The sequence below is a fragment of the Hyperolius riggenbachi genome, chromosome 3, assembly GCF_040937935.1.
Source record: "Hyperolius riggenbachi isolate aHypRig1 chromosome 3, aHypRig1.pri, whole genome shotgun sequence".
NCBI lineage: Eukaryota > Metazoa > Chordata > Amphibia > Anura > Hyperoliidae > Hyperolius > Hyperolius riggenbachi.
In genome coordinates, this window is record NC_090648.1 from 508968706 (window position 1) to 509073149 (window position 104444).

The 104444-nt window shown below is 47.2% G+C and overlaps 1 protein-coding gene across 2 annotated transcripts; it reads right to left on the bottom strand.

Moving 5' to 3' along the window:
• Window positions 1–5943: 5943 nt before the first annotated feature.
• Window positions 5944–99183, bottom strand: FERRY3 (FERRY endosomal RAB5 effector complex subunit 3). Of its 2 annotated transcripts, none has more exons than XM_068278361.1 (14): window positions 99065–99183; window positions 96233–96427; window positions 94908–95053; window positions 92082–92263; window positions 86730–86829; window positions 80713–80834; window positions 67669–67775; window positions 66614–66811; window positions 64775–64903; window positions 49071–49142; window positions 45932–46134; window positions 31959–32016; window positions 26088–26155; window positions 5944–7214 (listed from the first exon to the last, which is right to left on the bottom strand). In XM_068278361.1, the coding sequence occupies exons 2-14, from the start codon at window positions 96408–96410 to the stop codon at window positions 7122–7124; spliced, it is 1656 nt and encodes a 551-aa protein (XP_068134462.1). In that variant the 5' UTR covers window positions 96411–96427; window positions 99065–99183; the 3' UTR covers window positions 5944–7121. The 2 variants fall into 2 exon arrangements, with proteins under 2 accessions (XP_068134462.1, XP_068134463.1); XM_068278362.1 differs by having other exon boundaries at window positions 99109–99172.
• Window positions 99184–104444: the final 5261 nt, after the last annotated feature.

Genomic DNA, 104444 nt, shown 5'->3' on the forward strand with positions numbered 1-104444 from the left:
TTTTTATTTTTTTTTTTAAACTGATATCTTTGCTGGATTTCTCCTTCTCCTTTAAAACCTCCAGCAGTTGTGATGTGTGTTATTATGTAGGAAATGTATGCCCCGAGGGGGCGGCTTCCCCCACAAGCCCTCGTTCACACTCATGAGATCATTTCCTCTGCCAATGGGACGCATCCCTATAGCATCCAGTCTATAAATATTCTGCAGGGGAGTGCGTCCAGCCGCCGGTCACTAAAGCCATATATCACAGTCGGATATAAACCGCCTCTGGTTGAAAAGGACGGTTTTAGCATCCCACAATTCCTATTTACCCGCAGGTCACACCACCGAGAGGGCAAGACAATTCATGAAAATATCCATCTCACTTCCCTAATTACATCTTCTAAGGTGGACCAAAATAGGATCGTGCAGATAGAGCGTGGAGAGGAAGGAAAGCAATGCTGCTGATTCATGTGCGAGGCCTTTGTATCTCCAGTTATCTGATACAACCTCAGCTTAGTTATTATGACATCTACTTCTTATTAGTAAACTGCCAAATTGCCAATTTGTTCCCATCGGGCAATGACAGAGAGATTTGAGATGACATGGTCAGGATGGAGCCAGAGATGCCATCAAGTGAGGCTGATGGTGTGGTGTGATAGGTGGGGAGAAGCACAGGGCCGCCTTCAGGGCATCACAGGGGGGACTGCTGTATGGGCATGGCCGGATTTCAGGCAAGGCCACATAGGCCATGGCCTAGGGCACCAGGAAAGCAAGGGGCGGGCTGTAGGCAGAAGGATGGTAGTAGCAGTTAGCCTGCTGAACATTCGTCCTGCTACACAGAGTTTGCACATAGCGGTGGGTGGCTACCAACAGCCAGATCTGGCAATCAGGGGACGAAGGGGCAGCAAAGGGCACTTACAGGGATTTCCGAGCTGCCTGTCTCTGACTGAATGTGCCAAGGAGCTTACAATCTAATCCCTGCCATCCTGTCACTAACTGTCCTCAGAGGATCTTATAATTTTATTCCAGCCATCACTTCACTAATTGTCCTCAGAGGTGCCTACAATCTGAACCCTGCCATGTTGGGGGGGGGGGGGGGGGGGGGGGGTTTAGGATACTGTTGTCAGGGGGCAGCTGATAATAGTTGGCCTTGGGCGGTAAAAAGTACATATCCGGCCCTGTGTATGGGGCCCGAGTGAATCTGGGGTCCGGCCCACAGTGACACATGTGGGCTGCCCATTAATGTGATGAGAGGCACTGGGAGGATCATGCAGGAGTTACCGTACCTTAGTCAGTTAGTGATTAAAGTAAAGCGGAGGCAAATGGTGGGAAAAGTATTTTTACTTACCTTGGGCTGCTTCCAGCCCCCTGTACTCCGTCAGCTCCCTCAATACCCTTTCGATCCAATCTGTTATGCTCCTGTGGTGACTGCACAATTGCCAGGCACCTCGCATGCGCTCTTACGGGCCGCATGCTTCCTCCATCGCGCTCCCATCGCTGTGAGGGTTCCGTGCAAACGCAGTTGCAGTCTTAAAGCGTAACTGTTGGGCATCAAATCAATTCTCTATTTTTATCTGGTAAACAAGTAATAAGGATGCTAACCAGGCAATCCAAAAGTTACAATCACTATTACTTCTCTCGTTGATAAATGGTCATTCACCAGTTTACCTGACTTATTTGGTACGCAACAAAATTTGGTACACCAAAAAGGAAGTTGCAGGACATGCTGGGTTGTCCTTTGCTTCTGTACTTCCCCTCAGACTTAACTAATGCAGCCTGATTGGCTGAAGCCTCTTTCCCTCCTGTTTTCCCCTTCCACACCTGTTACTTTCTGATTGGCCAGTATTTCTCATGCTGAGACAATGCACTTTCTATAGTGGAACGCAGGCAATGCATACACAATCAGGCAGGGGAGATTAAGGGAGGAAATGATATCAGGACTGGCTTCAAAATAGCCACAGCTAAAATGGGAAATGCTAAGAAGGATTTTCTCTTTTTTTACTGTGGAAAAATCACTTAAATCAAAACGTGGACAGTGCAATACATATATTTAAGTAGAGCAAATATTTATCTACTTGTATACAGTATGTGTTTTTCTGAGATAGTATGGCTGACAGCTCCTCTTTAACCACCCTGGCGTTCTGATTAAATCGCCAGGGTGGCTGCGGGAGGGTTTTTTTTAAATAAAAAAAAAACTATTTCATGCAGCCAACTGAAAGTTGGCTGCATGAAAGCCCACTAGAGGGCGCTCCGGAGGCGTTCTTCCGATCGCCTCCGGCGCCCAGAATAAACAAGGAAGGCCGCAATGAGCGGCCTTCCTTGTTTTGCTTAGATCGTCGCCATAGCGACGAGCGGAGTGACGTCATCGACGTCCTGACGTCAGCCGCCTCCGATCCAGCCCTTAGCGCTGGCCGGAACTTTTTGTTCCAGCTACGCTGGGCTCAGGCGGCTGGGGGGACCCTCTTTCGCCGCTGCTCGCGGCGGATCGCCGCAGAGCGGCGGCGATCAGGCAGCACACGCGGCTGGCAAAGTGCCGGCTGCGTGTGCTGCTTTTTATTTTACGAAAATCGGCCCAGCAGGGCCTGAGCGGCAGCCTCTGGCGGTGTTGGACGAGCTGAGCTCGTCCAGACCGCTCAGCAGGTTAATGGACTAAGCATATGCAGAACATTCCCAGTCATGGGTTCAGGCCTTCAAAGACTGTGATTTGCCATGTGAGGGTAGAGGGTAGTGAGGGGGCGCAATGGGTTTGCCCAGTATGGGGCCCAAAACTTTCTGAGGGTGGATCTGGAGAAGTATACTGTGGTGTTTGGTAGGAGGTCGCAGTGAAGCCGACAATGGTGATAATTCTGAGAGATATGGTTCCAACGACTTAACCATAAAAGTTCTTTAGGTAGCACCTTTAACTGGATCACCCAGTTCTGTATCATGCCTAAAGAAGAAACAAAACGTTTTGAAAGCTTGCCCAGAGAGATATGGAGAAGCAGCATGTGGAAGCGGTGACGGTGTATTATGGAGTAGACTGGAGCCTGGGGATGAGCGGGAAGCATGTGGATGAATTATATGGCTGGAGTGTCGGAACAGTTAGATTGACGTCTCTCAGAGGCGTAACTAGGGGGGAGAAGTTTCTACGACTGCAGGTGGGACCAACTACTACCCTTCCCTTCCTCTGAGATTTTTGTGGCTAAACATGTTATGGGCGTGAAGATCCCAATGGCTACACTGTTTTATGAGCCTTGTGAGATGGGCCCCAGGCTGTGAGGGGCACCAAGAAGAGGCAAGGGAAGGGGTGTGACCATTAACAGGCCCCTTCCAAGTTTTGGTAGGAGTCCCACGATTTGTCCTTAAAGGATACCCGAGGTGACATGTGACATGATGAGATAGACATGGGTATGTACAGTGCCTATCACACAAATAACTAGGCTGTGTTCCTTGTTTTCTTTCTCTGCCTGAAAGAGTTAAATATCAGGTATGTAAGTGGCTGACTCAGACAGGAAGTGACTACAGTGTGACCCTCACTGATAAGAAATTCCAACTATAAAACCCTTTCCTAGCAGAAAAATGGCTTCTAAGAGCAGGAAAGAGATAAAAAAAGGGGAAATTCTTATCAGTGAGGGTCACACTGTAGTCACTTCCTGTCTGAGTCAGGACTGAGTCAGCCACTTACATTTATTTAACTCTTTCAGGCAGAGAAAGAAAAAAGAACACAGCATAGTTATGTGTGTGCTAGGCACTGTACATACACATGTCTATCTCATCATGTCACATGTCACATCATGTCACATGTCACCTCGGGTATCCTTTAAGCCCCTGCATCTCATTGTCTTAACTAAAAAAGCAGTCATTTTGGGTCATTCGATGCCGGTATTTTTAACATGCGCGACTTGCACACGAGTGCTGTAATAACAGCACAGGAGACTTGGGCGCAGCCGGCTCCGCCATAGGCCGTAATATGAATTACTGCTATAGCAGCGCACAATCAGTAACTTCGGCACAGAAGACGGAGCTGCAGTTACTTATAAAACACGGTCATTCGGCCGCCAGCAATAGGTGTAAGTCGAATGACATCATTCCCTACTATCCATGTGGACCTGGAGGGGGAATAGTAATTACTGCCGCTGGGACTTGTGCAGGAGCAGGATAAGCCATACTGGTTGTATCCTGCACCCAAGTCTCTCGGCAGCCAATTCATATCTATGTCACGGGTTAACATTATCGTTCTTTAGTGAATTAACCCCCAAAAGTGGGGATTTCCTCTTCTGAGGGGAGCTGAGTGTCACTTTATTTGCAGGATATTTAGAGCTTGCTGTGGGCGGGGTCTGTACCAGGCAGGAACTGTAGTGTAAGGCAAACACCCCCCCCCCCCCCCCTCCTCCTTATTGGTTTCTGTTGTCAATCAAGCTCCTTATAATTGGTTAGTAGAAAGCACAGCAGAATATTACAGCAAGAATTGAGCAGATTGATACTTTTCTGCACATTACACCCCTAAATACTGACTTCAATGCTTTAATACCGTCCTGGAGACTCTAGCAGGACGTTTTTATAAGTCAGCTTGTCATTAAGTGGTTAAAGAGGAACTGTAGTGACAATGACAATGAATACAATTGCTTTTTTTTTTTTACAACATTCATTTATAGATTATTTAGTCAGTGTTTGCCCACTGTAACATCTCTCCTCTCCTCTCCCTGATTTACATTCTGAAGTGTATCCCTGGTGGTGACATCTTTAGTTCTGCCAGGTGATCTGTAAGGAATGTTTGTTACTGAGAGTTCTATGCACAGAGGGAGAGGTTGCTTACTTGGCAGTTGGAAAAAGCAGTTATTTCCCACAATGCAACAAGGTTCATAGACAGGAAACTGTCAGGACCATGGTCATGACATCACACTGTGGGAGGGGTTTTACCACAATATCAGCCATACAGAACCCTCTGATGATCTATTCAAGAAAAGGAATAGATTTCTCATGGGAAAGGGGGTATCAGCTACTGACTGGGATGAAGTTCAATCCTGGGTTACAGGTCCTCTTTAATCAAGCAAGTGCAGAGGGCTTGTGTCTCACTCTAGCTGTGTGTATGTTTGAGAGATCTTCAGGGGCGTATGTAAAAGGTGACCATGGGGGAGTGTACTGCGCATTATGTGAGGATGGCAAGTTCCCTGATATAATAATCCAATAATATCTATTCATTCTGGAGAAGAGTGGGCGGTTCCATATGGGCCTGACCCAAACAATTCCACTGTAACTAAAAACTCTGCCCCATTCCCAGCATGAAGCAGATTCAGGGTAGACCTGTTGGCTGCACATACAGTTCTCCTCCCTAGATTACAGTATTTGTGTAGACAGAGCTCCTTTATGGACGTTCAGACAGGCTCAATGTTGCCGACACTCCAGCTTCTAAGAACTAAAGGTGGCCACACACCAGACAATTTTTAAATATCTGTTAAATTTAAGAATTGCAATCAATTTTTCTGACTAAAATCTGACCAAAGTACCACACACCTGTGCTCAATTTTTCCACAATTATGATAAAAATGATTGGAAACTCTGACAAAATTGCTAGGGTGTGTCTATTAATAAACTGACAATCTAACACACACCATACGATCTTTAGAAAGATTGAAGAAAAATATCTGGCATTCCGGATCAATAAAAATCGAAGAAACCGGGAAATCCGATCAGATTTTTCGGTCGAATGAAAAAAAAACCTTTCGACTTTTTCGGGAGATCCGATCGTTTTTATCGAATTGCCGTAAAATCGGATCATTTTGCTGTATTGTGTGTGTGGCCACCTTAAGAGGTGCGATCCACTCCCTCACCTTAGTAAATCACCATCAAAGTATCTTGCAATGATGAGCAGTTTACCATCATTTTTTAATCCTAACTACTTTAAAATTGGGAATAAAATGAGATCAGATGAGAAGGCAGTTTACCAACTTAATCACATTACAATAATTAATAAAAAAAATATTCCATGTACAGAGTAATTTTTATTTGGAACCAGCGCACAGCATTGTCATTATCGAATATAAAGGGTGATATAAAGAGTGTTTTATTATGTACAGATTCAGTTTAGTGATATGGTCATCTTGCGTCTTTCTTCAGACCCTTCTGGATGCTCGACTGCCCTAATGATCCTTTACCTCTAAAGGTGGCCAAACATTTATCAACTTGGAGGCCAATCGACCATCTGGTTTGATAATTATCGATTCGGAGGAAAAATCCGTACCGCCAAGAGCGCGAGTCGCGAGTCGACTAATTTTGTGCCAAAATTGGTGGAATGTATTGAACAGACATGTCGGGAAAACTTAGGCCAATATGCTGGATTGGGTGCGCGGCAGTATTGGCGTGCGATAATCACAAGTGACAAACGCGACAAACCCCCGGCCGCTGACCCCCCCCCCCCCCCTCAGTGCCCGCGCACTTATTCTTTACCTGTAAACTGTCCCCAAAATTTCAACTATAGTTCTGCATTCTGGCCCCACACGACTCCCGGTATATAGCACATGGGGGGGAAGGGGGTGACTGCACATGCGTAAACCACGTGCTATAACGCCAGCAGCCATGTGGGACGCCAATGTGGAAGTACAGTGGACATTCGGGGGACAGTGGACAGGTAGAGTAAAAATGCGCTGGCCCGTGGGGGAACATAAAATATTAAAGGTGTCCTTTAAGCGAGCAGGTGATGTCCAACTTCAAAAGGTGACACTTTCATTGTTCTGTGGTTGGCATAGAGATAGATTAGGGTGACGTACAGCCCTACCAGCTTTGGCTTCCCTGCTTTGCCACATGACCTTTCCGGTTAGGTGAGAAGCAGATAAGGAGAATCGGAGGATGTGCCATTCATGCCCTCTGGACCACCACCAAGCCCTAAGCATCTTCCTAGGTTGCCTAGAGGATGACCTGGCTCCGCATCAAAATCATTATTCTTATAAAATTACTGACGCAAGACAGTAATCCCTGATCCAAAGACGACAATCCATGATCCGCAGACAGCAATCTATGATCCTCTATCTAGACGGCGACATCTGTCAATCAGACATACAGCATTCTTTCCGGCGTTGCCGCGCCGCTCTCAATGGGGTTGCGTATCGGAAATCAGTTTATGCGGATGATAGCCAATGATCTGGAGGGCAGTCCTAGGGATCTCAGCGCTTCGAGGTTAAGGTGAGGGTGGAGGACACTCTGAAGATCTGGGGAAGCATGTTGCTCAGCTGGTAAAACATTTCCTCTGAAATATTCTGTGAAAAGAGAAGTCACATGATCGTCACATGATCAGCAGATGACAATCTCAGCAATATGTTGTGTAATAACAAAACCTTCCAAACTTTATTAACACAATAATAAGCAGCAAGCACCTCTGCCTCCTTAAAGGATACCCGAACTGACATGTGACATGATGAGATAGACGTGCATGTACAGTGCCTAGCACACAAATAACTAGGCAGTATTCCTTTTTCTCTTTCTCTGCCTGAAAGAGTTAAATATCAGGTATGTAAGTGGCTGACTCAGTCCTGACTCTGACAGGAAGTGACTATAGTGTTACCCTCCAAATTCCAACTATAAAACACTTTTCTAGCAGAAAATGGCTTCTGAGAGCAGGAAAGAGATAAAAGGATCAGTAGTTCATAGATATTAGCTCTGGCATACTTCAATGAATGTGTCATTGAAAAAAAACTATAAAACAGTTAAAACTTAAAAAGTAGATTTAATCATAAAATAAAACTGTGGAATATCTTAAAAAGTCATTTTTAGGAGAAGGAAGATAGATACCATTGTTTATTTCATTAGTTTATTTTCGCCTCGGGTGTTCTTTAAAGGACAAGTGAAGTGAGAGGAATTGTCTGCCCACACACTGTATGACGATTTCCAATAGATGTCAGCATCATAGTCCTTACGCCGCTGCCTGCCAGGCCATCCCCAACTATATTTGTATGCCCGGTCAGGCTGGACTAGTTTTCATGGCTGTCCTTGTATTGAAAGAGGTTAGAGTAGAACAGAAAGACCAATGTAGAGGACAGCTCCACCCACTTCCTCTGAGGGCCTGACCAAAGTTTCCCACTGGACTTTCCAACAGTCTAGGGCAGGGGTCTCAAACTCAATTTACCGGGGGGCCGCAGGAGGCAAAGTCAAGATGAGGCTGGGCCGCATAAGGGATTTCACAATCAGCAGCAACCGCCCCCCACCCCCCCTTGCATTGATTTTTATTTCAAAATCAAATTCACACTGAATCAAACTATTTTGCCTATTTTACCTTATAGGTCGCTTCAGTGCTCCCATTACAAGTAATCTGCCGTGTCCCGCCGCAAAACAAGGGCTGCAGAGCCCCCAAATCGCCCAAGGGGCAATCCGCCGGCATTTCCTGGAAGGGGCAGAGCTTTCAGCTTCAGCTCTGCCCCTCCTGACATCAATTGTGGCGCATCGCCGCCTCTGCCCGCCCCTCTCACTCTTCCTTCACAGAGAGGGGCGGGGAGAGGCAGCGATCCATGCGGCGATTGACGTCAGGAGGGGCAGAGCTGAAGCTGAAAGCTCTGCCCCTTCCAGGAAATGCCGGCGGATTGCCCCCCGGACAATTTGGGGGCTCTGCAGCCCTCGGCGGGGATGCGGCGGATTACTTGGGAGCACTGAAGCGAACTATAAGGAAGCTTTTGCTGCTGCAGGCCACAAAATATTGTATCGAGGGCCGCAAATGGCCCGCGGGCCGCGAGTTTGAGACCCCTGGTCTAGGGCAAGCCCTTTTCTCAACAACCAAGGGGTTACATAGTGCACTGCGTAGTCTACACAACTAGGGTCAGTTTTGTCTTCAAGTTCTTCTCCTTTCGTTCAATAACTTTCACCACTTTCTGATTGACAATCTAACCTCAGCCAACCTGTACTTGTATTACTGGGCCTACCTAACCAGCCTAAATCACATGACCATGTATCCTGTACTGTTTGCCTTGTATAACTTTGTCCTATGTTGTATAACCTTGTTATGTCTGTCATCCTTGTATCATTGTATATATTTATTGTCCTTCGCTGCATATGTTGGCGCTTTATCAATACAATAATTAATAATAACCTCCACCCTCAAAATGATACTAAATTCTTATACAAGACAAGAAATGTATAAGGCCCGGTTCACACTTGTGTTACAAAACGTTCCGTTCCTGGATCGGAAGGGAATGGATCCTAACAGATCCAATGTTAACCAATGGATCCATCCAAATGGATCCGTTCCGCACGATACGCTAAACGAACCGCACGTTTCCTGCTGCACCAAATTTTCAGGACAGCTGAGCCCAGTGGAACGGAAACGGAAGCTTTAGCGCTGCATTGGGGGCAATGAGAAAACGGAACGTTTCTTCACAATAGTGATGGAGCGGACCGTTCTAGATAGAAAAATCCACTTTGGTGATGGGGGTCCGGGGGTTGCGTCAGGGGACAATGGCCTCAATTCACTAAGCTTAACTCCTGTCTTTAATAACTCTTCTGAGCTGTTTTACAGTTATCACCATGGTGATATAATTGTGATAACTGTAAAACAGCTCAGAAGAGTTATTAAAGACAGGAGTTAAGCTTAGTGAATTGAGGCCAATGTGTGGAAACGGAACGGAAGCAGTGGAATGGAAACGGAGTGAAAACTGATCCGATCGACCGCTGATCAGAGCCGTTCTCACGGATCCGTTTGCCACTTCAGTGTGAGGCGGGCCCTAAGCCCATGTGATTTAATGCAGTCCATAGTGTGACTGGGGTTGGGATTGTGCCCAGGATAAACACGTCACATAAAGAGACCAACATAAACTTTTCTCTTTAATGAGGTCAATCTGGGATCAATCCGGTGCCTAGTCATGTGACCAATAAAGAGGCGCTGGTCACATGGTCTGTGCTAATGTTTAGGATCCTGGAGGATTAACCTTAGGAAGCTATGTAGGCACGGGATCATTACTATTACTTATAATTGAGTTTAATTGTTCTCTTGTGGCCCTTTTAATAAACCTTCTCTCAATCGCCCACCTGTGTTTTTATTTAACCACTTCAGAGCCAAGCTTTATAATTATGTATTTATATAACAATGACATCTTCTGCAGCACTGTACATAGTACTGTACATAGTCATTTCACTGAATGTCCTCAGAGGAGCTCACACTCTAATCCTACCATAGTCATAGTCTAATGTCCTCCCATATTATTATTATTATTATTATGTATTTACAGTGGGTTGCAAAAGTATTCGGCCCCCTTTAAGTTTTCCACATTTTGTCACATCACTACCACAAACATGAATCAATTTTATTGGAATTCCACATGAAAGACCAATACAAAGTGGTGTACACGTGAGAAGTGGAACGAAAATCATACAGGATTCCAAACATTTTTTACAAATAAATAACTGCAAAGTGGTGTGTGCATAATTATTCGGCCCCCTTTGATCTGAGTGCAGTCAGTTGCCTATAGACATTGCCTGATGAGTGCTAATGACTAAATAGAGTGCACCTGTGTGTAATCTAATGTCAGTACAAATACAGCTGCTCTGTGAGGGCCTCAGAGGTTGTCTAAGAGAATATTGGGAGCAACAACACCGTGAAGTCCAAAGAACACACAAGACAGGTCAGGGATCAAGTTATTTAGAAATTTATTAGCAGGCTTAGGCTACAAAAACATTTCCAAAGCCTTGAACATCCCACGGAGCACTGTTCAAGCGATCATTCAGAAATGGAAGGAGTATGGCACAACTGTAAACCTACCAAGACAAGGCCATCCACCTAAACTCACAGGCCGAACAAGGAGAGCGCTGATCAGAAATGCAGTCAAGAGGCCCATGGTGACTCTGGACGAGCTGCAGAGATCTACAGCTCAGGTGGGAGACTCTGTCCATAGGACAACTATTAGTCATGCACTGTACAAAGTTGGCCTTTATGGAAGAGTGGCAAGAAGAAAGGCATTGTTAACAGAAAGCATAAGAAGTCCCGTTTGCAGTTTGCCACAAGCCATGTGGGGGACACAGCAACCATGTGGAAGAAGGTGCTCTGGTCAGATGAGACCAAAATTGAACTTTTTGGCCAAAATGCAAAACGCTATGTGTGGTAGAAAACTAACACTGCACATCACTCTTAACACACCATCCCCACTGTCAAATATGGTGGTGGCAGCATCATGTTCGGGGGGTGCATCTCTTCAGCAGGGACAGGGAAGCTGGTCAGAGTTGATGGGAAGATGGATGGAGCCAAATACAGGGCAAACTTGGAAGAAAACCTCTTGGAGACTACAAAAGTCTTGAGACTGGGGAGGAGGTTCACCTTCCAGCAGGACAACGACCCTAAACATAAAGCCAGGGCAACAATGGAATGCTTTAAAACAAAACATATCCATGTGTTAGAATGGCCCAGTCAAAGTCTAGATCTAAATCCAATCGAGAATCTGTGGCAAGATCTGAAAACTGCTGTTCACAAACGCTGTCCATCTAATCTGACTGAGCTGGAGCTGTTTTGCAAAGAATGGGCAAGGATTTCAGTCTCTAGATGTGCAAAGCTGGTAGAGACTTACCCTAAAATACTGGCAGCTGTAATTGCAGAAAAAGGTGGTTCTACAAAGTATTGACTCAGGGGGCTGAATAATTAAGCACACCCCACTTTGCAGTTATTGATTTGTAAAAAATGTTTGGAATCATGTATGATTTTCGTTCCACTTCTAACGTGTACACCACTTTGTATTGGTCTTTCACGTGGAATTCCAATAAAATTGATGCATGTTTGTGGCAGTAATGTGACAAAATGTGGAAAACTTCAAGGGGGGCCGAATACTTTTGCAACCCACTGTATATAGCACTGACATCTTCTGCAGCACTGTACACAGTACATAGTCATTTCACTGACTGTCCTCAGAGGAACTCACAATCTAATCCTACCATAGTCATATAGTCTAATGTCCCATCATATTATTATATATATAAAAGTGTGTGTGTGTGTGTGTGTGTGTGTGTGTGTGTGTGTGTGTGTGTGTGTGTGTGTGTGTGTGTGTGTGTGTGTGTGTGTGTGTGTGTGTGTGTGTGTGTGTGTGTGTGTGTGTGTGTGTGTGTGTGTGTGTGTGTGTGTGTGTGTGTGTGTGTGTGTGTGTGTGTGTGTGTGTGTGTGTGTGTGTGTGTGTGTGTGTGTGTGTGTGTGTGTGTGTGTGTGTGTGTGTGTGTGTGTGTGTGTATCACGCGAAAACAGGTTGACCGATTTGAACGAAACTTGGTATGCAGATCCCTTACTACCTGGGATGATATGTTCTGGGGGTCTTGGGTCCCCCCTGCACACATGGGCGGAGCTACAAACAGCAAATCAGATTCCACCCATTCAAGTCAATGGAAAAAATGTAAAAGGCTGCCATTCTCACAGTAATCAAGCCAGAGTCCCCACACTTGGCACAGTTGGTCACTTGGTGACCAAGGTTACAAATCCAGGAAAAGTGGGTGGAGCATAAAACAGCCAATCAAATTTCAGCCGTTCATTTTAAATGGGAAAATGTAAACTGCAGCCATTCTTAGACAGTTAATCGCAGGGTTCTCAAACTTGCCACACTTGGTCACTGGGTGAATGTGATTAAGATTCAAGAAAATGGGTGGAGCCTACAAAAGCCAATCAAAATTCACCTATTGATTTTCAAGGGGAATATTTAAACTGCTGCTATTCTTACAATTTTAATGGCAGAGGCTTCAAACTTGCTACAGTCGATCATTGGGTGACTGGGGTTCGGGGCGGGGCCACAAACAGCCAATCAGATTTCCTTGGTGGATAAACTGCTTCCATTCACACATTTTTGATGCCAGGAACCTGAAAGCTCACAAACGGTCATTGAGTGACTGTGTGTCCAGGTTACAAAAAGTGGGCGGAGCCAAAACAACTTTTACTTGGAAAATATAAACTGCAGCCATTCTTACACTGTTAATGTCAGGATTCTCAAACTTTGCACAGTTGGTCACTGGGTGACAGATTAAGATTTTGGAAGGTGGGTGGAGCCTACAACAGCCAATACAAATTCACCTTTTGATTTTCAAAGAGAATGTTTCATCTGCTACTATTCTCTTATACTGGTAAAAGCAGATGCCTCAAACCTGGTACAGTTGGTCACTGGGTGACTAGGGTCCAAATTCAGAAAGGGGGCAGAGCCACAAACAGCCAATCAGATTTGTTTATTTTTCAATGGGAATATACAAAGTATTGATACCAAGGACCCCAAAGCTGATAAACTTGATAATTGAGTGACTGTATGTCAAGGTTAGAAAAAGTGCGCGGCGCCAACAACTAAATTTTTACATTGCAGGGTTTCCAAACTTTACACAATTGGCCACTGGGTGACTGGGATGAATATTCAGAAATGTGGGTGGAGCCTACAATAGCCAATCAAAATGTACCTATTGATTTTCAAGGGGAATATTCACATTGCTACCATTCTTACACTGTTAGTGGCCGAGGCCTCAAACCTGATATAGTCAGTCATTGGGTGACTGGGGTCCAAATTCACTAAAGGGGTGGAGCCACAAACACCCAATCAGATTTGTTAGATTGATTTCAGCCATTCTGTTATTGTCAGGGTTCTCAAACGTGACACAGTTGGCCACTGGGTGACTGGGACTAATATTCAGAAAAGTGGGTGGAGCCTACAGCAGCCAATCAAAATTCACCTTTTGATTTTCAAGGGGAATATTTACATTGCTGCCATTCATGCACTCTTAATAGCAGAGGCCTAACATCTGCTACAGTTAGTCACTGGGAGACTGGGGTTTAAATTCTGAAGGGAGCGGGTCAAAAACAGCCAATCAGATTTGTTTAATTTCAATGGTAAAATGCAACTTATTGATGCCAAGGACCCCAAAGCTCATAAACTTGGTCATTAAGTGACTGTATGTCAAGATTAGAAATAGTGGGCGGAGCCAAAAACAACTAACTTTTTACATGGGGAAATGTAAACTGCAGCTTTTCTTACACTGTTAATGGCAGTGTTCCCAAACTTCACACAGTTGGTCACTGGGTGACTAGGATTAATATTCGGAAAAGTAGGTGGAGCCTACAAGAGCCAATCAAAATTCACCTATTGATTTTCAAGGGGAATATTGAAACTGCAGTCATTCTCACACTGTTAATAGCAGAGGCCTCAAACCTGCTACAGTCGGTCGTTAAGTGTCTGGGGTTCAAATTCAGTAAAGGGGCGGAGCCAAAAACAGCCAGATTTCTTTGCTGGATAAACTGCTTCCATTAGCACAATTTTGATGCCAGGAACCCAAAAGCTCACAAACTTGGTCATTGAGTAGTGACTGTGTGTCAAGGTTACAAAAAGTGGGTGGAGTTAAAAACAGATTTTTCTGGGAAATTGTAAACTGCAGTCCTTCTTCACTGTTAATGGCAGGGTTCTCAAACTTAGCATAGCTGGTTACTGGGTGACTGGGATTAATATTCAGAAAAGTGGGTGGAGCCTAAAAATGCCAATCAAAAATCACATGTCACTTTTCAAGGAGAATATTAAAATTGCTGCCATTCTTGCACTGTTAATGGCACAAGCCTCAAACCTGGTACAGTTGGTCATTGGGTCAATGAGGTTCAAATTCAGAAAAGGGGACAGAGCCACAAACAGAGGGCCTGATTCACAAAGCGGTGCAAACTTTTTCGCGGACTTTTGCGTGCGCAAAGTGCCGCGATTCGCGCGATCGCGGACTTTTGCTCGCGCAAAAGTCCGCGAAAAAGTTTGCACCGCTTTGTGAATCAGGCCCAGTGAATCAGATTGGTTTAATTTCATGCGAAAATACAAATTATTGATGCCAAGGACCCCAAAACTCACAAACTTGGGCATTGAGTAGTGACTTTGTGTCCAGGTTACAAAAAGTGGGCGGAGCCAAAAACAAATTTCACAGGGAAAGTGTAAACTGCAGCCCTTCTTACACTGTTTATTTCAGGGTTCCCAATCTTTGCCCAGATGGTCACTGAGTAACTGAGATTTAGGGCTGGTTCAGACGGACGCTTGCGGAGCGTTTACCGCAAGCGAGCGGAACGTCGCGGTAAACGCTCCCATTCAAGTTAATGGGAGCGTTTACACCGAGCTTTTGCGCGCTTTTACCCGAATGCGGCGTTCGGGTCCCGATTTTTGTGAGCGTTCGAGCTGCCCCTGGAAGCTACATGTTGCTTCCAGGGGCAGCTCGAACGCTCACAAAAAGCGGCCAACCGCGACGGCTAATGTTCCCCTAGGGGAAAAAAAAAATGCGACCGCATCGGAACGCGACCGAAGGCTACTGAAAGCCTGACCGCGCAGCCGCCGCAACGCCCCCAGACGCGACGCTACGCAGACGTCCATCTGAACCAGCCCTAATATTCAGGGAAGTGGGTGGAGCCTATAATAGCCAATCAAAATTCACCTGTTGATTTTCAAGTGGAATATTTAAATTACTGCCATTTCTACACTGTTAATAGCAGATGCCTCAAACCTGCTACAGTTGGTCATTGGGTGACTGGGGTTCAAATGCTGGAGAGAGGTGGAGCCACAATCAGCCTATCTGATTTGTTTAATTTCTATGGGAATATACAAATTTTTGATGCCAAGGACCCCAAAGCTCACAAACTTGGTCATTGAGTGCTTGTGTGTTAGGGTTAGAAAGTGGGCGGAGCCAACACCAGTCAAATACATACACCTGCAATGCCGGGTCATCAGTGGGTGGAGACAAATACAAATTTCACTGGGAAAATGTAACCTGCAGCCATTCTATTAATGGCAGGGTTTTTAGACTTTGCACAGTTGGTCACTGGGTGACTGGGATTAATATTCAGAAAAGTGGGTGGAGCCTACAAAAGTGAATCAAACTTCACCTGTTGCTTTTCAAGGGGAATATTTAATTGCTACCATTCTTGAACTGTTAATGGCACAGGCCTCAAACCTGGTACAGTTGGTTATTGGGTGACTGGGGTTCAAATTCAGAAAAGGGGGCGGAGCCAACACCAGCCAAATACATACCCGGGCAACGCCGGGCAATCAGCTAGTGTATTTATATAGCACTGACATCTTCCGCAGCATTTGATAGAGTACATAGTCATTTCACTGAATGTCCTCAGAGGAGCTCACAATCTAATCCCTACCATAGTCATAGTCTAATGTCCTACCATATTATTATTATTATGTATTTATATAGCACTGACATCTTCTGCAGCACTGTACAGAGTACATAGTCATGTTACTGACTGCCCTCAGCGGAGCTCACACTCTAATCCTACCATAGTCATAGTCTAATGTCCTACCATATTATTATTATGTATTTATATAGCACTGACATCTTCTGCAGCACATTACAGAGTACATAGTCATGTCACTGACTGTCCTCAGAGGAGCTCACACTCTAATCCTACCATAGTCATTCCAGGCAATAGTTATTACAGCTGTGTACGTAACTTTAGGTCACACTTTTTCGGGGAAGGAGGAGGTGTGTGTGTGTGTGTTAGAAAGCACTGTCACGGCTCGCAGTCCCCGGGCAGATCGGAGGCGCTCTCTCTGCAGACAGTCAGCTGTGGACTCATACGTGTCATTGTGTTCGGCCGCTCGGAACTGCGCTTCCTGTTAATATAGAGGGTCGCACCAGACAAAATCACATTCTGAGGGGGAAGTTTCCTTTTCACCTTCGTCACTCTGTCGCCTGCTGGGGATTTAATGGGCGCTTTGGGAACGGATTCATGAATCTGCCCCCCTGCCGACGGCCCGCAGAACTGTCTGCGAAAAATCAAACAAATGCTTATTGTATTAAAATATTGTTTTTCGGTATTCAGGCTGCAGCCGCGACGTGACTTCTTAAGATGCTTGGCCTGGAAAGGAATTAAAGGAAGCGTCTTTTTTACATTTATTTTTTTCTTTGGAGGTGCTTATTATATTTACCGTTCTCAATATACTGTATTATGGGGGTTGTGTACAGCGACAGGGGAACTACTACCCACTTTGTCACTCCAGGCGAGAAAACCTGTGACGCCCCCCCCCCCCCATGAAAACAATCGTAATGCGACAATGTTTCACCATAAAATCATAATGCAGGAGCGTTTCACCAGAAAATAATAATAATGCGGCAGAGTTTCACCAGAAAATTGTAATGCAGCAGCGGTTCACCAGAAAATAATCATAATGCGGCAGCGTTTCACCAAAAAATTGTAATGCAGCAGCGTTTCACCAGAAAAGTACAGAGTCGTTGGTCTTCAGGAGCCCGAGTGCTTCCCAAGACTTGTGAAGTCTCCCGCAGCAGCCGTCAGTGGATCGTACTAATGTGCCGTGGGGGGGGCAGTATCAGCTTGCCGTCAGCGGATCATATTAATGCGCTGGGGGGGACGACACATTATCAGCTTACCGACAGCGGATCGTACTAATGCGCTGTGGGGGGACATTATCAGCTTGCCGTCAGCGGATCGTACTAATGCGCCGTGGGGGGACATTATCAGCTTGCCGACAGCGGATCGTACTAATGCGCCGTGGGGGGACATTATCAGCTTACCGACAGCGGATCGTACTAATGCGCTGTGGGGGGACATTATCAGCTTGCCGTCAGCGGATCGTACTAATGCGGCGTGGGGGGACATTATCAGCTTGCCGACAGCGGATTGTACTAATGCGCTGGGGGGGGGGAACACATCAGCTTGCCGACAGCGGATCGTACTAATGCGCTGTGGGGGGACATTATCAGCTTGATGTCAGCGGATTGTACTAATGCGCTGTGGGGGGACATTATCAGCTTGCCGACAGCGGATCATACTAATGCGCTGTGGGGGGGCATTATCAGCTTGCCATCAGCGGATCGTACTAATGCGCCATGGGGGGGACATTATCAGCTTGCCATCAGCAGATTGTACTAATGCACCGTGTGGGGGGGGACATTATCAGCTTGCCGTCAGCGGATCGTACTAATGCGCTGTGGGGGGCATTATCAGCTTGCCATCAGCGGATCGTACTAATGCGCTGTGGGGGGCATCATCAGCTTGCCATCAGCGGATCGTACTAATGCGCCGTGGGGAGGACATTATCAGCTTGCCATCAGCGGATTGTACTAATGCACCGTGGGGGGACATTATAGCTTGCCATCAGCGGATTGTACTAATGCACCGTGGGGGGACATTATCAGCTTGCCGTCAGCGGATCGTACTAATGTGCTGTGGGGGGACATTATCAGCTTGCAGTCACTGGATCGTACTAATGCGCCGTGGGGGGGGGACATTATCAGCTTGCCGTCAGCGGATCGTACTAATGCGCCGTGGGGGGACATTATCAGCTTGCAGTCAGCGGATTGTACTAATGCGCTGTGAGGGGACATTATCAGCTTGCCGTCAGCGGATCGTACTAATGCGCTGCGGGGGGACATTATCAGCTTGCCGTCAGCGGATTGTACTAATGCGCTGTGGGGGGACATTATCAGCTTGCCGTCAGCGGATCGTACTAATGCACTATGGGGGGACATTATCAGCTTGCCATCAGCGGATTGTACTAATGCAATGTGGCGGGACATTATCAGCTTGCCGTCAGCGGATCGTACTAATGCGCTGTAGGGGGGACATTATCAGCTTTTCCATCAGTGGATCGTACTAATGCACTGTGGGGGGACATTATCAACTTGCCGTCAGCGGATTGTACTAATGTGCTGTGAGGGGGCATTATCAGCTTGCCGTCAGCGGATCATACTAATGCGCTGTGAGGGGACATTATCAGCTTTTCTGTCAGCGGGTCGTACTAATGCGTGGTTGGGGGGGACATTATCAGCTTGCCGTCAGCGGCTCGTACTAATGTGCTGTGGGGGGACATTATCAGCTTGCCGTCAGCGGGTCGTACTAATGCACTGTGGGGGGGGGGCATTATCAGCTTGCCGTCAGCGGATCCCACTAATGCGCTGGGCGGGGACACACATTATCAGCTTGCCGTCAGCGGATCATACTAATGCGCTGTGGGGGGACATTATCAGCTTGCCGTCAGTGGATCGTACTAATGCGCTGGGGGGGGGGAGACACATTAGCTGCTTGCCTCACAGCTGCTTTCGCTCATATCCTCCAGCATTATACTCCTTCGCCATAGTGTGATGGATGCGGCGCAATGACTTGGATTTTAATGCGGATGATGGATGCACAATAAAAAGAGGTAAAAAAATCTGCTTCAGACTCTACTGAACTCAGAACTTCCTCTCTGCTGTAAAAGATAACAGCATAATAACCTTTAAAGAAAAACATTCCTTTGTTGATACAAAGCTGATACAAAAAATGCAATAAATCTGCAGCGTGTCTACTTCCTGCTTTCATGGAAGCAGACATAGGGCTAACATCCTGTGTTTATAAATTAGCTGCTCTGCCCTGGCAGCCAGCTGACACAGCTGAGAGATCACATTATACTGGTGATTGGTCACAGATGAGGGGGGATTAGACAGGCTAAACTCTCTAAATACATACAGGGTGCATGTTATGATCACTTCTGCAGCATGTACTGCTGGCTGCAGTTTTACTGTAGACAAGCAGTTTTTGATTTCTTGCTTGCATAGTTTTGCCTGCGCTCACACTGAGCATTGATTCCATCTGCAGTCGCTCTGAAGTTGATGATGGTTTAAGATGCTTTTGTGAAAGCAAACATTGTCTGTTGCACTGGAGCTGCAATTCCTTTCAGGCAGGCTGCATATCATTGTCTGCCCTTTCCTGATGTCAGCCTGTGATTGATTATCATTCACCTGTGTGGGAATCTGCATGTCTGCTCCCATTGGATGACCTCAGTATAAAGGACTGCTTCCTGCAGTGCTCCATGGGCTATCATAGTTCCAGCATAAGCCTGTCTTGCTGCTACTCTGGCCCCAGACCGTGTTCATAGTTCTAATGTTAATTCATGTGGACTGCACTGATCTCCTGCGTAGGAGTCAGTGAGTCCTTCTGGACCTGATCCTGTTTATCAGTATTTGTTAGTTTGCTGGTCTTGCATCATATATTGGTTCATCGCCGATATATACGCATACTAGCGCGTTTGTTAATTTCCTTGTATTCGTGTTACGTTAATACATCAATGTCGCTGATATATACGTACTCGAACTGTTTATATCCTGTGTTCAGTCAGTCAGGTTCCAGCACGTTTCGGTAGGTTGCGCTTAGCGTGATCACCCGTGCTTAGTTAGTTCAGTCCTGTTACCTTGCGTGGATTGCGCTCACTTCTGCATAGAAGTAGCGAATCCTTCATAGTCCTGTTCCTGTTACCTTGCGTGGATTGCGCTCACTTCTGCGTAGAAGTAGTAAATCCTTAGTCCTGTTCCTGTTACCTTGCGTGGATCGCGCTCACTTCTGCGTAGAAGTAGCGAATCCTTCCTAGTCCTGTTCTCTGTATTGCTCCAGTTCCTAGCCAGTGTTCCTTGCTTATGTCATATATCGGTTCATCGCCGATATATACATATGTTAGTCAGGTTCATTGATAGTTGTAATTATAATACGCTAGAAATATCATATCTATTGTATATTAAGTATTGTTGTGGTTGCTCGGATCCACGCCTGCTCTGTGCGTCACATCGCCTACGGGAGTCAGTCCTCTCCTCCACTACAACTGGGGATATCCTGGTTCCTTGTGCTTACGTGTCTCCTTCACGTCAGGATATGCATGTCGTGCTGACTGTGGAGAATATACCACCGAGCGTAACAGTGCATTTCTCTCGGTTTTCCTTCTGTCCTGTGCAAGAGTTCAGGTCCCCTTTAATCCGAGCGAGCAGCTGACTGTGCGGCGTACGTTGTCCCGGGGGCGGGCAGAACAATGAGCGCTGTGTGTATTGTACACAGCCAGGTAACAGGAGATACAATCACAGGCTGGAGGTGAATTTCAGCCAGTCACTGGGATACAATGGGAACATTGTTACAGCCACTGTGGGAATCTGATTTCATCTTTGTTTTGGGATAATTCCTTCCACTAAACAAAAGGACGGAATTTAGAAATCCAGAGATAAAAAGCGATATGGGAGAAGTGGAGCAGAGGGGAGGCGTGATGCAGTAGAAGGCGAGGGGGGGGGGGGGGGGGGGTAAAGAGGATCGCAGTATCACATGCTGTCTGATAGCATCTGATAAAGGAAGGTAATCAGGGTATCGTCTGCTTCTATAGTGGTAGGAATGGGAAGAATTCCGTGTTGTCAAGGAGACAGCACTAAACTTACCCCAACACTGAGTCCTCTGAAAACTGCCTCCTTACACGGCCTTCATATAGTCATGGCCAAAAAGTTTGAGAATGGCACAATTATTATAATTTATATAGCACCGATATCTTCCCCAGCGATGTACAGAGTATACTGTGATTTAAAGCGCACCTGAAGTCAGAACTCCCTCTCTGCTCTAAAAGAAAAAGCTTTTCTTTGTTACAGCTGATACAAATCCCGCAATAAATCTGCAGTGTTTCTACTTCCTGCTTTCATGGAAGCAGACATAGGGTTAACATCCTCTAATCTGCCATATCTGTCGTGGCAGTCAGCTGACACAGGGGAGAGATAAAATTACAACATGTGATTAAACACAAATGAGGGGGAATTAGACAGGCTAAACTCTCTAAACACATACAGGGTGCATTTCTCTATGTTTTCCTTCTGTACTGTGCAAAAGTTCAGGTTAACTGTTCCTCAGTTAACCTGAACGATGCAGGGGGCAAGAAAAGAGCGGTTCCCCTGGTAACGGCAATACACATCACCGCTACAGGGAGCCGCGCACTTTCCTGCCCCCTGCATCGTCACAGCAGCAGCGCCGGGCGCGCTGCTGTGATCACTTAATGAGAGCAGGGAAGAGGAAGCGGCCGCTGCCTAAACAGGTAGTAGCCGCGGGGGGAGCGTGCAGCTATACTGGCCACTACCTACCTATACTGGGCACTATACTGGCCACTACCTACCTATACTGGGCACTATACTAGCTATACTGGGTCACTACCTACCAATACTGGGCACTTTACTAGCTATACTGGGCACTATACTGGTCAATACCTACCTATACTGGGCACTATACTGGCCACTACCTACCTATACTGGGCACTATACTAGCTATACTGGGAACTATACTAGCTATACTGGGGCACTACCTACCAATACTGGGCACTTTACTAGCTATACTGGGCACTATACTGGCCAATACCTACCTATACTGGGCACTATACTGGCCACTACCTACCTATACTGGGCACTATACTGGCCACTACCTACCTATACTGGGCACTATACTAGCTATACTGGGAACTATACTAGCTATACTGGGGCACTACCTACCAATCTGGGCACTATACTAGCTATACTGGGCACTATACTGGCTATTCTGGGCACTATATTGGCTATACTGGGCACTACCTACCAATACTGGGCACTTTACTAGCTATACTGGGGCACTACCTACCAATACTGGGCACTATACTGGCTATACTGGGCACTATACTAGCTATACTGGGGCACTACCTACCAATACTGGGCACTTTACTAGCTATACTGGACACTACCTACCTATACTGGGCACTATACTAGCTATACTGGGGCACTACCTACCCATACTGGGCACTATGCTAGCTATACTGGGACACACTGGGGGGGTGGGGGATCAGGTAAAAGTTTGGGGGTCGGCTTATATGCGAGTATATACGGTAACGGTCCCTCAGAGGGGCTCACAATCGAATTCCTACCACAGCCTATAAATATATTGTGTAGTGTATGTATCGTAGTCTAGGGCCAATTTAGGAGGAAACAAATTAACTTATCTGTATGTTTTTGGGATGTGGGAGGAAACCAGAATGTCAGGAGGAAACCCACACAGACATGGGGAGAACATACAAACTCCTTGCAGATGTTGATCTGCCTGGGATTCAAACCGAGGACCCAGCGGTGCAAGGCGAGAGCGCTAGCCACTACGCCACCGTGCTGACCCAAGTACTGTTTTTTTTTCGCAACATTTGCTACTTGTGTTTTTAGATTTTTTTTGTCAGTGGTCTCTGTGGTGTATTGAAGTAGAATTACTAGCATTTTATGAGTTTCAAAGGGTTTTATTGACAATTACATCAAGTTTATGCAAAGAGTCAAGTAGTAGAATCCCTTTATAGTAGACTCCAAGGGACCAGGCAAAGTATTTCACTATATAAGGCGTTTGCTATATCAAGAAATTGTCACACTCCAGCACATAAAGTATACTATAGTATTGTGTCTTAATTAAAGCGGTTTAACACCCAGCATTACAACTTTGCTTTAAAGAGTAACTGTTAGCCCCCAAATTGAATTTTAAAACACTATTGCAATGTTTTATTTATTATATAAGTGATCCAAAAAGTCAATGCACAAGTTAAAAATCAATCTAATTTTGTTACTATCTAACCTTTTCCCCCAGCTCCGGACGCAAGCCGCATATCAGATGCTATAGCATGCAGAGCATGCCTATGTCTGGCCGACCCTCCTCTCCCCCCCAGGACCAGGTGCCAATATATTCTCCCCACCGCAGCTGACCGCTCTGACACGGAGAGAGAGCGGCAGCACTTCCAGAGCAGCACCGCAGAGCAGCCAGCACCGTACATCTCTCTCACATGTGACTCGGCGGCGGCTGCTCTGCGGTGCTGCTCTGTAAGTGCTGCCGCTCTCTCTCCGTGTCAGAGCGGTCAGCTGCGGTGGGGAGAATATATTGGCACCCGGTCCTGGGGGGGAGAGGGGGGGTCGGCCAGACATAGGCATGCTCTGCATGCTACAGCATCTGATATGCGGCTTGCGTCCGGAGCTGGGGGAAAAGGTTAGATAGTAACAAAATTAGATTTATTTTTAACTTGTGCATTGACTTTTTGGATCACTTATATAATAAATAAAACATTGCAATAGTGTTTTAAAATTCAATTTGGGGGCTAACAGTTACTCTTTAAAAGATTGCTTACAGCTTACAAACTATTATGCCAGATTTTTTTTTAAGCAGAAATTCACTGAATGGGTAAAACATGACATTTTAGTGTTGGATTTAACTAGGAATCCGCATCAGTTCTTATCTGTAGTTACAAATGTATCTTTATTTGGAATACAAATAGACCTTTGAAAAGCCTGCCGGGGAAGCCCTCTTTGTTCTCTCAGAGCAGTGTTTGTTTGTTACATTGTAGATAGATACATTTGTAACTAAACAAGCAAGCACGAGGAGCATTTCTAGCTAAATGCAGCACTAAAATGTCATGTTTAATCCATTCAGTGAATTTCTGCTAAAAAAAAAAATCTGGCATAATAGTTTATAAGCTGTAAGCAATCTTTTAAAGCAAAGTTGAAATGCTGGGTGTTAGACCACTTTAAGTCAATAATTGGGAGTGATCTTTTCTTTTCAATGCTTCAGCAAGCGAGCACAGTGTCTAAGCTAGATCACACTGCACAGAGCTCAATATGCAGGGATTTGCATTCAATAATCATGCAACAGCTTGCACAGGAAGCACAAGTCTCACCAGGTAATGCAGGTACAGTACTGATAGTGTGCTCCTCTGTCCACATTTCTGTGCAGCCTGGATGATGCTGTAGCGCTGCAGCCGTGCACAAGCAAGTCACAGATGACAGGCAGTTCCCTCAGTAATCGGCACCGGCTGGTGCTTTTGAGGTAATCCTCGCTGGCCCACAGTAGTGTGGAGATAACAAGCAGGCTACAAGTAGCTGCCAGCCTGCCCACCAACCACGGCTCATGGCTCTCTGACTGACGTATGATGCATGCTCCACCCACTTTCCACTATAGCCAGATACAGAATACTGCAGGGGCCAAAAAACAGGTTTACTATAACAGAAGTTCTATTATATCAGAGTTTACTATACCAGGTATTACTCATATATATATATATATATATATATATATATATTTTACATACCTGGGGCTTCCTCCAGCCGCCTTCAGGCTAATCGGTCCCTCGCTGCCCCCCTCCGCCTGGATCGGCGCAGGCCAGCCACGTGTGGAAACGTTCTGCGTCTCGTGATGTAAGTATGAGTGCCCAATTAGCCAAACGACACTGGCCCTTTTCCACTATCAATCGCTAGCGTTCGTGCTGAACGCTAGCAATTGCGATTCAGCAAAAGTACAGAATTTTGCGGCAATTTCCCGACGTTTGCGATCGCGATTTTGCTATGCTGTGCACTGCATAGCAAAATCGCGGCAATAATCGTTCCACCGCGCGATCAGATAAAAAACGGATCGCGGTAGTGGAAATGACCTACCGCGATTCCCATGTTAAAAGCAAACCGTAGCGATTTGGAAAATCACTAGCGGTTTGCGTTTTGCGATTCAGCCATCGCAAGCGATGTAGTGGAAAAGAACCCTTAGCGACACGCGGAGATAATGATGGCATTACATCATATCGGATATTTAGGATCCTCGACTCCCGCACAAAGTGCCACCATTATTTGAACTGCCCGTCGCGTGTTCCCACGGGCAGGAAGAAGGGTTGGGGGAACAGCGGGTGACGCCCATGTGATCCCTCTTCCTGCGTCTTCAGGTTAGTATTTAGCTTTAGTATGTTGGGCCCGAAGTGGCTGAAGGCAAGTCAGCACCCATTTGATAAAATATATAAAATGAACATATCCGCAAGGATAGGGGTAATAAATAATGTGGGTCAGGAGCGTTGTGCCCATGGCCGTTAGCGCTCTGCATACGCAGCTACGAGGGGTAACATAGTGCGCATGCGCACGGCCATGGGAGCACAATCGAGGACGTGCCGCCGGGCCAACACATCTCAGCACTGTGCGACTCGGCTGCGGGACCAACGGCTGACAGAGATGAAGCGGGAGGCCGGCGAGGGACCTACAAGCCCGCGGGGGCTGGAAGAAGCCCAGGTAAGTAAAGGAACAATTTTTATTTTCACCTCTGGCAACCTCCCTAGCGGTATTGACAGATTATCCGTCCATACAAAGCATGCTGTGAACAGTATAAACGTGCATACACATCAATACTCTCCTGCACTGTATACTAGACCCTTGCTTGACACATTTTGGCAAGTTACAGGGGGAAAAAAAAGTTTTATTTTTATCACTTTTTGCACAGAAATCCTGGGAAAATTGAACGCTAGGGAGGTTTTTAAGTGTCTGGCTTTTTGAGGTTTCCTAAAAACTATCCTGTCGTTCTAGGCTGCCTTTTATGTTGTTGGGTGATTCTGTTATAACAATTCCAGCTCATTCAAGTGTACCTGTGGTACAAGAAACTGCACAGTCCTCGAAACTCCTCCGTCCCAAGACACCATTTCCATCATGAAACCTGCAAAGGCAGAAACAAAATCCGGTTAGACTCCCAACGGCCTGATTGTATCCTATATCTATGCAGCAATGGACCTCGGTGATACCGTGCAAGGGTGAACCTTGGAACGCATACACGTGGCACACTAGTTAGGTTTTACCCATCTTCTGCAGATCTATGTTAAAGCGGACCTAAACTCAGAACTTCCTCTCTGCGCTAAAAGATAAGCAACAGCATATCCACCTTCAAAGAAAAACATTGCTTTCTTGTAGCCGATATAAATCCTGCAATACATCTATCTGCAGTGTGTCTACTTCCTGCTTTCATGGAAGCAGACATAGAGTTAACCTCCTGTGTTTACAAATTAGCCATTTGAACCCTGGTCTCCCATGTCAAAGGCGGTGTCCTTAACTACTTTACGACAAAGCCAATTTAAGTTTACGCCTTGTTTTAGTGGTTACCCGGATGGCAGGGCGTAGATTTTTACATTGACAGACAGGTAAGGAACCAATGAAAGGGGCTCCTGACCGGCTCACAGGAACTCTGGTGTCAGACGGCAGAGTGGTGACGGCGATTACCGCGGGTATGTGCGTCGATTCGTCGGTGTTCCGCCATTCCTGGTACCAGCGGTCTCTGGTCCTTAAGGGGGTAGGGACAGCTGGTACTTAAGTGGTTAACCAGGACACTATCCAACCACTACAGGGTGCATTTCTCTATGTTTTCCTTCTGTCCTGTGAAAGAGTTCAGGTCCGGTATTAAAGGACACCCGAGGTGACGTGTGACATGATGAGATAGACATGTGTATGTACAGTGCTTAGCATACAAATAACTATGCTGTGTTCCTTTTTTTCTTTCTCTGCCTGAAAGAGTTAAATATCAGGTATGTAAGTGGCTGACTCAGTCCTGACACAGACAGGAAGTGACTACAGTATGACCCTCACTGATAAGAAATTTCAACTATAAAACACTTTCCTAGCAGAAAATGACTTCTGAGAGCAAGAGGTAAAAAAAGGGGAATTTCTTATCAGTGAGGGTCACACTGTAGTCACTTCCTGTCCGAGTCAGGACTGAGTCAGCCACTTACTTACCTGATATTTAACTCTTTCAGGTAGAGAAAGAAAAAAAGGAACACAGCATAGTTATTAGTGTGCTTGGCACTGTACATACCCATGTCTATCTCATGTCACATGTCACTTCGGGTATCCTATAAGGGAACTCCTGCATCTCATTGATTTCTCACACTTAGAACTACAGTCCGTCAGTTGGGACAATCGAAATCAGCATGAAGGGCTTCCGATTGGCCAAATTGGAGCCGGAAGGAGGAAGCGCGGTAGTGAGTCTCGGAACGCGTCCCATAGGTCGTGTGTGAGCGGAGTGAGACCCATAGAAGCCGACGGACCCCCCGTCTCCCGTGGTCACACCTGTGGCAATCAAGCCTCATTTAAATTTCAAATTCGAGTAGTTGAATACTGGAATGCCCATCCCTGCTTGCAAGTTGGAACTATTAGCAGCCTTCTTCACTACCTCCGCTAAGAACGTCATTGAGATGTGTTGGCTTCACAGCGACCTCAACACAAACGCAAGGATTGTACTTTCCATAGATCATTAAAAAGTCATTTTCCTTTCATTATGTCAACTAGGTAGTGCCTTTCCGAGATGTATGCTGCAAGTTCATCAACAGTGAATGGGATCTGCGCTGAGATTCCCAAAGAAGCTTGCAGCAGTGCAATAGCGTATCACACCGCTGCGCAGCGCATATGATGGGGACTGTAGAAGGGCTGTCTATGCCCGTCTAGCGTTCTTGCGCAGGGTCGCCATCAGAAATGTTTGGGCCCCATACTGGGCAAACCTACTGGGCCCCCCTCACCTGGCAAGTCACAATCTTTGAAGGCCTGAACACACTAATGTCCATGTGGCTGCTTTTCATGCGCTCCCATGGCTGGGAGCATTCTGCTTATGTTGAGTTCATTAAGACTGTAACTGCACTTGTGCAGAGCACTCCCAGCTATAGGACCACGATGGAACACCGTGTCCGGAACAACGCATGTGCAGTACCCCGCAACCCAACTGGATTGTATGGACTTCACAGGAGCACAACGTATTGAACCGGAAGGGTATTGAGGGAGCTGATGGACTACAGGGGGCTGGAAGGAGCCCCAGGTAAGTAAAAGTCCTTTACTCCCATTTGTTTACACAGGTTTACGTTAATCACTAACTGGCTTAGGTAACTCCTGCAAGAGCCCCCCCAACACCTCTAATCAAATGAATGGTCAGTTCATGTGTGGCCTGGTTCGCTGGGCCCCAGATTCACTCGGGCCCCAGATTCACTCGGGTCCCATACAGCAGTCCCTCCTGTTATGCCCTGTTCTTGCGTGTCGCACACTATGTGCGCTGCTGATATGTGCACGGCAGCACCCATAGTCTGAACGAGGCCTTATTTTTAGATTATCTTCAGTTCCGCTTTAAAGAAAGCCTGTAACATAAATAAGTGCCCCTGGGGGGTACTCACCTCGGGTGGGGGAAGCCTCTGGATCCCATCAAGGCTTCCCCCGTCCTCCTCTGTCCCACGGTGGTCTCGCTGTGCCCTTCCGAACAGCAGCCATGTCAATATTTACCTCCAGCGCAGGCGCAGTAGCGGCTCTCATCTCAGAGATAGGCGGAAATAGCCAATCTTAGTCGGGTCCGCTCTACTGCGCAGGCGTAAGTCGCCTGCACCTGCGCAGTACAGCAGATCCAACTGGGATCAGCTATTTCCGCCTGATCGAGAGCCGGGAAAGTAAATATTAAAGGTACTACTGCGACTGGGCCACAGCCTGACAAATGGCTGTGGCTTTGGAGGGGCCCAGTGAGACCACCGTGGGACGGAGGAGGACAGGGGAAGCCTCAATAGGATCCGGAGGCTTCCCCCTCCAGAGGTAAGTACGCCCCAGGGGCACTTTTTTTTTGGTACAGGGTCTCATTAACCTCCCTGGCGTTCTGGGTATTGCGTACATAAGTACGCATCACCCTTTTTGTTAAATAATTTTTTTTTCCGCTTGCTGTAGCTAGCTTATTGCAGTACGCCATGCCGTCCGCACCCACCCTCCCAATCCCCGCCGGCCATACTTAGGCGTCTGCGATCCCGCGAGAAGCGTGACTTCCTATCATCGCTTCTCCCGTCACCATGGTGATGATCGGACATGACGTCATTGACATCATGACATCATGGGGAGCTCCAATCCTTCCCATTGTGCAGCCTGGCGGTGATTCGCCAGGCTGCGCTAGGCGTTTCGCAGGGGGGGCAGACCCTTTAGCGGCGCATCGCGGCGGATCGACGGGTAGCGGCGGCGATCGGACAGAACATGTACCTAGCAAAGTGCTAGCTACCTGTTCTGAAAAAAACAAAACGTAAGTAAAAAGACCCTCCAAGGGCTGAGCAATCCTCCTTGGCGTACATGGACGAGCTGAGCTCGTTATTACCACCAAGGAGGTTAAGGTGGCCACACACACCACACAATAAAATGATTTTTTATTTTTACAGCAATTCGATAAAAACGATCGGTTGTACAGAAATATTGAAAGCTTTTTTCTTCATTCATTTTACAAATCTGATCGAATTTCCCATTTTTATTTGTTAAGATCAGGACTGTTGGATTTTTCTGATCACTTTATATAAACATCTTATGATGTGGGGTAGCTTGACCATTTCTTGATGTACAGACCTAAACAGTTTTTTCTGAGTTTTCAATCATTTTTTCATAATTGGGGAAAAATTGAACATAGGTGTGTGGTACATTGGTCTGGGTTTTGAAAGGTTACAATCCGTTAGAAAAATTGATTGCAATTCTTGAATTGAAAACAGATTTAAAAAAAAATGTATGCTGTGTGGCCATCTTTAACATAGGGAGAGAGAATCTGACAGGTTTTGGACTGGCCCACCTCCTCATAGGGAATTCTCAGTTATTTCTTTATTTACAAAAGCACTTGTTGAACTGCAGTTCAGCCCAACTGCTAAAAACGGTGCAAACAAACAGGGAAGCTGGCTAAAACCTTTATTCAAAGAGGAACTTCAGCCTAAACAAACATACTGTCATTAAGTTACATTAGTTATGTGAATTAAAATAGATAGGTAGTATAATCTCTTACCCACACTGTTTTAAAAGAACAGGCAAATGTTTGTGATTTCATGAGGGCAGCCATCTTTTTGGTTGAAAGGAGGTGACAGGGTGCATGAGAGACAGTTCCAACTGCCCTGTATCCTGAGCATCCCTCCCAGTCGCTAAGAAACCAGAATCAGAAATCCCATCATGCTTTGCACAGCATCAGGGGAAAAATGCCCGGCAGTTTTCTTTGATGGGGCGAAACTTATCTTCTAAGCAGCTAAAAATGAGGCTTAGGTAAGAAAAACAAAGTTCTGATGCTGTGAACCTGTTAAAGAAACAACAAGCCTTTTCAGTGCTGCTGAGTAGATTTTTAGTCTGGAGGTTCACTTTATTTATATAGCGCTGACAGATTACGCAGCGCTGTACTACTCTATACAGTGATGTGTAATGTCGGTGCTATATAAATTGTCTTGTCACTAACTGTCCCTCAGAGGGGCTCGCAGTCTAATCCCTACCATATATGTCTATGTATGTATAGATCCTTTTTCTATAGAGTGGTTTTGTAAAGAATATGAGGAGATGGAATAGTCCAAAATTACCCAGATCTTTGGGCTTCTTACTAACTACTGTAAGTGACAGCAACATAGGAATAAAGTCATTGATAGTGCATTTTACTCTGAGGCAAATGTACATTTTATAAGTGTGTATATGTTACGGCCAGAACCCGAAGTTTGGCCACTTCTAGTTCTGGCCGGCCACTTCGGGTTCTGGCCGGCCAATGTGCGAAGTGGCCGCTGCGCTGCGGCCAATGTGAGGAATGGAATGAATCCTGTATCATTCATGTATATTCTGGCCCCAGCGCAGCGGCCAAACCTATCGCAACTTAGTTATTTTAATGAAATTAAGCCGGCGGCTTTTTCTCTGCCTCTTTCTCTCTCCTCCCCCCCGCCTCTCTCTCCTTCTCTTATTATTGGCAGCACTACGTGTCCCCCTCCAGAGTCGTTCGTCGCACCAGGGAAGCCTGCCGTTCCTGCAGAGCGGGGTGCTGGCAGAAGCGATGTCTGCAGCCTCCCCGCTCTGCTCTCCCTGGCGCGACGAACGACTCTGAAGGGGGGACACGTAGTGCTGCCCATAATAAGAGAAGGAGAGAGAGGCGGGGAGAGGAAGGAGAGAGAGAGAGGCAGAGAAAAAGCCGGCGGCTTCATCTGTTTCATTGCCGCCGGCTTAATTTTATTAAAATAACTAAGTTGCGATACGTTTGGCCGCTGCGCTGCGGTCAGAAGATACATGAATGTTACAGGATTCATTCCATTCCTCACATTGGCCGCAGCGCAGCGGCCACTTCGCGCATTGGCCGGCCAGAACCCGAAGTGGCCGGCCAGAACTAGAAGTGGCCAAACTTCGGGTTCTGGCCGTAACATATATAACATGTCACAATTTTTCACGATACGTGCTCCTTAAAGCTCGAAGCCTCGATTGACCCGCCACGTTGATATGACCCACCCCACACAAACACACACAAAGAACACATGAGACGTGCTCAGGAAAGCCCAGGAGCCGCCGGTGCTGCCAGGAATCCGCCGCCGACGGGAGAACGTGAGTTTTACCAAACAGGTTGTGAAAACTGCACAGTCTCTTCTTCCTCCTGCGCAAGTCCGCGCCGCCTGCTTGGCTGGAACAATGGGAGCCGGGGGACGTGTGAAGAGAGGGAGGACATGAGGAGGGGTCAGGGCCCCACTTACCTTTCACACACTTAAACACCAGCTCGGCCCGCTTCAGACACCACGGTATGGTCATTTCCTAGACAGACAGGAGAAAGGCAGTCAGGAAGTGCTGAGCATTATGACTGTGAGGTGCTGCGAATGTTTCTGCAGCACGTGTGTGAGGGAGTGTGTGTGTGACTGCGCTACTGATTCCTAACCGACCAACTCCACCTGGTGTCAGAATGACGCAGGCCCCTGCAGGAGAGAGCCAGCCAGCCTTCACAAGCCAAGGGGTTACCAACAGACACCATCAACCATGGAAAAGTATTATTATTATGTATTCATATAGCGCCGACATCTTCTGCAGCACTTTACAGATTACATAGTCATGTCACTGACTGTCCTCAGAGGAGCTCACAATCTAATCCTACCATAGCCATAGTCTAATGTCCTACCATATTATTATTATGTATTTATATAGCACTGACATCCCCTGCAGCACATTACAGAGTACATAGTCATGTCACTGACTGTCCTCAGAGGAGCTCACAATCCAATCCTACCATAGTCCTAGTCTAATGTCCTACCATATTATTATTATGTATTTATATAGCACTGACATCTTCTGCAGCACATTACAGGGTACATAGTCATGTCACTGACTGTCCTCAGAGGAGCTCACAATCTAATCCTACCATAGTCCTAGTCTAATGTCCTACCATATTATTATTATGTATTTATATAGCACTGACATCTTCTGCAGCACATTACAGGGTACATAGTCATGTCACTGACTGTCCTCAGAGGAGCTCACAATCTAATCCTACCATAGTCATAGTATAATGTCCTACCATATTATTATTATGTATTTATATAGCACTGACATCTTCTGCAGCACATTACAGGGTACATAGTCATGTCACTGACTGTCCTCAGAGGAGCTCACACTCTAATCCTACCAAAGTGTAATGTCCTACCATATTATTATTATGTATTTATATAGCACTGACATCTCCTGCAGCACATTACAGAGTACATAGTCATGTCACTGACTGTCCTCAGAGGAGCTCACAATCTAATCCTACCATAGTCATTGTCTAATGTCCAACTATATTATTATGTATTTATATAGCACTGACATCTTCTGCAGCACTTTACAGAGTACATAGTCCTGTCACTGACTGTCCTCAGAGGAGCTCACACTCTAATCCCACCATAGTCATAGTCTAGTGTCCTACCATATTATTTTCATTCAATTTGCTGAACGAAAATCAGATCGGACATGTCAGAAATTATATATTGAACTATAGATCTGCCAAAAAAAATCTCATGGTGTATTCCCAGCATGAAGGCATTACTGGACCATTAGATCCAATGCAACTCTATGGGCCATCGATCGACCTAGATGTTCCATCCAGTCAGATCAAATAGATTGAAATCAATCAAAATCGGCCGCAAATTGATTCATGGGCTTCATTAAAGGACACCAGAGGTGAAAATAAACAAATGAAATACACAATTGTATCCATCCTCCTCCTCTTAAAAATGACTTTTTAATGCTGGGTACACACAATGCGTTCTTCCGCTCAATTTCCTGCTCGAGTCTTATCTTTTCTTATCAAATTCCATTCACTTCTATAAGAAATTGAAGTAAAAAAAATACAAGTTAAAACACTTTGCAAAACGCCCAATCATGCGGCAAAAACCTTGCAGGGAATTTTTTTCTTTCTTAATTAACTTACTGACCAATATGGGGGCGTAGCGCTTAGCACACTTGCCTTGCAGCACCGGGTCCCTGGTTCAAATCCCAGCCAGGGCACTATCTGCATGGAGTTTGTATGTTCTCCCCGTGTCTGTGTGGGTTTCCTCCGAGCACTCCGGTATTCTCTCACATCCCAAAAACATACAAGTTAGGTAATTGGTGTCCCCCTTAAATTGACCCTAAACTACGATACATACACTGCAGGATACATACATAGGGCTTGATTCATCAAGCTGCACTGCTAAAGCAGAGCAGCTAAAATGGAGCAGCGCAAGTTAAACAGTCAGCACACGCACTACAAGCAGCAGTGGTGCGTACCATACGCTGGTAGCTTGCGCACGCTCCTATTAAATATCACCCGCCGGGTCCTGTAGCCCTGGTAGAAGCCCCAGGTGAGTACATCTTTAAAGAGGAACTCCAGTGAAAACAATGTAATAAAAAAGTGCTTCATTTTTACCATAATTATGTATAAATGATTTAGTCAGTGTGTGCCCATTGTAAAATCTTTCCTCTCCCTGATTTACATTCTGACATTTATCACATGGTGACATTTTTACTGCTGGCAGGTGATTTCACTGGAAGTAGCTGCTGCTTGCTTTCTTGGCAGTTGGAAATAGCTGTAAACAGCTATTTCCCACAATGTAACAAGGTTCACCGACAGGAAAGTGCCAGGAGTACCACGGTCCTCGGAGTTTCTTGGGAGAGGGGTTTCACCACACTATCAGCCATACAGCGCCCCCTGATGGTCTGTTTGTGAAAAGGAATAGATTTCTCATGTAAAAGAGGGTATCAGCTACTGATTGGGATAAAGTTCAATTCTTGGTCGGAGTTTCTCTTTAAAGAGGAACTCCAGCCTAAACAAACATACTGTCATTAAGTTACATTAGTTATGTTAATTAAAATAGATAGATAATATAATCTCTTACCCACCCTGTTTTAAAAGAACAGGCAAATGTTTGTGATTTCTTGAAGGAAGCCATCTTTTTGGTTGAAAGGAGGTGACAGGGTGCATGAGACACAGTTCCAACTGTGGTGTGTCCTGAGCACCTCTCCCAGTTGCTAGGCAACGTGAATAACAACATAGGAAATCCCATCATGCTCTGCACAGCATCAGGGAAAAAAGCCCTGGCTTTTTTTCTTTGATGGGTGGAGCTTAGTTAAAAATGCAGCTAAAAATGATGCTTTGGTAAGAAAAACAAAGTTCTGGTGCTGTGAAACTGTTAAAAGGCCTGGTGTTTCTTTCAGTTCTGCTGAGTAGATTTTTAGTCTGGAGGTTCACTTTAAGTACCCCTTAAAAGAGGTTCTGTGAGGGTTAAAAAAAAAAACTAACAAACAAAAACAGACACTTACCTGGGGCTTCTATCGGCCCCCTGCAGCTGTCCCGCACCACCCTCCTACGACCCACCGTTCATGGTCTAATTCGGCATCTGATCCAACTGCGGCCACGCGCGTCATCGGGGGCTTACTGTGCAGGCGCAGTACAAGAAAACTTCGTACTGAACCTGCGCAGTAAGAGCGCGCACTATTAGTCTATTTAGACGAATAATAGACTGGTTCCGGCGACTGGGAACGGAGGATCGTAGGAGGACGGCGCGGGACATGACAGCTGGCGGTGTAGAGAACACGTTCTGGCGGGTAGGTGAGTGTAAGCTCTGCTGCCAACATGTCAGTCATTCCATAATTGAGCACCGCTAACACCGAGCACCTGACCCGCCGCCAATCAAACGATCTCTTTCACCCGGCGCAATCCACCAATTTGATTGATTTTGGACAGCAAAAACCATTTCTATGAGATTTGATCAGAGTGATCGAATGTGCAGGATACTGACTGGAAACATCGATAGGTGTAAGGGTGCCCATACATGACTCGATTCTCAGCATCGATATCTGGCCGATTCGATCATAATGATAGAATCTGGCAGAGATCAATGCCGCAACAAGGACACCCGGATCGATTTACGCCTGAAAGCGGTCAAAAGGATGGTTCGCACATGCTGCAGCGCATGAACCGTGTGACCTCTCTTCAGGAAGTGACATCACTACACGCTGCAGTGTCACAAGCCACAGGCAATTATAAAAAAAAGATGGCGGACACAGGAGGGAGTGAGGGGTCGCACCAGCATGACAGGTCAGCCTGTAAACCATCAGAAATCGATCTGCAATGTGTGGGCAGGAAACAGATCCACCTCTGATGAGAATCAGAATCTAGTCATTCGCCAAGCACGACTGGGGACCCGTTTCCATGCAGCGTCACTCCCGGCGGGGGCGGGGCTTGCAATCTCATTAATGGGCAGCACGGTGGCGTAGTGGTTAGCTCTCTCGCCTTGCAGCGCTGGGTCCCTGGTTCGAATCCCAGCCATGGCACTATCTGCAAAGAGTTTGTATGTTCTCTCCGTGTCTGCTTGGGTTTCCTTCGGGCACTCCGGTTTCCTCACACATTCCAAAAACATACAGATAAGTTAATTGGCTCCCCCTAAAAATTGGCCCTAGACTACAGTACTTACACTACATAATATAGACATATGGCAATGGTAGGGATTAGATTGTGAGCTCCTTTGAGGGACAGTTAGTGACAAGATATATATATATATATATATATATATATATATATATATACACTGTACAGCGCTGCGTAATATGTCGGCGCTATATAAATACTAAATAATAATAATAATAATTATACTGAATGGGATCGCGGGCTGAAGCATCCCGAAATGCAGCGATTCAGCGGCGAATCGCCGAGCATGCACGGAAACGGCAGACAATGCAGTCTATGCGCCGTCTGCTGTCCCTGCGATCGCATTTCCAGAAGCACGCATGAAAGCGCGCTGTATGGAAACAAGCCCTCAGTCGTGCCCAGAATTAGTTTTGGCAACAGCAGAGCATAAAAAACAAACAAGCAAGCAGATAACAACAACAAAATGTACAGGGATAGTGTGATAGCTAAATAACCATAACAAAAATCGCGGTGGGAGTGCAAGGTGCAATAGGGGTGGGAGTGGCTCAAGCCTGGGGGAAGAAAGGAGGAGGGGTTGACAAGGCGAGAGTTCAAGAGTCTTACAGCAGAGGGGGAAAAAAGTGTTCCTATGCCTAGAAGTCCTGGTGGGGGATGCCCCGGAACCTGGGTGTGAGGGGGTCATTCGCAATCCTCACTGATCAGATTTAATCCGAGAGGGATCTATCTGATAATGGTCGATCTGGTGGCAGATTAAGAAATATATCGCCACCTTAAAGCGGACCTGAACTCAGAACTTCCTCTCTACTCCAAAAATTAACAAACAGCGTAATAACCTTTAAAGAAAAACATTTCTTTGTTACAGCTGATACAAAGCCTGCAATAAATCTGCAGTGTGTCTTTTTCCTGCTTTCATGGAAGCAGACATAGGGTTAACATCCTGTGTTTACAAATTAGCTGCTCTGCCAAGGTAGCCAGCTGAAATAGCCAAGAGATCAAATTAAATTTGTGATGAGTCACAGATGAGGGGGAATTAGACAGGCTAAACTCTCTAAATACACACAGGGTAAATTTCTCTCTTTTCCTTCTGTTCTGTGCAAGAGTTCAGGCTGTGCTGTCACCAGATTCATTTTAACAATATTTTTCACCCAGCAAACAATGATGTTACACTGGGGTTAATGTTAAGGGATCGCAGCTCAAGCTGTGACTCTGCAGTTCCGCTTGAAGCTGATATTTCCAGCGGGATATTATAGGACAACCCTGGGAACAGAACTTCCAGAAGTGATCTTTTTTCTCAGAGAGCGGCGTTCTTGTCATAATTTATCTGCCTACACGCAGCGCAGGCCTGCATTTCATGCTGTCAGCACCGGCGGGGGCGTCCCCACAGTGGTTTCTGTGTTTTGGATAATGATAACAACTGACATCCGAATATGAAGACTTTTCTGGCGCTGTGCTGCACGCAAGTCACAGGATCGTCATGTGCGGAGGTGACTCGGTTCATGCGCCGCTCGGCAAGTCATTACTTAATAAGGCTGATTACAGATACGTTTATTGGCAGCTCACTGGAGACCCAGGGGCTAGATAGGGGCGCTAGCCTACTGATACGGGCGCCAGCCTACTGATACAGGCGCCAGCCTACTGATACAGGCGCCAGCCTACTGATACGGGTGCCAGTCTACTGATACGGGCACCAGCCTACTGATACGGGTGCCAGCCTACCAAAACATGCCAGCCGACTGGTATGGGTGCAAGCCCACTGATACAGGCGCCAGCCTACTGATACAGGTGCCAGCCTACTGATACAGGCGCCAGCCTACTGATACGGGTGCCAGTCTACTGATACGGGTGCCAGCCTACTGATACGGGTGCCAGCCTACCAAAACATGCCAGCCGACTGGTATGGGTGCAAGCCCACTAATGCAGGCGCCAGCCTACTGATACGGGCGCCAGCCTACTGATACCGGTGCAAGCCTACTGATACGGGTGCCAGCCTACTGATACAGGTGCCAGCCCACTGATACAGGCGCCAGCCTACTGATACGGGCGCCAGCCTACTGATACCGGTGCAAGCCTACTGATACGGGTGCCAGCCTACTGATACGGGTGCCAGCCCACTGATACGGGCACCAGCCTACTGATACGGGTGCAAGCCTACTGACAGGGTTGCCAGTCTACTGATATGGGTGCCAGCCCACTGATACAGGCGCAAGCGTATTGATACGGGTGCCAGCCTACTGATACGGGTGCCAGCCTACTGATACAGGTGCCAGCCCACTGATACAGGTGCCAGCCTACTGATACAGGTGCCAGCCTACTGATACGGGTGCCAGCCTACCGATACGGGTGCCAGCCTACTGATACGGGAGCCAGCCTACTGATACGGGTGCCAGCCTACTGATACAGGTGCCAGCCTACTGATACGGGTGCCAGCATACTGATACGGGTGCCAGCCTACTGATACGGGTGCCAGCCTACTGATACAGGTGCCAGCCTACTGATACGGGTGCCAGCCTACTGATACGGGTGCCAGCCTACTGATACAGGTGCCATCCTACTGATACAGGTGCCAGCCTACTGATACGGGTGCCAGCCTACTGAGACGGGAGCCAGCCTACTTATACGGGTGCCAGCCTACTAATATGGGTGCCAGCCTACTGATACGGGTGCCAGCCTACTGATACGGGTGCCAGCATACTGATACGGGTGCCAGCATACTGATACGGGTGCCAGCCTACTGATACGGGTGCCAGCCTACTGATACGGGTGCCAGCCTACTGATACAGGTGCCAGCCTACTGATACGGGCCAGAGCCTACTGAGACGGGAGCCAGCCTACTTATACGGGTGCCAGCCTACTGATACGGGTGCCAGCCTACTGATACGGGTGCCAGCCTACTAATATGGGTGCCAGCCTACTGATACGGGTGCCAGCCTACTGATACGGGTGCCAGCATACTGATACGGGTGCCAGCATACTGATACGGGTGCCAGCATACTGATACGGGTGCAAGCCTACTGATACGGGTGCCAGCATAATGATACGGGTGCCAGCATACTGATACGGGTGCAAGCCTACTGATACGGGTGCCAGCCTACTGATACGGGCCAGAGCCTACTGAGACGGGAGCCAGCCTACTTATACGGGTGCCAGCCTACTGATACGGGTGCCAGCCTACTGATACGGGTGCCAGCCTACTAATATGGGTGCCAGCCTACTGATACGGGTGCCAGCCTACTGATACGGGTGCCAGCATACTGATACGGGTGCCAGCATACTGATACGGGTGCCAGCATACTGATACGGGTGCCAGCATACTGATACGGGTGCAAGCCTACTGATACGGGTGCCAGCCTACTGATACGGGTGCCAGCCTACTGATACGGGTGCCAGCCTACTGATACAGGTGCAAGCCTACTGATACGGGTGTAAGATGGCTGTTCACCAGAAAAATGCCATTTCTCCAGATATATGAGCACATTTTTTGTTCTCATCATTTATCAGAATGGAGATGAGCCGATTTTTTTTTTTTTATTTATTTTTTTACAATTTCCACTAGATTCCCATGTTATTTATGGACACTTAAAGAGAACTAGAGATGAAGCACCCTCTTGTATTTTACCTTATAAATCAGTGGGAACATGACAGTAAACACCTAATCTGCTCTTTGTTTCATTGTTCTCTGTTTAATCTGACTGTTATCACCTCTGATAAGAATCCCCGACTGAGCACTCAGTCTGGCTTTGGTACGGAAAGATTATAGCTGAGTCTGTCTTCTCTGGTGTCTTTTCAAGCCCAAGCCTGCCCCCTTGTGGCTCTGCTATAATGACTCAGCTATAATCATTCCCAGGAAAGCCAGATTGAATGCTTAGTCTGGGATTCTTATCACAGCTGATAACAGACACTTTTAGCAGTGAGGATGAAACAGGGAGCATGGTAGGTGTTTTCTCTGATGTTCTTACTGATATATATGGTAAAATACACAAGGGTGCTTCGTCTCTGGTTCACTTTAATCATATTTCTATAGTGATGATCAGACTGATTGCCACTTTATAAGGTGCCCATAGTGTATGCCACTTTGTAAGATGTCTCTGTTTTATGTCGCTTTATAAGGTGTACACGGTGTGTGTCGCTTTAAAATGTGTCTATGGTAAATCCACTTTTAAGGCCTCACTGAGGTATGCCCCGCCCCCCCTCCCCACCTACTCTGCTGCGGCCCCCTCCATCCTTCCGATTCGCTCTCGGGGTTCCACAGATGCACGCCTATGATGATGTCACTGCCCAGCAATACCCCCCACGCTCTCCAGCAATGCAAGGCAGGGGACAGGTGCACTTGCATCACTGTACTGGAGGAGAATGCTGGGGCCCGACTTGAAGGATTCAAAGCTACTTTCCTGGCACCCATAACAATGTGGGCGGAACCTAAATGGGAATATTATTATTTGGGTTGAGGATGGGGTTAAAAGTCAGATAGTCAGGAAGGGTTATTTTGTTTTTTCTCTAATCCCAAAACTGGAGAAACTCTGTGGCCCTCGATTGGCCGGTCTGGACAACGCCTGCACTCTCCTTTTCTCCAGAGTTCTATTACTGTCGCCAGAATGCCACAGACATCTCCGCTGGTCAGGTCGTCGGTTAACACAAAACAAAATAACAATGCTGTGACCGAGGCGACCTCAAAAATACCGTCTCTGAGCGTCACAAAGTTCATGCGACACTCCAAGAGCCTGATACCTGTAAGACCAGTTCCTGCGTGTTTGTGGTCGCTGTGGATGTTCCAAATCAGGGCGGCTGGTCGTAAAACGGTACTTCGAGGGATTAGGAACCCTGCTATTAACCCGGCGAGAAAGCGTTGGGACATCCTCGCTCAGGTCGCGGAGTTCCTCCTCGTTCCTCTCCGGGCTACGTGCGCCGCTCACCTCCTACACACGGGCCTGATTCCACGCTCTGGTTTCACACTTTTTCGTTCCCCTTTTTTTGGCTCGCGAGGGAGAATGGATTTCAGATGTGGTCACAGAAAGAGCAATGAGTGAAACATGACAATTCCATATGTTGCTTTATTACAGCTTATGGTAGTCATTGAGCTCCGCCGCAAAGAGACCTATAGCAAGCAGCAATTAAAGAGGCCCTGCAGTGACCTATACTAAAATGCCTAGTTATTCACCTCTAGTTAGGACATTTTAATACGTTATTAACTACTTCAGCCTTCAGTCGTTTTCACTTTATGCATCCGAGCAATGTTCACCTCCCATTCATTAGCCTATAACTTTATCACTACTTATCACAATAAGAGCAAAGGAGTGTCCGCAACACTACACTATAATAATGATGATAAGAGTGTGCAAGGGCTCAAAAAACATGTAGAAATTTGCAAGAACAGAAAGCCCATAAACACAGCACCACTCTAATGAAATGATAGCATTTATTCAAAAAATATAATATTGATACAAAATGACATCTTTGTTCTTGCAAATTACTACTTATCACAATGAACTGATCTACATCTTGTTTTTTCCACCACCAATTAGGCTTTCTTTGGGTGGTACATTTTGCTAAGAGCTACCTTACCGTAAATGCATTTTAACAGGAAGAATAAGAAAAAAATAAAAAAAATTCATTATTTCCCAGCCATTATAGTTTTAAAATAATACATGCCTCCATAATTAAAACCCACGTATTGTATTTGCCCATATGTCCCAGTTATTACACCGTTTAAATTATGTCCCTATCACAATGTATGGCGACAATATTTTATTTGGAAATTAAAGTGCATTTTTTCCGTTTTGCATCCATCACTATCTACAAGCTTATAAATAAAAAATAAATAATAAATAAAAAATAGAAATATTTCATCTTTACATGGATATTTAAAAAGTTTAGACCCTTAGGTAAACATGTACGTGTTTTTTTTTTAATTGTAATTTTTTTTTAATTAAACATTTATTTATTATTTATTAAACAATTTGAGTATTTTTGGGAGGGTGGGATGTAAATAGTAGCTTTTTATGTAAATATGTGTTTATTTTAATTTTTTTTTTTTTTTTACACGTAGATGTAGTTTTACTTTTTGGCCACAAGATGGCTTTATATAAGAGTTTTATATGACGTCACTAAGCGTAACATGTACGCTTAGAGGGACGTAGGGGGACGCAAGAGGCAGAAAGAGCGAGGCTTCCAAGAGAAGCGGTCGTTTTCTTCTGCTGAGGAAAGGAATCCATGATCGGGCGCCATGTCCCGATTCATTGATTCCTGGGCTAACGATCCGCGGTTGGGAGCGCCTGTGCCCGCGCGCGATCGACCGCGGGAGCGCACATGGCCTTCTGGACGTAGCCTCTAAATGGTTAAGGAAAGGTATGATGCGCTAACTAGAGGCGATGTCTCTGGATATGCGTTTTTTTTCTTGTTACGGACCCTTGTGGCCAGGGTTTTAATCTAGAGTACTCCCTCCTTCCCCTGTATGTGTTTGTCAGCATGCACACAGCTTATGCTGGGGTATGTGCATGGTGCGCATGGACACATAACGTTAGCTCCTTTGTGCGATTGGTAAGATCTGTCCCAGGAGAGGACGTCAGGATGTGTGCTCCTAATCCCTAGATAGGTTTGATGCAATGAATGTGTTTGCATGTCTGCACTATGCATGATACTGGGTCAGAGTTAGGACACCTATGATTACCTGGGTACTTCTGCACAGTATAGGTGACTAAGCATAAGAATGCATTCTTCTGTGAACTAAAACCCCAGCTTTTAACTTAGCTGTAGGGATAACAGTGGTGCCTGGATGCGTTAATCTGTGAATGCATTTGTTTGAACATTTGCATGCGAGTGCGCGAAGGGTTAATAGATTTTTGCTGTTTTCTGGCCCTACCCCCTTCAGCACCTCCATTTTCCTTAATAACTTATTTAATGTCCTAACTAGAGGCGATGTGCCTGGATATATGTATTTTTTTCTGGTTACTGACCCCTGTGGCCAGGGTTTAATTCAGTGCACTCCCTCCTTCCCCTGTATGCGTTTGTCAGCATGCACACAGCTTATGCTGGTGTATGTGCATGGTGCGCATGGACATAACGTTAGCTCCCTTGTGCGATTGGTAAGATGCACTATCTGTCCCAGGAGAGGACTTCAGGATGTGTGCTCCTAATCCATTGATAGGTTTGATGCAACGAATGTTTGCACGTCTGCACTATGCATGTTACAGGGCCAGAGTTAGGACACCTATGTTTACCTGGGTACTTCTGCGCAGTATAGGTGACTAAGCATAAGAATGCATTCTTCTGTGAACTAAAACCCCGGCTTTTACCTTAGCTGTAGGGATAACAGTGGTGCCTGGATGCGTTAATCTGTGAATGCATTTGTTTCAACATTTGCATGCGAGTGAGCGATTTTATTCCAATCAGTATCTGATACCCCCTTTTACATGAGAAATCTATTCCTTTTCACAAATAGACCATCAGAGGGCGCTGTATGACTGATATTGTGCTGAAACCCCTCCCACAACAAACTGAGTACCATGGTACTCTTGGCAGTTTCCTGTCTGCAAACAGCTATTCCCCACAATGGCTATCATTCATAAAAAGGTGGTCGGTAAAGAGAATCTTTGCAGGAAACCACAGCTGCCAGTATTTTAGACTTCTGGCTGCTCATTCATAATAAAGTATCCAGGTGCGGTAGCCGTGCAGAGATTCCCCGAACTAAGCTGGCAGTAGGCTTGCGGAAACACAGGAAGCTGCCGAGTTGATACATTTCTCCGTGTTCCGCTCTGCTGCAGCTGCCTGGGAAGTCTGTGTGTCTCCATTCACTTTACATTGGTATCGCCACATGCAAGGGAGCGGTACTTCCTGACCTCACACCGCTTGCGGTGATCTTAATGAATTAACATTTTGTTATATTTTTTACAATAATCACCGCACAAGGCGGTGATTCATCGCTCTGCTCGGTAAGGTCAGCTTTTCATGCGAAAGGAGCCTTTATGAATGCAGAATTTGCTACGTGGGCGGTAAAGTCAGCTGTTTTAAGCATTTCTGCATGCGGAAATGCTTTATGAATGATAGCCAATGTAACAAGGTTCACAGCTGTTTCCAACTGCCAAAAAGGCATGCAGCAGCTACATCACCTGCCAGCAGTAAAAATGTCACCATGTAATAAATGTCAGAATGTAAATCAGGGATTTAAAAGATTTCACAATGGGCAAACACTGACTAAATCATTTATACATAATTATTGTAAAAATAAGGCACTTTTTTATTACATTATTTTCACTGGAGTTCCTTTTTAAAATGTCCTTAGGTCCCAGAGGAAGGCCAGAGTGTTTATCGCAGCGTCTGAGCCTCCCCCAGTCATTTTCGCCAATCGGAGGAGAGACATTTAGGCGCCTTGGAAGTTTGACCGAGTTTCTGCAGCCACCTGTTACATAGCTGATAACAAATCCAGAAGGTCCGCACACTCACTTATAGACCAAGTCTGCTTTTATTCAATAAGTGTTACAATTCCATAAGCCAACGACTCGTTTCGGGGCCCAGAGGGGTCCCCTTTGTCAAGGTTATAACACAGAATGATAACTGTGTTATTATACAGTGGTGTGCGATTCTTCTTCTGGCACTTGTTACATACCTGAGGAAGCGGACTGAGACCCATGAAACGCGTTGTCTAACGTGTATGAATAACCATTTTCCATTACTAAGGGCCCATTCACACTCGATGCGTTTTTCTGAGCATTTTGCGATTGATTAGTGTTTATTAAAATCGCTCCCATTCACGGTCATTAAAAAAGCGGTAAAAATCGCATCGATTTTGCGATCGCGTATGCGAAAATCACGTCGATTTTTCCACGATTTTAATGAAAATGAATGTGAGCAATTTAAAAAAAACGCTAATCAATTGCAAAAGGCTCAGAAAAACTCTTCCAGTGTGAATGGGCCCTTAAAGAGACTCTGTAACAAAATTTTCAGCCTTATTTCTTCTATCCTATAAGTTCCTATACCTGTTCTAATGTGGTCTAGATTACTGCAGCCTTTCCTAGTTACACAGTGGCTGTGTTATCTCTGTTATATAATCTAATCTTCTTTCTTTTGTCAGCTTTGTCGGGCTCAGGCACTCAGGCAGGAATGTGCTGTGCTGCTTGTGATAGGATAGAAGCTTTACACACCCTCTCCACGCCCCCTGCAGGCTCTGTGTGAGTCACAGAGTGAGCTGCTCTCAGCCTATCACATGCTGGTTAGCAGCCATGTCTTGTTTGTGAACACTGCCTAAAACTGTTAATTACAAGTCAGGATTGCAGCAGAGAGTGGCAGAAACAGCACAGAGGGGCCCAGGAGAACATAATGAATAGAATGGTATGCTTTTTATTGTAAGAATTTTACAGTACAGATTCTCTTTAAGGTTTGTTCTTCTAAGCAGGTTACACTTATATATGTAACTCAGGGTGCCTCCACCCGTGTATAGCCTTGGTGTAGAGACATGGGTGTTACCGAGCGCTGTGATTACAGCGCAGGAGATTTGGCCGGCGCCACCATAGGCCGTAATAGGAATTACATCTATAGCGGCGCACAGTCAGTAACTTCGGCGACGGAGCTGAAGTTGCTCCTAAAACAGTGTAATTCATCCGCCAGCAATAGCCGGAAGCCGAATTACATCATTCCCCACCATCCACATGGACCTGGAGAGGGAATAGTAATTAACGCCACCGGGAACTTGTGCAGGAGCAGGGTAAGCCGTATATCGGCTATATCCTGCACCCAAGTCTCCCGGCGCCCAACTGATATGTATGCGGTGTTACGGCCACCGACAGCCCCCCAGCGCCTCACCTCGGACATCTCGTGGACCAGCAGCAGAGGGATGTTGATGGTGGTGATGTCGTGGGTGCAGCACACCTTCAGGATGTTCCTCAGACCCATAATGGCCGGATCCCGAGCTGTAATGTTCCCGCTCTTCACGTTATCGTCCACACAAAGGTGGAAAACCACATGGCATTCCGAGAGGTTGGAATGCCGCGAGACATAAACCTCCCCTGGAAGACACCAATTCCCACAGGAAGCGTTACAATAACAGCAGTAGGTACAGTTATATTATTATTATGTATTTATATAGCAGTGACATCTTCTGCAGCACATTACAGAGTACATAGTCCTGTCACTGACTGTCCTCAGAGGAGCTCACACTCTACTCCTACCATAGTCATAGTCTAATGTCCTAACCGACCAACTCCACCTGGTGTCAGAATGACGCTGGCCTCTGCAGGAGAGAGCCAGCCAGCCTTCACAAGCCAAGCGGTTACCAACAGACACCATCAACCATGGAAAAGTATTATTATTATGTATTCATATAGCGCCGACATCTTCTGCAGCACATTACAGGGTACATAGCCATGTCACTGACTGTCCTCAGAGGAGCTCATAATCTAATCCTACCATAGTCATAGCCTAATGTCCTACCATATTATTATTATGCATTTATATAGCACTGACATCTCCTGCAGCACATTACAGAGTACATAGTCATGTCACTGACTGTCCTCAGAGGAGCTCACACTCTAATCCTACCATAGTCATAGCCTAATGTCCTACCATATTATTATTATGCATTTATATAGCACTGACATCTGCTGCAGCACATTACAGAGTACATAGTCATGTCACTGACTGTCCTCAGAGGAGCTCACAATCTAATCCTACTATAGCCACAGTATAATGTCCTACCATATTATTATTATGTATTTATATAGCACTGACATCTTCTGCAGCACTGTACAGAGTACAGAGTCATGTCACTGACTGTCCTCAGAGGAGCTCACACTCTAATCCTACCATAGTCATAGTCTAATGTCCTCCCATATTATTATTATGTATTTATATAGCACTGACATCTTCTGCAGCACATTACAGGGTACATAGTCATGTCACTGACTGTCCTCAGAGGAGCTCACACTCTAATCCTACCATAGTCATAGCCTAACGTTCTACCATATTATTATTATTATTATTATTATTATTATGTATTTATATTGCACTGACCTCTGCTGAGGAACTCACAATCTAATTCTACCATACTCATAGCCTAATGTCCTGCCATATAATTATTATGTATTTATATAGCACTGACATCTTCTGCAGCACATTACAGAGTACACAGTCATGTCACAGACTGTCCTCAGAAGCTCACAATCTAATCCTACCATATTATTATTACGTATTTATATAGCACTGACATCTCCTGCAGCACATTACAGAGTACATAGTCATGTCACTGACTGTCCTCAGAGGGGCTCACAATCTAATCCTACCATAGTCATAGTCTAACCTCCTACCATATTATTATTATGTATTTATATAGCACTGACATTTTCTGCAGCACTTTACAGAGTACATAGTCATGTCACTGACTGTCCTCAGAGGGGCTCACAATCTAATCCTATCATAGTCATAGTCTAATGTCCTACCATATTATTATTATGTATTTATATAGCACTGACATCTTCTGCAGCACATTACAGAGTACACAGTCATGTCACAGACTGTCCTCAGGAGCTCACAATCTAATCCTACCATAGTCATAGTCTAATGTCCTCCCATATTATTATTATTATTATGTATTTATATAGCACTGACATCTCCTGCAGCACATTACAGGGTACATGGTGATGTCACTGACTGTCTTCAGAGGAGCTCACAATCTAATCCTACCATAGTCATAGTGTAATGTCCTCCTATATTATTATTATGTATTTATATAGCACTGACATCTGCTGCAGCACATTACAGAGTACACAGTCATGTCACAGACTGTCCTGAGAGGAGCTCATGGTCTAATGTCCTACCATGTTATTATTATGTATTTATATAGCACCGACATCTTCTGCAGCACATTACAGAGTACATAGTCATGTCACTGACTGTCCTCAGAGGAGCTCACAATCTAATCCTACCATAGTCATAGTCTAATGTCCTACCATATTATTATTATGTATTTATATAGCACTGACATCTTCTGCAGCATATTACAGAGTACATAGTCATGTCACTGACTGTCCTCAGAGGAGCTCACAATCTAATCCTACCATAGTCATAGTCTAATGTCCTACCATAATAATATGTTACATTTCTTTTCTGGGTTATATGCCAAACTTAATGCCTGGTATTTACATACATCTAGTAAGTGCATTTTTTACAGCGCATTTTCTATTTAATTAAACGGTATCACACTACGGAGCGCTCCTCCTGTATCTGTTGCTTTCTCTTCCAGTAGTCCGCTCACAGCCGAGCGTGCAAGGAGCTGCCACTGTGTGATCAGTTTGTGGTCCACATTGACCATGTGTCTGCAGTAGCGCAAGATTTCACATCTCTTTTATACAGTGATGTAAGCCTGCTGTCTAGGTGATGTTCACTGTAGAGTGGCAATAAGCATGTGGCAGTAGTGAGGGAAAATGTAACACTGCGCAGGCTTAAAAGGATTAAAAAAAATAGGGCAGAAGTGATGTCACTTTTGACATCACAGAGAAACAGTAAAGATGGAGACCAGCAGAATTATTCTTTTTTTCACATCACATTTCTACTAAATCAGTAAACACCAGAAACAACAAAATAGGTAAGATAAATAAGTAATTTCTTATTAGAGGATTTTATTTTCCAGTTAATATGAAGTTTCATCCCATTTTAATTCAAGAATGAGAGGGAGGAACAGGCTCAAAAAATGCTTATTATAGGATTCACTTCAAACATGGAAACTATAAAAAATACTATAAAAACGACCAGAATTAACCATTTAAACACTTCCCACAGCTCTGTCATTTCCCTTGTTTGGGCCGCAGCAGGATGAGAGTAGCTGTAACACCAACACAAGAAGAACAACAGATGCCATATTACACATAACAGCATTCCTGCATTACAGCACAGCCCGTGTGCTTGCAGGAAGAGGCGGAGCCTGTCTACAGGAAGTAAGCCCGTTTACCTGGGAACAGGTTGGCCTGGTTGCGCTCGCTGCTCTTCACTTTATCCCGCGACTCGCTCCCATTGGCTGCCTCTGTAATAAGGTGAAAGTCAGTCAATAAACATTTACTAAACACTTAATTTATAAAGTAATATTGTAACAAAAGATTTTTATGTTATCCTCAGTAGAGTTCTGCTTTAAAGAGGAACTGTAACAAAAGATTGAACTTCATCCCAATCAGTAGCCGACACCCCCTTTCCCATCAGAAATCTGTTCCGTTTCTCAGATAGATCATCAGGGGGCGCTGTATGGCTGATATTGTGGTGAAACCCCTCCCACAGTGTGATGTCATGACCATGGTCCTGTCTGTGAACCTTGTCGCATTGTGGGAAATAATGGCTTTTTAAGCAAGCAGCACCTCCCTCTGTGTATACATATCTATAAAAAACAAACAAACAAAAAAACAAGCAAACAAACAAAAAACAAAAAAACAAAAGCCAACCTTTTAGCCTATCGCAATGTTAGGGGGCGTGGTTATAGAGAATGGCAGTTAGTGCTGTCTGTTTTTTTTCATGTCTGCCAGCAGTAAAGATGAGGACATGCAGGCTGATTTGGATCAAACGATTTGAACAAATTACATTATTATTGGCGAATATCAATTATTTATTGATCTCTTTTCTATTTTTTAACTTCTCACTTTACAATGTTTTGATCCATTTCCCCCCTTTTCTCTTAAAGTGAACCAGAGGTGCGAGTGATATGGAGGCTGCCATATTTACTTCCTTTTAATCAATACCAGTTGCCTGGCAGCCCTGCTGGTCTATTTCTCTGCAGTGGTGTCTGCATCACACCAGAAACAAGCATGCGGCTAGTCTTGTCAGATCTGACAATGTCAGAAACACCTGATCTGCTGCATGCTTGTTCAGGGGCTGTTGCTAAAAGTATTAGAGACAGAGGATAAGCAGGATAGCCAGGCAACTGGTATTGCTTAAAAGGAAATAAATATGGCAGCCTCCATATCCCTCTCACTGCGGGTTCACTCCATTTTGTATAGCGGACAGTGAATTTTTGGAATAAGGGGCAATGGCCTCAATTCACTAAGATCACGCTGGAGATAATAAGGCAAGAGAAAACTTACCTCCACACAGTGAGAGAGTTATCTTATCTCCTCTGTAGTTATTTTCACACGCAGTTAATAAACAGCCTGTCTTTAACTCTGGAGTTATTTTAAGGATTGAAGAGTTAACTTAAAGACAGAAGAGTTAACTTTAGGTTTGCCTGAGGTAAAAATGTTTCCTGAATACGACATGCCTCATAACCATGGTGATAACAATAGAAACGTTATTAAAGACAGGAGATAAGCTTAGTGAATTGAGGCCATAATAGTGTGTAATGGCCAGCTGCCCACAAAACACACACAATGCGCTGTAACTTAACACCAGGCATGGAAATACAGCTTATAACATCGCTGCTTTATAAGTTAAATGTTAGATCTGGGTGTCTTTGCCCAACTGCAGCAACTGTGCAGTGCCAGTGGGATTGTGGGAAGTTTATTTTCTTATAGCTATAGTAACAAGCCTATCCCAGCGTGCAAATATCAGAAAGCTTCCTATTTTGGATAAGATAAGGACACCATAACCAGAAGGTAAATGAACCCCCCATCCCCCTTTAAAGAGTTTACACAGTGATGTAAGCCTGTTGTCTAGGTGATACTCACTGGAGAGGCATTAAGCATGTGGCAGTAGTGTGGGAAAATTAACAGAGCATTCTGGGATACCAGACATTCTTTTCACTGGCTTCCGGATAAAAACATTCTGCAGAGCTACACCTGACAGGACTAAAGAAATCACCACCAGTGACAAATTTCAGAAAATCAATCAGGGAGAGGAAAGATTTTACAACGGCCAAAACACTGACTTGCAAAAGGATCTTATGTCATTCTCAGTAGAGTTCTGCTTTAAAGAGAACCCGAGGTGACATGTGACATGATGACAGACATGTGTATGTACAGTGCCTAGCACACAAATAACTAGGCTGTGTTCATTTTTTTCTTTCTCTGTTTGAAAGAGTTAAATATCAGGTATGTAAGTGGCTGACTCAGTCCAGACAGGAAGTGACTACAGTGTGACCCTCACTGATAAGAAATTTCCCTTTTTATCCCTTTCTTGCTCTCAGAAGCCATTTTCTGGTAGGAGTGTGTTTTATAGTTGGAATTTCTTATCAGTGAGGGTCACACTGTAGTCACTTCCTGTCTGAGTCAGGGCTGAGTCTGCCACTTACATACCTGATATTTAACCCTTTCAAACAGAGAAAGAAAAAAAGGAACACAGCCTAGTTATTTGTGTGCTAGGCACTGTACATACCCATGTCTATCTCATCATGTCACTCACATATCACTTTGGGTATCCTGTAATTTTGTATAGTGGACAGTGCAGTACTGGAATAAGGTGCATTATGTGCGATGGCGAGCTGCATCTGTAACACACACACTGCGCTGTAACTGTACACCAGACATGGAAATCCAGCTTTTAACATGGCTGCTTTACAAGTGAAATGTTAGAGCTTTGCTGCGGTTTTCCTGCTATGCGCCCGGGGCTAGATCTTACTATTAATAAAAGCCATTTGCGTGATCCATGTTATCACATGTGCCTTGTGCTCACAACACATGATCTCAGCCATTATTATGAAGCTGTCATCAGCCTGCGTTCAATCCCCTGGAGGAAGAGACGTGCGGGCGGACGCGAGAGATCCTCGCCGCCGCCCGATTCCCCCAGGGGCCCTGCGGAGAATGTCCTGACCGCCAGCGAGAGACTCTTAAGCTCGGATCTGTCTTCGTGCGACAAAGCGGCCGGTCGCAGCATCTCTGATAGACATGAGAACTTATCATCGGATGTGTAATCAGCCCGGGGCTATAAGAGGCGCCGGCGGATCCGGTTACAGGCTGCCGGGATTTTTGGCACCCGTGCCGTGCGCTCTACAGCCCTTAATGGTGCACGAAGTGCTCAAGTGGGCATTTGGAATAATTGTATTTTTGAAGAGTGGGGTAAGGTTACATTTGGAAGCCCAGCTTATCCTGGAAGCTGTGGGGCGGGAGGGGAGGTTGTGCCAGGACACGGACTAGAGGAGGTCGGGGGGAGATAAACAGGCATCTCTGCTCTCTCCGCACGGAACCCGGACTGCTAATAAGCAATGCCTATTACAAGCAAAGCGTTTTCCTTAAAGGACACTTGAAGTGAGAGGTATATGGAGGCTGCCATATTTATTTCCTTTTACGCAATACCAGTTGCCTGGCTGCCCTGCTGATCCTCTGCCTCTAACACTTTTAGTCATAAACCCTGAACAAGCATGCAGCAGATCAGATCTGAAAATAATGTCAGAAACACCTGATCTTTAGATTGCGAGCCTTTGGCATAAGAAAGAGGGACGCTTTAAGACACGCCCCTCCCACACCTCTAACCACACCCCCACCATGCATATCACAAAGATTTCAGAATTGAAAGATGCAGCTTTAGCATTTAACCACCCTGGCGGTCTATTTTTTTGCGGCACTCGGCCGCGGGTGGGTTTTTTAACCTTTTTTTTTTTTTTTTTTTTTTTTTAACATGTACCTAGCCTAGCGCTAGCTACATGATTTCCCCCTTCCTGCGCCATCCCGCCCACCCCTCCAATCGCCGCCGGCGATCATACCCAACAGGAAATCCTGCTCTGAACGGGATTTCCTGTTAGGGCTTCCCTCGTCGCCATGGTGATGATCGGAATGACATCATCGACATCATGACGTCAGGGGGAGTCCCAATCCACCCCATAGCGCAGGCTGGCGGTGATTGGCCAGGCTGCGCTGAGGGTCTGGGGGGGGCCCTCTCTCGCGGCGCGTAGCGGCGGATCAGAGGCGAACGAATTAAACACGCAGCTAGCAAAGTGCTAGCTGCGTGTTTAAAAAAAAAAAAATTGTAAAAAAAAGACCCACCAGGGGCTGAGATATCCACCGTGGCGGTAATGGACGAGCTGAGCTCCTCCATACCGCTAAGGTGGTTAAACCACACTGGTCTTTTCAATGAGTAGTCTTTCTTCATTTTTAACACTCCAAAGAATGGAGCATTTCCCACTACTATTTATATCAGGGGTCAGGAACCTTTTTGGATGAGAGAGCCATAAACACCACATATTTTAAAATGTAATTCCGTGAGAGCCATACAATATGTTTCAAACTGGGACAGTGCGCATGCGCAGCAGAGGGCTGTCCCCATTGCCATGTGTGTAAAGATGATCTTGTGGGGAGCAGAAGTGTCAGACATGTCTTCAGCTTCTCTTGGGTTTCAGCAACATCAGCAATTTCCCAAGAGCCAGACAGGAGAAATACTGACTAACAGCTTGTACAATTAGCTAGCTGATTGGGTGCTTGATTCACTTGCAGGACGAGATCCCCGCACTCTGGCCCAATAGGCTGCCTGTCAAGTGACAGGCAGCCTATTGGGCCAATCAAAGTGAGGGGATCTCGTCCAACAAAGTCACTGGGCCTGACAGGGTCCTGAGTGGGACCAGTCAGATTGTTTCTGTAGATCTTTGCCTCAGAGCAGATATTGCCTTGATAAAGGGGTCCTACGCGGCTCCGAAATGTTGGCCATATTTTTACATGGCACTAATAAAGATTGATTTTGGATGTGCCAGCTTTCTCCCATGTTGAATAGGGTCCTGAGTGGGACAATAGAAGCAGCTGTTCATTTGCCACACTAAGCTGCGCTGCTTGAGCAGTGTAGCTTAGTGAACCCCTACTGATTTGTATGTGAGCCAGATGCAGCCATCAAAAGAGCCACATCTGGCTCCCGAGCCATAGGTTCCCTACCCAGGATTTATATAGATCTGTACATCGGTCCTGAAAGAGGGACAAATGAGGAAAAAAGAGGGACAGAGTGATTTGGTTCTCAAAGAGGGACTGTCCCTCCAACCTGTCAAATTCAATAAATCAAACAAATCTATAGACCCCATCTCGTTCTTCTACCTGTAGATGACATTATTTTTAGGTCAAAGGCAGGTAGGATAACTATATAGGTAATAACACGCAGACAAGGTTTTTAATTGAACGCTTCAGGCCATTTTAGCACCAGGAACCTGACTGACTGCAAGAAGGGTCTATTCACCATATCGAATATGCAGAATGGACCTCATGCTTAACTATGGGCCTGTTTCCAACCTTTCACACATGCCGTCACCGGGTCCATTTCCGTAAAGCATAAACCCAACCTGCAATGATTCTTTACCACATCAGCGGCCATTCTTCAGACGGAACGGTACGCATCCGCTCCCGCGTGACCCGGACGCCGTCATGGACCTCCGGAGCGATAAAGCAGACTATACAGACAAGCTACGATAGCGTCAACCAATCTTGAGAACGTCCACATATCTGCAGCGTTTCAGAAAAAGTCTACGATAAAAGGTTTCATTAAAAAAACAGAGAAACCCCCATGTGCTTTATTTTAGGATTCCTTTTAGTGATGCACGGCTATTAAATACCTGAAGAGCCAAAACCCGCATAACTCCGAGTCATAAAATACATCCTGAAGGTAAACGGCAGCGTTATCCCCAAGGTGAACTTGCGCTCACAGACGTGCATTGTGGGTATATTTACTTCCAGTTAATACGATGACAGAGGGATATCTAGAGAAACAACACGAGCTCGGAGGATTTAGATGAGCGGCGTTCTATCAAATTTTATTTCGGTGGGACACCCGATACCCGAGGCTCCTCGCATGCCACAGCGGGCGGCTTAAAATACGTGGCAAACGTCGAACTGACACAAATAAGGAATTCCCCCCCCAACAACATTAACCCACTGCTGGTCATCATTGGATGAGTGAAGGGAGGAGGCGGGGCCCCTATTGGGAAAAAAAAATTAAAATTCAAAATACATACAAAATGTACATTTTCCCTTACAGTAAAATACAATATAATTCATTTTTTTTCCTATGTTGCGGTCACTTACAGTAAGTAATACAATTCTGACAGATCTGACATCTCCTCATGGCAGATTCTCAGTATTACCTTTATTCTTTACAAAAGCACTTCCTGGGAAGAATCCTCACAATGAGAGCAGGAGAGAGCATGTGCCGCACCTGTGCAACCCCCGGCAGCAGCACAGACATACAGGGACGGGAGCAGGAGAGAGCATGTGCTGCTCCTGTGCACAGCTGGGCGGGGGTGTCCCCATACAGGGAGAGGGGAGCAGGAGAGAGCATGTGCTGCTCCTGTGCACAGCCGGGCGTCCCCATACAGGGAGAGCGGAGCAGGAGAGAGCATGTGCTGCTCCTGTGCACAGCTGGGCGGGGCGTCCCCATACAGGGAGAGGGGAGCAGGAGAGAGCATGTGCTGACCCTGTGCACAGCTGGGCGGGGGCGTCCCCATACAGGGAGAGGGAAGCAGGAGAGAGCATGTGCTGCTCCTGTGTACAGCTGGGCGGGGCGTCCCCATACAGGGAGAGGGGAGCAGGAGAGAGCATGTGCTGCTCCTGTGCACAGCTGGGCGGGGCGTCCCCATACAGGGAGAGGGGAGCAGGAGAGAGCATGTGCTGCTTCTGTGCACAGCTGGGCGGGGTGTCCCCATACAGGGGGAGGGGAGCAGGAGAGAGCATGTGCTGCCCCTGTGCACAGCTGGGCGGGGCGTCCCCATACAGGGAGAGGGGAGCAGGAGAGAGCATGTGCTGCTCCTGTGCACAGCTGGGCGGGGTGTCCCAATACAGGGAGAGGGGAGCAGGAGAGAGCATGTGCTGCTCCTGTGCACAGCTGGGCGGGGGCGTCCCCATACAGGGAGAGGGGAGCAGGAGAGAGCATGTGCTGCTCCTGTGCACAGCTGGGCGGGGCGTCCCCATACAGGGAGAGGGGAGCAGGAGAGAGCATGTGCTGCTCCTGTGCACAGCTGGGCGGGGCGTCCCCATACAGGGAGAGGGGAGCAGGAGAGAGCATGTGCTGCTACTGTGCACAGCTGGGCGGGGTGTCCCCATACAGGGAGAGAGGAGCAGGAGAGAGTATGTGCTGCTCCTGTGCACAGCTGGGCGGGGTGTCCCCATACAGGGGGAGGGGAGCAGGAGAGAGCATGTGCTGCCCCTGTGCACAGCTGGGCGGGGCGTCCCCATACAGGGAGAGGGGAGCAGGAGAGAGCATGTGCTGCTCCTGTGCACAGCTGGGCGGGGTGTCCCTATACAGGGAGAGGGGAGCAGGAGAGAGCATGTGCTGCTTCTGTGCACAGCTGGGCGGGGTGTCCCCATACAGGGAGAGGGGAGCAGGAGAGAGCATGTGCTGCTCCTGTGCACAGCTGGGCGGGGGCGTCCCCATACAGGGGGAGGGGAGCAGGAGAGAGCATGTGCTGCTTCTGTGCACAGCTGGGCGGGGTGTCCCCATACAGGGAGAGGGGAGCAGGAGAGAGCATGTGCTGCTTCTGTGCACAGCTGGGCGGGGTGTCCCCATACAGGGGGAGGGGAGCAGGAGAGAGCATGTGCTGCTCCTGTGCACAGCTGGGCGGGGGCGTCCCCATACAGGGGGAGGGGAGCAGGAGAGAGCATGTGCTGCCCCTGTGCACAGCTGGGCGGGGTGTCCCCATACAGGGGGAGGGGAGCAGGAGAGAGCATGTGCTGCCCCTGTGCACAGCTGGGCGGGGCGTCCCCATACAGGGAGAGGGGAGCAGGAGAGAGCATGTGCTGCTCCTGTGCACAGCTGGGCGGGGTGTCCCTATACAGGGAGAGGGGAGCAGGAGAGAGCATGTGCTGCTTCTGTGCACAGCTGGGCGGGGTGTCCCCATACAGGGAGAGGGGAGCAGGAGAGAGCATGTGCTGCTCCTGTGCACAGCTGGGCGGGGGCGTCCCCATACAGGGGGAGGGGAGCAGGAGAGAGCATGTGCTGCTTCTGTGCACAGCTGGGCGGGGTGTCCCCATACAGGGAGAGGGGAGCAGGAGAGAGCATGTGCTGCTTCTGTGCACAGCTGGGCGGGGTGTCCCCATACAGGGGGAGGGGAGCAGGAGAGAGCATGTGCTGCTCCTGTGCACAGCTGGGCGGGGGCGTCCCCATACAGGGGGAGGGGAGCAGGAGAGAGCATGTGCTGCCCCTGTGCACAGCTGGGCGGGGCGTCCCCATACAGGGAGAGGGGAGCAGGAGAGAGCATGTGCTGCCCCTGTGCACAGCTGGGCGGGGGCGTCCCCATACAGGGAGAGGGGAGCAGGAGAGCATGTGCTGCTCCTGTGCACAGCTGGGCGGGGCGTCCCCATACAGGGAGAGGGGAGCAGGAGAGAGCATGTGCTGCTCCTGTGCACAGCTGGGCGTGGCGTCCCCATACAGGGAGAGGGGAGCAGGAGAGCATGTGCTGCTCCTGTGCACAGCTGGGCGGGGCGTCCCCATACAGGGAGAGGGGAGCAGGAGAGAGCATGTGCTGCTTCTGTGCACAGCTGGGCGGGGTGTCCCTATACAGGGAGAGGGGAGCAGGAGAGAGCATGTGCTGCTTCTGTGCACAGCTGGGCTGGGTGTCCCCATACAGGGAGAGGGGAGCAGGAGAGAGCATGTGCTGCTCCTGTGCACAGCTGGGCGGGGGCGTCCCCATACAGGGGGAGGGGAGCAGGAGAGAGCATGTGCTGCTTCTGTGCACAGCTGGGCGGGGTGTCCCCATACAGGGAGAGGGGAGCAGGAGAGAGCATGTGCTGCTTCTGTGCACAGCTGGGCGGGGTGTCCCCATACAGGGGGAGGGGAGCAGGAGAGAGCATGTGCTGCCCCTGTGCACAGCTGGGCGGGGCGTCCCCATACAGGGAGAGGGGAGCAGGAGAGAGCATGTGCTGCTTCTGTGCACAGCTGGGCGGGGTGTCCCTATACAGGGAGAGGGGAGCAGGAGAGAGCATGTGCTGCTTCTGTGCACAGCTGGGCGGGGGCGTCCCCATACAGGGAGAGGGGAGCAGGAGAGAGCATGTGCTGCTCCTGTGCACAGCTGGGCGGGGTGTCCCCATACAGGTGGAGGGGAGCAGGAGAGAGCATGTGCTGCCCCTGTGCACAGCTGGGCGGGGCGTCCCCATACAGGGAGAGGGGAGCAGGAGAGAGCATGTGCTGCTCCTGTGCACAGCTGGGCGGGGGCGTCCCCATATCGGGAGAGGGGAGCAGGAGAGAGCATGTGCTGCTCCTGTGCAGAGCTGGGCCTCCCCATAGAGGGAGAGGGGAGCAGGAGGGAGCATGTGCTGCTCCTGTGCAGAGCTGGGCGGGGTCTCCCCATACATGGAGAGCAGAGCAAGAGCGACTGAGAAGATAGAGGAGGAGGATAAAACATGTCAGCCAGGCCGGTAGCACATTCCTCATCCCTCTCACTTCCCTCCATTACAGATAAAGTGGAAATCCCCTTTAAATGTGACAGCAGCGATCTCTCCGCATACTTCCGCTAATATTCGCAGGCCGCTTTGAAGACTAGATTTCCCGTGACAAATCCCTTCTGAATTTCTGGCAGTTCCTTTCAGTTTAAGTCAAGGAGGAGGAGTCGACTGACTGGAATCGTCATGCCGACCGGTTTTTGTTTGCCGGTACTTGGTGAAAAAGCGTCTGGCTGTATTTAGGCGCCTCCCGGCAACCCTTCAATTTATAGAGCGGGCGAGAGAGGCAGAGGACAGGCCAAATACAGACACAGATAAATATAGCTGCGTCTTCCTTTTCTTATGCGCTGATATATATTCGCGTCACGAGGACGGCCTGTTTACAACGCCGGTGACTCAAAGATACATATAGTAGATGGGATTCCAGAGCGCAGCTGTTGACAGAGATGCTGTCGCAAGGGGGGCATTTATAGGACTCAGAATGTCTGCTGCTAGATTGTTATCACGGCGAGGTTTTATCAGTATGGTACAGCTGTTTCTCCTGTTATTTATGTATTCTTGCTTAAAGGAGACCTGAAGTAAGGGAAAAAAAAATAATTTCACTTTCCTGGAGCTTCTGTCAGCCTCCTGCAGCCGCCCTGTGCCTGCGTCGTTTAGTAAACGATCCTCCGGTCCCCCACTGCGGCTTCAATTCTTCACTGCTGAAAAAGTTGACGGCCGCTGCATCCTCGCTCTCGCCCATGTTGCTGGGAGTGCTCTGAGCAGACGCAGTACGAGAAACTCTCGGCTGCGCCTGCGCAGGACGCTCTCAGTGACAGGAGCACGTACAAGGACACGCGCGGCCAGAGCCCGAGCAGGTGACAGCGACTGCAGAACATGAAAGCGAGCCACGAAAGTGAGCCACGGCTGGGGGGGCGGAGGATCGTATAGTAATGGCATGCACACAGCGCAGCTGCAAGGGGTTAACACTTTTTGTGTTTTCCCCCATACATCAGTTTTTCTTTAAAGGGGAACTTCAGCCTAAACAAACATACTGTTATTAAGTTACATTAATTATGTTAATTAGAATAGATAAGTAATATAATCTTTTACCCACACTGTTTTAAAAGAACAGGTACAGGTTTGTGATTCATGGGGGCTGCCATCTTTGTCATGGGGGCAGCCATCATTTTGGTTGAAAGGAGGTGACAGGGAGCAGGAGACACAGTTCCAACTGTCCTGATCACCCCTCCCAGCTGCACGCGCTAGGCTTCAAATGTCAAATTCAAAATGTAAAAAAAAAAAAAGAAATTGCACCAAAACTGCAGAACGAGAACAATATTAGAAATCCCATCATGCTTTACACAGCATAAGGGGAAAACTGCCCGGGCAGTTTTCTTCTGTGCAGCTAAAAATGAGACTTGTATAAGAGAAACAAAGTTCTGATGCTGTGAAACTGTTAATGAGACACTGTAACATCAAAAAGATCCCCTGGGGGGTACTCACCTCGGGTGGGGGAAGCCTCGGGATCCTAATGAGGCTTCCCACGCCATCCTCTGTCCCACGGGGGTCTCACTGCAGCCCTCCGAACAGCCGGCGACAGACCCGACTGTCAATTCAATATTTACCTTTGCAGGCTCCAGTGGGGGCGCTGTGGCTTTCGGCTCCGAACTACACGGAAATACCCGATCTCAGTCGGGTCCGCTCTACTGCGCAGGCGCCAGAGACTTGCGCCTGCGCAGTAGAGCAGACCCGACGGTGATCTGGTATTTACGCTTACTTCGGAGCCGACAGCAGTCAGAGCGCCTGCGCAGGAGCCGGGAAGGTAAATATTGACGTCACCGCTGTACGGAGGGCTGCAGCGAGACCTCTGAGGGACGGAGGACGGCGTGGGAAGCCTCATTAGGATCCTGAGGCTTCTCCCACCCGAGGTGAGTACCCCCAGGGGACGTTTTGACATTACAGATTCTCTTTAAAGAAACACCAAGCCTTTTCAGTGCTGCTGAGTCGATTTTTAGTCTGAAGGTTCACTTTAAAGAGGAGATGTCAGCCATACTAAGAAAAAAAAAACACATATAAGTAGATAAATACTTGCTTTACTTACATAACATATGTATTGCACTGTCCACATTTTGATTATAGTGAATTTTATATAGTAAAAAACAGAGAAAATCCTTCTTAGCATTTCCCATTTTAACGGTGGCTATTTTGAAGCCAATTCTGATGTCATTTCCTCCCTTAGGCCCCGTTCACATCACAAACACGGATGGCCATGCGTGCGGAACGCAATGCGTACGAACGCACGCCATCCGCGTTTGTGTGCGTTGCTGATCCCATTACTGAAAAGCGAATGGGACAGCCACGCGTTTTTACAAAAAATGCGTGCAGCACGCGTTCCCGGACCGCACAGGTCCGGAACGCATGCAGTGTGAACATCAGACATTGCACTCTATGCAATGTCTGATGTCGTGCGTGTCGGCCACCTGCACGCGTTTCCAAAACGCGGCTGGAAACGCGTGCAGTGTGAACGGGGCCTTACTCTCCTCTGCCTGATGGTGTATGCATTGCCCGCCCTCCCCTATAAAAAGTGCATTGTCTCAGCATGAGAAATACTGGCCAATCAGAGAGGACCAGAGGTGTAGGAGGGGAAAACAGGAGGGGAAGAGGCTTCAGCCAATCAGGCTGCATTAGTTAAGTCTGAGGGGAAGTAGAGAAGCAAAAAAGGACAACCCAGCATGCCCTGCAACTTCCTTTTTGTGTACCAAATTTTGTGTGTACCAAATAAGAGTCAGGTAAACTGGGGAATGATCATTTATCAACAAGAAAAGTAATAGTGATTGTAACTTTTGGATTGCCTGGTTAGCATCCTTATTACTTGTTTACCAGATAAAAATAAAGAATTGATTTTTGATTTTATGCCCGACAGTTACGCTTTAAAAAGACACTGTAATAATCCCCCCCCCCAGAGATACTTACCTCAGAAGGGTGAAGTCTCTGGATCCTGATGAGGCTTCCCCGGTTGTCCTTTGTCCCAGCAGTGGCTCCCCCAAAACCACAGCTGACAAGGAAGTCGGCTGTGGCTCAGTAGCGCCTGCAATACTTGCCTTCCCCCCGGCTCTAGCGCAGCATCGGGCTCAGTCGGAAATAGTCACGCCTGATCGGGTTCGCTCTACTGCGGAGGCGCAAGTCGCAGGTGTTTTGGGGCTAACATCTCTGGGACAAAGGAGGATGGGGGAAGCCAATTTAGGATCCAGAAGCTTCCCCCTCCCGAGGGAAGTACCTCCCCGTTTTTTGTTTTTTTTATTACAGGTTTTCTTTAAAGGGGGTTGTAACAAAAATTTAAAAAGCCAACAAATAGTTAGTGCCCCACAATGTATGTAAGTAAACCCTCCCCCCTCAGAGAGATCACAATATATCCCCCAAACTGATTCCTGAGCATAGCCAGACTGAATGCTCAGTCAGGGATTTTATCAGGGCTGATAACAAGCAGGCTGAGCAGTGAAAGATGAAACAGAGAGCAGGGTAGGTGTTTTCTCTAATGTTCCCACTGATATAGATGGTACAATACATGAGGGTGCTTCGTCTCTGGTTCACTTTTAGGTTCCCTTTAAGCCACCAGCAACTAAGAAAACAATCAAGATCATTTTGATAGAACTTATTCAACTACTTATGGTACTTTTTCAATTGCAGAGAGGTGAAAATAAATTTTAAATAGAAGATGAAAATCTATCTCCAAGGACAGCGATGGTGAACCTATGGGACGTGTAGCCAAATCTGCTGGCACGCCATCGCTGCTGCACTATGAACTGCATGAACTGGCCGCAGCGTCTACTAGACGCCGCTCCAGTTCACAGCCCACAGCCCCGCTCCAGTCTCCATAGACTCCCGTGAGGCAGAGCAGGGCTACGGGAAGATGGCGTCTGAAGCCCTGTACTGGAGACTATTTGTGTCTCCACTACAGGGCTTCGGGCGCCATCTTCCTGTAGCCCTGCTCTACCTGTCAGCATGGGAGATATACAGGAGGATTGTCCGGGGGAGCTGCGCACTGGAGGCCGGCCGGGAGAGGAGACGTCTGTCAGGTGAGTAAATTCCTTTTTTTGCAGGTGAAATGTTGCCCATATTGCGTTATTTTCTGCTGAAATGCTGCCCACTGCATTTATTTTCTGCTGAAATACTGCCCACTGCATTTATTTTCTGCTGAAATGCTGCCCACTGCATTTATTTTCTGCTGAAATGCTGCCCACTGCATTTATTTTCTGCTGAAATGCTGCCCACTGCATTTATTTTCTGCTGAAATGCTGCCCACTGCATTTATTTTCTGCTGAAATGCTGCCCACTGCATTTATTTTCTGCTGAAATGTTGCCCGCACTGCTTTCTTATGCCTCGCTGTTACATCATTACGTTAGCCCGCCCATACAATGTCATGGCCATGCCCATTTTTTTTGGCACGGCTTGCGCCACAAACACCCCCCCCCCCCATTGGCACTCAGTGATAAGTCTATGCTGGGTCGTAGTTTGAGCATTCGGCCTCTGAAAGGTTCACCATCACTGTCCTAGGAGAAAAGTCAGGAGAAAAAGTGAACTGCATAAGAGCCTTTTTCCTCACTTGCTACTGGCAGTCACCCAGAGCAGGAAGGAAGAGATGTAAAAGAAAAACATAAAAACAGCTTCCCCCTCCAGAGTTTCCAGTGGCAATCAGTCAGAGAAGGAGGAAAATATATGTGAACCTGTTGGACAGAGTTACAGATTACCCAGCAAGCTCCTGGTGAACCAGAACTCCCAGGAGCCTGTAAGGGGGCTAGAGGGGACCAAAAAGCCCTCTTACTAAAACGCTATGAAAAACAAAAACTTAAAACAGAACGTATTCGGCTTTGTCCACATCTAAAATCGCTGATATAGCTGAGGTCAGCGTTTTGTGATTTTGTGAGTGATTTTTTCCCCCGTCCTGGCGCTTACCTTCACGCTACGATTTTTTGTAAAGCGCTTTCTTTTAATACTTCCCGACGCAAGTCAGGAAGTGAACTCTTTGGCCCGGAAAAGAATAAATACAATGTATATTATAAATGCATGAACGCAATCACCGCATAAAGCAATTTTGTGAGTGTTTTGTGGTTTTTTCCTACAACTTTCATTGTACCAAAATCGCCCTAAAAAAAATAAATAAAAGGTACAGGCAGCGCTTTGCTGAGCGGAAAGCAGACGAAATATGAACTATCCCATAAGGATTCATTGCACAATCGGTTTTAGGGCGTTTTTTTTAAATAATCGCCGGTGCTGAAAAAACAAACAAAAAACACAAAAATGTCCTAGGTGTGACAAGCCCTGAGCGATTATTCAGATTGGAGTGAGCATGTGATGTTTCCCACAATGCATCACTGCTGAATTTGCAAATCATCCTTTGTTGTCCCTGAAAGCTAGCCACACCTCCAAAACCGCTGGAATGCAATGATGTGTCAGCTGGTTAATTGTACAGAGCCACACTAATCCAACATGCATACAGACTGTTTCAGACTAGGAATTATCAATGAGATGCAAATATTTCCAAGTGTGTGCAAATAAATGCAAATTTTTATGCAAATCTATGCAGCACGAAACTGGATCAATCAAGTCCCACCCAGGTTTACATTGATTGTATATATTTGCATAAAAATTTGCATTAATTCAATAACATTTGCATTTCATTGATCATCCCTATTTCAAACTGGTGGGACAGAGTTAAAGAGGAACTCCAGTGAAAATAATGTAAAAAAAAAAAAGTGCTTAATTTTTATAATTATGTATAAATGATTTAGTCAGTGTTTGCCCATTGTAAATGCTTTTAAATCCCTGATTTACATTCTGACATTTATCACATGGTGACATTGTTACTGCTGGCAAGTGATGTAGCTGCTGCTTGCTGTTTTGGCAGTTGGATACAGCTGTAAACAGCTATTTCCCACAATGCAACAAGGTTCACAGACAGGAAACTGCCAGGAGTACCACGGTCCTCACAGTTTCCTGTGGGAGGGGTCTCGCCACAATATCAGTCATACAGCGCCCCAATGATGGTCTGTTTGTGAAAAGGAATAGATTTCTAAAGTAAAAAGGGGGTATCAGCTACTGACTGGGATATAGTTCAATTCTTGGTCGGAGTTTCTCTTTAATCTAAGCCTGGTTTGCTGAGAGACCAAATTACAGTTAATTACTTGAAGATGAGTGAGAATTAGACAGGCTCTTCTCTCTAAATACATACAGGGTGCATTTCTCTGTTTTTCTTCTGTCCTGTGCAAGAGTTCAGGTCCACTTTAATATAACCTGGAAGAAAAGCTGCATGCCGCAAGTTATTTTTCCTCCCCGCGCATATAGACACACTAGCTGTGCCCCCGCCCTTTGCATAGCCGTGGCAATGGCTTGTTAGCCCCTCCCCCTTGCACTGACCTTGCTGGTGCCTGGCTTTCTGGCTCCTCTGCGCTCTGGCGTACAGGACGACCTGCTGCACCACGTCCAGCTGTTCCTGCAGCTGGGGGAAGTGGAAGTCTGTGCACTCCTGGCCCACCGTGGCAAAATCTGAGCAAAGAAAAAGGGGCGTTATTAACGAGGAACGTTAGCGAAAAGGGAAAAAATAAACCAATGCATTGCAGAGTGAGAAGTTACAAGAAAAATCAATAGATAAATTGATATTCGCCATGTAATTTGTTCATATTGTTTGATCCACAATAAGCCTGCAGGTCACCATCTTTACTGCTGACAAAAAAAAGTAGATAGCACCAACTGCCATTCTCTATGACCACACCCCCTAACAATGCGATAGGCTAAAAGGTTGTTTTTTATAGATATAAATACACAGAGGTAAATACTGCTTGCTTGGCAGTTGGAAACAGTTATTTCTCACAATGCAACAAGGCTAGACAGCAAACTGTCAGAACCATGGTCATGACATCACTGTGGTGGGAGGGGTTTCGCCCCATACAGCCACCTCTGCTGATTCTTCTGACTGTTTTGATCAAAAATGGCTGGAAAGGACATCCACACGGAAGTATAGCCAGTAATTTTGATTGATATTTTTCAGCATGTCTGATCTGCTTCCGATTGAGAAACAGATCGATTTTGAGCTGGAATTCAATTGCTGGAAAGCAGTAGGCTGTACAATATTTTTTTTGTCCGATTTAAACTTTTTCTGGAAAGGAACCTGAAATGAAAATTGCATGGTGTGTACCAGCCTAGGTGCGTATACATGCATGCAAAATGTCAATCACAGGGGGCGAAACTCGATTTCTCGGGCGACAGTACAGCATTGTACAGATACCTCGCTAGCCTGCAGTTCTGTTGCTATGGAGGAGGAAGGGGAGGTCGCTAGCCTGCAGTTCTGTTGCTATGGAGGAGGAAGGGGAGGTTGCTAGCCTTCAGTTCTGTTGCTATCGAGGAGGTCGCTAGCCTGCAGTTCTGTTGCTATGGAGGAGGGAGGAGAGGTTGCTAGCCTGCATTTCTGTTGCTATGGAGGAGGAAGGGGAGGTCGCTAGCCTGCAGTTCTGTTGCTATGGAGGAGGGAGGAGAGGTCGCTAGCCTGCAGTTCTGTTGCTATGGAGGAGAGAGAGGAGGTCGGTAGCCTGCAGTTCTGTTGCTATGGAGGAGGAAGAGGAGGTCGGTAGCCTGCAGTTCTGTTGCTATGGAGGAGGAAGGAGAGGTCACAAGCCTGCAGTTCTGTTGCTATGGAGGAAGAAGGGATGGTCACTAGCCTGCAGTTCTGTTGCTATGGAGGAGGAAGAGGAAGTTACTAGACTCCAGTTCTGTTGCTAAGGAGAAGGGAGAGGAGGTCGCTAGCCTGCAGTTCTGTTGCTATGGAGGAGGGAGGAGAGATCGCTAGCCTGCAGTTCTGTTGCTATGGAGGAGGAAGGGATGGTCACTAGCCTGCAGTTCTGTTGCTATGGAGGAGGGAGGAGAGATCGCTAGCCTGCAGTTCTGTTGCTATGGAGGAGGGAGGAGAGATCGCTAGCCTGCAGTTCTGTTGCTATGGAGGAGGGAGGAGAGATCGCTAGCCTGCAGTTCTGTTGCTATGGAGGAAGAAGGGGAGGTCACTAGCCTCTAGTTCTGTTGCTAAGGAGGAAGGGGAGGTTGCTAGCCTCTAGTTCTGTTGCTATGGAGATAGGAAGGAGAGATGATGGCCCGGCACATGCCGGATCGGCTTTGAGCGGGTGGGGGGACAATGGGCTCAGCCTGTGTGCAGTTTATTTAGGAGAAGGAAGCCGCAAGTTCTCTTTCTCTCACATGTTGGCTCACCTCTCTTGATGCCGCTGTAGGAATTGATGCGGTTGTCCACCAGCAGGACCAGGCCACACAGGGAGGTGGAGTAGAGGGAGAGGGCGGTCTGCAGTCTGTGCAGCTTCACCCCGCTCCGGTGATGGCGCTTGTGTCTGCAGAAGTCCAGCATCTCCGCCCTCAGCAGACGCAGGTTGTGCATGGTCTTCAGCTGAGCCCCTGCGGAAACAGGAAGTGTCAGGACACATGACTCACAACAGCCAATCATAGCCTGGGAACAGATGTACCGCTGCAAATTAAGATATAAGAGCCTGATCCTGATAGGTCTGGGCACACTGAGCGGAGATCCGCTATATGGCTCAGTGTGCGGTGTGCAGGGATGTCTGATGGACTTGTGTGCACTGTGCAGACTTGTGTTCTGACAACCCGGGCTGGTTCTGAGCAATACATGCTGATTCCCCCCGCCAAATAAGCACCGGCGGCCCTGAGCCACCCCACCAACTAACAAGTAGTGTTGCCAGCACATTCAAGGTGGGGATAAGAAGAGGTGGAGCCAGGCCCCTCGCATCCACCAGGTCCTAGAAATCTGCCTAAATGCCTTGTCAACAAAACGGCTCAGTATCGTCCCCTACATCTAAATTCATCAGAAAAGTGTAAAGGTGGCCACACACACACACACAATACAATAAAACGATCCGATTTTTTGGCAATTAAATATCATCAAATCTCCTGGAAAAAAAAAAGAAATTTTTTTTCCATTCGACTGAAAAATCTGATTTCCCGATTTTTATCGATCCAGAATGTTGGACATTTTTCTTCAATTTTTCTAAAGATTGTATGGTGTGTGTTAAATTGCAATTTATTGATACACACACAAAAGCAATTTTCTCAGAGTTTCCAATCATTTTTATTGGGGAAACATCGAATGTGTATGTGTGTGGTACATTGGTCATATTTTTGAAATGTTACAATCAGTCGGAAAAATTGATCGCAATTCTAAAATTGAACAGATATTTAAAAAAAAAACGGTATGGTGTATGGCCACTGAAGCCTCCGGTAACATCTTCAGAACGTACCCAAGTGTATGGTGAAGCTCTCCTCCAGCTGGCCATGTTCCTCGTACAGCGAGCCGCTGGACTCCGCCGCTTCCTGCAGGCGGCTCGGCTGCACCTTTATCTCCTCACTGCAGGTACAAAGGAAAGAGGCCCTGTAACAACACAACTGACAAGGTACAAATAAAGAGGCCCAGTAACACCACAACTGACAAGGTACAAATACAAGAGGCCAGGGGCGTTTCTAGGGTCCTTGGAGATCGGGGGCACCTGTGGGCACCAGGTGGGGAGGTATATGGCAAAAAATGGGCGTGGCCATGAGGCGAGTGGGCGTGGCCAAATGTACATGAACTTAGCAGCGGTGTAAGCTACAGATAACGGGCCTGCCCATCGAAATATTGGATGGAGCCCCCTGTACTTTATTTAGATAAATTTACAATCAGTATAGGCATAGATCAAAGATGTATACGCACATACAATTTTGATTGGTCAATCACTGACCACCAATTTTACCACCCCCGTGCAGTAAGTGGGCCAACAGACAATGAATTATATGAACAGAGCTAAAATTGGCTAATCAAAATTGTATGTGTGTACCAGGCTTTACAGCTAATACTGTACATACTGAAAGTAGCAGGGATCAGCATACAATACAGCTGGTTTACAATCAGTAAAGGCACTAACATCTTACACTGTACACACTGGAGGTAGATCAGCATACAGTGCAGGCACTAGAGAACAGCGTATACTGTACATACTGTAGGCAGCAGAGATCAGCACACACTGCAGCTAGCGTGCCAAAAATATGAGGATCACGTTGTGCGGCGTGCTTATCGCGCCGCACCGAAAAATGGGTGGGCCATGGACCAGAATATAGGTGTGGTAACGGGTGGAGACAAATTTACATGAACCTAGCAATGGTGGGACATTAGATTATGACAGTGGTGGCGAACCTTTTGGAGGCCGAGTGCCCAAAGTGCAACCCAAAAGTCACTTATCTATCGCAAAGTGGCAACAGCAATTTAAACTAAATACTGTACAAACGTTTTAACTCATACATGAACATTATGGAAAATCCAAGTTGAAAATAAACTGTGAAGATAAACAATTTCATCCATCCTACTCCTGAAAAATGTATTCAATTTTATAGAACCTCCCAGTTTTATTTTCTGTTTTAAAAAGCTAAAAAAGTAGGTTTAATGCTATTGTCTCATAAGATAAGGATTCAGCTTTTCCCATAGTCTCGCAGTTAGCAATCATGTGACCCCCAACAAGACAAATTCAGCAGTCATGAGGTCCCCGACATGACAAATTCAGCGATCGTGAGGCCCCCAACAAATCATAAGGCTCCCAACAAGACAAATTTAGCAGTCATGAGGCACATAAATAGACAGCATTTCACATAAATAGGCAGAATGCCCCTTAATATGGTAGCCCCCCAAGTTAGGTAGTGAGTGACAGGGACCCCCAGGTTAGCTAGTAAATGACAGGCGCCTCCAGTTAGCTAGTGAGTGACAGGCGCCTCCAGTTAGGTAGTGAGTGACAGGGACCCCAGTTAGTGAGTGACAGGGCCCCCTGTTAGATAGAGAGTGACAGGGACCCCAGGTAGAGAGTGACAGGGACCCCAGGTAGAGAGTGACAGGGACCCCAGGTAGAGAGTGACAGGGACCCCAGGTAGAGAGTGACAGGGACCCCAGGTAGAGAGTGACAGGGACCCCAGTTAGAGAGTGACAGGGACCCCAGTTAGAGAGAGTGACAGGGACCCCAGTTAGAGAGAGTGACAGGGACCCCCGTTAGCTAGTGACAGGGACCCCCGCTAGCTAGTGACAGGGACCCCCGATAGTGAGTGACAGGGACCACAGTTAGTGAGTGACAGGGACCCCAGATAGTGAGTGACAGGGACCCCAGATAGTGAGTGACAGGGACCCCCGATAGTGAGTGCCAGGCGCGCCCCCTCCCTTACCTCGCAGCCAGCAGACCTCGATCAGCACCGCGGGCGACCCGACCAGATAGAGCGGGCGCCGGACGCACCACGCTGTGTATGCGGAAGTGATGTCACTTCTGCATATCAGCGGTGTACGCTAGGTCCTAGCGCCCGCTGTATCTGGTCGCCCGCTGATCGAGGTATGAACTTCTGAAGCTCTGGCCGTGGGGTCAGCCGGGGGGGGGGGGGGGCAGCGGCAGCCAGGAGGGGATAGCGGCGGCCAGGAGGGGATAGCGGCGGCCAGGAGGGGACAGCGGGCAGTGCCGGGCACCCCTGGGGAAGAGATCCGTGGCACCCTAGGACAGATGGGGCCCTTAGAGAGGAGTTTATTTGTAGAGTTATCCAATGGGGTTAAAAATTATTGTCTTGGTGTTTATGAACTGCTGTCACTGAACAATATGAACAAGTTGTATTAGGCTGTTTGAACACAGACTAGGACACACAAACAAATAACATCTATGTTGGCCTAAGTGGTATATATTCTGGTACAATCATTTTTGTATATCTTACAATGGTTATTCTGAGAAATTATGTGGAGCATTATTAAGGACTCCAACTCCTGGGAAATGGGGGAATACAGAGTTCCCAGGGGATGGGTAATGTCCGTTTGCTAACCATATTGTTTTTGAGGTGGTGAACCTCCAGAACGACGGTCACCAAGGATTAAGATATAAGATTGTATTTGTAAGTACCAGTGTTCTCCCCAGAAATTTTTTCCAGCCGGGTGGTATGAAAAAGTAGCCGGGTGGGGATAGACACTCTGGGTGCTACTAGGTGGGGAATCGCTCCCCCCCCCCCCACACCTTTAAAGTGACATGCTAGGCTCTGTCTTGTGTATAGGAATCCCCTCCTGCTCCCTCACCGCCATTTCAAGCTGGTGTGTTCCTTATAACCGCACCTCCTCGCTCTTGTGGGTGGGAGCGTTTTCCCCATGCACAGTAGCAATTTTTAGTTACTGTGCAAGTGCAGCACGCCATCGGTCACTGGAACATTATGGAGGAGGTGAGTGGCCACGCATGCAGAGTTCAGAGGGGGCAGCAGAGGAACAAAGCTGCCCGGAATGACTGCAAGGAATAAGAACAACTTTAGGGGCTGGAAGAAGCCCCAGGTAAGTAGCTGGCCATTTTCTTTTAATAGTGTCTTTTAAAGTTTTAACTACTCTGCAGCTGATTTGATAATGAAACTAGCAGCTTTTCCTATATACATGGGCGGTCCTAGTGAGGAAAAGAGGATTTCTGGGCCATGGCATGATATTGATAAGCAGGCAGCTTATGAATCTTATGAATATCATGCTATGGCACCAGATATCCCCTCTTACACCACCCATGTATATAGGAAACATGGGGAAAAAAATCTTGGTAGTTTCATTTTCAAATTCAGTCAGTCACACGGAATATAGCTGGTTGTCAAGGGGCCAGGGTGTCACTAATCTTACACTGTACACACTGGAGGTAGATCAGCATACAGTGCAGGCACTAGAGAACAGCGTATACTGTACATACTGTAGGCAGCAGAGATCAGCACACACTGCAGCTAGCGTGCCAAAAATATGAGGATCACGTTGTGCGGCGTGCTTATCGCGCCGCACCGAAAAATGGGTGGGCCATGGACCAGAATGTGGGTGTTGTCATGGGTGGAGACAAATTTACATGAACTTAGCAATGGTGGGACATTAGATTATGACAGTGGTGGCGAACCTTTTGGAGGCCGAGTGCCCAAAGTGCAACCCAAAAGTCACTTATCTATCGCAAAGTGGCAACAGCAATTTAAACTAAATACTGTACAAACGTTTTAACTCATACATGAACATTATGGAAAATCCAAGTTGAAAATAAACTGTGAAGATAAACAATTTCATCCATCCTACTCCTGAAAAATGTATTCAATTTTATCGAACCTCCTAGTTTTATTTTCTGTTTTAAAAAGCTAAAAAAGTAGGTTTAATGCTATTGTCTCATATGATAAGGATTCAGCTTTTCCCATAGTCTCGCAGTTAGCAATCATGTGACCCCCAACAAGACAAATTCAGCAGTCATGAGGTCCCCGACATGACAAATTCAGCGATCGTGAGGCCCCCAACAAATCATAAGGCTCCCAACAAGACAAATTTAGCAGTCATGAGGCACATAAATAGACAGCATTTCACATAAATAGGCAGAATGCCCCTTAATATGGTAGCCCCCCAAGTTAGGTAGTGAGTGACAGGGACCCCCAGGTTAGCTAGTAAGTGACAGGCGCCTCCAGTTAGCTAGTGAGTGACAGGCGCCTCCAGTTAGGTAGTGAGTGACAGGGACCCCAGTTAGTGAGTGACAGGGCCCCCTGTTAGATAGAGAGTGACAGGGACCCCAGGTAGAGAGTGACAGGGACCCCAGGTAGAGAGTGACAGGGACCCCAGGTAGAGTGACAGGGACCCCAGGTAGAGTGACAGGGACCCCAGGTAGAGAGTGACAGGGACCCCAGTTAGAGAGAGTGACAGGGACCCCAGTTAGAGAGAGTGACAGGGACCCCAGTTAGAGAGAGTGACAGGGACCCCCGTTAGCTAGTGACAGGGACCCCCGCTAGCTAGTGACAGGGACCCCAGTTAGTGAGTGACAGGGACCCCAGTTAGTGAGTGACAGGGACCCCAGTTAGTGAGTGACAGGGACCCCAGTTAGTGAGTGACAGGGACCCCCAGTTAGTGAGTGACAGGGACCCCCAGTTAGTGAGTGACAGGGACCCCCAGTTAGTGAGTGACAGGGACCCCCAGTTAGTGAGTGACAGGGACCCCCAGTTAGTGAGTGACAGGGACCCCCAGTTAGTGAGTGACAGGGACCCCAGTTAGTGAGTGACAGGGACCCCAGTTAGTGAGTGACAGGGACCCCAGTTAGTGAGTGACAGGGACCCCAGTTAGCTAGTGAGTGACAGGGACCCCCGATAGTGACAGGGACCCCCGATAGTGACAGGGACCCCCGATAGATAGTGACAGGGACCCCCGATAGATAGTGACAGGGACCCCAGTTAGTGAGTGACAGGGACCCCAGTTAGTGAGTGACAGGGACCCCAGTTAGTGAGTGACAGGGACCCCAGTTAGTGAGTGACAGGGACCCCAGTTAGTGAGTGACAGGGACCCCAGTTAGTGAGTGACAGGGACCCCCAGTTAGTGAGTGACAGGGACCCCCAGTTAGTGAGTGACAGGGACCCCCAGTTAGTGAGTGACAGGGACCCCCAGTTAGTGAGTGACAGGGACCCCCAGTTAGTGAGTGACAGGGACCCCCGATAGTGAGTGACAGGGACCCCCGATAGTGAGTGACAGGGACCCCCGATAGTGAGTGACAGGGACCCCCGATAGTGAGTGACAGGGACCCCAGTTAGTGAGTGACAGGGACCCCAGTTAGTGAGTGACAGGGACCCCAGTTAGTGAGTGACAGGGACCCCCGATAGTGAGTGACAGGGACCCCAGTTAGTGAGTGACAGGGACCCCAGTTAGTGAGTGACAGGGACCCCAGTTAGTGAGTGACAGGGACCCCAGTTAGTGAGTGACAGGGACCCCAGTTAGTGAGTGACAGGGACCCCAGTTAGTGAGTGACAGGGACCCCAGTTAGTGAGTGACAGGGACCCCAGTTAGTGAGTGACAGGGACCCTAGATAGTGAGTGACAGGGACCCCAGATAGCGAGTGACAGGGACCCCTGTTAGCTAGTGAGTGACAGGGACCCCCGATAGTGAGTGCCAGGTGCGCCCCCTCCCTTACCTCGCAGCCAGCAGACCTCGATCAGCACCGCGGGCGACCCGACCAGATAGAGCGGGCGCCGGACGCACCACGCTGTGTATGCGGAAGTGATGTCACTTCTGCATATCAGCGGTGTACGCAAGGTCCTAGCGCCCGCTGTATCTGGTCGCCCGCTGATCGAGGTCTGAACTTCTGAAGCTCTGGCCGTGGGGTCAGCCGGGGGGGGGGGAAGGGGGCAGCGGCAGCCAGGAGGGGATAGCGGCGGCCAGGAGGGGACAGCGGGCAGTGCCGGGCACCCCTGGGGAAGAGATCCGTGGCACCCCAGGACAGATGGGGCCCTTAGAGAGGAGTTTATTTGTAGAGTTATCCAATGGGGTTAAAAATTATTGTTGTCTTGGTGTTTATGAACTGCTGTCACTGAACAATATGAACAAGTTGTATTAGGCTGTTTGAACACAGACTAGGACACACAAACAAATAACATCTATGTTGGCCTAAGTGGTATATATTCTGGTACAATCATTTTTGTATATCTTACAATGGTTATTCTGAGAAATTATGTGGAGCATTATTAAAGAGAACCAGAGATGAAGCACCCTCTTGTATTTTACCTTATAAATCAGTGGGAACATGACAGTAAACACCTAATCTGCCCTTTGTTTCATTGTTCTCTGTGTAATCTGACTGTTATCACGTCTGATAAGAATCCCCGACTGAGAAGTCAGGCTGCTCCGTCTAGCTTTGCTACAGAAAGATTATAGCTAAGTCTGTCTTCTGTGGTGTTATTTCAAGCCCAAGCCTGCCCCCTTGTGGCTTTGCTATAATGACTCAGCTATAATCATTCCCAGCAAAGCCAGATTTAATTGCTCAGTCTGGGATTCTTGTGACTGCTGTTAACAGACACTTTTAGCAGTGAGGAGGAAACAGAGAGCATGGTAAGTGTTTTCTCTAATGTTCTTACTGATATACATGGTAAAATACACAAGGGTGCTTCCTCTCTGGTTCCCTTTAAGGACTCCAACTCCTGGGAAATGGGGGAATACAGAGTTCCCAGGGGATGGGTAATGTCCATTTGCTAACCATATTGTTTTTGAGGTGGTGAACCTCCAGAACGACGGTCACCAAGGATTAAGATATAAGATTGTATTTGTAAGTATATGTCAACTTTTGAACCTTGATCAAATTCTCAAACCTTGATAGACCATATGGCTATAAGAATAGCTTTAATATTATTAATATATTTCTTTAAAGAGAATCTGTAACGTCAAAATGTCCCCTGGGGGGTATTCACCTCGGGTGGGGGAAGCCTCAGGATCCTAATGAGGCTTCCCACGCCGTCCTCCGTCCCTCGGGGGTCTCGCTGTAGCCCTCCGTACAGCGGCGACGTAAATATTTACCTTTCCGGCTTTCTTGCGCAGGCGCTCTTGACGGCTGTCGGCTCCGAAGTAGGCGGAAATACCCGATCGCCGTCGGGTCTGCTCTACGGTGCAGGCGCAAGTTTCCGGCGCCTGCGCAGTAGAGCGGACCCGACTGAGATCGGGTATTTCCGTCTACTTCAGAGCCGAAAGCAGCCACAGCGCCCCCGCTGGAGCCAGCAAAGGTAAATATTGAACTGACAGTCGGCACAGTCGCCGGCTGTTCGGAGGGCTGCAGCGAGACCCCCGTGGGACAGAGGACGGCGTGGGAAGCCTCATTAGGATCCCGAGGCTTCCCCCACCCGAGGTGAGTACCCCCCAGGGGAGGTTTTTGATGTTACAGAGTCTCATTAAGCATATATTAATATTCATATACCGAATCAGGTATTAACCATCAAACATTAAACCAAACTCAACTAAACTATCTACATAACAGCATACGGTAATAGTGTTGTCTGTCTGTAAAGTAATATGTCTATAGTCTTTATACATGTCAAGGTGGATATAGACTATTCGACTCGATAGGTCACCATATAAACGTTGGTTGAACTTCATTGTCACTGAATAGAAGGGAAGCATTTTTTTTTTTTTTTTTTTTATAAACACTTTTTTTTTTATAGGCAGGAGAACAAAATGTAAATAGAGTTTCAGAAATTCTAAGATCTAGGATTCTAAGAGTTTTGACTCCTTATATACAGTCGGCCACAGATCTGCCCTCTTCATGAATGACTTTACAGTACCACAGTGAATAGACCAAGCTTTTTCAGCTACAAGGTTAGACTCTACTTGTCTTAGTACTTCTTTGATGGTTGGAGTATATTTAGTTTTCCAGTAGCTGGCAATTAAATTTCTGTTTACTATAAGAATATGATTGAGTATTAGTCTCTCCTGAGAAGGCAAATCTGTGGTACCAACATGGAACAATATCATACCAGGGGGAAGGTGTTCTAAGGACATGGGGAGTTGCTTGAGAAATTTCTCCACATCTCTCCATAGTCATTTCAATGTGGGACAACTCAAAATATGTGAGATGGTGCCAATCTGGTTACATCCCCTCCAACATAACGGTGATACATCGAAGTCAAATCTTGAGATTTTTTCGGGGGACATGTACCGTTGCCATATACATTTGAGTAGTCCTTCATGATGGTTAATGCAATGTGAAGATTTTTTTCAATGTTTTAACAGTCATCTCCCAGTCTTCTATGTTTATTTCTGATTGTAGGAGTTCTTGCCATTGGGTCAACTGCTATTTTGGAGCTAGTTCTTTTTTATCTAGGAGGGTTTTGTAAAGGATAGCTGTGCCCTTCATATGAGGACTACCCCTCTTCCAACGCACACCAAATTCAAATTAAAAAAAAAAAAATCACTGGTGATATGTATGAATAGATACTGGTGCTGTACTGTATGTGGTACCCAGTATATAGGCGATTGATTGACTGGTTGGATTGGTCAACGCTCCTTGTCTCCCTGTTTATCAGAGCGGTATGGAAGAATAGATTGCGCTGTGCCCATAAAACACGCCTCTTTCACCCTTCTGGCCCCGCCCTTGTATCCCATTTACCTCCTTCTCTGCCTCTCAGATCTCACACATGTGCGTCTGCGCCGCTTCACTGCAGTCCTCAGCAGCGAGATCTGAGAGGCGGTAACAGGATAGGATCTCACACATGTGCACCTGCACCGCTTCACTACAGTCCTCAGCAGCGAGATCTGAGAGGCGGTAACAGGATTGGATCTCACACATGTGTGCCTGTGCCGATTTACTACAGTTCTCAGCAGCGAGATCTGAGAGGCGGTAACAGGACAGGATCTCACACATGTGCACCTGCACCACTTCACTACAGTCCTCAGCAGCGAGATCTGAGAGGTGGTAACAGGATAGGATCTCGCACATGTGCGCCTGCACCGCTTCACTACAGTCCTCAGCAGCGAGATCTGAGAGGCGGTAACAGGACAGGATCTCACACATGTGAGCCTGCGCCGCTTCACTACAGTCCTCAGCAGCGAGATCTGAGAGGCAGTAACAGGATAGGATCTCACACGTGCACCTGCGCCGCTTCACTGCAGTCCTCAGCAGCGAGATCTGAGAGGCGGTAACAGGATAGGATCTCACACATGTGCGCCTGCACCGCTTCACTACAGTCCTCAGCAGCGAGATCTGAGAGGCGGTAACAGGACAGGATCTCACACATGTGCGCCTGCACTGCTTCACTACAGTCCTCAGCAGCGTGATCTGAGAGGCAGTAACAGGATAGGATCTCACACATGTGCGCCTGCGCCGCTTCACTACAGTCCTCAGCAGCGAGATCTGAGAGGGGGTAACAGGATAGGATCTCACACATGTGCATCTGCACCGCTTCACTACAGTCCTCAGCAGCAAGATCTGAGAGGCGGTAACAGGACAGGATCTCACACATGTGCGCCTGCACCGCTTCACTACAGTCCTCAGGAGCGAGATCTGAGAGGCGGTAACAGGATAGGGCTTATCACACGGCATCAGTGACACCCGGCGTATAAGACGACCCCTGACTTTTCAGATGATTTTCAAGGGTTAAAAAGTAGTCTTATACACCAGAATATACAGTATGTATTCCCCAGGGGCATTTTTCTTCAGGTACACTTTAAAAGGAAATAAATATGGCAGCCTCCATGTCCCTCTCACTTCAGGTGTGAACCTAAACCAAAGTTAAAAAACAACAAAAAAAACAAAACACCCAAACAAACCCTTACATGGAGCTTGGCTGCGCCTACACGACCCTGTCCATGCGCATCGTCATTCATGTTCCTGCTGCCAGCGCAATACAAGATTTCCACAGGCTCAGAGGAAAAACGAAACTTAGCCACTGCAGGGGGACCGAAGCATCATTCCAGGATGGCGCCGGCACAGGACAACTGCAGGGGGCTGGTAGAAGCCCCAGGTAGGTGAAACTTTTTTTTTACACTTTGGTTTAGGTTCACTTTAACCACTTTACCCCCGCGCGTACGTATTTCTCCGCCCCTTTTTCCATCCTTTAACAACCAGGGACGGAGAAATACGTACTTTCCCCGTTCCCGACGCTGTCCGCGCTCCCGCTCGTAAACACGCCGCCCGCCGCTAGTAAACACGCCGCCGCCCGCTCGCCCAGAGATCAATGAACGGGAAAATCCATTCCCGTTCGTTGATCTAAGCCCCACAATGACCCGCTGCTCTCCTATGGGCAGCGCGATCATTGTGAGAAAAAACTCACGTGTCCAGCCTCCTTATACTTCCTCCAAGCTTCCGGAAGGAAGCTTGGAGGTCGCATTAAAACAAAAAGTTACTGTGGCCATCTTGTGGCCAAATAGTAAACTACTAAAGAAAGCAATCATAAAACCCCTCCTGAAGAAACCATCACTAGATCCTGATTCTGTAACCAACTACAGACCTGTGGCGAACTTACCATTCCTATCAAAAGTTATCGAGAAAGCAGTCGCCAACCAGCTAGAAGCCAGGCTTACAGATAACAACATCTTTGATACTTTTCAGTCAGGATTCAGGAAAAGGCACAGCACTGAAACAGCATTAGTCCGAGTAATGAATGATCTACTTACTGCAAGGGACAAGGGTGATTGCTCAATTCTGATTCTTCTTGACTTGTCAGCAGCATTTGATACTGTGGACCATGAAATACTAATCCAGCGACTGAAGAATTACTGTGGCCTAAGGGGTACTGTTCTTAGCTGGTTTCAGACCTTCCTATCTGGCAGGACACAGCAAGTATGTCTGGGCACACACTACTCTAATCCAGTGCCACTTGCCTATGGAGTTCCACAGGGTTCTGTACTATCACCATTACTCTTTGCAGTCTACATGCTCCCACTGGGCAAAATAATCCAGAACTATGGTTTAGGATACCATTGTTATGCAGATGACACACAACTGTATCTGTCCTTCAAGCCTGGCACCCAAGACCCATCAGCATCCATAAATGCGTGTCTAGTGGATTTACAAAATTGGATGAACACCAGCTGGCTGAGGCTGAACTCTGACAAAACAGAGGTGTTGGTGGTAGGTGGTCCACACATGATGGATAAAGTTCAAAACGCTCACCACCTCAAACTAGCAATTGGGGGAGATACTGTACAGTATAAAGACTCTGTGCGAAACCTTGGGGTGATCCTGGATGGAAATCTAAAACTCAGACAGCAGGTATCAGCTGTCGTCAAGTCTTCCTTCTTCCATCTAAGAAATATAGCGAAAATCAAACACCTTATCCCAGCTGAAGACCTACCTGCCCTGGTTCACGCATTTGTATCCTCCCGCCTAGACTACTGCAACGCCCTGTTAATTGGATCTACAGATAAGGTTCTGCGCCCCTTACAGCTAGTACAGAATGCTGCAGCCAGACTCCTAGCCAATGCCCCCCGCAGCTCACACATCACCCCAGTACTGCAATGCCCCCTGCAGCTCACACATCACCCCAGTACTGCAAACTCTTCACTGGTTGCCAGTAAAATGGAGAATCAATTTTAAGATCTGCCTGCTGACATTCAAGGCTCTACACCACATGGGACCCAAATACATAGCGGATCTATTGGAACTTTATGCCCCTCCACGCACCCTCCGCTCTGCCAACAAGATGAAGCTGGTTATTCCCAGGATACACTTAACATTTGGTGCTCGGGCCTTTTCCTATGCAGCCCCTACTCTATGGAACTCACTTCCACAATCAGTACGAGAGGCTCCTTCTCTGGACAGCTTTAAAAAAAGGCTAAAAACTCACCTCTTTTCCCTAGCCTTTGAGACTGCATAATGCAGGGTCACAGCGCTTTGAGTCCCCAGGGAGAAAAGCGCTATATAAATATTATTGTTATTGTTATTGTTGTTACACCCTACACATTTTTCACATACAAATAAATGACTTTTACACATATAATTAACTCATTACCTCCCACACTCCCCATTTTTTTTTTGTAATTAAAAAAAAATTAAAAAATATACATAAATAGTTACCTTAGGGACTGAACTTTTTAAATATTTATGTCAAGAGGGTAGAACACTGTTACTTTATAAACTATGGGCTTGTAATTAGGGATGGACGCAAAAATGAAAAAAATGCACCTTTATTTCCAAATAAAATATTGGCGCCAAACATTGTGATAGGGACATAATTTAAATGGTTTTATAACCGGGACAAAAGGGCAAATACATTTCATGGGTTTTAATTACAGTAGCATGCATTATTTAAAAACTATAATGGCCGAAAACTGAAAAATAATTATTTTTTTCCCCACATTTTTCCTATTTTCCCATTAAAACACATTTAGAAAAAAATAATTCTTGGCATAATGTCCCACCTAAAGAAAGCCTAATTGGTGGCGGAAAAAACAAGATATAGTTCATTTCATTGCGATAAGTAATGATAAAGTTATAGACGAATGAATGGAAGGAGCGCTGAAAGGTGAAAATTGCTCTGGTGCTCAGGGGGTAAAACCCCTCAGTGGTGAAGTGGTTAAAGGGGTTCTGTGGGGGGGGGGGGGGGGGGGGGTGTTGATAATAAAAACTGACACTTACCTGAGCCTTCCACTGGCCCCCTGCAGCTGTCATGTCTCGTGCGTTCCTCCTATGATCCGCCGCCGGTCTCGATCCGATATTCGTCTAACAAGGCACAGTATGAAGTTTTCTTGTACTGCGCCTGCACAGTAAGTTCCCGATGACGCGCGCGGGAGCGAGGCCGCGCAGCCGCAGTCTTATTAGAATCGTAATCAGACTGGGACCGGCGGCGGGGAACGGAGGATCATTGGAGGACGGCGTGGGACATGACAGCTGCAGGGGGACGGTAGAAGCCTCAGGTGAGTGTCGGTTTTTATTTTCAAACGCCCTCCTCCTCCCCTCCTCCCCCTGAACCCTGTTATGCTGCAGTGTGATTTGCTGAGGATCAGCACCACATTCTTCCCCAGCAGTCCCTGAATAGAGTCCTGCGAGCGTCTCTCCTGCACCCACCTGAGGGAGCTGTTGTTGGGGTTCTTGAGATCCTGGTGTAGTTTGATCACCCACTCCTGGTACTCTTGCTTCTGGATGGTGGAGAGTTGCTTCAGCTCCGTGATCCATCTATTCTCCAAGATCTGACACAAACAGGAAAGCTACAGTAAGAGAAAGAGCTGCAGCACTACATGGCCTTAAAGTGAACCAGAGACGAAGCCCCCTTGTGTATTTTACCATATATATCAGTAAGAACATTAGAGAAAACACTTACCATGCTCTCTGTTTCATCCTCACTGCTAAAAGTGTCTGTTATCAGCTGTGATAAGAATCCCGGACTGAGCATTCAATCTGGCTTTGCAGGGAATAATTATAGCTGAGTCATTATAGCACAGCCACAAGGGGGCAGGCTTGGGCTTGAAAAGACACCAGAGAAGACAGACTCAGCTATAATCTTTCCGTAGCAAAGCTAGACTGAGTGCTCAGTCAGGGATTCTTATCAGAGGTGATAAAAGTCAGATTAAACAGAAAACAATGAAACAAAGAGCAGATTAGGTGTTTACTGTCATGTTCCCACTGATTTATAAGGTAAGATACAAGAGGGTGCTTCATCTCTGGTTCTCATTAAAGGATACATCCGAGCAGTATAAAAATATAAAAAGATCCACTTACCTAGGGCTTCCTCCAGCCCCTGGCAGCCGTCCTGTGCCCTCGCCGCAGCTCCGGTCCCAGGCGGTGGCCCAGGAGTCCCCTCCGGTACCAGAGGCCTACTTCAATTCCAGCGTGCAGCTCACGTAGTTGCGCTGACATCATCCGGACTGTACTGCGCAGTGCAGTAGTAGCAGTAGCTCTGTACAGTCCGGATGACGCCAGCGCGACCAGTGAGTCGCATCCTGGAGCGCTCCCCCCCCCCTCTTTTCTCCGCAGCCGATTGGGAACTTCTGGCAAAACGCGACCAGTAGGAGGGCTAGGCCTCAGATCTTCATTGCTGTTACTTTATCATGCGTGTAGAAAGGGTAACACGACACAATGAAACCGGTCTAATGTAGAAGGGGCCTTAAAGAGACCCTGAATCAAAAAAATGTTTTTGATAATATAATGAATTGGTTGCGTAGCACAGATAATTACTGGAACATTAGTAGCAAAGAAAATATTCTCATTTTTATTTTCAGTTATATAGTGTTTTATAACATTGCATCATTCTCTGATATTTGCAGTTTACACACTACTCAGCATTCTAAATGGTTTTACAGAGCAGGCCAGTGAACTTTTGAACTGTCCTCTGCAGAGAAAAAGTAAATAGTGACAGACACTTGAGATAATAAGCTTCAGAAGACAGAGCTCTCTGCTACTTTGAGGCTGGTTTCACAGTGGGACGTTAAAGTCCCACGTTACAGCAGCCAGTAACGCAGCCTAACTCACAGCACTGTAAAATCAATGTGCTGTTCACAGTACCCACGTTGCGTTACATAGTAACGCAGCACATTTAAACAAAGTGCTGCATTCTGTACCTTATACTGGGCTAAGCCACGTTAGTCTGCTTGCACATGCTGAGTAATGTTGGAGGAGGACTCCGCAGCCAGCCACATAGCTAATTAATATTCACCGCACTGTGGAGACTCCTGGTGGGTCTGTAGTGTTGTCCGGATCATGAACGAATCGTTCATTTGATCCGGATCTTTTTTCTGAGTCGAATCATCCGGATCACCACAATAAAAGATTCGGTTCACAGGATGTCTGTCTGGAAGAAACAGGAACATACAGAATGTACAGTGCAGGGAAAGTCCTGTCCTGCTAGTCATTTCACCCAGTCTGCTTCCCTAGTAAAATGATTCAAATGATTCGGTTCAAAGATCCGGATCTTTTCAATGATCCGATTCAAATTATCCGAATCCTTAAAAAGATCCGGACTTCCTATCACTAACCTGGAGCGGCTGCTTTGAGAGCTGCATAACGCAGTTCAATGTGACGTCCAACTTCAACACCAGCATGCATTGCGTTAGGGGCACGTTATACGACCATAACGTCCCCTAAAACGCAACGTCTTGGTGGGAAAGTAGCCTGAAAGTCGCAGAGCCCAGAGACGCTCTTTTGCATAGATAACAACTGGAGATTCTTAACTCTTCCTGTACTGGAAACGCTATTAGACTCATATCTGTGATAATAATGTTTTATTTCTTAGCTGTACTACACAAACAATTCAATATATCATAAGTTTATTTTCACTTCAGTGTCTCTTTAAGGGGACCTGAAGTGAGAGTAATACGGAGGCTGCCATCTTCATTCCCTTATAAACAATGCTGGTTTCCTGACATCTGTGCTGATGCTCCGCCTCTTATACTAGAAATCACGGGCCCAGAATGAGCATGCTTGTTGCAGGGCTGTGATTTCACTTCTTACAGGGCTGTGACTCAACCGGCTGCATGCTTGTTGCAGGGCTGAGACTCCACTGACTGCATGCTTGTTGCAGGGCTGAGACTCCACTGACTGCATGCTTGTTGCAGGGCTGAGACTCCACTGACTGCATGCTTGTTGCAGGGCTGAGACTCCACTGACTGCATGCTTGTTGCAGGGCTGAGACTCCACTGACTGCATGCTTGTTGCAGGGCTAAGACTCCACTGACTGCATGCTTGTTGCAGGGCTGAGACTCCACTGACTGCATGCTTGTTGCAGGGCTAAGACTCCACTGACTGCATGCTTGTTGCAGGGCTGAGACTCCACTGACTGCATGCTTGTTGCAGGGCTGAGACTCCACTGACTGCATGCTTGTTGCAGGTGTGCGACTCACACACAACTAAAGCCAAAAGCCCAGCAGGACAGCCATGGAAAAGGCACTGTTTATAAGAGAATGAAGATGGCTGCCACCGTATTCCTCTCACTTCAGGTCCCCTTTAGACATTCAGCATACCACACCTTCAAACGATAGTGATGCCCGAGTGTACGGTCCCCCTCCTAACCCCGCCCACTGGATGCCCCTCCCCCCAGCCTCTATATAGCATATACAGTGGGATGCAAAAGTTTGGGCAACCTTGTTAATCGTCATGATTTTCCTGTATAAATCGTTGGTTGTTGCGATAAAAAATGTCAGTTATATATATATATATCATATAGGAGACACACACAGTGATATTTGAGAAGTGATATGAAGTTTATTGGTTTTACAGAAAGTGTGCAATAATTGTTTAAACAAAAATTAGGCAGGTGCATAAATTTGGGCAGCACAAAACAGAAATCAATATTTAGTAGATCCTCCTTTTGCAGAAATTACAGCCTCTAAACACTTCCTGTAGGTTCCAATGAGAGTCTGGATTCTGGTTGAAGGTATTTTGGACCATTCTTCTTTACAAAACATCTCTAGTTCATTCAGGTTTGATGGCTTCCGAGCATGGACAGCTCTCTTTAACTCACACCACAGATTTTCAATTATATTCAGGTCTGGGGACTGACATGGCCATTCCAGAATGTTGTACTTGTTCCTCTGCATGAATGCCTTAGTGGATTTTGAGCAGTGTTTAGGGCCGTTGTCTTGTTGAAAGATCCAGCCCCGGCGCAGCTTCAGCTTTGTCACTGATTCCTGGACATTGGTCTCCAGAATCTGCTGATACTGAGTGGAATCCATGCGTCCCTCAACTTTGACAAGATTCCTAGTCCCTGCACTGGCCACACAGCCCCACAGAATGATGGAACCACCACCATATTTTACTGTAGGTAGCAGGTGTTTTTCTTGGAATGCTGTGTTGTTTTTCCTCCATGCATAACACCCCTTGTTATGCCCAAATAACTCAATTTTAGTTTCAGCAGTCCACAGCAGCTTATTCCAAAATGAAGATGGCTTGTCCAAATGTGCTTTAGTATACCTCAAGCGGCTCTGTTTGTGCTGTGGATGGAGAAAAGGCTTCCTCTGCATCACTCTCGCATACAGCACCTTGTGTAAAGTGCGCCGAATGGTTGAACTATGCACAGTGACTCCATCTGCAGCAAGATGATGTTGTAGGTCTTTGGTGCTGATCTGTGGATTGACTGACTGTTCTCACCATTCGTCGCTTCTGTTTATCTGAGATTTTTCTTGGTCTGCCACTTCAAGCCTTTGAACTGAGTCTGTGGTCTATTTCCTCAATATGTTCCTAACTGTGGAAACAGACAGCTGAAATCTCTGAGACAGCTTTCTGTATCCTTCACCTAAACCAGGGGTCTGCAACCTTTAAGACATAAAGAGCCACTTGGACCCGTTTTCGAAAAGAGAAAAAAACTGGGAGCCGCAAAACCATATGCACAAATCGTTAGCAGATCTGACCCCCATATGCACAAATCGTTAGCAGATATGACCCCCATATGCACAAATCGTTAGCAGATATGACCCCCATATGCACAAATCGTTAGCAGATATGACCCCCATATGCACAAATCGTTAGCAGATCTGACCCCCATATGCACAAATCGTTAGCAGATATGACCCCCATATGCACAAATCGTTAGCAGATATGACCCCCATATGCACAAATCGTTAGCAGATATGACCCCCATATGCACAATCCTTCAGCAGATCTGACCCCCATATGCACAATCCTTCAGCAGATCTGAAAAAAAAAAACATTTACTCACCTAGTCAGAAGACCTCCTGTCACGATCTCCTCCTGTCCCGACCTCCGGTCCCGACCTTGTGGCGCGCAACTCCCACGATCCTCTTCCTACGTCACGTCCTGCCTGCAGGGCTAGGGGAAAATGGCCGCCCCAAGCCCTGCACTGCACTGGTCCGGCGGCCTCTCTGATAGGCTGCCGGCCAGCGACAACAGCACACGTCACGCGCGCTGCAGCCACCGACACCGGAGCCGCGGCGAAGATGAAAAAGAGCCGCATGCGGCTCCGGAGCCGCGGATTGCCGACCCCTGCCCTAACCCATGATGGTGAACAATTTTTGTCTTCAAGTCATTAGAGAGTTGTTTTGAGACCCCCATGTTGCTACCCTTCAGAGAAAATTAAAAGAGGAGGGAAACTTACAATTGACCCCCTTAAATACTCTTTCTCATAATAGGATTCACCTGTGTATGTAGGTCAGGGGTCACTGAGCTTCCCAAGCCAATTGGAGTTCCAATAATTAGTTCTAAAGGTTTTGGAATCAATAAAATGACAACAGTGCCCACATTTATGCACCTGCCTAATTTTATTTAAACAATTATTGCGTACTTTCTGTAAATCCAATAAACTTAAAGAGAATCTGTACTGCAAAATTCTTACAATAAAAAGCATACCATTCTATTCATTATGTTCTCCTGTGCCCCTCTGTGCTGTTTCTGCCACTCTCTGCTGCAATCCTGGCTTGTAATTGCCAGTTTTAGGCAGTGTTTACAAACAAAAAACATGGCTGCTAACCAGCATGTGATAGGCTGAGAGAAGCTCAGTCTGTGACTCATACAGAGCCTGCAGGGGGCGTGGAGGGTGTGTGTATAGCTTCTGCCTATCACAAGCAGAGCAGCACATTCCTGCCTGAGTGCCTGAGCCTGACAAAGCTGACAAAGGAAAGAAGATTAGATTATATAACAGAGATAATACAGCCACTGTGCAACTAGGAAAGGCTGCAGTAAGACAGACTACATACGAATAGGTATAGGAACTTATAGAATAGAAGAAATAAGGCTGAAAAGGTTGTTGCAGAGTCTCTTTAATTTCACTTCTCAAATATCACTGTCTCCTACATGATATATTTCACTGACATTTTTTATCGTAACAACCAACGATTTATACAGGAAAATCATGACGATTAACAAGGTTGTCCAAACTTTCGCACCCCACTGTATATCGTTGCCGGCGCCTTTCCTACCTGTGTACAGGGCTTTACAGAAGATCAATGAGATGCTAATATTTCTGCCTTGCATGCAAAATGAATGCAAACTATATCTATCTTAGAATTGGCCCAATCAACAACAGCATCTGGCTGGCCCAGTCCTGAGTTGCATACAGTTTGCATTCGATGTGCATGCAAGCCCACCGGTATTATTCACTGACCTCCCCCTACCCCGGCGTCCTCTGCAATAGTCACCTGCTGGGATTCGAAGTGCTGAGCTGCGACGCAGTTCACATCCTGGTCGCTGAGAGACTTGCCCAACTCCTGCATCACCTTGTCCATCTCCACGCCTTGCCTGCGGGGAGGAGAAAATATTACTACAGAACCTGCAGCGGAATCAGAACTAACAAACGACCTCAAAAGCAAAATCATAACGGACCGCAGCAACAGACACTGGGCCTAAACCAGGGGTGTCAAACCCAAATACAAAGTGAGCTCTGGGACCAAGTCGTGGGCCATCCTCAATATCTAGTGGTCACCCTCCCTTATAAAAGTTCCCTGGTGTCTAATAGCTCCCTTCTTCCCATATACAGCTCCCTGGTGTCTAGTGGACCTCCCTCCCTATACAGTTATCTGGTGTATAGTTGTCTTCTCTCCCTCCTCTATACAGTTCCCTGGTGTCTAGTGGCCCCCTCTCTTCCCAATACAGTTCCCTGGTATCTAGTGCTTTCCCCTCCCCATATGGATTCCCTGGTGATCTAGGACTCACCCTCCTATATAGCTTCTCTGGTGGTCTAGAGTGGGCCAAACATAATGCAAAGTGAGGAAACCATCTGAGGGCCAAATTTGTCCCACGGGCCGGAGTTTGATATGTATGGCCTAAACGTTCTGCCTTTCTTCATCCTAAAATAATGTAATTTGAGAAAAAAAAAACCCCTCCCTCCATTTTCTGGAAGCAGCTATTGCGTGTATTTACAGTATGTTTAGCAATATAAGACAGTCCGGACTATAAGACGCACCAAGGCTTAGAGGACAGAAACCAAGAGGGAAAAAAATATACAGTATACTAAACCTGTTGTGTCCATGGTGCAGGGCTGTCTTGTAGATGGTCTCCCCCCCCCCCCCCATTGTTGTGCCCCCCTTGTGTCCTCCGTGCCCCAGTCAGTCCCCCTGCATGCTCCTTTTTGTCCCCCTTTGTGCCCCCCAATCCTCTTGTGTCCCCCTTCGCTCCCACTTGCATAGTTAAAAGCAGTGGCAGCCCATCTCACCTGCTCCAGCGGCGATCAGAGACCTTTCTTCTCTCTCACTGCTCCCCTAGTGCCGGCTTCTGATGATTGTTTCATAACACGCGACCAGCACTAGGGAAGCAGTGAGAGAGATGGGAGGTCTGATCGCATCTGGATGAGGTGAGACGAGCTGCTCCTGCACAGGGAGCGGAGGAGCACACAGGGGGAGTGGAAGAAGATACGAGAGGAGCGCAGGAGCACACAGGGGGAGTGGAAGAAGATACGAGAGGAGCGGAGGAGCACACAGGGGGAGTGGAAGAAGATACGAGAGGAGCGGAAAAGCACACTGGGGGAGCAAAGGACGAAACACAGGGACAGTAAATGGAGGACCCAACATCGTGGCGGTTCAGTGGGCATTTGTAAGTCAGGGACTATCTGTATTTGGAATATAAGATGCAGTGACACTCTCACCCCATTTTTGGGGAGAAAAAGTGCGTCTGTTATTCAAAAAAAGTCCAGTATCTTCTGTTCAGTTGTACAGTGAGAAAAGCAACCCTCTGCTGCACAGGATCAGCGCCTCTGTCGTGCAGATACAGCTATGATAATATATACCGAAAACTTGAGAGACTGTGGCGCAAATCTCAGTCCCCAGGAGACAAACATGCCTTAATCCTCCACTTGAAGAGCTACCAAAAGGTAATCACGGGAAAAAAATCATCCTTTCTATCACAAGAGATTGCAAATGCAGTTAACAAACCAGCCCAACTGTTCCGCACAGTGGAAAAACTCTGCAACCCGGCATGTCAAAAACTTAACATCGAGTCTTCAAAGGACCTCTGTGACCAATTTGCCCATTTCTTCACAGACAAAGTCTCCGCTATAAGGTCCGCCATCCAACTTACAGCATCTGAGCCTAATATAGCGCCGAAGACCATTAGCAGAGACAATGTAACACCTTGGTCAAACTTCAAAGAAATTGATGAAGAAGTCACATCAAGCATCCTCCTTCACGTCCGCCTAACTACCTGTGACCTAGATCCTGGCCCAACACAGTTCATGTTGAACTGCCCCGACCTGTTCGTACCGGTATTCCTAAAAACTGTTCCTTAAAATCAGGGATATTTCCTGCTTTACTGAAGGAAGCAATCATCAGGCCTCTCCTCAAAAAACCCTCCCTGGACCCAGATGCAATGACCAGCTACAGACCTGTCTCTAACCTTCCCTTTCTGGGCAAGCTAATTGAAAAAGCTGTTTACCTCCAGCTAGAAGCCAAAATCCTACAAAACAACAGTTATGACCCATTCCAGTCTGGCTTCAGGAAACACCACAGCACTGAAACGGCCCTCATCCAAATATGCAACCACCTGCTCATGGCAAGAGACAGAGGAGAGTGCTCCATCCTCATACTGCTAGACCTTTCTGCAGCCTTTGATACAGTTGACCATGACATCTTGATAAACAGGCTACAGGAATACTGCGGCATTGATGGCATAGTTCTTCAGTGGTTCCAATCCTTCTTGAGTGGCAGAACCCACAAAGTGTCTATGGGGCCCTTCCTGTCCACCCCTGTATCACTTAGGTATGGGGTGCCCCAGGGCTCAATCCTCTCTCCCCTGCTTTTCACGATTTACATGTTACCGCTGGGAAAACTAATCCAAAAACATGGCCTGACATACCACTGCTATGCAGACGACACTCAACTATATCTTTCCTTCAAGCCTGGTGTGACAGACCCAACTCTAACTATAAATGCCTGCTTACGTGAACTACAGCAATGGATGAATGACAACTGGCTGAAACTAAATGCAGACAAAACTGAAGTCCTTCTGATAGGAGGGCAGAGCATGATATCAAAACAACTTAACTTGCAGTCTGCACCACTGGGAATAGGAGGCACGGATCTACGCAGCTCTGATCATGTGCGTAGCCTGGGAGTTCTAATTGATGGGGATTTAAACTTCAGAACTCAAATCTCTGCTGTGGTGAAATCATCCTATTTTCACCTGAAGAACATTGCAAAAATCAAGCACCTCATACCCCCAGAAGATCTGCTAACCTTAGTCCATGCCTTCATCACATCCCGACTGGACTACTGCAATGCTCTCTACACTGGCCTTCCAAAAAAGGTCTTGTACCGACTACAGCTGATACAGAATACTGCTGCCAGACTGCTAACCAACCAACCCCGTCACTGCCACATAATGCCAGTCCTGCACTCCCTTCACTGGCTACCTATAGAATGGAGGGTCCTATTCAAGATCGGCCTACTGACATTTAAATCCCTGAATAATTTAGGCCCTGGATATATGAAAGATATGTTGCAGCTGCGTAGCAATCCCCGCATTCTCAGATCAACAGGTTCTAATAATCTAGTCATATCCAGAGTCCACTTGGAAACTTTTGGTCCCAGAGCCTTCTGTCATGCTGCCCCTACGTTTTGGAACTCCTTACCTCAACAGATCAGGACAGCTCCATCCCTGGACGTGTTTAAATCCAGACTGAAAACCCACCTGTTCAGTTTGGCATTTGCAGAAATATAACTTTTGTTGTGTGAATACTTCATCCTACTAATTACTGAATCTGAGAGAGCCTAAGCGCTTTGAGTCCTATGGGAGAAAAGCGCTATAGAAATGTTATTGTATTGTATTGTATTATATAATAGTGGGCAGCACGGTGGCGTAGTGGTTAGCGCTCTCGCCTTGCAGCGCTGGGCACCCTGGTTTGTATACCAGCAGGACACCATCTGAAGGGAGTTTTTATGTTCTCCCTGTGTGTCTATGGGGGTTTCCTCCAAGCACTCCGGTTTCCCCCACATCCTAAAAACATACAGATGATTGGCTTCCCTGTGAATTGACCCTAGACTATGATACATACATAGACATATGACTATGGTGGGATTAGATAGTGAGCCCCTCTAAGGGACAGTTAAGTGACAGGACAATAAAACTGTACAGAGCTGCGTAATATGTCACCGCTATATAAATACTAAATAGGAATAATGGGGGGCATTTATCAAGAGTGTCCGAGACAAAATATTGATAGGTTTTTAGGAACCCATGCAGAACTGTCTCAGACATCCTAAGAAATCATTAGATAGTGCAGGTTCCTTCTAAAACGGTTGTAGAATAGGAGGAGCTAGGAAGGTCTCAGACAGTGCAGTGTGTGAGGGGAATTGCTGTTGCTGAGGTAACCAACACGCCTGCTGTATTGGTACAGACAGGCTCTAAGAAGGAATTCAGCAGGGGGGAGGAGCACCTCACAAATCATGTCTAGCCTGCACACTGCTCAATCTGTAGAACTGCTATTAAGCACTTTTTATTCTGCGCCAGTTTAGGGATGGATTTGCACATTTCTAAACTGTAGTGCAGCTCTAGAAATTCACGCTAAACTGCCGCTATTACCTAGGATTTTAGAAGGTTCTTATCATGCAGAACAGTCCCCCTGCTGGTTAGAACAGTTTAAGACGAAAAAACTGTCGGTAATGCTTTGATAAATCTGGCCCAATAACTTTAAGAAATAAATGTTACCCATTTACAACAGTAGGTAAAAGCCTCTGGATGCTCCAGCATATTCCCCAGTTCTCCGCAACCCCTTCGCTGGTAGCCATCTGGGATCCTCATCTTCCCAGCTGCGCTCCCCTCCATGTACGAGTGCAGACGCACTGCGCAGGCGCCAGTGGGTTCACACCTGCACAGTAACAGGAAGCCACTCGCGTACAGAGAAAGAAGCCAGCTAATGCGCAAGCTGCAGGAGTACGGGCGCGAGCAAACTTTGACTTTAACGTTGAAAATTCTTTAGTGGGTCCCAGCGCAGCGGACCGTCCACCGGCTTCCCCTTACTGAGCTAAGTATTTAAAGAGGAACTCCAGTGAAAATAATGTGATGAAAAACATGCTTCATTTTTACCATAATTATGTATAAATGATTTAGTCAGTGTTTGCCCATTGTAAAATCATTCCTCTCCCTGATTTACATTCTGACATTTATCACATGGTGACATCTTTACTGCTGGCATGTGATGTCAGTGGAGGAGATGCTGCTTGCTTTTTTGGCAGTTGGAAACAGCAGTAAACGGCCATTTCCCACAATGCAACGAGGTTCACAGACAGGAAACTGCCAGGACCATGGTCATGACATCACACAGTGGGAGGGGTTTCACCACAATATCAGCCATACAGCGCCCCCTGATGATCCGATCGAGAAAAGGTAAATATTTCTCATGGGAAAGGGGGTATCAGCTACTGACTGGGATGAAGTTCAATTCTTGGTTACGGTTTCTCTAACTGCATTTTTTAAAGGCTGCAGGTACCCTTTTCGCCACTTTAAGCGCACAGCGATATATTTACGTAAACACTTCCCACTATCAGAATGTGTGACCGTACCGCTCACGCAGTTTCTTCAGCTCCACATCCCGCTCCCCCAGCAGCTCCGAGATGCTGACAAAGTAGTTGTGCTCCAGGTTAAGGAGGGTCTCCGACGCCGGGGAATGGATGAGATCGTGGTAGATGTCTGCAAAGTCCTCGTCCCAGTTGGGCTCTTCCGGACGGGAATGTTCCAGCGTGGTCTGCGGCAGAGAGGAGAGCGATTATGGCAGAGAGATTCAGTCTATTATCACAAATAAGTAGCATGGTGACTGCCCATCACCAAACAGCACCTGGCTTATAAATGGCTACAGAAAAGCCTCAAATTTAAAGGACACCCGAGGCGAAAAGAAACTAATAAATTAAACGATTGTATCTATCTTCCTTCTCCTAGAAATGACTTGACAGTTTTATTTTATGTTTAAAATCTACTTTGTAAGTTTTAACTGTTTTATTGTTGTTGCTCAATGACACATTCATTGAAGAATGCCAGAGCTAAAATCTATGAACTATTGATCCTTTTTATCTCTTTCCTGCTCTCAGAAGCAATTTTCTGCCAGGAAAGGGTTTTCTAGTTGGCATCAGTGAGGGTCACAGTGTGGTCACTTCCTGTCAGGGGAGTCAGGACTAAGTCAGCCTCTTACATACATGATATTTAACTCTTTCAGGCAGAGAAAGAAAAAAAGTAACACAGCCTAGTTATTTGTGTGCTTGGCACTGTACATACCCATGTCTATCTCATCATGTCACATGTCACCTCGGCTATCCTTTAAAGCCCACCTAAAGTGAGAGAGACATGGAGGGTGACATTTCCTTTTAAACAATGCAGATTGCCTTGCAGTCATGGCGGTCCTCTGCCTCTAATACTTTTAGGCTAGTTACACACCAGGACGTTGCGTTTAGGGGACGTTATAGGGCACATAACGTGCCCCTAACGCAACGCCTGGTGCTCTCTGGTGTGGACGTCGGAGTGAGCCGCGTTGTGCAGCTCACTCTGGCGCCCGTGATGCCGTGATGCGTACTCTTGGACGCATGTGGCATCACGTGGTCCCGCCCGGCCAATCGCCGCACAGAGCGGCCGCTCCAGGAAGTAAACACTGCATGCACGTCACTTAGTGCAGTGAATATTAATTAGCCATGTGCCGGCCGCTCTCCCCTCCTCCAACACTACTGAGCATGTGCAAACAGTCTAACGCGGTTTAGCCGCCTATAACGCACAGCATGCAGTACTTTGCTGCATTATAATGTAACGCAACGTGGGCAGTGTGAACAGCCCACTTGTGTTACATTGCTGTGCGTTGGGGGAGCGTTACAGGCTGCACTAACGTGCGCCTGTAACGTCCCTGTGTGCAAGAAGCCTTAGTGTCTAAAAGTGGTTTCACATGCTTTCACACACTAAAAGCAGGGGGCAAAAATCACGTCACTACATAGATCTTTGCAAAAGAGCTTATCTTGGCTCTCCGACTAATTTAGTTGGCTACGGTGCTGTTTTCTGGAGCACTTATACAGCAAAGAAACAGTAAAAGACAACTTCATATAAGATTTTACTGCAGAGAAGTTCAAAGGGTCATTAGATCTGCTCTGTTTCATAGTTTAAAATGCAGAGTGTAGTTTGTAAACTGTAGATATTACAGAATGATGCAATGTAATAAAAAAAAAGTTGTATAACTGAAAATAAAAACATGGGACTCTCTTCTTTGCTACTAATGTACTATTAGTTATCCGTACTACACATACCATTCATTAAATCATAAGGTTTTGTTTTTTCCGTTTCAGTGTCACTTTACCCTTTGTTTATGTGTTAAAGTTTTTCAATGATTAGTTAATGTAAACATGATAGTAATGCCAAGGCCTAAATACAATTATTTTAAGCACCCGAGATTCCCCCAAAGGATTTTTTTTTTTGTATCTGATAGATGATTGGTTGTGGGGAAGCTCCTCCCATTCTCATGGCGAGTTGTGATTAACCTCCCTGGCGGTAAGTCCGACCTACGCTTGGGCTAGCCGCCAGAGAGGACTACATGGCCCTCGGAGGTTTTTTTTTTGTTTTTTTTAATAAAATTTGAATAAAATGCTTAAGCTAGCACTTTTCTAGCTAACGATGTCCCCCAAGTCCCCACCGATCACCGCCGTTATACGTACCCCCCAGGGATCCAGCGATGGCGCAGCCTCCCAATCAGCTCCAGGCTTTGCTATGGGGAAGATCGGGACTGCGCATGACATGTTCGATCGCCGCTATAGCGACGACTGAAGCTAAAGGGTGAAGATGCGGCTCTTGCGGGATCGCGGACGGGTAAATATTGCCGCCGCCGGCGATCGGGGGGAATCAGAGCAGTGCCGGGGGACTTGGGGGCCACAGTTAGCTAGCAAAGTGCTAGCTTAAAGGGGAACTGAAGAGAGAGGTATATGGAGGCTGTCATGTTTATTTCCTTTTAATCAATACCAGTTACCTGGCGGCCCTGCTGGTCTATTTCTCTGCAGTAGTATCTGATTAAAACCAGAAACAAGCATGCAGCTAGTCTTGTCAGATCAGACTTATAAGTCTAAACCACTGAAACACCTGATCTGCTGAATGCTTGTTCAGGGGCTATGGCTAATAGTATTAGAGGCAGAGGATCAGCAGGGCTGCCAGGCAACTGGTATTGTCTAAAAGGAAATAAACATGACATCCTCCATATACCTCTCTCTTCAGTTCCCCTTTAAGCATTTTATTCAAATTTTATTTAAAAAATTCCTCCCGCGGACGCAGCATCTGAAACTGCGTACCGCCAGGGAGGTTAATAACCTGATGGCTTTCCTATAAAATATAGTCATTTTGCAAACTACACACTGCCTGCTCTCACTCACCTCCGTATAGGATTTCATCCAGGCGTTGGCCAATGTCCCAGAATCCTCCTCACCCGAAGCCACGGCCTCCAGTGCCAGCTCCGCCTCTCTGTCAAAGTCTTGAATGGTTTCCTCCTCTACGAACTGACGGAGAGACTTCTTCAGATCTGCCAATAAAGAAGAGCAGAGGTGATCGTACGAGACAGAGTCTATTCTCGGGGAGGGAGCAGACGCTCCTCGCTACAAGGTTAATGTCGCAGAATTTACAAAGAGGTTTTAACCCTTTAGCAGCCAATTTAGAGGTTTGTAAGTGCTCCAGGCCAATTTAGCACTTTTTGTTTTATTTATTTGTTACATTTCCAGGCTTCTAATTAGTACTGCAGCAATGTTTATTTATGGCCATGTATCACTAGGGGGCAGTGTGAGACAATAACAGAGGACTTCTGCTTTCAGTTTCTATATTTTCTGCTAATAGAGAGAGATCAAAGCATTCCAAGAATTTACAGCATGAGTTCTGCAGACTGTGGTTATAGAGAACCCGAGGTGGGTTTTAAGAATGCTATTAGGACACAGAGGCTGGTTCTGCATACAATGACCAGCCTCTGTTACTATACTGTGCCCCCCCTCCCCCCCCCCCCTGCGCTCTGCTGTCCCCCAGAAAAAAAAACGCAGTGCTAGCGACATGCAGCGTGTCACTAGCAGGCTGTTCACATCCAGGCTGTCACTCTCCGCCGCTCCCCCGCCTCCTCTATATTGCAGCTCCCCGCCTACATCCCTTCCCTCCAATCATCTTACGGAAGCGGGGAGGGAAGGGACGTAGGCGGGGACAGCAGAGCGCAGGGGGGGCCTGGGGGAGGCACAGTATAGTAACAGAGGCTGGTCATTGTATGCAGAACCAGCCTCTGTGTCCTAATAGCGTTCTTCAAACCCACCTTGGGTTCTCTTTAAAAGCAGTGCACTTATCTCAAACGAAAGAACACTATGGAAGCTGCTAATTGGTTAAAGATAGGAATGGTGACGTTTTGCTTCGGCCATCTAAGCAGTCTTCACTTGATCTGGACATACGGAATGACGGACATATGTGTGCAAGTCTCTGCACGATACACCATCCGGCTACCGGCTACCGGCGCTAGTCTACTTTAGGTGACCCAGCAGAAAACCTTATAGGGAATCAGTTAACGTAATTGGGTGGACCACACCTCTCCAACTGCAAGGTTTCCAATAGGTTGTAGTAAACTCCGCCCCCACTATTTGGCCAATCACAATGCGTCATGCTGTAGAGAGGGTGCTGTGATTGGAGAACTGTTTCCTATGAGGTCCCGTAAACTAGACTACCGGCTACCTACCTTGCTCTATAAAACACGGCAAGTCGTGGAGAAGCATGAGACGTCCATGCAGGTGGTCCAGATTCTCATGGACGGGGAACTGGAGAGGTACGGTGAGGACGTAGCTCTGGGATCCAGCCTGGAACTTGTATATGAAGTCCCTCTCCGTGTAATTGGCTTTCCCTTTTCCCGGCTTCATCGTTCCTGTAATGTGAGCTAGAGAAACAACAGTCAGCTCTCAGTAAAGTTCTGCAGAAACCAGTGAAGGTTGGAACCCACTAGAGCGATTTTTTATTAGCATTTAGGAAGGTTTTCAAAACGCTAGCGATTTCCCTGAACGCTCAGCTAATGTTAATGGATAGGCCAAATTCCACTGGAGTGATTGCAAATACTAAAATCGAAAACGCAGGGCATGCAGCATTTTTTGAGCATTTTGCGTTTCTGCAATGTAAAGTATATAATGGCATAATCACTCGTGAAACCGCTTATCGCAGGACATGCAGCATTTTTGAGCCATAGCATTTTGTGTTAGCGTTTCTGCAAAGTATATAAACGCTGGCATAATTGCTTGTCAAAAGCTACAAAGAGCAATTTTGCTAGCATCTTTACATTACTGTACACTGTAACAAAATGAAAATTAATTGAAAGGACCAATCAGAATTAAAATCGCTAACCGCTAATCACTTCACAATTGCTTACACTTTTTAACATCGTTACCAAAATCGACAGAAAACGCTCATGAAATCGCTTACCAAACACTCATTAAAAACGGTAGCTATTGTGATAGCGATTTGAAGTGGGTTCCAGGCCTAAAGTGAGCTTGTATGGATCGAACCAATCTTTCAGTAATCAGTTCTGAAGGTGTGAAGTGAAATTCAACAAGAAAAACATGAACCTTGCTGGGCAGAACCGGATCTTTGCACAGGACTAATCGAATTCTGGAGGTCGAAGACATAATGCACATAATGAAAGTCAATGGGAGCGCAATGGTATGCGTTTTTCACAAAAATATTTTTTTTTTACTGAATTTTCGCTTCCTGTTGTCTTCCAAGTGATTTGCATAAAAATATAAAACCGCATGCAAAAAGTATACAAAACGCATATGTGTTTTATATATGCAAACCGCAATCGCATAAAAACGCCTGGCAATTTTGGGAGCGATTTTAAAAAGTGTACGCTTTTTGCCAGCGATTGTGTAGTGATTTGCAATTTTAATTCTGATTGGTCATTTAAAATTATTTTTTTTACAGTTTGCAGTGAATTAAAATCACACACAATTCGCTGTGTAGCGAGTTATGAACGATTTGCCAGCGCTTCAATACTTCACATTAACCACTTAACGACTGTCGGCAGGTCGCAGTGGTGTTTCCATGGAAACGGCCGCTCGTTCGAGCGGCCTTTCCATGTCAGTTCACGGAGGGTGTCTCCATGAACAGCCTGAGAGCCTCCGATTGCGGCTCGCAGGCTAAATGTAAACACGCGGGGAAGAAATCCCCTGTGTTTACATCATACGGCGCATTAGCGCCGTAAAGGAGATCGGCGATACCTGGCCTCTGATTGGCCGGGGATCGCCGGCATCTGATAGGCTGAAGCCTATCAGAGGCGGTACAGGACAGATCGCTGTCCTGTGCCGCCCATAGAGCGAAGGGAAGGGGAGGGAGGACTCGCACTGCGGAGGGGGGCTTTGAGGAGCCCCCCCGCTCGGCCACACAGAGCGGCAGCAATCAGACCCCCCCCAAGCAGGACATCCCCCAATGGGGAAAAAAGGGGTAGGTCTGATCGCCCTGCCTATTACCTGATCAGTGCTGCGGGCTGGAGAGCCCACCCAGCACAGATCAGTGAAAAATCCCCTGGTCGTCAAGTGGTTAAAGAGAATCTGTAACGTGAAAACATCCCCTGGGGGGTACTCACCTCGGGTGGGGGAAGCCTCCGGATCCTAATGAGGCTTCCCACGCCGTCCTCCATCCGTCAGAGGTCTCGCTGCAGCCCTCCGTGCAGTGGTGACGTAATATTTACCTTCCCAGCTCCTGCGCAGGCGCTCTGATGGCTGTCAGCACCGAACTACACGGAAATACCCGATCGCCGTCGGGTCCGCTCTACTGCGCAGGCGCAAGTTTCCGGCGCCTGCGCAGTAGAGCGGACCCGACTGAGATCGGGTATTTCCGTCTACTTCGGAGCCGAAAGCAGCCACAGCGCCCCCGCTGGAGCCAGCAAAGGTAAATATTGAACTGACAGTCGGCACAGTCGCCGGCTGTTCGGAGGGCTGCGGAGAGACCCCCGTGGGACAGAGGATGGCGTGGGAAGCCTCATTAGGATCCGGAGGCTTCCCCCACCCGAGGTGAGTACCCCCCAGGGGAAGTAGAAAAACACTCAGAAAATGCTGCATGTCCTGTGACAATCATTACTGTGGAACTTGTTACATTTATTTACATTGGCAGAGCGTTTACGGAAATCGCTAGCACCTTAAAGCGCACCCTAAACGCTCAGAAAAGCACTGTAGTGGAACCCAGCCCTGAAAGCCATTGATCCATAAACCTGGCAGATAGGAGAGGCCAGCGATACCGGGGCACCCAGCCACACACATTAGATTTCCAGCCGATATTATCGTGATCATACCAGCCGAGGAAAATATACAGTGTGTATGTAGCTTTAAACAGAGAGAGACAATGAACTGCTCATAAAGCCAAGTTGTATGCAAATATCATGCAAATTGCATGCAGCTGGGAAAGGGGACAATCACATGCACTCCCTGTCAATTCAGTGCAAGCTGCATCACTTGCATGCAGCCCGCAGTGATCACGTGATGCCGGGGACACAGCGCCCTCTGGCGTCCCTCCCTGGTCACTGCCTCACCTGCCGCCACTGCCCGGCCTCGGGAATCCCCGAATCCTCCTCACCCGGGACTGTCCCCCCGGCTTTCCATCACACAGGAGGAACAGTGACAGCGGCCATGCTTCCCGGCACCCAGAATCCTGTGCGGCGTGCGCGGCACGGGAGAGCTCTCCATTCCTCTGCACGCCATCTAGCGGCCGCTGAGAGTCATGACAGCTCTCTCCGTTCCCACCTCAGCCTCTGCGCGCCATCTAGCGGCCGCTGCGAGTCATGACAGCTCTCTCCATTCCCAGCTAGGACTCTGCGCGGCACGGGAGAGCTCTCCATTCCTCTGCTCGACATCTAGCGGCCGCTGAGAGTCATGACAGCTCTCTCCATTCCCAGCTAAGCCTCTGCGCGCCATCTAGCGGCCGCTGCGAGTAATGACAGCTCTCTCCATTCCCACCTCAGCCTCTGCGCGCCATCTAGCGGCCGCTGCGAGTCATGACAGCTCTCTCCGTTCCCAGCTCAGCCTCTGCGCGCCATCTAGCGGCCGCTGCGAGTCATGACAGCTCTCTCCATTCCCAGCTCAGCCTCTGCGCGCCATCTAGCGACCGCTGCGAGTAATGACAGCTCTCTCCATTCCCAGCCTCTGCGCGCCATCTAGCGGCCGCTGCGAGTCATGACAGCTCTCTCCGTTCCCAGCTCAGCCTAGCGGCCGCTGCGAGTCATGACAGCTCTCTCCATTCCCAGCTCAGCCTCTGCGCGCCATCTAGCGGCCGCTGCGAGTCATGACAGCTCTCTTCATTCCCAGCTCAGCCTCTGCGCGCCATCTAGCGGCCGCTGCGAGTCATGACAGCTCTCTCCATTCCCAGCTCAGCCTCTGCGCGCCATCTAGCGGCCGCTGCGAGTCATGACAGCTCTCTCCGTTCCCAGCTCAGCCTCTGCGCGCCATCTAGCGGCTGCTGCGAGTAATGACAGCTCTCTCCATTCCCAGATCAGCTGATCTGTGCGCTCAGGTACTGTTGGATTATACAGTATACAATAATTCAGTTGTGTTTTCTCTTTTTTTTCCCCCTTCTCTCTTTGTTCGTTCTCTCTCTCTCTCTCTCTCTCTCTCGCTCTCTCTCTCTCTCTCTCTCTCTCTCTCTCTCTCTCTCTCTCTCTCTCTCTCTCTCTCTCTCTCCCTCTCTCCCTCTCTCCCTCTCTCTCTCTCTCTCTCCCTCTCTCTCTCTCTCTCTCTCTCTCCCTCCCTCTCTCTCTCTCTCTCTCTCTCTCTCTCTCTCTCTCTCCCTCTCTCTCTCCTCTCTCTCTCTCTCTCTCTCTCTCTCTCTCTCTCTCTCTCTCTCTCTCTCTCTCTCTCTCTCTCTCTCTCTCTCTCTCTCTCTCTCTCTCTCTCTCTCTCTCTCTCTCGCCCTCTCTCTCTCGCCCTCTCTCTCTCTCTCTCTCTCTCTCTCTCTCGCCCTCTCTCTCTCTCTCTCTCGCCCTCTCTCTCTCTCTCTCTCTCTCTCTCTCGCCCTCTCCTCTCTCTCTCTCTCTCTCTCTCTCTCTCTCTCTCAGGGCTGGTGCATACGAAGAGCGCTTCTAAACGTTTTAAACGCTTGCGCTTGTCTAATGTATTTGAATGGGATGGATCACACCAGAGCGATGTGATTTTTTTTCCCAAACGCAAACACGGGTCCTGCAGCATCTGCTGGTTTCTGAGGCGTTTCTGCGTTAATGTTAAGTAAAGGAAAGTGGAAAATGGCTCTGAAAAGCGCTAGATCAGAGGGATTTTCCAAGCATTTTTGTAAGAAGCTGTTCAGTTACAGCTGTACTCTAACAAAAAATAGAAACCGCTACACCAAAATGGTCCAAAAATCAGAATCACCTTAACAAAAATCACTTCAAAAAGTGCTAAGCGTTTGCTTTTACACTAGCTCTTTTTGGTGAGGACTGGCCCTCAGGGAGTCATTGAGATCTGGCGCAGTGGCGGTGCCCCGATTTAGGCCTCGTTCACATCTAAAATCGTAATGGCAAACACAAGTATTTTGCGCAGTGGTTTCCAGACCCTACCTCCCCCCCCCCCTCCCCCCGGTGCTCCCCTGCGCGGCTGCGTTTTTGGTAAAAGTGCTTTTCCAGAGCGTTTTTTTTTTCATTCACTCCCTGATGCAAGTCAGGAAGTGAACTCTTTGACCCGAAAAAGAATAAATACAATGTATTTATTCTAAAAAACATGAATGCAATCGCCGCATAAAGCGTTTTGTGAGCATTTAGCGCTCCTCCTATACCTTCTATTATAGCAAAAAACATCCCAAAAATGGTACAGGCACCGCTTTATGGACCGCAAAGCGGATGCAACGCGCTGATATGAACCTACTCATAGAGAATCATTGCACAAGCGTTTTGTTGGCGATTTTGAAAACGCCTGCGCTGGAAATAAGGGCAAACAAACACCCTTAGTGTGAACGAGCCCTTACTGAAATTTAGGCCTCCTTTCCACGGACGGTTGAGCTGTGTGCTCAGCAAGCAGTTGCCAGGCAGCAGTGAGCAGTTGTGAAAGTTTGAGAGGCATTTCACTTCCTATCAACAGTCTGTGGAAAAGAGGCCTGATGCCTAGTACACACCATACAATTTTCTGTTAGATTTTTCTGTTATGCTGGGCATACACGGACAGTTTATGCGCCGGTATCGAGCCAGCGGCTCGATACCGGCGCCTCACCACTTGTCCGCACGGATCGATTATGGCTCATCCCCGCGGGCGCTGCTAATCGGCCGCTCGTTTCTTCCCATTGTTCTCCCCGCCGGTATCGAGCGCCATCAGCGGCTCGATTGATAATATAAAACGTGCTGTGTATGCCCAGTATCAGGTTTTCTGTATTTTCTGTAGAGAATGGTCATTATCTCTGGTGCATTGTCTTCTGGTTATCTCCTGCTGAGTAGAACAATGCCTAATTGCTCGGCAGATAGATGGTTAGATAGATAAAGTTCAACATGTTAGAAATTGATCTGGCAGGTAAATCTAAAGGTAGCCATACACTGGTCGATTTGCCATCAGATTCGACCAAAAGATAGATCCCCTCTCTGATCGAATCTGATCAGAGAGGGATCGTATGGCTGCCTTTACTGCAAACAGATTGTGAATCTATTTCAGCCTGAAACCGATCACAATCTGTGGAGCTGCCGCCCTCCCCCCTGCATACATTACCTGTTCCGGCCGGCGCGAGTCCTCGCTGTCTCCGCTGTCTTCTTCTCCGCTCCGGGCTCCAGACCGTTCCTGCAGCTACTGAACTTCCTGTCCAGGGGAAGTTTAAACAGTAGAGGGCGCTCTACTGTTTAAACTTCCTGCCAGGAGAGGAAGTTCTGTGTAGCTGCAGCCGGTCCGGAACCCAGCGCGGAAAGAAGACAGCGGCGACAGCGGGGACTCGCGCCGGCGGAGCAGGAAATGTATCTCCGCTGTATTGCGTTGGTCGTCGGGCGTTCGAACGCCGCTATCGACGCACTCCCGACCCTGCGGCGACAGAGAAAAATCTTCTGCACGGACGGATCGACGGGAATGATTAATTTCAGACGGAAATCGATCGTTCTGTCAGCGGTGTGCGCGGCGATTTCACAGCCGATTTGATCACAGTGATCGAATCGCTGTATATCGGTGAAAAAATCGTTAGGTGTATGGGCCCCTTAACAGAAAATCCTACAGAAAATTGTATAGTGTGTACTAGGCATCAGTTAGTGCTGTACAGAGAGCGACTGATGCTGGGCATACATGGTTAGATTATGCGCCGGTATCGAGCCATTGCTCGTCTGCGCAAATCGATCCCCGCGGGCACTTCCTTATCTGCCTTTCGTTTCTACCATTGTCCGCCCGCGGGGATCGAGCGCGGTATCGACCCGCCGCGGTGATCGGACAGGTTGAATATTATCAATCGAGCCATCCATCAGCAGCTTGATTGATAATATAAAACGAACCATGTATGCCCAGCATTAGATTTGGCACTCACTCTTTAGATCTATTATGTGGTTGGACAATTTCCAGCAGCCAATCATTGAACTTCACAATCTGATTTGTAATGTGATCTGTGTTTGCAAATACAAAGCTGACGCACTGATCCAAATTTGATTTGCCAATTTGACCACTTCCATGTAGGTGTATGAGAGGAATCGCCTCCGGGAGACTTGGGCGCAGGATACAGCCAGTATATGGCTGATCCTGCTGCTGCACAAGGCCCGATGGCGTTAATTACTATTCCCCCTCCGGGTCCACGTGGATGGTGGGGGAATGAGGTCATTCCAGCTATTGCTGGAGGCCAAATTATTGTTTTAAAAGTAACTTCAGCTCTGTCTTCTGACGGTGCCGACGTTACTCACTGAGCGCTGCTAAAGATGTAATTCCTATTACGGCCTATGGTGGCGCCGGCTGCGCCCAATTCTCCTGCGCTGGTTTTAGCGTGTTTGCTTCCATGTAGTATGGAAGCGAACTGTAGCAGTATTAAAAATCCAGGCTTTAAACAAAGGCAGGTCTCATCATGTACCTGCATGTGGAACATAATTATACTAATTTTCATTGTCCTCAATAGGAAATTATTTTTTAACTCTCCTAGCGGTTAATTTTTTTGCCATATAGGCAAAAATCCTTTTTTTTGTTTTGTTTCATGTAAAGCTGCCAGAGTGGTAGCTACATGAAACACCACTAGAGGGCGCATGTGGCCCTCTAGTCCGATCGTCGCCGGCATCTATAGCAAACAGGGGAACGCGTATATAACGCGCTCCCCTGTATGGCTTCTCCTGTCGCCATGGCGACCATCGGAATGACGTCATGGACGTCAGCCGACGTCCTGACGTCAGACGCCTCCGATCCAGCCCATAGCGCTGCCCGGAACTCATTGGTCCGGGCAGCGCAGGGCTCTGGCGGGGGGGCCTCTTGCGCCGCTGCGTGCGGGCGATCACCAAGCGGCAATAGCCGCTCGGAGACTGAAGGCGGGGCGGAGCTCCGCCCTCCGTGCATGAGATGCGCGCGCACCATGCGCGCGATCTCATGCAAAATAGAGCCCCAGGACTTTACGCCAATTGGCATTAGGTGGTCCTGGGGCTGCCGCCGCGGCCACGCCTACTGGCGTGACGCAGGCGGCAGAAGGTTAAGGTGGCCACTAATGGTCCAATTTTTTGCAAAGGATTATTCAAGCAAGCAGATAAATGCATTGTGTGTGTGTGTGTGTGTGTGCATGTGTGTGTAGAGTGTGTGCATGTGTGTGTAGAGTGTGTGCATGTGTGTGCGTGCGTGTGCAGTGTGTGTGTGCATGTGTGTGTGTGCATGTGTGTAGTGTGTGTGTGCATGTGTGTGTGTGCATGCGTGTGTGCATGTGTGTAGTGTGTGTGTGCGTGCGCAGTGTATGTGTGCATGTGTGTGTGTGCATATGTGTAGTGTGTGTGCAGTGTGTGTGTG

Bases quoted from the DNA above. Each gene is read 5' to 3' on its own strand.
- FERRY3 (XM_068278361.1), bottom strand. From the start codon at position 96,410: ATGAAGCCGGGAAAAGGGAAAGCCAATTACACGGAGAGGGACTTCATA. The intron at 49,143-64,774 runs GTCAGTGCAAGG...ACCTTATTACAG, and splicing joins GAAAGCCAGGCACCAGCAAG to AGGCAGCCAATGGGAGCGAG. The intron at 46,135-49,070 runs GTAAACGGGCTT...GGTGTCTTCCAG, and splicing joins CCAGGCCAACCTGTTCCCAG to GGGAGGTTTATGTCTCGCGG.